This window comes from Diospyros lotus, chromosome 13 (assembly GCF_014633365.1).
Source record: "Diospyros lotus cultivar Yz01 chromosome 13, ASM1463336v1, whole genome shotgun sequence".
Taxonomy (NCBI): domain Eukaryota; kingdom Viridiplantae; phylum Streptophyta; class Magnoliopsida; order Ericales; family Ebenaceae; genus Diospyros; species Diospyros lotus.
The window spans coordinates 4,660,538-4,782,433 of record NC_068350.1 but is presented as its reverse complement, the minus strand read 5'-3'; the positions used below and the strand labels follow the sequence as shown (position 1 = coordinate 4,782,433).

At 36.6% G+C, this 121,896-nt stretch overlaps 8 protein-coding genes and 1 pseudogene across 10 annotated transcripts; 6 read left to right on the top strand and 3 right to left on the bottom strand.

Annotated features, from left to right (window-relative positions):
• Nucleotides 1-1,757: 1,757 nt before the first annotated feature.
• On the bottom strand, nucleotides 1,758-8,001 carry LOC127787971 (monodehydroascorbate reductase). The gene is made up of 10 exons (XM_052316081.1): nucleotides 7,836-8,001; nucleotides 6,963-7,034; nucleotides 5,406-5,457; nucleotides 5,001-5,081; nucleotides 4,673-4,791; nucleotides 4,369-4,588; nucleotides 4,133-4,251; nucleotides 3,913-4,038; nucleotides 3,269-3,409; nucleotides 1,758-2,354 (listed from the first exon to the last, which is right to left on the bottom strand). The coding sequence occupies exons 1-10, from the start codon at nucleotides 7,884-7,886 to the stop codon at nucleotides 2,031-2,033; spliced, it is 1,305 nt and encodes a 434-aa protein (XP_052172041.1). The 5' UTR covers nucleotides 7,887-8,001; the 3' UTR covers nucleotides 1,758-2,030.
• A 4,561-nt stretch (nucleotides 8,002-12,562) lies between these two features.
• LOC127787970 (serine/threonine-protein kinase D6PKL2-like) lies at nucleotides 12,563-19,242 on the top strand. Its single transcript, XM_052316080.1, has 3 exons — nucleotides 12,563-12,736; nucleotides 13,944-16,152; nucleotides 18,030-19,242. Exons 2-3 carry the CDS (start codon nucleotides 14,183-14,185, stop codon nucleotides 18,865-18,867), a joined length of 2,808 nt encoding a protein of 935 aa, XP_052172040.1. The 5' UTR covers nucleotides 12,563-12,736; nucleotides 13,944-14,182; the 3' UTR covers nucleotides 18,868-19,242.
• Nucleotides 19,243-24,576: 5,334 nt separating this feature from the next.
• Nucleotides 24,577-29,045, top strand: LOC127787969 (protein BUD31 homolog 2-like; annotated as a pseudogene).
• Nucleotides 29,046-39,392: 10,347 nt separating this feature from the next.
• LOC127787968 (uncharacterized) lies at nucleotides 39,393-40,354 on the top strand. Of its 3 annotated transcripts, none has more exons than XM_052316079.1 (2): nucleotides 39,393-39,653; nucleotides 39,984-40,354. In XM_052316079.1, the coding sequence occupies exons 1-2, from the start codon at nucleotides 39,441-39,443 to the stop codon at nucleotides 40,149-40,151; spliced, it is 381 nt and encodes a 126-aa protein (XP_052172039.1). In that variant the 5' UTR covers nucleotides 39,393-39,440; the 3' UTR covers nucleotides 40,152-40,354. The 3 variants fall into 3 exon arrangements, with proteins under 3 accessions (XP_052172039.1, XP_052172038.1, XP_052172037.1); XM_052316078.1 differs by having other exon boundaries at nucleotides 39,393-39,677; XM_052316077.1 differs by having other exon boundaries at nucleotides 39,393-39,698.
• Nucleotides 40,355-42,399: 2,045 nt separating this feature from the next.
• On the top strand, nucleotides 42,400-53,615 carry LOC127787967 (pleiotropic drug resistance protein 2-like). The gene is made up of 20 exons (XM_052316076.1): nucleotides 42,400-43,572; nucleotides 43,693-43,813; nucleotides 45,116-45,204; nucleotides 45,972-46,056; nucleotides 46,176-46,466; nucleotides 46,564-46,654; nucleotides 47,543-48,443; nucleotides 48,649-48,809; nucleotides 48,962-49,065; nucleotides 49,192-49,357; nucleotides 49,478-49,558; nucleotides 50,058-50,188; nucleotides 50,427-50,759; nucleotides 50,853-51,143; nucleotides 51,235-51,318; nucleotides 51,601-51,734; nucleotides 51,852-52,079; nucleotides 52,375-52,546; nucleotides 52,723-52,977; nucleotides 53,082-53,615. The coding sequence occupies exons 1-20, from the start codon at nucleotides 43,184-43,186 to the stop codon at nucleotides 53,349-53,351; spliced, it is 4,377 nt and encodes a 1,458-aa protein (XP_052172036.1). The 5' UTR covers nucleotides 42,400-43,183; the 3' UTR covers nucleotides 53,352-53,615.
• Nucleotides 53,616-56,655: 3,040 nt separating this feature from the next.
• LOC127787941 (tyrosine-protein phosphatase RLPH2-like) lies at nucleotides 56,656-59,893 on the top strand. The gene is made up of 4 exons (XM_052316025.1): nucleotides 56,656-57,243; nucleotides 58,466-58,533; nucleotides 58,690-58,869; nucleotides 59,411-59,893. The coding sequence occupies exons 1-4, from the start codon at nucleotides 56,730-56,732 to the stop codon at nucleotides 59,579-59,581; spliced, it is 933 nt and encodes a 310-aa protein (XP_052171985.1). The 5' UTR covers nucleotides 56,656-56,729; the 3' UTR covers nucleotides 59,582-59,893.
• Nucleotides 59,894-86,842: 26,949 nt separating this feature from the next.
• On the bottom strand, nucleotides 86,843-87,598 carry LOC127788770 (uncharacterized). Its single transcript, XM_052317375.1, has one exon. It carries the CDS (start codon nucleotides 87,596-87,598, stop codon nucleotides 86,843-86,845), a length of 756 nt encoding a protein of 251 aa, XP_052173335.1.
• A 3,750-nt stretch (nucleotides 87,599-91,348) lies between these two features.
• On the bottom strand, nucleotides 91,349-94,620 carry LOC127788011 (growth-regulating factor 3-like). Its single transcript, XM_052316127.1, has 5 exons — nucleotides 94,369-94,620; nucleotides 93,809-94,279; nucleotides 93,505-93,708; nucleotides 92,602-92,947; nucleotides 91,349-92,033 (listed from the first exon to the last, which is right to left on the bottom strand). Exons 2-5 carry the CDS (start codon nucleotides 94,050-94,052, stop codon nucleotides 91,565-91,567), a joined length of 1,263 nt encoding a protein of 420 aa, XP_052172087.1. The 5' UTR covers nucleotides 94,053-94,279; nucleotides 94,369-94,620; the 3' UTR covers nucleotides 91,349-91,564.
• Nucleotides 94,621-105,735: 11,115 nt separating this feature from the next.
• LOC127787926 (uncharacterized) lies at nucleotides 105,736-107,435 on the top strand. Its single transcript, XM_052316001.1, has 4 exons — nucleotides 105,736-106,179; nucleotides 106,699-106,809; nucleotides 106,935-107,015; nucleotides 107,134-107,435. Exons 1-4 carry the CDS (start codon nucleotides 105,928-105,930, stop codon nucleotides 107,206-107,208), a joined length of 519 nt encoding a protein of 172 aa, XP_052171961.1. The 5' UTR covers nucleotides 105,736-105,927; the 3' UTR covers nucleotides 107,209-107,435.
• Nucleotides 107,436-121,896: the final 14,461 nt, after the last annotated feature.

Here is a 121,896-nt window from a genome sequence, read left to right as displayed (position 1 = left end):
AATACAAACCATTGTTGGAAATTTTTAAAGAATTACTTGTAAAGGCCAATGGGTTTGGTTTTACAGTTAATTTTGGTTATTGTTATGTTCTTGTGGTAGGGTTGCTTCCTTAGAGAGAAAGTATTATACAATGTGTTACTAGAGATATGTCATAGTGGTGTATGGCAGATATTTCATGTTTGGATGTTGCTTCATTGTGATTGGAAATTGGTCCATTTCTTAAATTTTTCGAGAGGAGTATAAATGTCAAACAAGTCAAGCTGCACACGATATGTCAGAGTGGTCACTAAAAATAATATTTTTATGAAATTTATTACATTAATTTTGATGACAATTGTCTTATAAGTTAGAACATAGACTAGTTTGAGACCATTTTGTAATCATTATGTAGCTAAAATTTAAGATATACAATGTATTTTGATTTTAAATTTTAAACATGCCCATCAAGCTTATGGGTTGCTAAATTAATCTAGTCTAGTGTAGTATAAGTTAATTTAAGAGGACTAAATTAATTTATTTGACATCTTTAATAAGGAGCAAATTAACACTAGTTATTAAGTATCCATGCATGTAAAATAATGATCAATGAAATTGAAAAGTAAAAGTAAGTTTTTTATATGTTCCAAGCTTTTGGTAAGTTCTAAATTTTTTTATAATAAGCATAGACAATCAAATAAAATTTTTGTTTACGTTTATAAAATTTTAAAAATGAATATACAATTAAATAAGCACTAAAGCTAAAAAAAACAATGATGTGTCGCCGTCAAACTCATGAGATGACAAGAAATATTAATTGAGTATAGCCCGTCCCCACCATGGGTGGTGAAAATTGAAAATAAAGATAAAAGTGTAATAAATTTATTACTTTTAAATAAGATATATTTATTATAATTTTTTAATATTTAAATAACATTATTAATTAATTATTTATTTTAAAATATAATGCATTATTCATCAATTAATAAAATTAGTAATTGATAAATTAAAATAAAATATATTTTATTAAAAAATAAAATGTACTCTTTACAATTTAATGATTCTCCAAACCAAGTGAGACTCAACTATTAATGCATTGAATGTGAAGGACAAGAGTGAATTAAAATTTTGATCATTCAACTTTACTTTTCGAAGTCAAATAATATTTAAGGTAATGTTATTTTACCCAATAATCTCACGAATAAACTTATCGAGAGAAATTAAAAAGACAAAAATATCTTTCATCCAAATACAAATTTATCCTTTTTCCTACAACCTCATCTTCTCCCTCTCCCTTCTCCCTTTCCCATGACCGTCGCCTTCAACAAACTCCACCACCCACCACTGTCTTACTGCCTTCCACGTGCCACCTTGCTGTCTTGTTTCACGTCAACTCGCGTTGACCACCGCTGCATGCTCTCTCTTAGCAAATGGAGATGATATAATAACGATCAATGCAAGATAAGATAGGGCAACAAGGCAAGGCAGAGCGAGTCAGTGAGATGATAGTGGGTGCTAGAACTTGCTAGGAAGCGATGACCATGGAAAAAGAAGAAAGGAGGGAGAAGTTGCAGGAAATGGAATAAATTTACATTTAGATGGAGGACATTTTTATCTTTTTAACCCCTCTTGGTAAGCCTCTCTCTAGGCTCTTAGGCAAGCCTCTAGTATTTAATATAACCAGACAGCACAAACTAAACATTCTATATACAGAGAGAAGGGGTCTCAGAAGAGATTTCAAAACCAGTAATTAATTTAATTACAAGAAGAACACGCACCGATGCTCTGCAATTGCTTATTCAGCTGGTAGTAATATGTTTTATTAAATAAAAAAGCAAGCAAAATCCAGAAAGCTTTTCAAAACTACTTGGAAAAAAGGAGTAACGAAATAGACCATAAAGTTACAAACTGGGGGTGCATAATTTACGTAAAACAGGGTAAAGGAAGAAACCATCACTTTACTAACATAGAGCAAGATCACAGGCTCAGTAGACAGTGTAAGAGATGCAAACCAAACATTATGATTCATGCAAAGCTTCCTGTTAGGGGAAATGTTAAATCTTGGCTGCAAAGGTGAGACCCTCCTTTGCCAATTGGTCCAAGCTCCCGGCCGGGGGTTGGACCTTTGCAACTTTGGCAATAGCCTTGTTTTCTTCAGGGGTCCCGCCCTCGAGAAAAGCACCCACTACCTTCCCATCTTGGATCCAGTATGAACCGAACTTGGCATTTTCTGATGCTGGGTTGTTATCTCCAAATAGCACTGCCTCACCCACATTGTCGCCGTAGAACTGCCATGACAGACTGAAGGCGCGGGAATAGAAGTACGGAAGATAGTCATACTCGTCAATTGGTTCCCCGTGTTCACTTGCAAAGATAGCCTGCAAATTAGATGCTAAAAAAGTCAATCATGATTCAAATTTAATCTAGTAGAATTATTGAACACGTTATGGGAATGATATATGTTGGAATCATGGAGTAGAATGAGGTAACGTAACTAACTCAAGGACAAACCAAGTAAACAATATCAGAACCGAAACATTTCAAGCTATTCATACTTTCACGCTGGAAGGTGGCTTCAAATATCCTATGCACGTAGAGGTGTGCAATCAGTTATAATCGAATCAAATCGATTGAAAATCACTAATCGAACCGAACTGAACCAAGATATATAACTGAACCGAACCGACTGAGTTATCTAAACTAACCGAATTTCGAGTTGTTGTAACCGAACCAAAAACTGAACCGAAATTCTTATCAAAAAAATCAAACTGAACCTAATAAAAGAGGGTTGGGTTGTCGGTTCGGTTTGATTTTTTGGTTAATAATACCAAAAAAAACGAATCGAATAACTGAAATTCTTGAGAAAAATAGAACCAAAGTTAATAATCGAATCGAACTAAATAACTGAAAATCTTGAGGGAAATAATTGAACCAAACCACTACCGATAAAAAATCGAACCAAACCAACCAAACTTGTCGGTTCAGTTATGTTAGTTCGATTTACCCGACCTCTTGCTCACCCCTACATGTATGAGTTCTACAGTCCATTTAAAAAAAAAAAAAAAAAAAGCATGTGTGCAAAGAGGAACCAGACCTAGAAAATCTAATTTACAGTGGTCTGGGCTCTAGTAGCAAGTGTAATGAGTTAGGAGTTTTGGCAACTTAAGCCGGCTCTAAAATGGCTCAATTCTTTGGATTGTGGAATTTATTCTCTACTTTACATAGGCGATCAAAGCAAACAAGATACGGATCATGATCATTCCATAATATGTAACTAAGAAAAACATCATACCCTCACAGCTTGCTCAGCAGATTTGCGGGCATGGTCAACATGTTCAACTCTTCTCATCTCATTGTACAGTTTCAACGGGAAAGTAGCAACATCCCCCACTGCATACACATCAGGAACACTTGTCTTGAAGAAACCATCAGTCTGCAATTAACACAGGCAACATCTTAATCTAACCATTGGAGGTAGAAACAAACTACATACAGCATCGTCCAAATAATGCAGCATTGTCATTTTAATTTTCTTAAAATATCAATAGCCATTTTGTACAATAAACTAACCACCCCAGCCCCTCGTGACAAAGGAACATCAAAATTATACAAAAAATTTCACAAAATCGCCAGTTTTCTCATTGGTAAGACAAAGTGGATAAGCAAAATAACACAGAGAAATTGGTGCTCAGAATCGCAGATCTTTTGAAATTTCCGCATAATATAAGCAACGAAAAGGTAGTAATAAAATTAAAATGCAACTAGACATTTCAATGCTCTTTGTTTGGCTGTCTTGTTAAAACAGGTCCCCAGATATGCCTGGCACATACTCCATACTTGTCTTGCATGGATAGAGAAAAACTTCAGTTATATCAGGGTTTGAGAGCGAGCACAATTTATGAGGCAGAACGAACAAACAAACAGGGAGGCACAAACCTTAATTCCGCCTTTCTCCTCTTCAAGCTGTCCTTTGAACAACACCGAAAGTGGTCTACCTCCAACGCCAACAACAACAATGTCGGCTTCTAGCACCCTACCATCCTTCAGTTTTACTTCTTTTACCTTAACCATGAGATAAAATATCTTAATACAGACTACTTTCTGTAAATCACAATGACGTAGTTGACAGACAAGACTTCCACAAATGTATACCGACCTCTCCATTGGCATCAGCAGTGAACCCAACAGCTACAGTTCCCTTAACAATTTTAATTCCTTTGTTTGCATAAAAACCTTCATAGAAAGCAGCTATACCAGCCGTGAAAAGCCGAGGCACTGCAAGCACAACAGAATGTCAGCAAAATCAGGCAGTTACCTTAAGTGGCCAAGTGTGATGGCAACTTCCAACTGCAATATGCATGACATTGACACAAAAAATGAGTATCTACTTACTGCACCAGGGTTCCGGGTACACCATGGTGACGTCAAAGTTGTTTAATCTCATTGCTGCACTCAGCTCAAGACCTATGTATCCTCCTCCAACAAGTACAGCCTTTCCATTTTTCTTGGATTTAATCGCTTCAACAAGCTTATCAGCATCATCAATTTCCCTCAAGTAGAAGATGTTTTTGGCGTCAGCACCTTTCACACCAAAGTCTGTCAACTTTATAACCTGCAGAAGAGAAAAACCAACTGGTTTTTATGGTGAATAGAAGAGATCTTTCAATTTGACAAATCCACAGAGAAAAATACTAACAGAGGAACCAGTTGCAATGATCAATATCTGATATTTGAAAGTTTCTCCAGCTGCACTGATGAGAGCTCTAGAGGCAAGATCTGCCTTCACTATTTGTGTGCTGAGGATCAATGCAATTCCTGAAACATAAGTTGAACAACAATATAATACGGAATTCTCACAAAAAGTCTGCCCCTTCCATAAAAGATGCGTAGCATCTCTCCCCCCCCCCCCCCCCCCCCCCCCCCAAAAAAAAAAAAAAAAACACTTGTATTTGGAAGGAGGGCTTGGAATGTTGCAACAATTTGCTATCAATTGCAAATTTGGAAATTAATGCAACAATAATCACCTTTCTCTGCATACCACTCAACAAGCTGCCTCTCCCCACCACTGCCAACACAGACGTGAAATCCTGGAAGTCTTGCAGGTGCTGGATAACAAATTGCACAGTGCATTTGTTATGAAGATGAAAATGCAAATAAAACATTTTAAAGGACACAAAAAGGAGAGGTAACTTCAGGTTCCAATCAACCACGAAGCATTCACTCATTAACATCTAATCAAAAGTAGCAGCAACGTCAAGTATTACAAAGTCATGAAGTTTTGATAGTGGCAAACAATTCAATCTAAAGTTGGTCTGAAGGACTCTAGAGTTGGATGAAAAAATATATCACAATTGGAAGAAAAAAAAATATCTAGAGCCAAAGATTCATTAGCTTGTACTTCACCCATAGAGATAGATACATTGACTTACACTCAGGAAACAGGTATGCCTTGCTAAGTGCAGGGCGTTCATAAGGAGCAACCTACAATGAAAATGTGAATGCATCAGCATAAGTGCATTACTCATTCAAACATTAAAGTATGCAAATACAGCACTTGATTGCTTTGAGTTAAACTGCCTTAAATGAAAGTATAACAAAACTAGTGGCAGGAGAGTAACAAACATGTTGCCAGCACCCATAGAAATTATATTTTCCTAGTTGACCATGAAAGTCTCTAAGCAACAAATTAAGTAAATTTTTCATTTTCTCAAGCTCAAATGGTACAAGTTTCTAAGAAATGAAAGGTACAAATGCAACTGAAACAAAAAGTAAAGTTTACATCAATGTAATAGAAAAGATTATATATGACGCTATTATTTCTATCTGCTAGCACTTTGATGTAATAGAAAAGATTATATATGCCGCCATTATTTCTATCTGCTATCACCAAAACAAAACTATTTCCATCTATTAACACCGAAACAACAAAAAGAAAAATAGTGAAATTCTTCCCAGCACATACTAACACTGAACAATGATTATATTTGCTAAGCTACTGAGATACTTAGAGAAGGATTCTTTCAAGGCACTTCTAAGCACGTTTCCTTCTTTCAAGGCAGAGTTGCAGAACAGTTTTGAATGTCCTCAATTTGATATAACCAATGCAATGTGGTGAAAATTAATATTGCCTCATCTCAGTACAGCATATGTGATATAAATGTATTAATCATAAGAACAGCATACCAATACATGAAAGTCTTAATCCTACCAAGTGAGACTGGCTACATGGTTTCTAGCTCACCAATCATGTTTACAACACAATATCTACGAATAGTATTTTATACTTGTACATTTTCTTGAGAGGATGACATTATTTCCTGAATGGTTGATATTCCAAAAAAAGAAAAAACTGTAAAAACCAACAGTTTCATTAAAATGAACAACAGTTACTATCTTCTTATATGTCAAACTCAAACATAATATAACGCTAGCCTAAAAATCAGGGCACGTGCCAAATGCCAATAACCTCCAGAGAGTTGGAGACCCACCAACACGTCACACTCGTCCAACCAAGTTCTACAATTCCTTTTATTTTTTCAGAACAGTTGAACATAGAACATTGATAATTCAGCCGAATTGGGTATCTGAATGATTGAAAAGAGCATTTTACCCACGCATTTGGACACCCAGTTCGGCCGATACATTCGGCTGAATTATTATTGTTCTTGAATATAATAAAATAATTTTCAAGCAAATAGATATTACAGCCTAATGCCAAATTCTTATTAAACTATATGGTGTACAAGACAATTTTTTAACAAGTTTGATTATACAAAATAGAAATGTGTTTTCAAGTATCCATCTAGAAAAATATCTGTTATAGCATGGTCACAACTATGCCTTCTATTTATCTCTTGAAATTATCCAGTCAATATGTCCCTGTCATGCCATACAGATTGCATTGGTTTTACACCTAGGAATCCAACAGACAGTAACCAAACAATACGACAAGCTCCTAAAGGAGAAATCATTAAAAGATCACATACCGCCTCTTGAGAGATAATAGCAAGCTCCCCTGGCTTAACTCCTTGCTTGGCAAATTCCCTAGCCGCATAACCCTGCAAATCCAACCATCTTATTTCATGAACTCAACCAGCCAACAAGTCTTTTCGTTGTGCAGATTTTAATATTATTGTGTCATCAAATATAAACACCATAAGCATTCATTTCATATAAATATAGAACTTGGATTTTCACTGAACGGAAGAAAAGTTGGAAGGAGGGAGGGGGAAAATTGCAGTGTTAACTACGGACTCATTGTTCATCGAATGTTAAACTTGACCAAGTGTTGTGCCATTTATGGTGTATTCTTCCCTAACAAATAACCAATCATATTGACACCCAAATTCACAGTCCGGTAGTTACTAATAGTCTGATAAAAAGTAATCATCTCACAAATCAGGTTCTCGTTTAATTGTCAACAAAATAGGGGAAAATTAATAGGAAACTTGAACTCAACCCATGACTTACGGTACGCTAGGTCCTACAAAGTGCAAACTGTAACTCATGAAATATTCCCTAACAGTCACAGCAGTCACTCCCCGCATGGAACTGAATAAATCAGATAGCGAATTCATGACATAATCATACGAGGTCCTATTCAGTCACTCAAATTAGTTGCACTAAACGAAATATTGAAGAAAGTCGCAACACTAGAGCTCAAAATGATTGTAGGGGGGGGGGGGCTCAACAGTTCAACAAACCCTAAGATCTCAGTTACATTAACTCCGATCAAGCTACGAATTCAGATTTCCACAATTAAGTTAGATCGATAACAAACTATACAGAACTGAATAAATCAGATAGCGAATCAACAACAAGACAATCGAGGAAGCGAATGATGGAAGGAAGATACTCACAGCGGCGACTCCACCACCGAGAATCACGTACTTGAAGCTCTTCTCCGCCATTTGATGGACTGATTGATTGAGCGATCGATCTATACGGAAACCTTCGAGATTGTAATAAAGCAACAGAAACGAGATCTCTGGAAGATGAGCCGATTATATATAGGAAGACTGGGCTAATGCGGATAGGCTGACCATCCAACCTATTATCCAATCCACGTGAAACACGTTGCGTATCACTAAGCCGTCCGATCCACTAACGTTATGATCTGCCTGGAAGTTTTTACACGTATCGTTGACCCGAGGCCAAACTTGTAAATGGAAAATACTATTTATATTTATCATATAATGTGTAGTGATTCTTTCCATACCCGATCTGGGTGATCGTCGTCCAGGCCTTTTACTGTTCACGGGTTCGATTCAAATGGTTTACATCTTACAAAAATCCTTTTTAAATTTTTTGTTCTAATTTCTACTTATTGCATTGAAATTAATATCTAAAATATACCCAATTTTAATTCACTTAAATTAAATCAATTTTGTGCCTTTTTTTTATCCAAAATTATAAATTTAATAATTATTAAATTGAGTTTTAAATTCATATGAAAGCCCAAATTCGTATGAAAGCCCAGGTGTGAACGGAATATTTATTTCAGAATCAGATATGTTTTGATCAAATGTTGGTGGGACCCACTGATTTGCCACGTCAAGGTCCACGTACAGGACATATATATATACCTCCTATATGTGAAACCCAGGACTAATGCTATTCATTTAAATTAAAAATTAAATAATACAAATATATATATAATAAATATTAACATTTACACCTTTTTTAGAGAGGAGACACGCACGAGCTGCAATTCGTGCTAGTTTTAGCCCTCTATCAAATCTTTCCTAAAATTTTGATTATTTGAGAAGGGAGTGAGGCTAAAATTACTAATGAATTTAAGGTAATTCTCCTCAGATTTATCCCTAGATCCGTCTCAAATATTTTTATTATTTAATAAAAAAAATATTATCTAAATTGTAGAACCACCTTTAATTTAAATAAATAGTATTATTCTAAAACTCGCAACAAAAATAACTTTCATTCATTCATCTATGCTGACTGTTCAAAACAAATTTAGATGTTTCTTGAACTTATCCAAATACATGTCTGATCTCAATTCCTAAATCCTAAAATTAGTATAAAAATATATGTAATCTCTAGCCGTGGCATTTGAATGGTGAAAGAATGATGTTATTTATTTTAGTAAAGATAAATAATAGTGATATGATAATACATATAAAAGTGTTTAATTGATATTATATATTTATTTAAAAATATAAAAAATAATTTTTATTACCTATCAATTATTTTTTAAATAAATATATAATATCAATTAAAAATTTATACATAAATTGTCACATCGTTGTTGTCCATTTTTATTGAAGATGAGTGGGAACGGAATTTTTATTGTAAATATAATTATAAGAGACACATTTAATGAAATTAATATTGACATCATGCTTGGCTTGGCTACCCTTATTAAATGGCCAATTTTCTTCCTTCCTTTTATGAATTTCTGGGTACATTCTTCAATGTTCGGGGGCATGAGTAAAATATCGAAAATTGTAATTTTATATATTTTATATTAATGTATTATATTAATCTAAATATATAATAATTAATATAAAATATTACATAAAATAGTAAAATTAAGTATATAGATTGTCTATTTTTGGTAAAATAATAAATTACCATCCATTGTTGTTATTTTAGTCCGTATATATATATTGACCGGGTGTTAGATCCAAAGCATTATTATGTCAAGGGATGCCACGTGTTTTTTGATTAAAAAAATAAGTTTGTATTATAAAAACCATTAAAGAAGAGAACAAAACTTTTGAGTGCTTGGCTAATTTAGTAGATGTTATGGTTAATTTAAAAAAATTAAAAGACTGATTGAATAAATTTTAAATTTCAAGGGATATCTAAATTAAATAACCAAAGTTTATGGAGGTCTGGTTAATTTAATTTAAATAATTTTAAAATCAAAATATGCTTATGGCAGATGATCAATCATCTCAAAAAGTAAAAAGAGATTATATTATATATAGAGGAACTCAAAACACAATATCTTGGACTCTCGAGAATTTGATTACATAAATTTATTTAATAAATTAATTAAATTAAATTATAATTATTTAATAAACAGTTCAAGTCGCTTAATATACCAAGCTATATTTATGTTAAGTATAGACTCTTTGTGTCGGCACTAGGACCTTGTATTCCAACATCCAGATACACTTGGTTCTTTCCTTTTATCGCCATGTTAATAATGACAGTAAGGTAAGCTGTCGGAGCGTGGCTGGGCCGGGCCCTCTTCCCACTCCAAAAGTGGACCCTTCTCGTTTGCTTTTTATCCTTCATCTGAGAGTGACCTAACCTTGAGGGTAATGCGAAGTAGCAGAAAGTATTTAGTATTAATTGCCCAATCCCCCCCCCCTGTGGCATGAGCATGATATGGTGGCAGGGCAGTTTGCAAAAACCACAGGGTAGTCCAATTTAAGAGAAGAATAATGATAAAATCACCCTTGCTACAGTCCGGGTGAGTGGAGTTTCACCACTCCTGGAGACTGGGCCGGCTGACCCAATCAGTGATTTTATCGGTATCTAACTATTTACATGAGCAAAACCCTAATGAAAATGGGCCACTAGAAAGCAGGCCCATCAACATGCCGATAAAGAAGTTGTTGACGGACCAGAAGCTGCAGTCTGAGCAGATACCAAAATGCTAATAAGGCCCATAAAAGGTATGTGTTAAAAAATAAAAAAAATTATAAATAAGAATCCACTTTAAATAAAAAATTATGTAAAAATAATAATAACTTTTGTATGTCTGTTTTTACATAAATTATAATAATATATATATTTCTGTTCCTTAAATTTAGTTTTAACCCAATCAAGCAGCTTCTTATAAGTGTTTATAATGAAAACAATTTTTTTGGAACACACCCCGATAAGAAATAAAAAAATATATATATATATATATATACATATATAGTAATTTAATGTAGACACTGTTACACCAGGCAGAGTACAGATAAGAATTGGCTATAAATTCTGCAAACATGTACAATGTAATTCATGGACTAAATCACATTGAATATGTTTGTTGTCTCCCCCAACAACCCAACAAATAATGCCTTGCTTTCTCATCAAATAAACGAGTTATGAGTCTTTGATCTTTCTAACAGCCCACCCCACCCCACCCCCTCCACTCATTCTTGGCTTTGAAGTTTGCAAACTGCCTCATTATTGAATCAAATGATTCTAGGAAAGTTCAGAGACACCATGATTGTGTTTATGCATCTAAACCACCTTTTCTGGTATGATATTACTGCATTCTTTCTCTTTAATTAAAGAAGGAACAAATTTATCAAAAGGTTGCTCTATCTATTAATAAAATCAAATAAAATGTTTTAAATACAATTTCCTTGAGATGACCAATCTACCCCTGCATGGGAAAAAAAAATCAGGAGTGATGGAGACGCAGGCAGCAGGGGAGTGCAGCCTTGGGGAGGAAAAGGCCAAAACTGATGAGAGATGGACAGAGAAACTTTTGTGGTGTCGCCGAGTGCTGCCAATACACACCCCAGTGTCCTGCTGTGCTGCTGCTACCGCAGCTGCCTGCCGCTGCAGACTTTTTATTAATGGAGGAAAATGGTGGTGTGACACTCTAAAGAATATCCCAAGAATGGTTACATTTTCTTTGGGGTGGGGGGTGGGGCATCGGCATGGGCATGGCCAGGTCAATTTGTTACCAAAATTTTACAAGCCAAAATAATAAATTGTATAAAGTAATTTAAAGAATCGAAAATCGAAATACAGATTTAAATAAATAAAGGGACCGAGAATACATGAGCATTAAAAAGATTTTATTTTTTGAGATAAAAACTAGGTATCAAAGTAGAAGAAATAAAACTCTATATATATATATATAATAAAATAAAATTTATATAAAAACAAGGTGCATGCCAACGACAATTCAAAAGAGAGATCCTCCTCCTGTTCGGCTGGGCTGTTCCAAGACAAGACATCTTTTTCTTTGCTCTATATCATTATCGACTCCATTGAGAAAATGCCTTCGTCCAAATTCACTTCATTTGGGACGAAATATTAGGAACTTGTCGACCCCAAAACACTGTACCCATTACCATTACCATTACCATTTTTGTAACTTACTTTTTCATAAAATTGCGCTAAATCCTAAATTATTTTTTAATCAATTGTTCATCATACTTTAATTTTTGTCACTATTACAATTTAATATAAAATCACTTAATTGTGAGTTTCGTTAATTTTAACATGAATATATTACTTCATGATGTGTTATTGTGTCTTTGTTTAGTATATGTTAAGAGTGGGTAATAGTTAATTGAAAGTGAGGTTTGGTGGATGTAATGAATCCTGAGAAGCAAATACCACGGCGTTGGGCATGGCATGTGGAAGTGTGGATTCTTCGTGGCACAGCAATTCTGCACCTTTTTGCTATATTTTAAAATTTTGTTTGGTGGGTAAAATAAGAGGTCTTCGTCTTTATCCAAGTTATCAGAATATAATATGTTTTAGGTAAAATAATTTAAATATATTTACTATTACTTTACTGTTAACCTAAAAATAATAATTAATATTATTCACGTATTATATACATTAGTAATGTATGGTTTAGAGAGAGAAAGAAACAGCGAAATCTGCATATTCCTCTCATCTCTCCCTCTCCCTCTCTCTCTCTCTCTCTCTCTGTGCTTGGCCACCGATGATGGTCCTGAGCTGAAACCTCACTTGTTCTAGGGCTTTTTTCGTACTCCACATTTGCCGCGAACTCTCATTTTGGATCACTGAATCCAAAGCTCTCTGTTTCCGGGTATCTTTTCTTCTTCTACTTCTTTTGATCTCACATTGGACTTCACTTTTTCGCCTTTTTTGTTACCTTCAAAGTGTTTCTGCTCTCTTTGCACTCATTTCTCCAATCCGTGCTTTCCCTTTCTTTAACTCTCCTTTTTTCACATTCTTGAAATGATTATACTTCTATTCTTTTCAGTTTTTGAACTGATTGAGAGAAAATGTAGGGGAATGGAGGGCACTGAATTTGTTGGATCTTATTTCGTTTTAGTTTTTCGGTGGAGGGGCTAGCATTTGAAAGTGATAATCTGGTGCTTGTTTGTATGAATTGTATGGACGTTTTTGTTTCCCAAGTCCCCGTTTTGAGGAAATTCTGGAGCTGCAAGTGCTTTGCTTTCTGTTGTTTTTCTTTCCTGCAATTTTTCATGAGCAGTCAGCATTTGGGGTAATGATTTATTTAATGTTGTTTGCTTGATCTGGACTTGATTAAGTTGGTTTTATTTTATTATTGTCGAATGGGGATGCTCTTTAGGAATCTACGGCCCATGTTTCTCGCCTTCAATCAAAAGTTTTCGTGACGATTAAATTCGAAGGAATCTGGGTTTCGTTGGATTGATTTTTCGTTGTTTCTTCGTTCATTTTATCTCATCGTTGTGTTAAGAGATGGTTCAATTGTCCATACTTCTGTTTGTCAGGAAAAATGGAACTGTTTCTATTTATTATTTTCTTTAACTTCTGTTTTTTACTTATCTCAATGCCAAAATCATATGAAAGAAATTGCTATTTGAATGACATTTTTTTTGTGCATGCAACTGGAAAATAGGGTAAGAGTTGGCTTTATTTTGCTTTCCCAGCTGGATCAGAATGATACAGAATCAATTCAAAATTTAGTTTCCTTTTTGTCAGTTCATGAGGCCCATAACCATAGATGCCCCTAGGGATGGGGGAGGTGAAGCTTTTCTTTTTGGTTGGGACCTTTTTAGTTTACTAAACCTGAAATTTTGGCTTTAGGCGATTACAGATAAAAATTGCAGCAACCTTTCTGAATAGCTGCAAAAGAACCTTCTTGGATTAAGAGTCTTGTGCTCTTGATGCCTCATGAGATTCAATGTAGTCAATTTTTGAGAAATATGCTTCCCTCGGTTTATGTGATGCTTTCTTTCTAGCTGGTGGTGTCCTGGGAGAAGGGGTAGGTCACTCACATTTCCTGCAATTTGATGAAATTTCAGGATCTTGATGGTGGATGAAAGTGATTGAAGATCTTCCAAGGAGTCAATGGATTGTATGAGATATGGCTTTCATTTGATCAAGGCAAACTTGGTATTGCACGTGCTGTTGTTCATGTGTACGGCCTGATACATCAAAAATGCTTCCTAAGAAATACAAAAACTTGATAGGATGTTTTTAACCTATATGAATGAATCTATCCTTTTAGATTCCACCTGGAATAGTTCCAATTCCCCAAGACATGGGTTCTTTTTCTGGTGCTTCCGAAATAATTGAAATAGAGGATGAGCCAGGTTCAGCTCGAAGTTCTAAACTTATTCATCAAGAAGTTTATCACAAGAAAAGTCAGAAGTCTCCTCTCCTGAAACCAGGATCTAATAATTCTCTAGAAGATGATATCAATAAGCTTTTTGAGGCAATTCATCTAAAACAATCACCCAAGAGTTTGCACCTTTCAGAACAAGCAGGGATGGAGTCCTATAGGAGAAAAACATTAAAGAAACCAATTCGGGTTGGTGTACCTCACTCTCCAGGATTCAGATTCTCAGAGCCAGTGTCATTGAAAGAGGCACTAAGGGGGCTATGTATTTCTCAGGCATCTGAAATGGCCACCATGAAACGATCATTGAAGTCAGGAAGTTCTCCTAGGATCTCCGAAGCTAGTAACATTGAGACTTTTTACAGGTCTCATGTAGTTGAGACTGGTGAATCTAGTGGCTCACTAAACAAAGTTAATGCAGTAGGGCTTGAAACACCTCAGGTGGTGGAAGAAGGCATGCCAACTTCCTCCGCAAATTTACCCAAGTATCTGTCCTCGTCTGGGATGAAGTCATCCAGCCACAGTGCTCATTCATTTTCATTGGCAACAACAGAAAAGGGAACAACATGTGCACCAGTGCAAAACCAAATTATGCCTGTAACCACAGAAGATTGGTGTCAAACATCAAAGAAAGAATCAGTGCAGGAGGAAAAGCATGCGGCATCTCCTTCTCTTTCTTGTCATAATAGTGGTGATAGCATATTACAGCCAAAGATAAAAACATCCCGAAGTACCCATTCTTCTCCTCAGTTTGCTTTGACAACTATAGAAAAAGGCACAAGGCATACAGTGATAAAAAATGAGATTCCTGTGTCAAAAGAAGTTCAGAGCCAAATCCTAGGGTTGGAGCTGTTGCAGGAGGAAAAACATGCAGGGCTTTCTTCCCTTTTGTCTCATCATACTGAGGGTACAATAGAGTCTCATAAAATTTCTGCCCCAATTGAAATAGGGAACAAAGTGTCAGCACCAAAGTCAAAGTTGGAAAGTAAGCCGCAGACTATACCTTCTCCATCTACTGCATTCAAGAGCAATAAGGGAATCAAATCAACTAGAAAGCCTCCAAATTCAGTCAAATCAGTCCTCAGGAACAAACCAGTTCTTAAGAAGAATTTAAAGAAGGATTCAACTTCTGTTGGTTCCAATAAAGAAACTGCAGGTAACTCAGATCTTAGCAGCAGTCTATTATTTTGCGAAAGATGCCAATGTGCTTTGACAAATGTGGGAAATGAGTCCAATAAAGATTCTCCAGCACTCAGCAGGACAGTCATTGCTCAGGTCAGCTCAGGTAATATGAACTCCGGTGGCAGTAAACAGGGCTTAGCATCAAATAAGTGTAGCAAAAGGGGGTCTATGGTTGAAAAAGCTAACAATAATTTGACAACTAGAGATAAAGGGGATTTCTCTCAAAGTTCCAATAGTAGTCTTGGTGAGCATAGTAGTAGCACTAGCATCAGTGAAGAGAGTAAAGAGAGTAACCTTAGTGGGTCAAGTTTTGGCAACAGGCCTCACATGTCAAAGGACTTGAAGTGGGAAGCCATTCAGCATGTTAAGAAACAGCAGGGATTCCTAGGTCTGGGGCATTTCAATCTGTTAAGGAAGCTTGGTTCTGGAGATATTGGTACAGTTTATCTTGCTGAGCTAATTGGAGCAAATTGCCTATTTGCCCTGAAGGTAATGGACAATGTGTTTTTGGCTAGAAGGAAAAAATTGCCAAGAGCCCAAACTGAAAGGGAGATATTGAGAATTCTAGACCATCCTTTTCTTCCCACTTTATATGCACAATTTACATCAGACAACCTATCATGCTTAGTTATGGAGTATTGTCCAGGTGGCGATCTACATGTTCTTCGACAAAAGCAACCTGACAGATACTTTCCAGAACAAGCAGCGAGGTAGAAACTTTATTGAAATGTGTCTCTTTGCATTGTTTATTGTTTTTCCCCCTGGCATGTGATCCACTGAAATATATCTAGAAATGAAGGATAACCAAAGATTAAAAAAAGAAGAAACTAATTAGGAATTACTTATGCATATATACCATTGATTGTTGTTGTGTGTCAACTTCTGAATTTATGGTGTACAACAACCAGAACAACATACACAAGCCTTAACACCACCAGATGGGGTTGACTACATGGGTTCTAGACTCCAACTATTTCTATCTATGGCCATGTCATCCTGAATTTTTTCATGTACAGAGCAATGAAGATTCTGACACACCAAAGTTTAAAACTAAAATGAAGTGCTTGCCTCCATGGGTTGATGTTTGAGTAACTGTTATTGGATACTTAACTAGACTATAGCTAAACATACGCCTTAGAACTATGTCTAACTGGCCTGGTCTATGTATAGTCATGGTTAAGAATTTTACTTTATGTATTTAATATTTTATTGACAGAGACCATTTTTAGATCTGAAACCCTAAAGATGTAATTGAACATAAGAATTAGATGAATCCAACTCTCTGATGCATATCCTCACCCTGACTTACCGGATGAATATATACCTGAGCCCAGTGTAACATTGATTGCAACTGTATCCTCAAGAAATGAGTTGAAATTGCAACTAGGAGGATTTAAAAGTATGCTTTAAATTACTTTCAGAGAGGTGATGCTAAAAGAGATGGCTGTAGTAAAAGGTTGTGGAGTGACAGTGCACAATGCATGCACAATAGCCCACCCTCTGAGCTCATGCTACCCTTCTGCAGAATAAAAAGGGAGGATGTCCATTGTGGAATGTTAGCCATTTGCACGTGCTTCATATATTGTTATACATACTCTTGCTCTACTGCTGGTTGCAAGGAAACGGTACTTCCAGTTACAGATGTACTGGTGTGATTGATTGTTTGTGTAATATGGGCTTTTATGCCATTGGACTATGTGTAACTAATATTACATAATGAGGCATGTATACTGGAGCTATGGAGTTTAGTATGTAAAATGGAACAAGAGTTAAAAAGGACCACATTTTAACCATTGGAATAATGTGAAGAGTCAATCTTCATACCAGTCCTAAGTTAAAGTTGTAAAAAATGAAAAATTAAGTGGAAACTGAAAAAAAAAAAAAAAGAAGAAAAAGAGTGAAAGAACTTTGATTGCAGAAGCTCCACCTTTTAATTATCATTTTCTCTTTTAAAGTTTACCTAAATACAACATTTCAAGCCTTTAGTCCCATTATGTTGGGTTAGTTGTACAAATTTTATCTTGTCAATCATTTTTATCTATGGCCTTGTTAAAAAAAAAAAATTGAAGGAGGGGGAGCTGTTGACAAATCTTCTGAAGTTTGTTTTTGGTCATGGGACTTGGTATTACTTACTGACTCAAAGGAAAGAGCTGTTAGTAGTTTTCGCTTTGTTCAGAGTCAGTAGCTGTGATTCTAAGACCAAACAGTGGCCTCTAGATCAGAGTTTTGATGATATGCTGGTTTTGCACTAGAACTTTATGTCATTTGTTGTCATGCCTTTAATGGGTTATTGTGGTCTTCTATAGTTCAAGTGCAACAATTTCTGAATTACTTCCAATTTGTTGCTGTATATGTGGTTCATTTATGCTGCTGAAATCAACATATATTCACACCAACGTTTTTATGGTTATTTTATCTAGATTCTGTAAACAAAATGGATGCTGGTGCCTAGACCAAATATAAAACTAATTGCCCGTTAAGATTTCTTTTGTTGGAGTTCCTTTTTGCATATTGGTTAATATTTGATTGTTTACCAAAAGACGAAATCATTTAATCTTCCAACCCGTTTGTCAACTTGTATTTACAGGTTCTATGTTGCTGAAGTCCTCCTTGCTTTGGAATACTTGCATATGCTTGGAGTTATTTACCGAGATTTAAAACCAGAAAATATTCTGGTCCGTGAAGATGGTCACATCATGCTTACAGATTTTGACCTGTCACTTAGATGCAATGTAAGCCCCACTCTTGTGAAATCATCTATGGAACCCCCAAGGATGTCAGGTCCATGCACGGGGTCCAGCTGCATTGACCCATTCTGCGTTGAGCCATACTGTAAAGTCACCTGCTTCAGCCCTAGGCTTTTGCCTGCTACTGCAAAAGCAAGGAAACTAAAAACGGACCTTGCGTCCCAGCTCAGATTGTTGCCACAGCTTGTCGCTGAGCCAACAGATGCCCGGTCTAACTCTTTTGTTGGAACTCATGAGTACTTGGCTCCCGAGATCATCAGAGGAGAGGGTCATGGGAGTGCTGTTGATTGGTGGACATTTGGCATCTTTCTTTACGAGCTTTTATATGGTAGGACGCCATTTAAAGGTGCTGGGAATGAAGAGACATTGACTAACGTGGTATTGCAGAACCTCAAATTTCCAGAAAGCCCACTTGTGAGTTTCCAGGTAAGGGATCTCATCCGAGGCCTGTTAGTGAAGGAGCCCGAGAACAGGTTAGGATCAGAGAAAGGGGCTGCTGAGATTAAGCAGCACCCCTTCTTTGACGGCCTAAACTGGGCACTGATTCGCTGTACCATTCCACCTCAACTGCCGGAGGTCTGTGACGTTGGAATCCTAAATACGGCCTCTCAGGACAAGGGGACAAAGTATCTGGAGTATGGGGCTGCAGGAGAGCACCTGGAATTCGAGTTGTTCTAGAGAAATACTTCTGATTTAGGTATTTACCTCCCTCACCCCCTCTTGTAACTAATGTTTAGCCTTAAATGTGTATTCTGTATGAGAATATTGTGGAAAATTAGTTATCATCTGCAATACCAGTAATCCCCCTTGATAACAAAAAAAAAAAAATAGAAAATGTCTTGCAAAGATTTTGCTCCAACCATGAGAGCAGGCTGTTTCAACTCGCCTTGACATTCTCTAATTTCTGTTGGTTTAACCATTTGAGATCCATATTATGAGAACTCTCTTAGCAATATCCTTTAGCTGGAATTTGGGTCTCCTCTCTTCAATTAAGTGGGTGGCAATGGCATCTCCTTGGTTTAGTGGCCACAGTTCTCGAATTGTACAGATTTTGCCACCTGAAGATGCTCGCAGTCTTGCAGCATAGTTGAAAGGGAAAAGATTAGGGTGCGTTCTCTTTGCTTTTCAATTTTTAGTTTTGAGTTTTGAATTCATTTTCAGTTTTCTGTTTTGGTAATCTATTTTTAGAAAATTAAAAACGCATTCTCTTTGTTATTTTGAAAAACTATTTCTCAAAACAGAAAATTAGAAAACGCGTTCTCTTTGAAATTTTAAAAATAATTTTTTAATGATATTTTATTCAATAAATTTGATTATTTAGTAAATTAAAAATATTTAATGTTTATAAGTTATTAAAAAAAATCTACATTTTAAAGTCAATGAATTTTGTAATATTTTTTTTATTATAATAATAAAATATGAATAAATAAATAAATAAATGTGTTTTGAATTTTGAGTTTGTTTTGAATGAAAACACTCAAAACAACTTTTTGTTGTTTTGAGTTTTCTTTATAAATATGTTTTTTGTTTTCAAAAATGCATTTTTAAAAACAGTAAAGAGAACGCGTTTTCATTATTTTAGAAAATTAAAAACTAAAAATGACTTGAAAACAGCAAAGAGAACGCAACCTTAGCCTCCTATCTTGTCGGGTTAAAATTTGTTTGGACGAGCTCCCACAGTTTTTGTTGTTGTTTTTAAGTAATGCGGGTAGGCAGATACGATTTTTGAATTATTTTGCATATATCATCTAATATTCAAGAGCTCAAGTAGTATATATTGAGAATAAATAAGAAAAAAAATAACACTAATTGAATATCTTCTGGACTAAATATAGACAAAAAATTCTTGGATCAAATGTGCGAGGTGGGAAAATTCAAGAAGTGTGTGTTTGATAGAAAACTGTACTTTGAAAAGAACAAAAAAAACCCACAAAGGTATGCTGCGCCTGCAGCGCCGCACGGGCATAACCGTTATACTTGCCTCAAACTAGAACCACAAATTCTCCATGTTATTGGAATGCACGCATTAAGAACAAATAAAAAAATAAAAATTTGTTCGTTTAGATGTAAAACACACAGAAAATTGTTTTCTGTTTTTCATTTTTTGACGTTTGTTTGTATTGTAAAATATTTTTCAAAAATTAATTATCTGTATGTGTGTGTATATATATATATGTATTTATATATATATATATATGCACATGTTTATATATATATACATACATATGTATACATAGACACTTATATATACATGTTCATGCAAACATACTTTTACAATAAAAATATTTTACAAAACAAACAAATACCAACATAAAAATAAAAGATAAAAGTACTTTTACAATAAAAATATACATCCAAACAAATGTGGCCTCCATTGTTTGGATGTTAAATGTTTTACTAAAATATATATTTCTATTTTTTGGTGTTGGATTGAAAAAAGAGTAGGACAATATAAAAATATTTTACTTTAAAAAATATAAAATAACTTATCTATTCAAAAGTCATAAATCATTTTATTATTTATATCCAAGCTAATAAATTATTTTTCCTTTCATCAAACATCTTTCCATATATATGTTTATATGACGACCAAATACATAAATTCATCCTTCAACTTTCATTTTTTTTTATTGTGGCATTCTCACTTTTACTTAGTTTTGATTGTACTCTTGAATTAGTCAATATGACATAAATTCATCTCTCAACTTTTATCTTTTTGCATTATGACATCCTTAACTTTGTTCGGTCCCAATTGCATTCTTAAATTAGACAATTTCACGCCATATGAATACTTGATTAGTTTTGAAGTTGTGATTAATATTCATGTACTTTTGATAACTTAAAGTCCATTGACTCAAGGTTTGAATCAATTATACAATCTATTATCGATGTTAATGAGAACATAATTCAAGCTTTCAATACCATTTTCATTATAGTTTCAAAGCTTCACAATCTAACCTAGCCAAATAATATTGTTTCTGCTTTTGCACCGTCTTCCAACGAAAATGATCATGACAATAAATGTGTAATGATTGGATTGGGAATTGAGTTGAGGATTTGTCCAATTCTTATGTTTTTGTGGGTGTATTTTGGTGTTACAAATAGGTTTCATTCAAAAAGAATGAAAATAAAATAAATGAATTAGATTTATCTTTTCTTTCGATTTTTGTTTTATTAATACAAATAAAATTTATATCATCACGTTGAATACCCATCACTCTCTACCAAGCGAGTGCGCATTACGTGTTATGAGCCATGTTAGCCAAGTGTCCATGTGCCCTTGAAATTGGTTAGTTTAGGTTTGTAATTGGGATCAAACAAAATTGAGAATGCCACAATAAAAAGAGATAAAACTGTAGGGGTTAATTTACACCATAGTAGCTATGTCAGCTGGTTTGATTCAGAAGGCCAATTAAAACCACCAAAAGTTAAAAAATGCTATAGTAAAAAAAAAAAAAAAAAAGGTTTGAGGGGTAAATCTATACATTTAGCCTCACACAAATACATATATATATATATTCACGATTCATATATACATATATATGTGCCTATATATATAACTATTTTTAAAAAAATATTTTACAAAACAATCGAAATAAAAATTAAAGATAAAATTAATTTTATAATAAATATAAAATATTTTACATCCAAACAAATGTAGCTTCCATTTGTTCGGATGTTAAATGTTTACTAAAGAATATTCTTCTCTTTTTTGGTGTTGGATGGACAAAAAAAATTGGACAATATAAAAATTTTTTAATTTTAAAAATATAAAATAATTTATCTATTCAAAGTTAGTAAATAACCTTCTTATTTATACCCAAGCTAATAATTTTTTTTTTCTTACATCAAACATCTTTACATGTGTATGTTTATATCTTTAAATAAAGACAAAATACATTCATGCCCCTAAACTTCTCTCGTTTAACCACTTATGTCCTTTAAGTTGGAGGCACTTATTGGCCCTGTTTGTTGCAGCTTAAAAACTGTAACTTCTAGTTTCTAGCTTCAAAAAAGTTGGGATGTAGTGTTTGTTTTAGCTTATAGAATTCTAACTTATAGCTTCTACTAACTTTTAGAAGGGGTAGAAGCTGACTTTTTCAAAACTGGGGTACCCTAACTTTTACAATTTCTGCTTAAATAATTACATTTTTATGACAATTTTACCCTTATTTTTAGCAAAGAATTACCCTCTTATCTACGCAATCATGGGTTTTTCTTCTCCACCGCCATCTCCATTTTCAAATCTCTTCCTCTCTCTCGTCATATTCCTCTCTCTCTATACTTTAATTAATTTTTTTATAACACTTAAAACTTATACATATACACTAATTAATTTTTAAATTATCATTCTATAACTACTAAGGGTATTATGGACAATTATACAAAAATAAGTTATTTTACAGCTTATGGTATCAAACACCACAACTGCTTAACTACAACTTCTAAGAAGCTGCAGCAAATAGGTTCACAACTTATTCTAAATTTTAGAATCTATAATCTAAGAAACTATAAATTATAATTTCTTTAATTAAGCTGCAACAAACGGGGCCATTATGCCCTTCAAGTTTTAAATTAAGGCCTATTACACTCTTCAAATCTTAAAATTTTGCAAGTAACATACATGCACTTGCACGATGATAGGGGCAAATACTGACAATGGAGACGGTGAAAGATAGAGGCGCATGCAAATGATGAAGACAACGGAGAAGCTGTGTGCGACAAAGAAAATAATCAAATTTTAAATAAGGGTTAAACTTGATTGATTTTCAATAAAACCCGATCAGGTTTCATCAGCTAAGGCCAGATCAATCAATAGGCAGTCAGCAACGAGAGATGTGAAAGGTGAGAAGTCATTGATGCTAGGAATAAGGAATAAGAAAAAAATAAGTGTTGTTGGTGCTACCCACTTATCGACGATAAGAAATGAGAAAGATGAGAGGTCGTCGATGCTGAAAATGAGGAATGAGAAGAAGATGAGTCTTGTAGGTGTTGCTTGGTCGACGACAACGAACAAATAAGAAGGCAAGAGGTTGACGGCACTGGCATGAGGAAGGAGTAAAAATGAGTGCCGCCGTCATGCATATCAACTGCACACCTCAATTACTTACGCTTCAAGTTTAGGGGCATGGATGTGTGTTTAGCCATAAATAAATGCATATATACATAACATCTATACATGAATACATACAAACACACATGCACACGGAGATACACACCAACATGTATACATAGATATGTGTGCACATACATACACATATATATAAATTCTTGATTTATATGTATATATATATGTTTATATATAAATATAATTAATTTTTTAAAAATATTTCACAATGTAAATAAATACCAAAAAATAATAAAAAAATAAAATTTTCTGTGTAAAATATTTTAGACTGGAAAATATATTTTAATAGCCTAAATAAAATAAATAAATCTGCAGAACATGTTGTTTACAGGAAAAGGATATGTTTTGAAGAGTCACAAATAGCCTGAAAATATATATTGAAGTATGCGGTATTTTGGTCATTCTCTTCCAGGTTGTTTGACTTAGTGGTTTGATTGCTTATAAGTTGTTTATGTAATTTATAAATTATGTAACATTTTATAGTTAAGGTTTGATAATAATAATTAGCTTAAAAGTTATTATAATAGCGTTTTGCAAAAGTTGGTATTCTCAAACTTTTACAAAAAATACTACTACTTTGACCAACTAATTTACTATTCTACTCTCAAATATTCTTCGTATTTACATGCTTGTTCTAATTATTACATTATCTCCTCCATTGTTATTTTCTCTCATTATCTTTCCTTTGCTTTTATTCTACCATTACCGTTGTTGTTGACATGTTGTTGTCGTCCTTCTTCCATAATTGTTGTCGCTGTCATTCAATTAGGCCGTCGCCCCCACTAGCCGCTTCCCATCAGTCATCGCTCCGACTAGCTGTTTCCCATAGGCCATCACCCCCACTGGTTGCTGCCCCCGATCTTCTCTTCCACCGCCCTATCAACAATTGTTCATTGTCGTCCCGACCCTCATCTCTTCCGTTCCCATCGCCCATTGTGTGTGTACACACACACATATATATATATATAATAACAATTATATGTATATATAATACATATAATAATATTCATTAATATATTTTTAATAATTATATATAATTTATCAATATTTAATGATAAAATTTTACATCATTTAACATCATATCTATTTTAGTTTTTTTGTCAAATTTTAATAGCTTAGTAGCTTTTTTAAATCAAACACATAATTATTAATTAATAATTTAAAAATATATTTATTTAAATATATTATTAATTTAAATACTATCCAATTTTAACTTAGAAGTTAAACAACTTAAAAGCTATGAAAAAAAAGGGCTAACCCAAACAGCCTCTTCAGAGGTGTTAAAAGGTGTGGGTATTTCGGTACATTCAAATGCCAAAAACCCCGCCGTCGTACCGAGAATCAGCATCTCCGGTCGAAACTCTTGTAGCCTTCTCACCGGCGACATCCGTCATCTGTCCGGCAGCTCGGATCAACGTATTACGGAGTTATCCGGTGGGATTCCACTTTGCTGCAATTTCAGGTATCTCTTTCTGTTTTTCATCGCCGGGGCACCGTGGCTTTCGCAAAAGTATTAGTCTAGGGTTTGATTTGACATTTTCTTTTTATATATAGTGCAATTTTATCTTTTTCATTTATGCCGGAGAAGAAAGCGTTGATTTTTATTTTTTTTTTTTCAGTTCCGGTGCTGGGGATTTCTCCAGTAACCTTGATACTGAAAATTGGCTACATTATTGTTAATTGTGTTATTTGAAACCTGCCATGGTTCTACACGTTTATATTCATATGCTAAATGCAGTTGATGCTCACCTCAAGTAGCCTTTTGCATATTTCTTAGATGGCGTGTGGAAATCCAATTGATTATTGATCATTCTTATTTGGGGCATGTATTGTTTGTTGCATGCTTGATAATAGTAAAAATTATATCGTAAGAAGGTCACTTTACACTTCCCCTGATATGTTGCCATTCGTTTTTTTTGTAAATACATCTTCTATGGTTGCTTGTGTATGGGTTACAGTTTAAATTTCCTACTTACTAGCATATACAAGAACGATTAGAAAATTCTTCAACTGAACAGGAAGGTTGAAATGGTTAGAAAGACACACTTAGATGAAGGAGAAGGAGAAAAATTGGGCTGATAAGAAAAAGAAGAAGGGAAAAAAGGGGGGAAAATGGTGTGAACTAGCTTTGTCATCGTGGGCTTATTCTTCTGTATGTGCGTTGGTTGGCAGGCTGTGTATTATTTAGAGCTAATAAGAATGAGCAAAATAAAGGCATAACACGCTAATTTTTTGTTTTAGTATTTAGATCCTCACTGTTGGATGTTTTATATAGTAATTGTTAGAAAACCAAACATTGAGTTGTACTGTTAGAGAAAACCAGAATTTAAACAAATGTCAGATCTCTTGCTAAGAGGCGCAATGATGCCTTTTGAAGATAATTAGAGCCTCCTACTATGGAAGGGATCTAGTGACTCAATCTCTGAGATTCAACTTAGCTCAGATTCGATCTCATTCCCTCGTAGTTTTGCACTAATCAATGGGAATCAAGTATTTCTCAACCTCAAATTTAGATGCCCAATATTTGATTTTTTATAATTTTATTATGAATACTTTACTATTTGAAGACAAATCTTTTGGACTTCTTAATTTATGAATGTCTTTTGGAACATCTTCCTAATTATAAATGTGTATTGGAGTTCCTAGTTAATGTGTAACTCTTCTAGTTAATGTATGTCTCTTGGATGGCTAAGCCTATTGAGTTTCTGTCATGACCCTAGGACATAGTAGTAATTAGACAATAGATGAATTTCTTTTTAGTGTAGTGTAGTTGTAGCAGTTTGTACCTAAAAGACAGCTGCCTTCAGTTATACTTGATTTGAATATTTAGCAGCCCTATTGGCGCCAAACCTTAGCTACCGGGATCAGTATATAAGGCTGATCAATCTAATTCAAGACACACAAGAATTTTATTGAATGAAATCTGATTTCAATCTCTCTCAGTTTCCCTCTCTTTCTACTGGTTTTTCCTAATCTCTCTCATTGTTTCTATCCTTCCCGAATTCCCTCCCATTTTTTCTGATCTATCTCGCCCAATTCCTTACAATTATCTCTTAAACCCTAGGTTGAACCCTAGGTACATGGCAGTTTCCTACTCATTAATTTATGCTACTTAATTTAAATCATTTTCCAACAATAACCCTTAAGAAATGTTCACCAAATGTATCTAATCCATGTATAATTTTTCGACACACTTGTTCCCAGCATGCTGATAATGTTGTCTAATAGAAAAATATTAATAAAATAATTAGACACACTGAACAGCGTGACCAACATGTATCAGTCATATGTCATAGATGTTCGGTATTTGTACATAACACTTAGCGAAATATCCACAATATGTAAAAATAATGAAAATTCTATTTAGACATTCAAGTTTGACACTTGTAGTGACACTCTACATTGATATCTTGTACTATGTGTTATACCAATGCAAATGTACAAGACATCAATGTAGAGAGTCAGTAAAAATGTTAAACTTTAGCGTCCAAATAGCATTTACTTAAAAAATAATTGAGAATTTGAGCTCGGGTTGGAGCAAATGTGTTGAAGTTAAGAGACTAGTGGGCAGTTACTCAATAGTTTTAGGGTTTAGGTCTTGGTTTATAAGGTTAAATCACTATTTCAAAGCATATAAAATAAGGCATTTTGAAACTGCAAGGGAACTTAAAGTAGAATGAGAGAATAAAAAAAAACCAGTTGGTTCACTAAATTCTACACTCTCCAACATCATTCTTTTACCGTAGGTTCACAGAAATATATTATAATATTACATATATATATATATATGTATGTATGGCTGCCTACTTCATATCCAACAGAACCTTGGGACCAAGCTTTTTTTCCAAGGAAATCTTGGATCCAAAAGAAAGGGCAAAACTTGAGCTTTATTTGACTTTAAAACCTATTGAACTTGACACAGACTAGGTGAATTAGCCCAGGAACTGCAGCCCTGTATGGAAGGCTACATGGCAGTTCAAAGGATATAATTCAGAACTGTGCTGGACTTAAGAAAATAAAAAAGAATGAAAAGTTAAAGAATTCCTAGGTAATTTGAGATCTCGGTAAATGACTATACTAGCCTTTGAACTCATTTACACCCCTTTGTTTGAAATACTTCCCATACTTATCATGCATCACCAAGTTGGTACCTGAGTTGGTTATGATAGTTTGCTTAATCAAGTTGGTTGTCATTTAGGCAATTTTGTGTTGCTATTTTGACCTTTTCTTTTCAGTAGATAAATTCTACATTTTAAACTTTATCTTCTTCTTTTGAATGACCAACTAGATATATCGATGCATCTTTCTGTACGTGTTTTCTTCATGGGCAAAATTTGCTGTTATCTTGCCTTGATGGACTTGTTTTAATCAGGTGCCTCTTCTATTTCTCTTCTTTGGTTGCTGCTTCTAAAGAAAATGAAGTGGAATTGTTCAATGGTTTATTGTGTAAAATTGCAATGGACAATCACAACTTATTGATATATGTGTGTGTTTCCAGCCTTCATCACTGTATAATGTCACTACATCATTATGCATTTCCTTGTGCATCAATCGTATTATGTGGTTCTCATGCAGTGAGAAGAATGCCAAAGGTGAAGACAAACCGTGTTGAATATCCAGAAGGATGGGAACTGATAGAGCCTGCTCTCCATGAACTACAAGGAAAGATGAGAGAAGGTTTTCATACACTCTAATTTGTGTTACTGCTACTCTCTAAAAAATTGTGAAACTAATTGTAATGTAATATATTGGACAGCTGAAAATGATCCACATGATGGTAAAATAAATTGTGAGGCATATAGCCTATTTTCAAAATAGCACACCAGAAGAGCCGCTATATTTTTTATCTTTATTACCAGAGGAAGGAAATATCCAAGGAACTGTACGAATTCTGCTTGGAGCAATGCTATGCTGACCGTAATCTAATTGCAAAATGGAAGAAGGTGGTTGTCATTCCCTCGAGAATATTTACTACCTAGATTTTTTCTTTTTTTCCTTTTTCCAATTTCCTCTCTTCTTGTTGCTTTGCTTTCTTATTTGCATTTATTTCTGATAGCAACTGTTCAAATTTGGGACCTTTCTTGGCTAACTTTTTAAGAAATGTGTAATTTGATGCGTGTTTGTTGGTGGGTGGGTGGGTGGGTGGGGTGGGGGGTTTAAATTTGTATTTGAAGACAACAATGAAGAGTGAAAAAACTCTTATTGGAACTAAAAAGAATAAGATAAAGGGGGAAATTTTCATATAAGGTGCAAGGAATGGTTTTGTCATTGTAGCAGATTCTGTTATCAGAACTAATTTCAATTTAATTTATGGTGGATAAGATGCTAAATATGATCTTTGATAATGTATTAAATGTTGCTTCTTATAAGGTGCTCTTTTTGCAGCCGGGTTATGAACGTCTCTGTTGTTTGAGGTGCATGCAACCACGGGATCACAACTTCCAAACAACGTGTGTTTGTCGGGTTCCTAAGCATTTGAGAGAAGAGGAAAAGGTTATAGAATGCGTGCATTGTGGTTGTGGGGGCTGTGCTAGTGGTGACCGATCCTTTTAAGGTAAAATCCTCTTAACTGCTATATTTATATTCTTGACACCCTTCTGTAGACAATTCGTATGTAAACTGTATTAAGGATTTCAAAATTGTATTTGCAAAGCTGAAGCTTCTCATTTTGGTTAATACCATTTTCAATAAGATTCACTGAACATATATGAAGAGGCATACTAACTTTTTTCTCGAGGTAGTTAGAGGCAAAAGGTGCCCTAAAGTGCTATGCCATTATATATTGGTGGGATGCTAGGTGCCCAAAAAAGCACTCGCCTGAGCAGTAAGGCGCTAAATTGACAAAAAATAATAAATGTATTTAACATGAAAACGGTAATCATTCATATAGTATATAAAACTTCTAACATACTTTCAAAAACAATTTTCTTAGTGTTCAAACAAATAACTTTGGGATCTTGCAAAAAAAAGGATGATGTTCGAAAAACATCTTTGTGATCTTACAAAAAATTATATTTCCAAGTTGAACCTTTTTTTCCCACTTCAACCTTATGAAAATAGATTTAGAGGCATTTCTTTTAGCAATAGTAAAAACTTTAAAAAATGTATTATAACTATAAAGCGAATGAACAGAAACAAAACTAATTGTTTAATATGATAACCATCAATAGCCTAATTATAAGCCCAAAGGAAGCAGCAACTAGAATTCTCAAGAGAAGAAACATAGAGATTCATGTCAGCCATATCACTAGGCCACAAACACCAAACACTGAACAAAAGGGAGAACGACAGAGCGACGGCCATTAGAGGGATGACCTACCGCGGACGAGCTCACCAACAAGGAGTACAAAGGTTTAAGCTACATGCCATCACCCCCCCCCCCCCCCCCCCCCCCCCCCGGCCCGGGTGTGGCGGGCAACGATCTGCCCTCCTAAAGCGTGTAACTATTTCGGAATTTTTGGATATATTTTTTTTCTCTTACAACATTATTTCTAAATTCTTAAAATATCATATTTCATAAAAATCCAAAATTCCCTAATATTTAGCATCCCAAATATTACGTTGAATAAGATAAATTAAATACTCGTGAAAGTAAAATCGTAACCTGATGGAACATTATAATTGCAAATGAATTCAAATTGTACAATATTATTCCTAACAATCATAAATTATAGTAACCAGTAGAAAAATCAACATATAGAATTATAACATGTCACCAATTATCAAGATTTTTACAACTTGTCCTAATATGGGTATAGGATTATTACATGACTACCAGTACAATCACATTTTAGTAATCTCATTTCTTTTTCCACTACTCGTTTTACTTGAAACGTTTAAATATTTCAGGAACAAAGTATAGATTAGAAGATGAGGGTTTAAAATAAATTTTCATAAATATATAACGCATGGATATGAATGGATAAACACCTTAGAGTAACTTTCGTTAGTATTCTAGTCTCGGCACGGAATTCTTGACAATAACCTCAGCAATCACACACGGCACATGATACTTCTATGGTCATTCCAGCAAAACTCACTTGGGAAAATATAGGTCATGCTACTAAGACAAACTCTTATCCCACCGTGATTAACATGGACAACACAATTATCAATATGCCTACTTTTCCTTTTCTTATGCACCTTCTTTGATTATCTTCTCTGATTGCTTTCTCGCTATCAGTCACTGATTTTGCTTTGATTTTTTGATTTTTCATCTTCTCTCTTACTCTATTCTTCTTTCCAAACATGATGGGCTTATTGATGGCTCGAAAATCCAGCTAAAACACTCTCGATTTAGCCGATTTCCTCTTGTCTTCGGCGATGGTCAATTTTCCGACGAAGTTTCAAAACCACTTCAAACCAATACTAAAATCTCTCAAACTCCCCAGAAATTTTCTTCCTCACTTGGAGAACAAAAGCCTTATATCATTTTCTCCCAATTATCCCTCGAATGCTTGGATTTTTCGAATGAAAATCGATGAAACCCTCGGCCAAAAAACCCTCATATTTATAGCGGTTTCCGACTGATTTTCTAGCCAATCCAGTCGCTTCCTTATGCCGATCATCTTCCTCTAAGCCTTGATGGCCTAGCCCCCTTCCCCGGACATCGATTTGACATCTATTTCCCGCGGTCACAGTGTAACCGTTAGCTATTTTGTAGTGTTCATACTGCTATTTACATTTTAGCCACTCAGCTCTTGCAATCTTTCACTTTGGCCATGTGCCCTCAAGTCTTTAAGTTTCAAAAATTATACTTTAGTCCCATAACTTTAAAAAATTACACTATTACCCTAATAATAATTACACTTGTGAGATCTTTTGCTGACGTCTAGTGACTCTTCTTTGACTTGCCTCCTTGTGATCTATGTCATGGTGTGGCCTTTCTAGCTACAAAAGAAGAGAGAAGAGAGAAGAGAGAAGAGAGAAGAGAGAAGAGAGAAGAGCAGGCAACTTATGGTGATTGAGAGAACAGCAACAATAATGTTTCTCCTTTCTTTCCCCCATTTTGCTTCTATTTGCCATTTTGTTTTCATCTTGTAATTGACTCTTGCATGCCTTCTTTTATTTCTAGTGCTAATTCTTTTCCTTTCTTTTATGTCTAGGTCACCTTTGAAGGCTGTGGGCTCATCTAAGGTGCTTGCCTAATTAGAGTCGGCTCGCCTAATGATAGACGAGGTGCTTCCAAGGGGCCTTGAACACTGTTTTTCCCTTCTACTGGGCTGGATTTGCTAAATCTCCAACTGGCAACTGTTCTAGCCCCTTCTGAGATATGTTTATAATTATATATGCATGTACAGTATATTTGGTATTCCAGTGAGATCTTAGGGGGCCCAACTAACGCCTAGCCTAGGCACATGATTTTCTGTGCTTCAAGGTGGTGACCAGTCATTTTCCAACTGTCCGGAATATATTTACTTTCTTCTTTATCAATTATGGGTCATTGGTCAATAATTTAGCATAATACCAAGCAAACATGGGTCCTATGTTCAACAACCTTTACCAAGAACTTAATATTTGAATAATTGTACATTAATTTTCTCTAATTGTGCTGTAAAATTTGGGTGCACATGGGGGAGGCGTGTTAAGGGTAATAAAGAAGGATTTTTTTCCCTGTAACCGCTCTAGTTTTTTAATGAGTTAGTGATCAGTAATTTCATGGTAATAATAATGGCTTTGCGCATCCAGGGATCTTGTTGAATCTATTGGTTCTCTTTCTGTGTCCTTTTTCAGTTAAGTCTTCCCTACCTGCGTCATCCTCATTATATTTTGGGTCCACTGTTATCAACAAAGGGATAGGTATAAACCCATACTTGTCCTCTGTGATATTTATAGTAGTTGGGCTGGCCGATATCCATAACTACACCTAGTTGAAGGTCGATTGACTTTTTAGGATTTACTGTACTCTTTTATATATTGAGGAGTTGGATATATCACTGAAAATGGGTATAAAAAGCTAGGATGCTGTCAACTTAATTTTTACTATAACATAACTTGAATGGCATTAGTATTATGTAATTTAAAAATAAGATTTACCCTAAAGAGCACTGAGCACAAGACTTCAATAGCTAACCGAATTTAGGCTTCCAATTTCTGATCATGTGGGGGAGAGATCCCTGCCCAGTTAAGTAGGACACTTCACATGCCTATAACATGAGACTTTTCAAACCTATTTATAATGTAGTCATTGATGTACATCTTCTCCTACTCTCTGCACAGTTCCCCTTTCATTAAGCTGTCATGATAATTTCCTTTTTTTATATATATTTTTTGCGTTAATTCTACTGTAATGTCATCTCCTCTTCTCTTCCAAGTTGGTTTAAAATTATTGACGTTAACATTGATATTGAATTTTTACCTTTTTAAAAAATTTAATCTTTAAGACTGAGGTATCATATTTAGGGGGGAGAAAGAGAGATGCGAGATGGTCCTGATAACAATGAACTAATTTAATAAACTTAATTGTATTATCCGAAGGTTCACGGACCATGATTTGGTCTTGATAACTTAGAGGTGGGCATTTGAATTCGAAATCTCAAATCACAATAAATTGTGACAGAAGCAAGGAAGAATGGGGTTGAGTTTGTGGTAATGAATGTGTAGTTTGGCAACAACTGCAAGTAATGCTTTCCTTAGTATTACGTAAAGGTGAAGTTTGAAAAACAATTGGTCTACTAAGGCTCAAAGTCAATATGAATGTTTGAAATAAGGAACATTTGAGAATTGAAGAAGTGTCATCTTCTTCAAGAAGATTTTCTCAGGTTTGACGAATCAACTGAAGCCAAGCCATATGGAGAGGATGAAACAGAAGCCTTGGACTCCTTCACGGATTTGTCTCTTCTGAAATAGCTTTTTATTCCTACCTGTGAAATAGCTGTGATTTCTTTTTCATTTCTGGACAAAAGTGGACCAGAAAACTACAGCGACAGCCTAGTTACGTTTTTTTTGTTTTTTAATTTTAAATTTTAAAATTTAAATTTATTTTTAATTTTCTATTTTGATAGTCTATTTTTAGAAAATTAAAAATGTGTTCTCTTTGTCATTTTAAAAAATTATTTTTCAAAATAGAAAATTAAAAAATGCGTTCTCTTTGACATTTTTAAAATAATTTTTTAATAATATTTTATTCAATAAATTAAAAATATTCAATATTAATATATTATTAAAAAATATATACATTTTAAAGTTAATGAATTTTATAATATTTTTTTCTATTATAATAATAAAATACAAATAAATAAATGTGTATTGAGTTTTGAGTTTGTTTTGAATGAAAACACTCAAAACAACTTTTGAGTTTTCTTTGTAATTTTTTTTTTATTTTCAAAAATACATTTTTAAAAACAGTAAAGAGAACGAGTTTTCTTTATTTTAAAAAACTAAAAACTAAAAAAGACTTGAAAATAATAAAGAGAACGCAACCCTAGCCTTTGAAACCCTTTTGTTTTGCAATGTTTCTAGTAAGTCTGGATCGATACACCCATGACATTGTTTCATCATCATCTCTAAATGAAGGTTTTTACAATACCAATGGGTCAATTCAACTAAATTGATGTTCTAGGAGGTGTCTCCCTTCCTGCTATAAAATCTTTCTTCCAATTTTAGGGCACTATTACTTGTGGAAATTAACAAAATCTTTGGTTGCTACCTATTTAACACGAGCAGAGATTTGTTGTTCCATTCCCAATCTCTTTTGTTGTCCCTCCAATCAAATTAAACCACCTCATCAAATTAATTCACAATGATGTGTATTAATAATACTAAACAAGTTAACGTTCTTCTTCTAAAATTTATTCTATAATTAACAAGAAAAAATTCATCTCTTCAAGATGAAAAGATGAATTTTTTTCAAATAAAATACTCTCATTTCTGTCTGGTTAGAAATATTTTGTCTGAAAAAAACTCATCTCTTTATTTAGAAAAGATGAATTTTTTTTAAATGTTAAATTTTTTAATGTTATTAACATACATCAGTGTATATTAATTTAGTAAGGTAACATTGGAGGGATAGAGACGGGGAAATGGGACAGCAATGTCGCTCCATCTAACGCACTAATGCATTTCAATGAAATTTACACACTTTTTCCAAAGTGCAAAAGGGAAGATAGGAGCTGTAGCCGCGAGAGAGAGAGAGAGAGAGAGAGAGAGGGGGGGGGGGGACAGAACCTTGTGGTCCAAGACAAAAGTTTATGTGGGAGCCTCATAGTCCTTTTCAGTAAGGGCTTGAAAAACGAAATTGTAGCGAGAACTAAAATATAGACCATTGTGTTGGATTATATCATAATCAAGCAGTTAAGACTAACCACAAACAGTTGCTCCCACGTGCACCACACCCAGTAGTAGTCTACAGTCTACTGTGCGATAAAGAAACAACCTAGGTTTCAACTTGCTAGTTTGAGAGCCAAATTTCCTGGGTCCCAGCTTTCTTTTCAGAGCACAACGAACAATTTTGATTGCGCATCACACAGCTACCCAATGCAGCCAAGTGTCAAAGTTAGGATACACAAATGGGCCAGTTTTTGAGACTTTCATGGATCAGAGGACCCCCTTTAAACTTGGAATCATGCAGGACACACGGCTGAATTGACAACGGAAGTTACATGTGAAACTTCTCCCATCTTTTGTTTTCTTAATTATTAGAGAGTTCTTTAGAGAATGAAAGGCATGTTTCCTTGTACCATTTATAGCCTATTCCAGGCGTCCAGCTGCCGTATGGAATAGAAGGGCAAGTGTATCTAGGGGAGAGAGAGAGAGAGATTAAGAAAAAATCAATAAGAGATCTTTAGGTGTGACACTAATCGAAATTGTACCGAGTTTTACAAAAATAAAATCATAAATATAAAAGACTATCGAATTAGAAGTTATTTAATTCATAAAATTATTTCTTTGTGATTAGGAGATTGACATGTTCAGAGTTGTAGAAATTGCTTTGTTAAACAAGAAAACATAAAAGTGACTGGATAAACAAATGATTGGACTTTAATTTCTTCACTTCCCAACCACTCAGTCTTATAATAGCTTGGTTTGGATAACCTGTTGCGTGGCCTTACCGCCTTTGAAGTTTGGTGACGCGGCCGCTTCCGAAGTTTGGGTCCATGGTGTGGATCCCATTCCTACCTTCTCAATATCTTTTTGGGACAAGGCAACGAGTCACGTGAAGGCTTTCGGTCGCTTTTACCAGATTGTTGGCACTCACTCACCACTCTCTCTCTCTCTCTCTCTCTCTCTCTCTGATTTGATTGGGAGATGACTTCTTGATGCTCTTTACGCCCTGTTTGGTCAGTACCACCGTAAGAACTTACTGCTCCGGTGATTTATTGATTTAAGGTAGTGTTTTTTTAATTAAAAAAATAAAATACAAAAAATATTCTAGATAAAAGTAATTTTTATTATATAGATCTGTTATTCATATTTGATTAATAAATTTATTAATGAAAGATTTTATTTATACTGAGAGAGAATTCACTATGAACTTGTGATTTATTTTAATTTTTTTTTAAAAATAGACATTTTACTTGGTATGTCTTGTATAATACGTTTCATTGACCAAATTTTCTTAACATTACTCAATAATTTATGGTAGAAGTCAATTACTTAATTGTCTTTGAAGTTCGGTGGTGTTCTTGTAGCTCATTATGAAGTTTGTGGGAGAAATTTGTACATCTTTTGGAGGACCCCCAAAGCTTCAGTACATCCATCTCATCAAATGGATATAAACTATAAACTCTACAAATTTAAATTTATAAATAAAAAATACAGATTTATTTTAAATAAAAAATCTGGTCCCAACCCAATTACTCTCCCCCCCCCCCCCCCTCCAAATTATCACATCAGCATTGAATAATATAATTATTATTTAACATGAAGAATAAATTAAATTTATTTTAAATCAAAACTCTAGTCCCAACCCAATTAACTCTCCAACCCGAACCCCAAATTATCAGATCAGCATTAAATAACATAATTATTGTTTGATACGAAAAATAAATCAAAATCGTAATGAATTTTTTTATGCAAAAAATAATTTATTATAGGGTAACGGGCATGTCTAAAGTTCAGCATCTTGAGTTATATACAGATATTTTCGAGTTGGGGAGGTTGGTGACAGTAATGTTGGGCAGGATCCTTGGTACGACTTGCCTCTAATATTTATGAATTAATTAATATTAATAATTGAGGCCATTCATCCGTATTGCCATATGGGTGGGTCCATAGCGTTTGTTTGCATGCTGACTGGGAGATAAGTGAATTGACATCCGCTTTGGACTCAATTGTTTTGCAAGTTCAAGGAAATGAGTAATGACAAGATAATCTTAAGTTTCTTTATACTTTTCTTTCAAAATAATATAAATACAAGGAGTCACGTTTGCTATTTAAAAATTACATCGATTATTCTTATTGTTCAAAAATTATATCAAATTATGTTTTAAGATTTGATTTATGCTTCAAGAATACCTTAACAATTTTTGGCGCCTTCCACCAACTTGCTTGGTTTAGTCTCTTCTTCATTCTCTGCCTTATTGATTTTTTAGATATTTTTAATTTTATAGTGCGTGAATTTGTTTTATTGGCATATCCTTTAGTTGAGTTATCTCCCATTCAGAAATTTCTTTCGGCATGTTCTCTAGTTGAGTTATCTTGTTGGCCTTGTGTGTATGTGAATATATTCTAAAATTTTGTGGTAATTTCAGGAACGGAAAGTATTTTTGTCAATTAAAACTCTTTACATATGAAGAGTTTTTATAGGATTATTTTATTTTTCTCTCTTTCTCACTTATTTGAGACATTTATGTCGTAGTATTAACGTCTCCATTATTTCCCGATTTGTTATTTTTTCAGCTCGTGTAATTTTTGTGTTTGTCAAATATGTATTTACTTTTTCTTATAAACGTTTTATATTTTTTTTATTTAATAAATTTTTATTTACAATTTTTTTATAAAAGTACACAAATTTATTACTAATTTTTTGATTGACGAGGAGTTGATATAATTACAAAGGGTGACCATTATAATTTAGTGTAACCTTAGTAATGTTTTGTGTAATTGGGAAGAAAAAGAAAAAGCAGCTATATAATTATTTGAGCAATGTAGAAGGCAACACAGGTACAGTACTGTGGTGGTAATCTGTGTTAAATCGTAACCTCCAAATAAACGATGGGGGCGCTCGTGGTTTCGGAATGTTCCTCTCACGTGACGCGTTTGTTCTTATTCAATCATTTCCTTCATTCACACAGACATCTATAGTGTACCCATGGACCCCCCATCATTTCAACCATCCGTGTCAACTTTGGGCTCTTCACTATTGGTTTATTTTTCGAGGTCGTGGCGGCCTAGGAATGGAAACGCGAAACTTTTTTTTTGATATAAAATAGAAATAAAAAAATAATATTTTTTAAAAAAATTATAAAATAAAAATATATTTTTTTATAAATATAATTTTTAATATAAAAATTATAAAAAATAATTCAAATATAATATAAATAAATAAAATAATCAATGACAACACGAGCACTGAGCAAAAAATAATTAACGGCAACACTAAAAAAAACGATGACGATAACATTGAATACTCTCAATCTCTTAGATTATTGAGACTCGAATCGTTGGCGACACAAACACCGAATAAGTAACAATTGTCGAAAACTAACGACAACAATTGACAAGCATAAGAGTGAGAACGACGATAAGAGATTTGAAGCGAGGCAATTTTTGGATTGAAAAATTAGTGCTAAAATTGACATGAGCAAAAATTGAAGAGAAAGAGAAGAAGATTAGAACAATGTAATATATAAAAATATATGTATATATATTTGTTGGTTAGACACATAATTACTTTCATCTTTAACCATATTTGGTAGCTGGAAACATAGTTTTTTAAAGTTTTCTATAATTATGAAATATCTTCAAAATATTTTATAAATTATAAAAACGAACCAAAAAATATCCCATGCCCTCTTTTTAACGGTTATGAAATGGGAAATGTCTTGAAAATGGCATCTCCGAACCCTTTCTGGGCATGAGGTGACTGCAATAGAAGGTATTGTTCAACATTTAAAGATTGTTTTTTATCCGTTCCATGGAAATTACTTTTCAGCTTTATAGAGATTCAACATATCATAACCACTATTTAAGAGACGTTTGATTGCATTATTTAAAATTTAATTTTAGATAATATTTTTTAAAAAATAAAAATTATCTCATCTTTTTAAAAAATGAATTCTATGAAAAGAAGATTTAAATGATTATACCATATATATTTTTTTATGAAAAAATTAAAAGTATTTGATTATTTTTCAAAAAAAATATGTAATAATTATATATTTTTCATGAAAAATATGTGTAATCAAACACACTCTTAGTCAAAAAAGTATTCCACTGTTATTATTATTTTTTTTTGTTAAAAGTCAGGATTAATGATTAATGGCAGATTAGAGTAGGTTTAATTTAATGGAGACCCTACTTAATTAATTAACATTATTACACCCTCACACTGTGAAGCATGTGAGAACGAGAGAGCCAACTTTGTCAAAAGGGGATGAAGAAAGAAAAGACTACTCGTTGGTGTGTTTCTGCGTAGACAAACAATGACAGCAACTTCTTCTCTCCCTGTCTCTCTCTCTCTCTCTCTCTCTCTCTCTCTCTCCACACTTACTGCTCGTCAATGCATAAGGATATGATCCTTATTTCATTACGTCAGGTTCATTATATAAATTATAGTTTATTAAGTATTTTTATTTTTTTTAAAAAAATTCTTATAATTCATATTATACTTAAATATATTTCATTATTTTCAGTCTTATTTTACCTTTTCTATTCGATGCTTGTTTAATACTTGAATGTATAAGTAATTGGAAAAATAAAATAAAATATAATAAAATATAATAAAATAAATTAATCAATGAATAATCATCAATTGAGTTGATAAGATGTCAACGTTGTTATATCATTTTCACATCAAAAAACAAACCAAAAAAAATTATTGCATCACAGAGAAGCTGGCACATGTCACGGACTTATCAAAACGATAATTGCTCACGCCTACTACAACACTGTTAAATTTATTACTTGATGAAGGGATAATATTCTTGAAAATTTATTTCTTGATCAAAACAACAATTGCCACATGGCTAACCCCAGAGCCAGACAGTTGGATTTGGCTGTCGCCACTCCCCAGCTCTCTAAACCTGCTCTTTGCATTTACGGTAGTGTCTGGCTTTTCCCATACCGGGAAAGCGCATTTATGGATTGCTGGCTGGCTGGCTGGCGCCTGTTAACTGTTCGATCAAAGTCCTCTTCATCCAGTCGCCCAACAAACTCTTGCAATCAATGCGCCATTGTGAGTGACCTCATTAGATTTTCGGTAAACGGACTTCTTTTCATAGTGAGTTGTACCCTATGAATACTAAATTAGATATCTCATATTTTTTCTTTTATTTTTTTTATGATAAAAGTAGTGTAATCACATTCTTGCATGTTTTTAAATTAAAGTGGATATTATCTCTCCGAAGATGTAAATATAACTACATTATTAGTGTTCTTTATTAATTGTAAGAAACCCACATGGAGTTTCCATAATGCACAATTCACAGCTAATTGTGAGTTAGTATTATATTATTATTTACAGGTATAATAAGATCTAATAAAATTTATGTAATTGGTCCACTAGCCCCCGTTGTGGTTGTATAGCAATGACTGCGTGAAGCGGAGGAACGTAGGAGCTTACGTGGCTGAGCATGAAGTCTGTATGGGATCAAATTCAATGAAGGCGCCGCACGGGCAGAGGGGGAGCACCATCGGCTGCTGCGAGTGGTGCATGCGGGATGCGATTACTTGAACGTTCGCAAAAGAACACAACATTCCGTGGCTGGCTGACGAAGCAAGACACCAACTTGGACTCGCCTTCCCACTCACCCCTCATGCTTTCTTTGTGCCAAACTTAATTCTTAGGCTTTGTTTGTTTGTTTGTGCTAAACTTTATTCTGGATTCGATCAACTACACTACCAATCATGCCCCCATTAATTAATTTATTTGTTGATTTTGCTCAGATTTCATGTTTCAAATTTCAAACACGTTCCCACAGTTGCTTTTTTGGGAGACCATTTCTTTCCCCAACTTTTGCTTCAAAATTGCAAGTAATCTTTATTATTCGGTGATCCAACCTTTATTTTTACTTTTAATCCAAACAATAATAAAATTTAAATGACTTAATCTCACAATTTACTTGTATTTTCTAGTAGTACAAATTATTATTGTCTAGAAAAGAAAAAAAAAGATATATTTTGTTATTGTCAAGATATAATAATAAATTTATTTGATTAAGAACATTGTCGTTAACCCGTCTAAACAAAGAGTTAAGGGACACAGGGAGATTTTCGCACAAATATTTCGATATTTAAATCAAAAATTAAAGATGATAAGGTCGTATTGAAACCAATATTAAAGACGTCTCTTTTTTATAATGAACATTTGCCTATTAATATTCTTATAGATAACATTTATATTATTTTTTTTTAATTTTACTAGGATTAGGATTTTCACAAATAAAGTCTATTTTGACTTTTTCTAACTCTCCTAGAACTTTTATAGATGACGTTTATTTTTTTGGAGAAATTTTTGAGTATCAGAGTTATTTAGTTTGAGAGCATGGAGTAATTCAAAGTAGTCAATGATTGAGATTTTTATAGATAATGTCTATCTTGATTTTTTAAAATTTTGTTAGGATTTAAATTCTTATAGATGATGTTTATCTTCATATTTCGTAATTCTTTTATAATTTAAATTTTTTTATGAATAATTATTTATATTTTTTTAAATATTCAAAATAATTTTTAAATGTCAAAATTATTATATTTTGTGCATTGTGTGGGACTCTTGGTATATGAGAAAATTTACACCTTTTGATTCAAAGAGTTATTTTGGAGTTTTGAATTTTTAATCTTTTAATAAAATTTGATACAACACCTCTAATTGAGAGTAATTTCAGGAGTTAACGTACAGATATTTGTCACCTCTAATTGAGAGTAATTTCAGGGAGTTAAGTACAGATATTTGTTTGAAATATCATCAAAGGTTTTTATGTAAAAGCAAACCAAAACTAGAATAAGCTTATATGTTATTAAAGACATAAGCTTATATATAACTAACCCAAAAATAGAATAAGCTTATGTCTTGATATTTCAACACAAAAATAAAAGAATAGGAAAAAGATGCAAATTCATTAACACCTATATATAAATATAAATTGGTTAATTACCCAAATAGACAAATTAGGAAATAAATGTATTCTCTATCTCTTTTTTTTTTTGGTGATATATCTATCCATCTCTCTGTTTATATTTAGACACAAAATGGCATACCCATCAACCTTGGTCCAATATTCTTACTTAATGGTCCATGTTATATGATATTAAAATTTATAAGGTGTCTCTGGCGTAGTGTTCAAAATAATCAAAATGCATAAGAGGTTGAGTCTTTATTAAATGAATCTTGAGCCCTTTTATATTTTTACAAATTCATCCACATACTAAACAAATTTTGAAGAACCTTGAACAACCCCCCTCCCTTGTCACTGTTTTTTTAAAATGGATGTGAGAAAGCAAAATATTATGTGAACTATTATATTAATTAATTAAAAATAATATTATTTACTATCCTTAATCTCAAACTCTAAGAATATAATAATATTAAATTAAATGACAAAAGGGTGATCGATATGTCAGTGCAATTTTGTAAATCATAAGTTCGATTTCTCTCTTACACAAGGGCTAAATGCTCAACCTGCGATTTACTCCTTATATAATCGAGGACACGAGTACAGGAAACTATGTAAGAATAGTTATCTCAAAAATATCACAATAAAAATATTTTATTTTTAAATAAAATATATTTATTTTATTTTATTTTTAATTATTAAATAATTTGTATTAATTAATAATAAAATATTATATTTTAAATTAGTTAATTATATTTAAAATTAAATAAAATATAATATAATAAATACGTCTATCTAAAAATAAAGTAGATTTATTATCAATCAATTAGTGGTCTTCGCCCTTCATAAAAGCCACCCGCTCTGTCTTTATCTCCCCTCTCCCGGAGTTAAATTATGCTTGTTCTCTTCTTGGCCTTCCAAACGTGGCTTTAACAAATGGCCTTCTGAAGCTCATCCGAAATCCAGTAGGAACTCCCAAGCGTCGTTTCGGTGGTTTTAGCCTTTACGCAACCGCATTTCTCACCGGAAAACGCGGACCGCTCGTGATTTACACTTGTTGGACTCGGAAGAAGAGAAAGCCATCTTCTCGTTGTTTCTTAAGATTTATGCAGTGTTTTCTTCTTGTTCTGACTGTGTAATTTACAGTTTGTCTTTTGGCTGATGGTTGAACTCATTCGCGCGAAAAGCCCTACTATTTGGAAAGAGCGTTTCGGAATCTTCAGGCGAATGTTGTGTTCAAAACATTTAATGTCTTCGTCGGAATTACCAGGCAATCTATAGTTGTAGAATCTCATGTAACAACTACGACTAACTGGTGACGGTTGAAGTGTCTCCGGAATCACAAGTATCGCCGGAAAAACCTGGCCTGCTAGTGGCTCGGGGATACAACATCTCTTCTGTCCCGTAGGATCGATCCGCGGTCATTCTTCTCGCTATATCAGTATTTATAAATCATGTTTCAGCAGTATATAGAAGCGTGTACTTTGTATATCATAACATATGTACATGCATCTGTAGCTCTGACGTCGGTTCACTGATTCAAGTGGAAATCGGCTGATTGAACTCATCACAAAAAAATTGATACAAATCCAGAATCTTACGGCAACCGGAATATTCGGAAGCTCGGTTATCTCCGGTGTAATTCTCAAGTATAATGGCCGCTGCGTTGACAGGGGACGATCTGGTAAGATCGATCAGCAGCCGCATGAGTTCGGCGTCTGGGAGCAGGCGGAGTTGGGCGTCGGCGAGTTTCCGGGAGGCGTGGCAAGGGCCACCGGACGTATTCAACCGTAGCGCCCGGCGACAGGACACCGACGACGAAGAGGAGCTCCGCTGGGCGGCAATAGAGCGTCTCCCAACGTACGATCGCCTCAGGAAGGGAATGCTGAACAAAGTTCTCGACAACGGAAGAGTTGTTCGCGACGAGGTTGATGTCACCAAGCTCGGAATCCAAGATAAGAAACAGTTAATGGAGAGCATTCTCAAGGTTGTTGAAGATGATAATGAGAGGTTCCTTCAGAGGCTTAGGGACAGGATTGACAGGTTATTATACCGTAAAACGATTAGTGAATCGATCGTGTTCAATTTTATTTATGAACATAAAGTTATCATGTGGATGAATGATGTAGTTTATGTCTGAATTGATGAGCTTTTATGAAACAGAGTAGGAATTGAGATTCCAAAGATTGAAGTCCGTTACGAGCATTTGTCAATAGAGGGAGATGTGTATGTTGGCAGCAGAGCACTACCTACTCTGCTCAATTCCACCTTGAACGCTATTGAGGTATTTTTTTTTGTTTTTGTTTTTGTTTTTTTTTGCTTGTGGAATCTAATATATTGGTTGTAAATACCCAATATGTTCTCTTTTCCGATTTGTGGAAGTGAAAGCAGAAAACAGTTTGGCATACTTCTTCTACAATATTCTTAGGAAAAATACTGTTTCGAGTTTCGACTTTCAAGACTTTCGGGAATTGTCTTTCTCTGAAAATGAAACCATGAACTTGTAGGGGCCATGCCATCATGATTCCAAAACAGTATGTTACTTCCAAAATTAGATAAATTGGGGTGAACCTGTTTGGCCAATAACTGTTTTTTTGAGAACCTTCTATTAATAGATCGTAATTTTAGAAAACAATGAAAAGATAGCTTTTCTAGTTCACAGATTATTCTAACGCATAACAAAAATTATGTGACCTAAATGTTGTTTCCTAGTTCTTATTCGTTTTGATTTAGAAACCAGTGCGAACAGATAAAAAAAAATGTATTGATTGACATGAATCTTCCTTTTTTAAGTTTTTGAGATTATTAAGATGAAACAACAATAAGGCATAATCCTGCAAGGCAGGGGTCGACTATCTAGATTTTTGCTCACCAAACATTTTGTTTTTAGAATTTATATTAAAAAATTCAACAGTTTTTGTTAGCTGGGTTACCTAAAAAAACGTAACCCGCCACTTTGTTTCAGATTTTGGACCATTTCCAATAAGGAGTAAACTTTTAATATTTGGAATTTACATAGAAAACAAAAAAAATTGAAACGCAACAAACAGGTTTCTTGAATAATTGCTACGAGGTTAGATTAAAAAGTTTGTGCAACTAAGAGGATCCTTCATTGTTGTAAAAAGTCAGGAGATTTAATTCTTGTTTCCATTGTTAGAAAAGGGTGCTTATAAAGTCTGAAATTCCTGCTTGTAGCTTGTTAGTTTCCTCTAACTCATACAATCATGAATTATTTTTGTTAATTTTCTTTTTCAAAGATTCTTTTGGAGAATAATCTGAAAGTAGAAAAAAATCAGTAGGATTGTATACTATGGTTTTGGTTGAAATAAATAAAAAGAAATGTGAAATAAAGAATGTTTTTGGAATTCTGATTTTCTTTTTGACATTTATGATACTCCTCCAGTGACGCTGGAAGTGTTTCATAAAAGACGATCATTTCCTTGCTATTGTAAGTAGAAGTTACATTTGCATTAGTTTTTGTGGTTATTTGATGAATATTAATATTTGATAATGTTTCTGTGTTTCTAACCTGTTCTTTGCTGATCATTAATATTTGACACTGTTTCTTGCCTGTTATTAACAACAGAGTGTTCTAGGACTAATTCACCTTGCCCCTTCGAAGAAGAGAGAAATTCAGATTCTTAAAGATGTAAGCGGCATTGTAAAACCATCAAGGTAATCTTGTGTTGTATATAAATTTTATTTTTTGCTATTAGATGTGGTAGTTCTTTTTCCCATAAATGAGAAAGTAGTACTGCTTAAGAAGATACACAAAGATGCAAAATCATATTAGACAAGGAGGTAGTATTGCCAGAGTCCATATACATGAAGACATGAATTCGTGAGATAGGGATGTATTACCACCATCATCATCATTATAAGCCTTAATCTCACTGCATGGGTTGGCACATGAAATTTAGCTGTCCAACAATCTTTAGAATTGCTATATTTAAAGGTCATTATATCCATGTCTTATTTAAGAGTTCTCTACCAAGTTTTCTTTGCTCTTTTTATTTATCTTTTGCTATAATTTTCTTTTATTTCATCCATTCACTTCATAGGTGCATCTATTGGCCTTGTTTCACATTTCCAAACTTGTGAAGGCATACATTTATATTATTCAAGAAAGTAGTATTTGTTGGACCAAAAATTGACGAGGATGCAAATTCAGTAGAACACCATTAGTTGCGCGAATTTGGAACTCTTACTTTTCATTGCGTATGGCGAAAATTGTCTTTGCAAATCCAGTTTTTGTTTTGTCAGTAAAACTACTTAAACATCTGCTTGTGATATACCAAGTATTATTGAAAACCATTCATTGAGTGGTTTTCCTTCTGTCCTTTTTTATTTTGGTTTTTTTTTTGTTTTTTTTCTGAATGTTTCCTTGTGTTTTTGGATTTGCATATTATGAAGGTTTTATCACTTATTTCATGATTTTTCAGGATGACACTGCTTTTAGGTCCGCCAGGGGCAGGGAAAACGACATTGTTGCTGGCACTTGCAGGGAAGCTTGATCAGGATCTAAGAGTACGTCATCTTATTTCTTAATCAATAATATTATCTAGTAATTATCACTGTATTTTAAGGTTTTAATCTTTCTTTATATTCATTTCTCCCAATTGATGATGTCTTGGAGTTTGAAACAGGTATCTGGAAAAATCACTTATTGTGGTCACGAGTTGGATGAATTTGTTCCTCAGCGGACCTGTGCTTACATTAGTCAGCATGATCTCCACTATGGAGAGATGACAGTGAGAGAGACATTCGATTTCGCCGGACGTTGTTTGGGGGTTGGCACAAGATATGAAATGCTGGTGGAGCTCTCCAGACGAGAGAAAGAAACTGGAATTAAACCAGATCCTGAGATTGATGCATTTATGAAGGCCACAGCAGTGTCAGGCCAAAAAACCAGTTTGGTTACAGATTATGTCCTTAAGGTTCATTATTTACAGTTCGAGCTGCATCATTTATTCTGTGCTCTCTCTCTCTCTCTCTCGGGGAGAAAGAAACTTACCATTAATGAACTTTCAACAGATACTTGGCTTGGATATTTGCGCGGATATTATGGTTGGCGATGAGATGAGAAGGGGTATTTCTGGTGGACAAAAGAAGCGCGTGACCACTGGTATGCACTCAGAGTGGAATGGGAAATATCATGTTAATGTTGCTTTATGATTACCTAATTTAATGGTTTTCTTCCCCTTTTTTTCTTCTAATGAAGTGTTTGTTTTATGATTACTATCCATTTTTGATATATCTTAACAGTAGCACTCAAGTTTGTAATTAACCATTTTTAATTATTAATGGTTGTTGATATTGTCATACATCCTTTAAGATGTTCATTCCATTGAATGATTTTGGGGTGTCTACCATTCTATGCAATTGCTTATGGCGAGGTCCTAAACCACATCGTTTTGCAAGTTTAGCCATCCCATTCATTTGTCCTTACCCTTGTTTAGCATTATGTATATTTCAACAATATATTTAGTTCAACCAGATTCTGCTGTAGACTTTCTTTTTTCATTCATAGCAATATAATGCTCTTCTGATGCAATTGCAGCTGTTGTTTTTATTCAATTTGCTGATATTCATATAGTCTGGAACCGATTGAAACTTGGGTAATCATATTCTCATATGTAGTTGCTACTGCATTCATCCTTAATTTAGCGGCATTGACAGATTATCTCTGTTTACCTTTACAGTCAGATGGTGTAGGAAGGTGATTGACAAACAAACCTCTGGTCTAGATGTCTTAGTTAATTATCAGAAACCTTACAGCTTTTAGTTGCGTAAATATACGATGAATCCATCCACCTATTAATTTTGGTCATGCTGGTGAATATAGGATGAATTAGTGAATGTGGTGCAATTCTAAAATTAGCATAGCTTCATTTGTATTTTTTTTTTCCTTGAATAAATTGTGACCATTTGTTTTGTCTTTAGCTTTTGGTTGTTACTTTTGACTTTGGTCTACTGGGCCCATCCAACTCCATTTTGCTCTAACTGGGTGCAGGAGAGATGTTGGTTGGGCCTGCAAAAGCTCTATTTATGGACGAGATCTCAACTGGGTTGGACAGTTCCACCACTTTTCAGATTGTCAAGTTCATGAGGCAAATGGTTCATATAATGGACGTGACCATGGTCATCTCTCTTCTTCAGCCAGCCCCTGAAACATACGATTTGTTCGATGAAATTATATTACTTTCTGAAGGACAGATTGTTTATCAAGGTCCACGTGAGAATATCCTTCAGTTCTTTGAGTACATGGGTTTCAAATGCCCAGAAAGGAAAGGAGTTGCAGATTTTCTCCAAGAAGTGACTTCCAAGAAGGATCAAGAACAATATTGGTTCAGAAAGAACCAACCTTACAGATACATCCCGGTTCCAGAATTTGCGGAGGTCTTCAAGTCCTTCCATGTTGGCCAACAGATAGCAACAGATCTAAGTATTCCATACGATAGATCAAAGACCCATCCAGCTGCATTGGTGACAGAGAAATTCGGTATATCCAAATGGGAACTGTTCAAGGCATGTTTTGACAGAGAGTGGCTACTAATGAAACGTAGTGGCTTTGTGTACATATTCAAGACTGTCCAGATAACAATCATGTCAATAATTGCCTTCACCGTGTTTTTTAGGACAACAATGGCAGCTGGCACTTTGCAAGATGGTGGAAAATTTTTTGGAGCTCTGTTCTTTAGTCTCATCAATGTGATGTTTAACGGCATGGCAGAGCTTGCAATGACGATTTTCAGGCTTCCCGTCTTCTATAAACAGAGGGATTTCTTATTCTATCCTCCATGGGCTTTTGGATTGCCAATTTGGGTCCTCAGGATTCCACTCTCCCTCATGGAATCAGCAATATGGATCATTCTCACGTATTACACAATTGGTTTTGCTCCATCTGCCAGCAGGTAAGAAAGGTTCTCATGCCTTTGGCTTTCAGCAATAGTTTCTGCGTCCACGGCACTGCTTACCAACTTGGTTACTTAAATTTGCTCCGGAAATCGTGATTTTTGCTCTAGATGCTGCAGTGGTCACTAGAGCGTGATATTTTCTTATCATTATTATTTATTTGTTTTAATGACAAAAAACACGAATATCTTTTATCTCATTCAGGTTCTTCCGGCAGTTCTTAGCATTCTTCAGTATACATCAAATGGCCCTCTCTCTCTTTCGCTTTATTGCTGCAGTTGGAAGAACGCAGGTTGTTGCTAGCACTCTAGGCACCTTCACCTTGCTACTGGTTTTTGTGCTAGGAGGATTTATAGTCGCTAAAAGTAAGCTGCTGACTTAATGAGCTTTTCATTACCATTCCTTCACACCCACATTGCCAAATATTTCCTGAAATTTGTTTTGATGGTTGTGGATTTTTTCATTACACCGCTCCTATATTTTACCATTATACAAGTATTTCCTTTTATTGCTGTAGATGACATTGAGCCATTTATGATATGGGGATATTATATTTCTCCAATGATGTATGGTCAGAATGCAATAGTCATGAATGAATTTCTGGACAAAAGATGGAGTGCTGTAAGTTTTCTTTTTATGGTTTGCTTGTTATCTGTACTTTCATTTTGGTTTTGATGTCACCGGCTGTTTTCCCTTTGCCATTCTCCTAGTAGTCTCATCAAAATTTCAACAATTTTCTTGATGTAGCCCAACACAGACCCTCGGTTTAATGCGCCTACAGTCGGGAAAGTCCTTCTCAAGACAAGAGGATTCTTCACAGATGATCACATGTTTTGGGTTTGTGTTGGAGCACTCTTGGGGTTTTCTCTTCTTTTCAACATTCTATTTATTGCTGCATTGACTTTCTTGAACCGTGAGTTACCACATGAAGCTATTTGGTTATGGTATTTCATTTGAGAAATGGGGTTTCTTTCTTGAAATTAAGAAACTAACATCCTGGATTGACCATGTTGTTTCTTAAATGCGGTTTCAGCTCTGGGTGATTCGAAAGCTGTAGTATTGGATGAAGAAGACAAAAAGAAGAAAAAGAAATCTGGACAAATGGACCCCGAAGGTTTGAGCGTTTACCTTTGCATCTTATTAATCAATACTTGTCCTCGTGCAGCCAGTTTAGTTAATATGTGGGCACTAGTTGCTGCTTTTTTAGACTTGGATAGTTGGAAATATTTTCTTTGTGTCCTTGAAGTAATTTGTCCATCTCCTCGATCACATTTCTTTCCATTTTCAAGTTACGAGCTGAGTTAAGATTTGTTCCATGCTTATTGGTGGCAATGAAATCGGGGTACAAATATTCTAAATGGAAGTTGGGAAGAGGAAATGATATAAGCTGTTTAGAAAGAGGAAATAATATTGATGCCCTGCCTCAATCAGATCTACACTAGGTGGAAATACAACCAGATTTTGGTTCAAGGGTAAATGTTTGCTATTATATGTCGTAATCAGGCAAAAAGACTTAAGATTGTAATCAGCGCAGGTTAACGATTAGCACTTGATATTAATTGGTTCCTGATGTGTCAACAATATTCTACTTCTGATATTGTGAATTTTAACAGGTACTGGCATGCAAGTAAGAAATGCTTCACAGGGTGTTGACTCAAATGCCCCTAGAAGAGGAATGGTTTTGCCCTTCCAACCACTTTCACTTGCATTCAACCACATCAACTACTCTGTGGATATGCCTGCTGTAAGTCATCCTAAGCAGTTGATTTTTCTGATTTTAGAAACATGACTTACGGGGTAATGAAGTACTGCTTTTCTCCGTTTCTTTCCAGAAAACAGCTTAGAAAGTTGTACTTGCCGAGAAAACTAGCATGTCAATATGTTAAGTTCTACCTAAGTACTTAAATAATTAAAACATGGTTTGATGCTATTTTTATCAAAATTTGACTACTTGGAGGAAATTAAACTATTTTTCCTTTCAGGAAATGAAAAGTCATGGAGTTGAGGAGGATCGTCTTCAACTGCTTAGAGATGTTAGTGGTGCTTTTAGACCTGGGATATTGACAGCACTTGTTGGTGTTAGCGGTGCTGGGAAGACCACATTGATGGATGTGTTAGCTGGGAGGAAGACCACTGGATATATTGAAGGAAGTATCAACATTTCGGGTTATCCAAAAAACCAGACAACATTTGCTCGGATTAGCGGTTACTGTGAACAGAATGATATTCACTCACCATATGTTACCGTTTATGAATCTCTCCTATACTCAGCTTGGCTTCGACTTTCTTCAGATGTGGACACAAAAAGACGGAAGGTAATTCACAGTTAAATGTCCCTAGAATTTCCAAAAGTTCTAAAATCAATTGATGAATTTTATTATGACTTTGTTTTCTTTCTGTGACCGAAGATGTTCGTTGAGGAAGTGATGGAGTTGGTTGAGCTTAATCCTATTAGGAATTCTTTAGTTGGCCTTCCAGGAGTAGATGGGCTTTCAACCGAACAAAGAAAGAGGCTAACAATAGCTGTAGAATTGGTTGCTAACCCATCTATCATCTTCATGGATGAACCAACGTCTGGACTTGATGCTAGAGCTGCAGCCATTGTGATGCGAACTGTGAGAAATACGGTGGATACTGGGAGAACTGTAGTGTGCACAATTCACCAGCCAAGCATAGACATTTTTGAAGCTTTTGACGAGGTTTGACGGCATATGTGTACTCTTTATTGAAATTTTTTTGTGTTTTGATTCATGTTGTGGCATGTAATTCAGACAAATGTGCTTGTTGCAGTTACTTTTGATGAAGAGAGGAGGCCAAGTTATCTATGCAGGACCTCTAGGTCGCCATTCTCACAACCTCATAGAATATTTTGAAGTGAGTAAATCTTTCACTGTCGCTTGGCTAGGTTCTTGATTGGTGAACCGTCATAAAGTCAATTCCTGCAATATGATTTCCACTTTATCCGACCTAGACTCTAGGCTTGTATGTATTACCAACAAGAAGAAAAGAAAATAAGACATCGATAAAGGAAGAAAGTACAAGCTTAAAAGTTAAGGTCGCTGAAAGAACAGTGCTTCACTTCTTGCTTGACATTTAGTAGGGAATAATCTCTACAACCTTCTACCGACTATAATTTATATTTATGACCTTACACAGGCTGTCACGGGGGTTCCCAAGATTAAGGATGGTTATAACCCTGCTACATGGATGTTAGAGGTTACTGCTCCTCCAGTTGAAGCTCAAATAAATGTGGATTTTGCTGAGATTTATGTCAATTCGTCGCTTTATCAGTAAGCAAAATATGATTTATATTCGTCCCTTTATCATATATATTTTTACACTAGGTATTCATGCATTTTCTCTATATTTGTTTATGATGCTCTTTTTTTTCCTCTTGACATTTTCAGGAGAAACCAAGAGCTCATTAAGGAGCTCAGTATTCCTCCACCAGGCTCCAAGGACCTTTATTTCCCTACCAATTACTCTCAGCCATTCATTATTCAGTGCAAAGCTTGCTTCTGGAAACAATACTGGTCTTACTGGAGGAATCCCCAGTATAATGCTATTCGACTCTTCATCACAATTGCAATTGGTGTCATATTCGGTCTTATTTTCTGGGACAAAGGACAGAAAATGTAAGTATTGAATCCTTTCTCCCTACATATTTTTAGTTCTTTAGGGAATTGTTGGAATATCCTTTATTAACTGAATAAAAAAGTAAACACTTTATGACAAGCAAACACTAGTACATCACTGTATGAGCTGCAACAATGTGAACAAGTGCAGCATAGCATTCCTAATTGAGTTTTTCTATTTTTTCAAGAGGAAGTTAAAACATAGGACACATCATTGCTTGCTTTAGTTTATTACTTTGAGTTTGATGAGAACTGGGTACTGGAAACTAGTATTGACTAAGATATCTGTTACCAGACAGAAACAACAGGATCTGATGAATCTTTTGGGAGCAATGTATGCTGCTGTTCTCTTCCTTGGAGCCACTAATACTTCCTCAGTACAGCCTATCGTTGCCATTGAGAGAACCGTATTTTACCGTGAAAAAGCAGCAGGGATGTACTCACCATTACCTTATGCGTTTGCTCATGTAAGCAACATTTATTAGCTTAAAAAAAGGCTGTCCTGCAATGCTAGTATTTTGAGTTAAAAATGCAAATATTTTCTTCTATGTTACTGATAACAGTGAGCGCCTCATCCCATGGCATGCCGAACCAACCAATATCTCTTCTACGATTGAAGTAAGCATCCTAATGAATTGTGCAGGTGGCCATAGAGACGGTCTATGTGATAATTCAGACCTTTCTATACAGTCTTCTCTTGTACATCATGATTGGATTCGAGTGGAAAGTGGGAAAAGTCTTGTGGTTCTACTACTACATGTTGATGTGCTTCATTTACTTCACAATGTACGGCATGATGGTGGTTGCCCTTACCCCTAGCCACCAAATTGCCGCCATTGTGATGTCCTTCTTCCTCAGCTTCTGGAACTTATTCTCCGGCTTCCTTGTACCCAGGCCGGTATGTCTAGCTATTTCTGGACTCTGTCAATCTCCACTTCTTAAACATAGAAACTGTCCTTTGGCTCGTAAGTTTTTTGACATCTTTGAATATATAATTGGCAGCAAATCCCGGTCTGGTGGAGGTGGTACTACTGGGCTTCTCCCGTCGCTTGGACGCTGTACGGACTAGTAACCTCTCAAGTAGGCGACAAGAATGCTTTGGTGGAGATACCGGGGGAGGGGAATGTGCCGGTGAAGTTATTCCTGAAAGGTTACTTGGGTTTTGATTATGACTTCCTTCCGGCAGTTGCAGTGGCTCATATTGGCTGGGTGGTTCTCTTCTTCTTCGTCTTCGCTTATGGCATCAAGTTTCTGAACTTCCAAAGAAGATGACAAGACTTTCCAAGCCCCCCCAAAATGGATGGCTCTGAATTATACCTAGATAGGAAACTCAATTGTGCAATTAGTTAGTTGGGGAATCAAAATAATTGCCGCCTTTTTCATTTTCCTAGTTCATTTGATCCTGTATCATCATTCATTCTTTCTGGTTTGTCTTCATAAAATTTTAAAAAATAAAAAATGCCGCTTTTGTACTGGCGGCAAAACAGATATATAGCATACAGAAGGTGAATTATAAATAGAGTTTTCCATTTTACAGTAATGGTCCGACGTATCACTGCAGGCGCTCCGCTCCCACATTTACTACCATAGGTCATTAACCCCAAAACCCATTTAGTACCCCATTCAGACTATCCCATTAGTCAAATGAAACCATTGGAATTCTCAGCAGCTTCTTATTATTTATAACTTCCAGTTTTGAATTTTGTTATTTAAAAAACAAAAAAGAAAAATATTTTTTGTTTTCTCCCTATGTTAATTTTTTTTTTAAATATTAAAAACTTTTGAAAAAATGAAAATGAAAAAAAGATCGTTTGAGTCGAGTTAACTCAAAAACCACTGTCATTATGAGGTATAAGAGTAGATAATAATAAAATTTGCATCAATTGAGAAATAAATATAACAAAGTCATATAATGGCCATCAAAGGGGTTGGGATAGGGATAGCTTGTGGATTCGCACAACTTAGCCCGTGACAAGTCAAGCCTGGCTCAACTTGTTATTGTAGGAACTAAGAAGTCGGACTTGGCCGGACTTTATATATAGGGTTGGATTGAGCCCAGAATATTTGGGCCAGTAAGGCTGGGGCTTGCTGGCCTGACCCCCCAACCCAGCAAGCCCAGCCAGTTGGGCCAGACCTAAATTTATTTTTTAAAATAAAAATTATAATTTTGATTTAAAATTTTTAATATATAATTTTTCATATCTCATTAACAATTATATATAGTCATACACAAAAAGTTAAAATCACCTTAAATAAATATTAAATATATATTTAAAGAATTTTTTATATTTTTTAAATATTTATAAAATTTAATACAGTTTTTTTAAACGTGTATCCAGATTATTAAAACTAGAAGGTGGAAATTATTAAAAAAATAAAAATTTTAATTTTTGAATTCTTTAACTACAAATTTCTAAGTTCTTAATTTTGATTTTAAAACTGAAATTTTTACTTTTAAAAATATATTTGTATCCTATTTATTAAATAAATAACTATAATGTTTTAAATTAATTTTAAAACTGAATTGAGTGGACTGGTTTTTGCTGGGCTTAGGCTGTTCAGGTTTGCTAGCCCAACTTACCCAACCCGTGAGCTTAGCGAGATGGCCCTACGTGGCCCATCCTAGACGGGTTTATAAGTCGAGTTGAGGTATATCTTACACAGACAGATTAGACCCATTCCATTTCTTTAGGGCCCATTAGGCAGGCCCAACACTTTTAACATAACTGACGTGGACCTTAGCTTCAAGAAGGGAAAAAAGAAGGTCAAAAAGGGCAAGACGTTTGTTCACCAATAAGAGGTAACGGGTATAATATTAGAATATTTTTTGAGCAAAATATATAATGATTAGAATAAAATATTTTAAATTTTTTATTAAATTTTTTAAAATGTAATGAAGGGTATATATGTCATTTTATTATTTATAAAGTTAAAGATAAATTTATTTAAAAGGAGAGAGATAAAATAAATTTATTTGAATAATATTAAATAATAAGTCACTTAATTTATTATTAATAAATTTAATAAATATAATAAAAATAATTTTTTATTTAAAATATTTTTTATATTCCATTTTTTTCACCCCACTTAACAAACCCCCACAAGACTATTTCTATTTGTCAACGTCCATCAACGCAACCCATCATTTATGGGAGGTGGCGCTACCTGTACCGCCGACGACTGAACTGGTGGCCGACGATGAAAATTGGGCAACGTTGAGCGCTGCTGTTCGTTCGTTTCAGCTCCTCTTTCAGGGACGAGCCTCGTACCGATACCGTGGTGGCAACGTACAACAACATAAGAGTAATTTCTTCGACATCCATTTCAGTATCTGTAGCATCCTCCTTACTCCGAAACCATGTTGTCTCAATGACGACGACGGCGGCATGGCATGCACCATGAAACAGACGACGGATGAAGAATGGAAAATTAAAGAATAGGCTTAAAGCACACAACTTAAACTTCGGCCGGCTTCAGGCTCGATTAGATATATAAAAATTAAATCTCCAAAATATAGGTCATATGGCAAACAAGTGATACGTTACGTTAAGAATAGTATTAGTAGGTCACGAGTTCGATGCTCAATTTAAGTAAGAGTCAAAGGTTCACTTGTGATTTATTTCTTTTATTGAAATTGAGGATACGAGTAGCAGAAAATCGCATAAGAACGATAATCCCAAGATATAAGAAAATTAAAAATATCTTATGAGTATACATTTTTTAACTAAAAATATATTATATATTTTAAAAATATACTAAAAACTAAAATATAATACCTTTCTTTGTTTACAGAATATATATATATATATCTTAGTGATCAAGTCTGTGCCATGCATGAAATTTTTTTAATTGATTTATGCATACATTTATTTGTTAAATGTTTATTGACATATATTTTGTAAAATTAATTAATTATCAACCCATTAATCTAATCAATTTTTTTTTGTGAAAATTTTACTTATTTAGATATGTAATTTTTCAAAATTTTTTGATTATTTAGTAGATTGATAATTAATTAATTTTATAAAATGCATATCAATATATATATATATATTTATAATATTAAATAATAAATAAATATATACATAAGTTAATTAAAAATTCCCACGACTCAATCACTAGTCTGAAATAATAAATTTTTAAATTATTTTAAAAAATATAAAACTTTTATAAGATTGAGGTGCCATTCAATTCTCAATCCATTATAATCTCTTTTCTATTTATATCTTTCATTATTTATGAGCCGAGATCTATTATCTCAAAAGCTTGTCCTCTTCCTTGCCTATTCAATGGAAGGCAATCACATTATCCATTATCAAATAGTATTTTTTTAAAAAAATTATAAAATCAAATAAACAATAGTGACTGCATTTGGATGGACAGGAAAAGGACAGGCTTTTGGGACAGCATTGTGGATTGCGGTTGCAAGGGCATAAATGCATAACAGAACTGCCAAGCGGGGCGGGAAGCGAAATTGAAGAAAATACTTTGGACATTTCAACATAAGACAAAAATTAGAGGGCCACGTTGCAATAAGTATCCAAGCTCTCAATCTCCAATCTCCAAATTCCAATCATTTATGAATCAGGGAATCCAGATAGTCAGAGACCCCAACGCCCTGCTTCTGTTTCTCTAACAAACCCATCAGAAATGGAAACCCAGAAGGATCCAAAACCCAGAGTTGTTTGCTGCATTGGCGACGTCCATGGCTACTTCACCAAGCTCCAAAACCTCTGGTCCAATCTCGAGACCCAAATCGGCCCCTCCGATTTCGAGGCCGCCTTGATCATCTTTATGGGAGATTACTGCGACCGAGGCCCCAACACTCGTGAAGTCATCGATTTCCTCGTCCATCTTCCCTCCAAATACCCCAAACAGTCCCACGTTTTCCTTTGCGGCAACCACGACCTGGCCTTCGCGGCCTTCGTCGGCGTCCTGCCGCCGCCGCCCGACCCGTCGGAGACGTGGAAAGAGTACGCGGCGAGTGAGGATAGAGAAGGGTGGTACAAGGGTGATGGCTATGAGAATATGCATCTGCAAGGTAGGAGGTGGGCTGGGTCGATTAAGGTTAGATTCAATACCGTGAAGGGGACTGAGTACAAGGGTTCGATCTACGATGCTGGGCCGACGTTTGAATCGTACGGTGTTCCACACGGTTCTGCTGGTATGAATTTTTTGGTTTGGTCGATTGTTTGATTTGATTTGAACCTTTATTAGTTATTCATTGCTGAAATGGATTTTGCTTTATTTATTATTATTATTTTTTGTAGTTTAATCCTTATGATAAATAGTATTGTCATGTGAAGAGGTGACCAATAGAGGCGAGACTTCCGCAAGGAAGGTTGATGAAATGGATCAAGTATTATCTATAAGGACTTTATAGGCGATAATTCCATAGTTAGAAATGGCCGAGGACCTAGAATTCATGTAGCTGACCTCCACGCAGTGAAATGAAGGCTTGATATGTTGTTCAGTTTGATCCTTGGGGAGTCAGTTCTCAGCGTTGATTTGAACATTTTCTGAATGCTGTTAAAGTGGGTTTCTTTTGTTTGGTTAGTATGATAAGTAATTTTTTTAACGCTATACCAAAAGAAACTTTTAGTAGTAATCTTATGCAGGGGAATGTGAGAATTGAATTTGTGGACTCTACTGGAGATTTTTGTCTAAGAATTCTGCAACTTTTGGTTGCTTAGTTGAGTGAGTGTTCTATGCCTGTTAATTATCTTGATGGTGCAATTTTGAGTTCTGAAATGTTAAGCTGCTGCATTGTTTGTTTAGTTTGGTTTTCATGAGTAAGTTGTTGTGTGAGATCTAAAATAGGCTTATTTTGTATGATTTCTGCAAGTTGTTGTATCTAATATTTACAATTGCAGTTTGTTCGATCACTTTAGTTGTGGATTATCTAATGTTAAATTGGGTTTGCATTCTTTAATTTATTTTGTTCTTTAAAATGATTTTCATCTCTGATTTGGACATTTCTTTGTAGTTCATGTCAAATGAGCCCTTTCTATTTGATTTGTAGGATACAAAGTTTCCATACTTGATAAAATGATTTTTGGCGTTTAAACTTTAATGATTCTTATTTTTTCTATATTTGATGATTTTGTTCTTGTTTGATCATGACTTTAGTTGTTACTTTTACATTACTTCTATGCTACATTTTCATGGAAGGACAAGAAAATGAAAGAGAAATAACAGCAAATGAACATGTAAAAAAGCAGGTACATAAATTAAAAAATCTTTGTTCGAAACATAGCTGTTGTGTTTCATTTTGGTAACTTCTAGTCGTTCAAAAGATTTAATGTATGTTATGAAATTCACTTTGGTATCAAGTGCTGTTGTTTATATCACGGTTATTAATATTAAACTGTAACTTTTGCACCTAGATCTGATGAAGGCAGTCCCTGATGAACACAAGAAGTTTCTAGCTGATCTAGTTTGGGTCCATGAAGAGGTCAGGTTTGCATTATGTATAGTTCCTTAACTTTGAAAATAATGTATGTATCAACCAGAAACCAAAATTGAATCATGTAATGTCGATTAGCGATGAGCCAACAGCTGCATTGTTGTTGCTGATAGGGGATAATGCTAAGTGGGCCTATTATTTCAGGATGATGTCTGTATAGAAACTGAGGAAGGAGTCAAACACAACAAGCTGATTGCTGTACATGCTGGCTTGGAGAGAGGCAAAGGGGTCAAAGAGCAGCTACAGTTTTTGAAAGCCCGGGACACCAGGGTGCCTAAGGTGGAGGCGCTTAGTGGCAGGAAAAATGTATGGGATATTCCAAAGGTGACTACTTGTTCCCTCTTTATGTCTCTTTTTGTTCTTGCTCAACTTTCTTTTGATGTAAATGGCCTTCACATTTGTTTGAGCCACATTAATTTGCATTTGTCAATCGGTTTAGTGACCCTCTTGACTTGAATTAGCCAATTGGAAAATCAAAAAGTTCCCATATCATATTGGAAGATGATTGGCTATGGACATTTGATGTTCTTAATTTTATGGGAACTAACTGAGTATCCAAAAGGTGGCTGCTTTTTGTCTCTCATTTCTCTTTTTGTTCTTGCAGAACTTTCTTTTGATGTAAATAGGCAGCACATTTATTTGAGCCTCATTGACTTGCATTTCTGAATCAGTTCAGTGACCTGTTTGGCTTGAATTAGCTGATTGGAAATCGAAATCTTCCCATATGATGTTGGAAGATGGTTAAACTGTGAACATTTGTGTTTTTGATTTTATAGGAAGTAGCTGATTGGAAAATCAAAAACTTCCCATATATAATGTTGGATGACAATTAAAAATAGACATTTGGTGTTTCTTGATTTTCTAGGAACTGACCGAGTATCCGACCATTCTGGTAAGCGGTCACCATGGAAAGCTTTACATTGAAGGTCTTAGACTGATTATCGACGAAGGTGGTGGATTTGAGAATAATCCGGTGGCTGCAGTTGTGCTTCCCTCCATGAAAATTGTTCGAGATACCGATGTTTTGGGGAAATAGTATATTCTCAGTGATGCATTCACAAAATCCTTTTTCAATTTCGCTGAGCGACATAATCCAGTTTTTAGAGGATGTAATTTGTGCATAGAGCACATTACTTGTCAGCAGAAAAAGGTGAACAATGTGAGTCTAGATGTATACTGGCTGCTTAATTTTGGTAGTATTATGTTCATCACTAGTTCTTGTATCTGTTGCTGCTGTTGTTTCTTTCCAAGGATGCAGTTATTGAAAATGAATAATGTAAGCAAAATGTGGTATAATATTTATTAATACAGCCGCATATGAGCTAAAAAAATTGACATTTATCAAGAACTCAATGTTGGTGTCATGGCATGGATACTTTCTGTACATTCCATTGTATTTAGGCTTGCTAATGATGAAAATCTATAGCCATGTGCACTAAATGAACTCAGAAGACATGATCACCCATCAAATTCATATGTCCTAGGTAAATATATAGAAATTTATGTGAGCTTATTTTCAGGGAGATTTGAGCCCTAATGTAGAAAGTGTGCTTTAACGTGAAGTATTGAAACATTAGTGCTTGGAATAAATTTGACAAGCAACAAATCCTGTAGAAGAATTATCCATTTATGTAAACCTTTAATGTTGAGTTAAGTTGAAAGGAAACCAAAATAACTATATCTTATTTTTAAATGTGATAAAGAAAATAGGAGGACAAGCTTTAGGCCCAATTTTGTAAGGGGGCGTGGCCCAATGGCCCAGTTGCTAACTTATGCTGCATGCTACAGTACACGTTAAACAATAAATGATAGCCCTAATCCCTCAACTGTAAACCATAGAGTAAAAAAAAAAAAAGACTAAACACTAGTCTTTAAAAATACCTTAAAAAAATATTGAGAAAAAACATTCTATACCATAAACTCCAAGGTAAACCCTACTTGTATGCATATATATTACACCCTAAAAAACTTGAAGATAGGTGTTGCCTGAAGGAGCAAGGCGTTTCGGGTATCAAACCTTTATTTGTTTGGAACCAATCTCTTGTTGTAAAATTAATTTGGTGGCTTCTCTTAGGTGACAGTGAATCTCTATGGATTAAGTAGGTTCACACTCATCGAGAAAAAAAATGTGTTTTTAGTTGCTTCCAGTGCCTTCCTCATTCCCCTAGTATTGGGGGAAACTTTTGTCAATCCGCAATGTGGTGAGGTATAAATTTGGATGGAGAATAAGAGATGACAAAAAAGTTTTCATGTGACATGATAAGTGGCATCCACTCGAGGTGCTTATAGATCGATTTTTTTGCCAATTGGCTCGACAGTTGGGCATCTCTATTAATTCTCATGTATCAAAAATCATAGTCGAGGGGTCTTGGGTATGGTTGGAGATGGTTTTATCGCCATCTTTGGACTTTATTCAAGATCAAATGCCTAGCCTTCCTAGGGCTGAGTATAGGGATGAGTTGAGATGGTTGCTAGCCTTGGATGGGGTTTACTTTGTTCGTTTTGCCTTGCAGGGTTTTCTGATGCAACATCTTTGCACCCCTGGCATTGTTTGGTATGGCACAATAAAGGCATCCCCTTACATATGTTTATTTTTTGGTAAGTGATTATGGAGTGTTTATCTATTTTTGTTTGTATTAATCTTTTTTCGCCTTTTCCAAATAAATACTTTCTTTGTAGGAAGGCAGTAGAGCGACATAACTCATGCCAAGTGCTTTTTTTTTTTTTTTTTTTTTGAAAAAATCTAGATGTTCTCGGCGATGATGGGAGATAAGAGTCTTATGGGTAGCGATAGGGTGGTGTGGTAAGAGCTATTAACAAGTTACTAAGATTGCATTCTCTTTACTGTTTTCAAGTCATTTTTAGTTTTTAATTTTCTAAAATAATAAAAACGCGTTCTCTTTACTGTTTTTAAAAATGCATTTCTGAAAACAAAAAATACATTGTAAAGAAAACTCAAAACAATAAAAAGTTATTTTGAGTGTTTTCATCCAAAACAAACTCTAAACTCAAAACACATTTATTTATTTATTTATTCATATTTTATTATTGTAATGGGAAAAAATATTACAAAATTCATTAACTTTAAAATGTATATATTTTTTAATAATATATTAACATTAAATATTTCTAATTTATTGAATAATCAAATTTATTGAATAAAATATCATTAAAAAATTATTTTCAAAATTTCAAAGAGAACGTGTTTTCTAATTTTCTGTTTTGAGAAATAGTTTTTCAAAATGACAAAGAGAACACGTTTTCAATTTTCTAAAAATAGATTACTAAAACAGAAAACTGAAAATGAATTTAAAACTGAAAATTGAAAATCAAAGAGGATGCGCCTGTTCTCTTTGTCATTTTCGGGCCGTTTTCTGTTTTCAATTTTTCAAAACACTCAAAACGTGTTCTCTTTGTTATTTTCAAAAACGCATTTTCAAAAACAAGAAAAAAATTTGTAAAAGAAACCCAAAACAACAAAATATTGTTTTGGGTGTTTTCAGTGAAAACATGCCCAGAAATCAAAAACGCGAAAAACGCTGGCGAGACACCCCCCCACCCCCACCCCCATCTGCAATCTCACATCTCTCTATCTTTCTCTCAAGCTTTGGCCAAACATAGCCATCACCGCCGCACCACTGCCTAGATCCACCATCGCCACTATCGTAATTGCCCAACAGCACTTACCACCGCCATTATCTCTTCCACTACCTATCACCGCCGCACCACTGCCTAGATCCGCCACCGCCACCACCTAGATCCGCCACCGCCACTGCCCAGTAGTGCCTACCACCACCTATCACCTCCGCACCACCACCTAGATCCACCATCGCTACCGCCTAGATCTGCCATCACAACCGCCTAGAGTCGTCATCACCGCCTAGATCCGCTATCACAACCGCCCAGCAGTGCCTACCACCGCCATTATCTCTTCCACCGCCTATCACCTCCGCGCCGCCGCCTAGATCCGCCATCACCACCATCGTCACCGCCTAGATCCGCCATCGCAACCGCCCAGAGTCGCCATCACCGCCTAGATCCGCCATGCCCAGATCTGCATACCACCATTGTTTCTTCCTCCTGCCTTTGCCATTTTTTTTCAATTATATTTTTATAATTTTGGATAAATTAATATTTATTATTTTATGATTTATAATTTTTTTAATATTTATGTTATGGGTAATTTAAATCTCAAAATTAATGTGTGATTTTAATTTGTAGATAAAAATAAATTTATCATGAATTAAAATATTATAAAATAAATATTTATAATTTAAATTAAATTTATTAACTAAAATATTATAAAATATTTTTTTCAAAATTTTAAAATAAACGCATTTTCTAATTTTTTGTTTTAAGAAACAGTTTTTCAAAATGTTAAAAAGAACACGTTTTCAAAAATATCAAAACACACTCAAAATACAAAACTCAAAATGAATTCAAAACTCAAAATACAAAACTGAAACACAAAGAGAACACTACCTAAAATGTTTGGTTTTGCAAACAATGGTTTACTTTACATGGAGAGAGCTGATGAGGAGAACGCCCTCGGTCCCATAATTACGCCAAGACGAATACCTAACAGCGGTCAAAAGATACACAGCAGACAAGCATTGCCACGTCAATCAGATAAGCACTCAATAGAGAAACCCCCGAGATCTCAGGAACAGGCTATCCCACCGAAGATCACGGAGGCAACAGTTATCCCGAACTCCTCGGAGACGGAGGCTATCGCGAAACCTTTATGGGGAAAGTCCCGAAGAAGGTGGGAGGAAGATCCTGAAGATCCCTCATGATCCCTACCCCGAGAAAAGGTAAGCGAAGAAGGTGGGGGATTCTCCTTATCTTTCCATCAATTAACATAGTTTAAAAGGGACAAGGAACCCTAGATCAAAGGACTAACTTAATCATCGGAGATCGACCGGGGGAGCAAGCCCCGTCTCCATTGCAGGTACACTCAGAAAGGCAAGAAGGGAACGTGCGGCTACCACTTCCGAAAATCCTTCATCAATTGGCGCCCACCGTGGGGCCGACATTCTTCTCTTCTGTCTTTCCAGTGCAGCCGACAATCTTCTCAACCGTGAATGGCGACCAGAAGACAGCCGTCTAGGGCCGTGGGGAGCAACCCCGTTCCGGAACCGAGTCAGCAGAACCCTCCCCGAAGCCCGCCGGGGAGGGCTCGGAGTCCGGAGGGCCCTCCGCCTCCTCCTGATCGGATAGCACTTCTGGAGGGTCAAGTACAACGATTGACGGAGTTACTCATGGGTTTTCTAGATGGCCAGCATCAGCAAGCCCAGCACTCTCGGGCGGAGGAAAGGCGCGAGCCCCCAAGAGAAGAGGAATCTTATCGACGAGACGAGAATCCGCAGAGGCCAGGGCCAGATGACGGCGAGGCGGCCGAGTCTCTTGACTTGTCGTTTGTGCAGCAGCGGCAGGAAAGAAGATTGCGGCAGTTGGAGGAGGAGATAGCCGCCCTAAAGCCAAGGACCGGAGAGGCTCAGGGACCAAGGATAAATCAGCCCCTTGGCCCAGAGATCATGGCGGCCATACCACCAGAACGTCTCCGCATCCCGGCCATTAAGCCCTACGCAGGGACCACCGACCCGATGGATCACCTGGATCTTTTTACCTCGCATATGATGGTACAGGACGCCTCAGACGCGATGTGGTGTAGAGTTTTCTTGGCCACTCTGGAGGGGCACGCACGGGCGTGGTACTCAAACCTGGCTCATCATTCCATCATAAGTTTTGCGCAACTCCGGAGCAGCTTTCTGGCGCACTTTGCACCTCTCCGAAGACACCGAAGGTCCACCATGGCCTTGGTGAGTATGAAGCAGAACCAAGGAGAGCCCTTGAAGGATTTCGTTTCACGATTTAATATGGAAGCCCTGAGCATCGAGAACTTTGACCACAATGTTGCTATGGTGGCATTCCAGAACGCCCTGAGGCCCGGCCCTTTCGCCCAATCATTAGCCAAAACGCCTCCCAGCGCGTTCACGGACATATTGGGCCGGGCCACAAAGTACATAAATGCCGAAGAGGTCATGCAGGCTAAGAGGGCGGAGCATGTGGAGAAGAAGGATAAAAAGAAGCATCCCGAGGAAAGGAGGAGTGACGACCGAAGAGAAAAGCATCGCCCTCGGTGGGATTCGGCGGGTTTCACTCCTCTGAACGCCCCGAGGGCAGAAATCCTGGCTACTATTGAGGGAAAAGATTACTTGAAAAAGCCTCGACCGATGAAGGCACCATCTGACAAAAGGAACAGAGGTAAATATTGCCGATTCCACCGAGATCATGGTCATGACACGGAAGAGTGTCACCAATTAAAGGAGGAGATTCAGGAACTTATCAATCGGGGTTTCCTGAGGAGCTACGTGGCAAAAACAGGTGATTCTCAGGGGAGAAAGGATCGACGGTCGCGATCAAGAAGCCCCCCCAAGAAAGACCGCGCGGAGGATCGAAATCGGGCCCAGCGGGAGAGATCACATCGAAGAGAAGATGATCATCCTCAGCCTCCGATATTCCACACACTCACGGCGGGGGAGGTTCCAGTCATGAAGGACGAAAAAAGTAATGCGACCCGGCTGAAAAGATCGAGGAACGTGGATCCAATCTCTTTTTCAGATAGCGACCTCCCGGGGTACCCGACTCAAAATGACCCACTGGTGATAACAGCTGAACTCGGGAAGTGGGAACTTCGGCGGATCCTTGTGGATCCAGGAAGCTCTTCAGAAATCTTGTACCGGCAAGCCTTCTTAGGCATGGGGTATGAAATGACACAGCTAAGGGCAGCGAGGGTCCCTTTGGTGGGATTTGATGGTGAAGCCGTATATTCAGAAGGGATTATTCAACTCCCGTTGACGGTAGGGAGAGGTTCCCGAACTTCCCGTGTTATGCTAGATATCCTGGTAGCAGACGTGCCTTCGGCTTACAACATGATTCTGGGAAGATCGGGTCTCAATGCCCTTCGAGCCATCCCAAGCACGTATCATATGATGATGAAGTTTCCCACGGATAGGGGGACGGGCGAAGTGCGGGGAGATTTGCGCTTAGCCCGTGAATGTTACATGGCCTCTATAGGCATGGCGAAGAGTAAAGAAGCAGGGTTGCAGAAGGATGCTGACCCCCCGAAGGAGGTCAGTTTTCTACTAGAAGGACCTGAAGATCCCAAAACAGCGGAGCCGGTGGATGAATTGGAAGAAGTACCTCTGGAAGAAAATTGCCCAAGTCGATGTGTAAGAGTGAGTATGGAGTTAAAAGATCCGCTAAGGAGTCAAATAATATCACTCCTTAGACAGTATGCAGATATCTTCGCGTGGACAGCCCGGGATATGCCAGGAGTAAATCCAGAAGTAATGACACACAGGCTGGGGGTCCGATCAGGTTTTCAGCCTGTCAGACAGAAAAAACGAAGCTTCGCCCCTGATAGGGCAAGGGCGATCGAGGAGGAGATCGCAAAGTTAGCAGCTGCGCGCCACATTCGGGAGGTGGATTATCCAGATTGGCTAGCGAACGTTGTGCTGGTTCCCAAAGGGCAGAGCAAGTGGAGACTTTGCATCGATTTCACCGATCTTAACAAAACCTGCCCAAAAGATAGCTACCCACTCCCGAGGATTGACGCCCTAATTGATGGAACTGCTGGATGTTCGCTCATGAGTTTCCTAGATGCTTTTCAGGGATATCACCAGATTCCATTGCACCCGGAGGACCAGGAGAAAACGGCATTTATCACCAACAAGGCAACCTACTGCTACACCGTAATGCCTTTCGGATTAAAGAACGCAGGAGCCACTTACCAGCGCCTGGTAAATAAGCTTTTTCACCAACAACTCGGGAGAAATATGGAGGCTTACGTCGACGACATGCTGGTAAAAAGTATGGTAGCCGAATGTCATCCGGAGGATCTGGAGGAATGCTTCAAAACCCTTCGTAAGTTCCATATGAAACTTAATCCTGTCAAATGTGCTTTCGGCGTTTCTGCAGGAAAGTTCCTAGGCTACATAGTACACCACCGAGGGATCGAGGTAAACCCTGCGAAGGTCAAAGCTATCATGGATATGCCGGCCCCTAGGAATGTGAAAGAGGTACAGAGCCTTACGGGTAGGATGACAGCCCTTGGCAGATTCCTTTCTCGCTTGGCAGAAAAAGGCCTTCCTTTCTACAAGGTCTTATCGAAAGCAAATAACTTCGAATGGAATTCTGAATGCCAGCGAGCTTTCGAAAAGCTTAAGGAGCACCTAGCCACGCCTCCGGTTCTTACCAAACCGAAGCCCGGAGAACCATTATACATATATCTGGCGGTGGCCAATGAGGCTGTAAGTTCGGTATTGATTCGAGAAGAAAACAGGATCCAGAGGCCCGTTTATTATGCGAGTAAACGATTATCGGGAGCCGAGGTTCGGTATCTTCCTATGGAAAAACTGGCGTTCGCCTTAATAACATCGGCGAGGAAACTCCGACCCTACTTTCAAGCTCATACGATTATAGTGCTTACTAACCAACCCTTGAAGCAGGTTCTTAGCAAGCCGGAGCTTTCAGGCCGGATGTTGAAGTGGGCAGTAGAGCTCACCGCCTTTGACATTGAGTATAGGCCGCGACCGGCCATTAAGGCGCAGTCGCTAGCAGACTTCATCGCCGAAGGGATAGGAGCTCCCGAAGGTCCCGAGGAAAGCCAGAAACCATGGTCAGTGGCGGTAGACGGAAGCTCGACCTCGGGCGGGGGTGGAGCAGGATTAATGATAAAGAGTCCCGAAGGGCAAATATGGCCCTATGCATTGCATTTTGAATTCCGAGCATCTAACAACGAAGCAGAATATGAGGCCTTATTAGCTGGGCTGAGGTTGGCTGAACAATTGGGAGCTTAAAACGTTGAGGTGAGTTCAGATTCTAACTTAGTGGTGCAGCAGGTGAATGGAGAATATGAAGCCCGAGAAAGTCACATGGCGCAATACTTGACCCTAGCCAAAGAGCTGATGGCGCGTTTCCAACACGTAAAGGTGGAATACGTCCCTCGAGCCATGAATACAGAGGCGGACTTGCTGTCCCGAATCGCCTCTTCCTCTTTCCCTACAAGCTCTCGGGAAATTCGGATCGAATCTCTTCCGCAAAAGAGTATCGAAGAAGCCGCAGTCCAATTTTGTATCGATGACGAGCCCAGCTGGATGGACCCCATGTTGTCATATTTAAGAGAGGAAAAGCTCCCCGAAGACGACTCGGAGGCACGGGAGGTCAAACGAAAAGCCCGAAATTTCGTGTTAGTCGGGGGGGAATTATACAGAAGGTCTTTTTCACAACCGCTGCTCAAGTGTATCCGACCTCGCGAAGCAGACTACATCCTACGGGAGATTCACGAAGGAATATGTGGAAACCACATCGGGGCTCGGGCACTTAGTCAAAAGGCCCTGCGGCAGGGGTATTATTGGCCAACGATGGTGCGAGATTCCGAGCAGCTAGTTAGAACTTGCGACCGGTGCCAGAAAACGTCTAACTTGGTCCATGTGCCGGCAGTCGCGCTAACTCATCTCGCCACACCATGCCCCTTTGCCCAATGGGGTATAGACATCCTGGGACCTTTTCCCCCAGCAGCTGGACAGGTCAAGTATATCATGGCTGCTATCGATTACTTCACAAAGTGGGTTGAAGCTGAAGCAGTGGCCTCTATTACTTCTCGGCGGGTGAAACAATTCCTATGGAAGCACGTAGTCTGTCGCTTCGGAGTTCCTCGGGTGCTGATCTCAGACAACGGCACTCAATTTTCTGACCGGTCCGTTCGGGAATGGTGCCAGGAGTTGGGAATCAAGCAACAATTCACCTCGGTAGCTCACCCCCAAGCTAATGGCCAAATCGAACTCGCTAACAGAACTATGTTGCGGGGTTTAAAAACAAGAGTAGATAAGGCGAAAGGTAGTTGGGTAGAAGAACTGTCGAGCATTCTGTGGTCTTACCGAACTACGGCGAAGGTCTCCACGGGAGAGACTCCTTTCAGTCTATGCTACGGCTCGGAAGCATTAATCCCAGTTGAAATTGGAGTACCTACGCTACGAGTAGAGCTATTCGACCCTGAATCCAATGAGCAGAGTTTGAGGGACAACCTAGATTTCCTTGATGAATTTCGTGACCAGGCGAAGATTCGACAAGCTGCTTATAATCAGCGCATAGAGAGATACTACAATCGACGAGTAAGAGCACGAAACTTTCTACCAGGAGATTTGGTACTAAGGCGAGCAGACGTTCAGGGAGCCCGAGAAACAGATAAGTTAACACCAAATTGGGAAGGTCCTTACAAAGTAACAGAAGTCCTCAGCCCGGGGGCATACAAACTACAGACCCTCGAAGGGGCACCGGTGAAAAACGCATGGAACGTGCAGAACTTGAGGAAGTTCTATCAGTGATAGCTCTTTATTATATTCATATGATCTGTTAGTAATAATTCTACATTATATGTCTTGGCATCTTTTCTTTTTATGGCTTTGCGTATGCTATCCAGGAATAAATTCATTTTTCTCCTATGCGTAAAAACTCATCATTTCCAAAGACCTGGGAAGGCACATCAGCGCGAAGGGAAAGAATCGACATACCTTCAACGGGGCTAGACCCCTCAACTATAACAAAGGATCAAATTTGATCCTCGGGGGGCCCGAACCCCCGACAGAAACAAAGGATCAAATATGATCCTCGGGGGGCCCGAACCCCCGACAAAAACAAAGGATCAAATATGATCCTCGGGGGGCCCGAACCCCCGACAAAAACAAAGGATCAAATATGATCCCGACAAAAACAAAGGATCAAATATGATCCTAGGAGGCCCGAACCTCTGGCAAAAGCAAAAGATCAGATGTGATCCTTGGAGGGTCCCGAATCCTCGAAAGGCTTAAGATTGCGAGGATCAGGCGCGATCCTTGGGGGGCCGGAGCCGAACCCTTTTGAGCAAGCGACGAAGACCAAGTCTTGCGATGAGCAGGAAGGGTAAAAGAAAAGAAAAAAAGGAAGAATCAAGCCTGATCCCAAGCGGCCTTCTTTTTCTTGTTTTTCAAAAGAAAATTGTGTGAAAAATCTAAACACTTTTATTATTACGACAACAGGTTTTAATACAAATGACTACTCTAAAGAAGACAAGGCGGCAACAACATCAAAGGGGATGGAGTCTACATCCAAGTTCGGGAAGCGCTCTTTGACGAGTTTTCTCATATGCTCAAACCCACCCCGAAGAACTCCTTCTAACTCCGCGGCATAAGCTTCAGAGCTTCGGAAATCCTCTCGACCATTTTGAAAAGCCACTTGGGCATCCTTGAGGGCAGATTGAAGTTGGGCATGAGCGGTACGAAGGTCTTCTTTGCACCGGGAATAAGACTCCAACGCTTCGACCTGTCCCTTCTTGGCCTCCTTCAGCTCTAGAGTGAGTCTTTTTATATCCTCCTGAAGCTGGCGATTAACAACCTTAGTGGAATCCAGCTCCTCCCCAAGTCGGGAATTGGCCTGATTAGCCTCAAGCATATTCTTCTGGACCAACTCCAAATCCTCCCGAGCCTGAGCTTCGGCTTCGTTGGCAAGTCGGGCATCTTCTTGCGCCAGCTCCACAGACTTGGTTAAAATATGAACCCGGTGCTCGAGACCCGACAATTGGGAAGAAAGAGATTCCAACCCTCGAAGCCTTTCCACTTCAGACCCCAGGGAGGTGATCCGAGTTTGAAGTTCGGACTCTCGTCGAGAGACCAGACCTTGGAACTCCGTAAGGTTCTGAGGAAGTAAAAACAGAGTATAGATCAAGACCTACTCGCACAGAAAAAGTGAAAAGTCAAAAGAAGAAGGAATACGGTCGCACCCTTAGAATTTCAGCGCAATAGTCGATTTCGTTCGGAGTTCGTAGAGTCTCCGGTAAGACTAAAGCCGTTGAAGGGGCATTGGTGGCTTCAGGAGCCGAAGGCTCGGAGGGAGCAGCAGCTGGGGAAGTGGCTTCCATCCTGCGACGCTTCGTCCGGCGCGCTAAAATCTCCTTCGCCGACAACACCGAAGCCTCCTCCAGCGAAGCCTCTCCCGTCAGCTCCGAACGCCCCGCTGGTGCCAATGGCGTTAAAATTCGTTTAAAAATCGAACTGATAGGGATGCTGGGAGGCGTAGCACTGGACTCCGTACCTGCCATGGTTTGCCTTTTCTGGGCCTCTGCGCGAGCTACAGCAAGCACCTGAGCGATGGTCGCCGAATCGTCTTCGGGAGAGATCGGCAAGCGCGCAGGCATGGTGGAGGCTTCTCGCCGCGCGGTCGGAGAGCCTCTGGTTTGAGAAAGGAGAAGCGGGGAAGATGGGTCCCCCGAACGGGAAGAGGGGTCCCCCGAACCCCCAGCAATGTTCCCCTTGGAAGCCTCTTGGAAGGTCCCGGGGTCTTCCTCCACCGCCCTTCGCGATCTGGACGGTAATGAGTTCTTCTTGTTACTCTTCTTGCTCTTTGGAATTCGCTCGGAAGGCGCAGTCCTCTCCAACACCCTCTGGTTGCCGGAAGGTGCCGAAGGGCCTTTACTCCCAGGGAAGTCCAATATCATTCCTTTGGTGACAGCAGAATAAGATATTTCCCAGACCTCTTCATCTAAGAAAGAGATAACAACGAAAATCAAATACAGACAAAGGAAAAAGAGAGAGTAAAAGAAAAGGATGAAGGAAAAAGAGCTCACAGTTCTCGCCGTCCAGACCCGCTTGGGAAAGGCTGGGATTGGAGAGCCATCCTTCTTCCCAGTTCCGACTGTTCTTCATAAGTCGGCAGGCGAAATCTTCAATGGTCTCGACACTCGGACGCTTGTGCTTAGTGTCCAGAGTCCACTCGTTACTGACAGACCAGATCTCTTGAGGAGAGCCGGATGGCCTGGGGCGGACGAAGACAAAACGCTCCTTCCAATCATCAGAATCTTTCGACCCGCCGGATTGCATGAGAGTCGAAGCAGAGATCTCAAGATTAGAGTATCCCTTGCAGGCGAGAAGACGGCTATCTTTCACGATCCGAGGGGAGATGGAGATCCACCCTCCGGGGTCGCGGTTGGTCGTGAAGAAATAGTCGAAGAGGTCTCCAGTTGGCTCAATTTTGCCGGAATGACAAATAAGGAGGAACCCCATCAGGTATCGCCATCCGAAGGGAGACAGTTGGGCGGGAGCGATAGTAAGATGTTGAAGTAAGGTCATCACTCTTCTCCGGGGAGGGAGCCGAAAGCCCCTGTCAAAAGCACACTTATAAATGCACAGGCGGCCGGCGACGGGATGACATGCTCGTAGATGACTGTTGAACTCTACCTCCCACTCTTCGGGGACGTTGTACTTTTCTCTAAACTGTTGACATTCCGCTTGGCTCATCCATTGACATGGAATCGACGCAGCAGGATGTTTTTCCCACTCAATAAGCTCTGCACCAGCGGGATTAAACCTCCCAGAACCGATTATCGCCATGGCAAAAAGCTAGAAGAAAGAGAGGCGAAAGAGGAGGAAAATGCTTGCGGGCACAAGAAAAGCTAAAACTGAAGGAAAGTCGCACGGAAAGAGAATTAGAGGGACTGAAGGGTTCCCATTTTAAAAGACCAAACTGCGGGGACAAGAGACCAAAGGACGAGCAATAATGAGCATTGATCACCCCGCACTGACAGAGCTCGAAAGACGAAAAGGCCTCGGACAGCGCATAGGGAAGGGATACCGCCGTCAAAACCGATTGATTTTCGCGTCTGTCAGACGCGCAAAAAAAAAAAAAAAAAAAAAAAAAAAAAAAAAAAAAAAGGAGTTAAAGTGAAGAACCTCAGGGGCCTTACTACTCCTTGGGCCCTTCAAGCCGAAGAGCTCAAGGAGCAGGGGGGCAAGTGATGAGGAGAACGCCCTCGGTCCCATAATTACGCCAAGACGAATACCTAACAGCGGTCAAAAGATACACAGCAGACAAGCATTGCCACGTCAATCAGATAAGCACTCAATAGAGAAACCCCCGAGATCTCAGGAACAGGCTATCCCACCGAAGATCACGGAGGCAACAGTTATCCCGAACTCCTCGGAGACGGAGGCTATCGCGAAACCTTTATGGGGAAAGTCCCGAAGAAGGTGGGAGGAAGATCCTGAAGATCCCTCATGATCCCTACCCCGAGAAAAGGTAAGCGAAGAAGGTGGGGGATTCTCCTTATCTTTCCATCAATTAACATAGTTTAAAAGGGACAAGGAACCCTAGATCAAAGGACTAACTTAATCATCGGAGATCGACCGGGGGAGCAAGCCCCGTCTCCATTGCAGGTACACTCAGAAAGGCAAGAAGGGAACGTGCGGCTACCACTTCCGAAAATCCTTCATCAAGAGCAAAACAACACATGCTTTATAAAGTAAGAGTGATTCGCACCTCAATTGGCACATAAGATATAATGTGCTATCTAGATAAAGTTAGCTACCCTTTCATTTTCTCATACATTACAAAGCATAGCTCTACAACACTTCTAGTTGTTTCTAACTATTAGTTTTCTTCTACTCTGCTGAGTCGAACTGCTTAGTAATTATGGATTGAAATCACAAATGCTAACTTTAATGTAAAATGGTGGTTGACTCATGAGTATACTTTCTGGCACTCTAAATCATTGTTTGGAAAGTGTTCAGGGGTTGACATCACAAATGTTAACATTCGCATGAATGTACATTTCTAATGCTTATAAATGACCATGATTGGAAGTTAGTTTTCTCATTGCAGGACTTTCGAAGACTTCTTCTAATTCCTGTACATAGTTGTATAGTTTTCTTTTTCTTGTTCTTTTGTTTGGAGGAAATTTTTGTTTGTTTGTTTATTTTGTTCTATTTTAGTCTTTCGTTATGATGTTCGGGTATCCCTTAGCATAAACCTTTAGTCGCTTTTGCAATTTTTTCATTTAATGAAATTCTTATTTACAGAAAAACAAAAACTTGAAGAATAAATTGCATAAGATCTTAATCGGTAAAACCAATGCCTTAAAACCTTTCGACCTAAAAGAAACTAGAACATTAACCAATTCCTAAAGTTTTTGAGCCAGCAATTGTTTTTATAATTGACCTTAGTTTTAATAAACTAATTCATCCAAACACAATGTGTTATTGCAATTTTTATGGTTTAATCTATACAAAAATGTTTTTAAAGGGATAATAGTTGAACAAGTAGTAGGCTACTTGATGTAGAACTCGAAACAAAAGAAACAAAAGTAATCTTGATTATTAAAAATTAATATTAATATTCAATATTATTCATCAAAATTTATTTTTCAATACTTTTTTGTAGAATTATTTATAAAAAAATTAATAGATATAAAAGTATCCTACCAAGAATTCCTTTCTATTTAGGATTTCTTGATTTTTAATCTAATAAAGGTAATTCTAATTTAATTAGAATTTTGAGACGTAAAAGAAATTAAAGTTAGGAAACAAATTAAAAGAAAGAAATTAATAAAATAATATTAATTTATACTTATGCCTAAAATATTTTTTTAAATAATTATCTTTGTAATCTTCATAATTCTCTCCTAGCTAAAAACATCTTGACTACAACGAGTTGAATTATAAATATCACTTTAAGAGCTCAGGATTCAGAATTGGAAAATACTCTTCAGTGATCCAAGTGTTGGGGCAATGGGAAAGGAAAAAAATAATAAGGGGAAGAAGGCCATGGAGAGATGTAATAAAGTGATTGAGGGCTGAGAAGACTCAAATTACACTTAAATGCAGACAAAAAAACCTACTAAGATGCATAAATAGGACTAAAAATTTAAATTAAATGACATTATCAATTAACAAAAAAAAAAAAAAAGAATACTCCAAATGCAACAAATATGGTAAGAAATCTATTTTTGGGAGTTTCTTTCTCTTCGTTTTTTTTAACTATGAAAGAATATTAAATTAATCTAAAACAATTTACTAAACAACCCAACAGATAATATTAATCAAATTTTCAAAGGAAAAAATATACCTTTAACCAAAGCAAAGTGGGGATTTGGTTGCGAACAGAGTCACTAGTACTGTGATATGAGCAAAATTAAATTTTTACCGTATATCAGATACACGTAGTTGATATATAATATATACACCATGTTAAGTTAGGGTATTTAAGTAACGTGGATATTCAACAATTGAATATAAATAAATCTCATACTTGTTGTCTGATGTAAGGTTAGGGTACAGAAATAATTTTTATACTGAGATTGTATCCATTTCACATTGTGGTAGTTTTAGTCTATCCACACCTAGTATGTAGTAAAGTATTGTTCCAGTCACCTCTTTCTGTGCTAGACACAAAGAGATATCACTGGTGCCTGCGTCTCAAAATTTTATGTGTAACAATTACATGTAAAAGATTTCTATAATAGCATAATATTTTTTAGAGAAAGAAGAAATAAGAAGAAGAAGAGAGCAATGTTGTGTGTGTGAAAGAGAAAGGAAAGTAAAGTCACTTCCTCTGTTTTTAAAAGAATTCCCCATTTCGTTTTCTTTTTTCTTCTCCCAAAATCAAACCCTATTTGAAATCCATCGCCCCTCTGTAGTGCAATAACGCACTACATTATGCACTATGCACTATTGATAGAGGGGTCAAAGGTTAATATTTGACCAATCATTTCTAGAGATATTTTGCATACACGATGTCGATACCAAATGCAATACTATATGGTGTGTGACTTTATAGATTTACTACCCACAAGTAATCAGATAATATCGAAACCCTTTTCGAATCAGTTAACCCCTTGACCCATCACTGAAATTTCTTCAAATTCCGACGACATTTCGAGAGTTTCTAAATAGCGCCTAGTATCGGTTCAGAACAACATATGTGGAAGTGAAATCTTACTTCAAGTGAATCTATTATTGTTGACGATTATCGTGTGTTATAAACCTTCCATCACCTAATGTCCCGATTGAGTGAGTCATGGAATGATAAACTCTCAAACTTAATAATTATGTGTCAGACCTCATTAATGTGACTAGATAACACATCAGGAAACACCTTTCCTGACTTTCAATTTGCCACGTCCAAGGATTGTCTCGTCACATTAATAGTATATCACATAGGACGTTCATCCCATCAAATACCAACGAGGGCGGCAGATTCTATTTCCAACACCTGTCTCCATATACCAGTAATACAGAACCATATAGATGAACGTTCTCACCTCTCAATTGAATGATTTATCTCATTAACAAATCTCACACACCAATACACAAGACAATTGTGTCGGTTCAAGTCTAAGGATTAACACACCATCGCAATTTAATAACACAACTATTATCCATCAAGCTATGTGATCAGTCATCATTGTCACATTCGGCTTATCGTTCTCCAACGACCACCCACAGGTCTACTAGCTACATTTCATGTCATATAACGCGTGACAGACCATCCTCCCATCAATATCCCCATATCGAATTAGGTAGTAACCCTTGTACTACTCCATACTCGATTAATCGGAGTCCCCATCGAAAGAATCTAAGGATTATGAATAGTTTAAGAAGTTCTGTTACCAGAGAATCCTGTCACGCAATCTCAACACCTTGAGAATAAGATTCTTACATAGAAAATATAAGAGCTCATTCATATAATTGATTGCAGAAAATATGAATGAAAAAACTTTATCTTTTATTGATTTATACAAAAATACAATTAATGTATTAAAATAAATCCGCTAGATGTCATCTAAATGTAGCATAAGGGTATACAACATTAACACGTTGATCGTGTAAAAATGAATGTAGCTTGTAGGTATGTGTATTAGGTTGGAAAAAGCTTGTGGGTTGTTTGGGAACATTAGGGCCAAGTTAAGAATCGAGTCAATGGGTAATTGGGTTGTGGGTTTTAGGGATTTTGCTATTAAATGGGTTGGGTTAATGGGTCAAAGGGTAATAGATCTTCAAATTAGGTTAGGGTTTGGGTTGAGAAATTGGGTAAGGTTAAACTTATAGTTCAACAGTGAAGGTATGACAATTTTCGGTAAGAACATAGCTTGACTCACGATAGTGAATGAGGCGTAGTGATGGTGGCGATTGACGCCTAGGGCACTGTAGGCGTTGTTGACAAATGAGCACAATAATCGTTTTAAATAAAGAGTATTGCGTGCTTGAGCAAATCGAATGGGGATGATTCAATGTCATTTATTGCTGTCATGAGGTCGGAGAAGGGTTTCATTCTTCTTTCATTCGTTGGTTTGTGAACAGAATGGAGAACGGTTTTGATGGTTCCAACTTCATGAATTATGGTTTTCAAGGATGCATCTTTCGACGAGGATAAGCAAAGGTTCTTGATGGTCATGGCTACTGTGGCTAGGGTTTGCATTGATTCTTCAATGGTGCATAAGGGTTTGGAAGGACTAGTGAGTTTTCTAAAAGATTTTAGAAAATCTCCAAAAGCAATTTAGGAATTTCAGTTTTGATACTAATTGATGCATAGTCCGAACCAAAAGAAACAAGAGTAATACCGATTACTCAAAACCAATATTAATATCCTATATTATTTGTCAAAATTTGTCCTTCAATACTTTCTTAAAGGATTATTTATAAACAATTAATAGATATAAACATATTCTAACAAGAATTCATTTTTAACTATGATTCCTTGATTTTTAAGTTAATAAAGGTATTCTAATCTAAGTAGAATTTTGAGACATAAAAAGAAATTAGGAAACAAATAAAAAGAAAGAAATTAATAAAATAATATTAATTTTTATTTTTACACCTAAAATATTATTTTCTGAAATATTTATCTTTATAATCTTTATCATTACTAGATCATAGTTGAGAAAAATATCATTTTAATGCAAAATATGAGACTACAATGGAATAGGGAAACAACTTTACATTCTATCTCAAAATATGGAACCAATAGTTGACTACTGCAAAGTAAAGTATGAGACCAAAAATACATTTTGTCCCGAAATATTTGTCTAGTATAGTCGACTACTATTCTGTAGTCGACCGAATCTACACTCTATCCTGGAATAAGAAAACCAATAATCGACTATTGAAGAATATGTGAACCAATTTACAAAGTGTCTTAAAATAGGTGAACCAAAAATCTATTGGAACAGCAAAACAAAATATGCAGGTTGTTGACACAACAGCAACAAGGAAAATCACAATTATATTGAAGCTATCAAACTCCCCAAACTCACTAGCAACAACAGAATATATATTTATAAGTTCTCCCAAATTGAATTAAACAGAGAACTTAAGAAACCCACAGTAATATGTTCCCAAAGCAACAACAGTAAGCAAAGGTGTATCAGAAATGCAAACCCAGTTCTCTGCAATGGCAGAGAAAGACACACGACAGGAGGCTGGGATGACCAAGGCACGCACGGGAGCGCTGGCATGAAGATAGATGCACCCTGCTCCGGTCACTGGCAGGCTACAGCGACTGTCAACGCAGGCTACAACGGTCTAGCTCCGGCGAACGGCGACCACGATCAACCGGATCTAGCAGAACTCTGGAAGGATTTGCTCTCTGTGACAAAAGGAAGAAATTCGCCGAAGATTGATGAAGAGGAGACACCTCGACCAGCCTTTTATAGGTTAGTTGGGATACCAAATGGCCACGCCCATCAAGGTGGCATTTATCGTCGGAAATAAAGCCTGATGCTTGGAGTAAGCGAAAGGGCGAAGGAGAATTAATGGCCGCCTGTTCGGAACACCCAAGAAGGAAAACGAACGCAAATAAAAAAAAATAAGGAAAGAAAATAATTCTTTTCTCATTTGTATAAAAATATATATACATACGTGTCTATACGACCCGACCCGACCTGACCCGACCCGCCCGTCCGACCGACCGGACGGACGGTGACACGTGAGGCCCAAGGGGTTCGCCCGCTCACAAAATCTGGGTGCCCCTTAGGGCCCAAACCCAAGTGGGAGGGAGGAGTATAAATACCCACTCTCACCTCTTTACACAACCAATGTGGGACAACCACCCACACACACTTGCACTCATATACTAGGAAACATAACAATCTCCCACATGAGTGTAAGTGTGTTAAACCAAACAGACTGACACGACACCACCGAGAGAAAACAACAAGTTATGCATCAGGGATGATGTCTTTTGGACTTGAACCTCCTTTAGTGAGTACTTGTCGAACTTACCGAAGAAGTAGTAAGCCCAGCTCTTGAACTACCCTCCTGGTGGTAAATCTAGACAACAGATATCACACACAACTCATCTTACACATTCGAGTTCTATACGTTTGTGTCCATTTTGGTCCTGGACAGTATCCTGAATTCATGAGAGCTTTAGAGAACCCAAGCCTTAGAAACAGTTCTCACAAAAGCGACCCACTTCTACTCTCACATAGGTAATCATTGCTTAAGAACACTCTGTCACTGCTCCACTTATAACAAGATACCAATATTACCTGTACCATCGACAGATTACACACTCTTGCTACCGGGAACTGGAAAGGAACTATAAGTTCCTCAGTGTGTAGACTATGTATTATTCCAGCCAGTTTGCCTATTTAACCCAGTTCTTGGGATCTCCAGTCAACTGGGTTAGGTTACCACTAGAAAATTCATTTCATAGGCTTTAACCCCATTCCCTTCGTCGTATAGGCGACCTGCTTCTTTGTCACCCCTTTGGTCAATGGATCAGCCAAGGTTTCCTTAGACTTGACATAGTCAATGGAAATTATTCCATTGGTAAGCAATTGCCTTATAGTATTATGCCTGCGCTTAATGTGTCTTGACTTTCCATTGTAGACACTGTTTTTAGCTTGCATGGAGGCATCTAAGTTGTCACAATAGACGCATATGGCATTTACAGGCTTTGGCCACAATGGAATGTCTTCAAGGAAGTTTCGAAGCCATTCTGCTTCCTCTTCTGCTTTATCCAAAGCGATAAACTCTAACTCCATAGTAGACCGTGCAATGCACGTCTGTTTTGAAGACTTCCACGACACAGCGGCTCCACCTAAGGTAAACACATATCCACTAGTCGATTTAGTCTGCATGCTATCCGAAATCCAGTTAGCATCACTAAACCCTTCCAATACAGGTGGATACCTCGTGTAATGCAACCCATACTCTAACGTGTACTTCAAGTACCTGAGTATCCTGACCAGAGCATCCCAATGATCACGTCCAGGATTGCTCGTGTATCTTACCAACCTACCTACCGAGTAGACAATATCGAGTCTTGTACAATTCATGATGTACATCAAACTTTCGATGACCCTAGCATACTCTAAAGGAGATGCACCTTCACCATTGTTCTTCTTTAGTTTAGAATTTGGATCAAATGGAGTAACTGCGGGCTTACTCTCGAAATGACCAAATCTACGCAACACTTTCTCGATATAGTGTGATTGAGAAAGTATATACCCTTCGGCATTCTTTGTTATTCGAATTCCAAGAATGACATCAACAAGACCTAGGTTTTTCATATCAAAGTTGGAATTTAACATCCCTTTTGTGGATTCTATGACACGTTTATCAGTGCCCATTATCAGCATATCATCTACATACAAGCACACAACGACACACTCGTGATTTATGATTTTAACATAAACACATTTATCACACTTATTTATCTTGAACTCATTTGTAAGCATAGTGTGATCAAATTTCTCATGCCATTGCTTTGGCACCTGTTTTAATCCATAAAAGGACTTTATAAGTTTGCACACTTTTTTTTCATTTCCCTTTACAACAAACCCTTCGGGTTGTTTCATATACACTTCTTCCTCTAAATCTCCATTTAAAAATGCAGTCTTTACATCCATCTGGTGAATTTCCAAATTGTGTAACGCTGCGATTACAATCAACACCCTTATAGATGTGATTCTCGTCACTAGAGAATAGGTATTGAAGAAGTCTTGCCCTTCCTTTTGGCGATAGCCTTTAGGTACTAGACGGGCCTTGTACTTATCAATAGTACTGTCAGCCTTTAATTTCTTCTTAAATATCCATTTGCACCCAATTGGCTTACTTCTCGGAGGTAAGTTAACCAACACCCATGTCTGGTTTTGCATAATGGACTCCATCTCACTATTGACGGCCTCCTTCCAATACGGAGCATCAGAGGATGCCATAGCCTCGTTAAAAGTTTGAGGCTCATCTTCTACCATATAGGTTAGGAAATCTGGTCCAAAAGAAGTAGTTTTCTTAGCTCTTTTACTCCTTCTAGGTTCAACCTCAGTCTCCTGACCAACTTGACCCTTAGAAGAACTCGCCTCATACTTCATCTTGGAATCACCATCATTGTGTCTTTCTTCCATAAAAGGGAATATGTTCTCAAAGAACTCCACTTCTATAGATTCCATGATGGTGTTATTATTAATATCAGGAATTTCTGATTTTATCACCAAGAACCTATAGGCAGCACTATGACTGCTCTCTCACCCTGCAATTAAAACACAATAAAAACAAATCATAATAAAACTTTTATATTTTTTTTATTTTAGTGAGAGGTTTATACTCGCCAGTGTACGAGTGCAGTTGTAGTCCAAATTTAAATTTATATTTTCTGGATGAATCCAGGTCGTCCACTGAGAGATTTATTTATGGCAAAAGAAAAAGAATGTCACACACACGCACACGCATTTGGACAAATTGACAACAAGATTTTTTTATGGTTTTGTTTTTAGACAACAGATACTAGAAAATAAAGTAAGGCAAAAATTGAAATAAACATTAAACGTAAAAATATGAATTTGGATAGTGCTTGAGTTAAGACAATTTCAGTACCAACCCGTTGATTCCCAAAGTTTAGCATAAAAGATTAGCAACATTAATTTAATTTCAGATATGAGGGTTTGTTATTAAATGCAATTAGAGATGATGATAGTTCTAGGTTAAGCAATCCCCATACATGATATGCGGGATTCTAATTTAAGCAACTACCATAAATCCAATTACAATTAATATACAAAACAACTAAATTAATCATCCGGGTTTGGGTATGATAGCGTTTCCAGTTCTAGTAACTCTCATACATGGCATGAAAGCTCTAAGTTAGGCTTACGCTCCAATCCAAACCTAGTGATTTTTTAATAATTAATACACACTCATACTGAAATTTAAATTAAGGTTACTTATTTAAAACGCAGCTTTCTTTGGGAATCATTGGCGTTGGACACTGTCCTTGCCTTAACCCAAGATTAGATTTAGCTACTCATCTCCATTAAATTAATTGACAGGAATTTAAATGACATAATTTAAATAACAGAATTTAAATGACAGGAATTAAAATAGAAGAAACTAACCGGCCATTTAGGCGGTAGATAATTAAAATACAAGAATTAAAATTGCAAGAATTTAAAGGCATAAACTAACCGTCCATTTAGGCGGTGAACAATTAAAATACAAGAATGAAAATTGCAAGAATTTAAAGGCATAAACTAACCGTCCATTTAGGCGGTGAATAATAAAGTAATAATAAATGACATAAGAATTTAAAAGAAGAAAGGAATGAAGTAAGATCACAAGAGAAAATACTAAAGAAAATGAGAGAGAACAAAAGCAATTCTCAAAGAGAGAATTCTAAGGAAATAACTAAACTTTTATTCAAGAATAATAATCACACTTACAAATGCAATCAAGTGATCTATTTATAGGCCACAAGATGGAATACAAACCACACAATTTCAATTATTTAACTAGACATAATTATATCTAATGGGCACTCACACACTTAAAGTTAAATGGATTTTAGCTATAATACACACCTAATATTAAATGGATTTTAGCTAAAATACATACCTAATAAAGCACTCATAAAGTTAAATGGATTTTAGCTATAATATCCACCTAATAGTTAAATGGATTTTAGCTAAAAAACACACCTAATAAAGCTCTCACATACAAAATAAAAATAGATTTCTATAAATTGGTTTTTAATCTTCATTAGGATTAAAAATAATCCTTGGGCCTTCTCCAAATAATCTTCTCCATGGGTTGCTCAAATTGGGCCTTAATTCTTCATGGGCTTGAATTCTTCATGGACTTGATTTCTTCATGGGTTTGATTTCTTCATGGATTTGAATTCTTCATGGACTTTAATTTTTCATGGGCTTGATTTCTTCATGGGTTTGATTTCTTCATGGATTTGAATTCTTCATGGATTTGATTTCTTCATGGACTTGAATTCTTCATGGGCTTGAATGCTTCATGGCTAAAAATAAAAAAAATAATTTAATATTATTAATAAATTATATATTATATATATGTATTACACATAGCACACATATATATTAGATTATATTATATATATAGTACATGCATGCATATAATGATGTATATGTATTATATATAATTTTATATATTATTATTATTTACTTTAGAACTTCATTTCATTTATCTTTCAATTTAAACTTGCATATAACCATAAAATATATATTAATATCTAATTTAAACCGTATTTAAGATCGAAAGAAGGGTATAATTATAACAAAATTTTTACAAAATTAACCACTAATCACACTACGCAGGGCATAGCCAATAAAGACACGATCTATCGTTTTTGGTCCAAGTTTGATCCATTTCGATAAAGGAACTTACACCTTAGCCAAACATCCCCACACTTTCAGAATTTTGTACGAGAGTTGCTTTCCATTCCACACTTCATAAGGAGATTTGTCAGTCTTCTTATGTGGAATTCGATTCAAAACTAAGTTTGCAGTAAGCAAAGCCTCCCCCCACAGATTGTGGGGTAAACCTGAACTGTTAAGCATGCAATTAACCATGTCTTTCAAAGTTCAATTTTTCCTTTCGGCCGCATCGTTTTGTTGTGGTGTATACGGTGCTGTGGTTTGATGAATTATGCCATTAACCTCACAAAACTCAGAGAGAGACGTTGATTCATATTCACCACCTCTATCTGATCTTAGCACCTTTACCTTCTTTTCAAGTTGATTTTCAACTTCTGCCTTATATGTCTTGAAGACATCTAAGGTCTCGTCTTTATTCTGTAATAGATACACATAGCAGTATTTGCTACAATCATCTATGAATGTGACAAAGTGTAACACCCCGTCTCGCCAAGCGTGTCACTATAAGGGTATTCTCGGGATTTCTTTTTTTTTTTCCTCTTCAAGTTCAACACGCGCGGTATTTCAAGAACAATCTTCACATGCAGAAACAAAACCCCGCGAACCCCAGTCTTGCCCGTTTAACTATCAAGATCAATAATCTTAAACTAAACGAGTCTTAATACAACACAGCGGATACACTAATACCAAAACACCATAATTCTTACATTGTGTTTCCATAGCAAAATATGTAATACAAATCAAATGATAAAAATTGCTATTATACAACTGTTCATTTACAACCTGAAATGCATATTAAATCCTCCAAATGTTACAACGACTTAACAAACTAAGCACCATTGGGCCTCAACCGGCCACATCCTTGCCCTCGCAGCAGTTCCTGGCTGGAACATTAAACGTTCCAGGGGCATAGCCCAAGTTAGATGATAAAACATCTAAGTGACAGTATAGAAACAGATTATACAATGCATGAGAGACACACGAGCATGGCACATTTAGACAAGCGGCAACATGCAAAACATGTCTAACTCGAGATATCACCTTGACATACTTAATCCCTCGAATGTCCCACTGTGGCACACGTTCACCTGGTCCAACGTTAATCCCTCGGGTGCACCGTCGTGACACCCGTTCACCTGGTTTAACATTATTCCCTCGAGTGCCCTCAGTGTGACACCCGTTCACCTGGATTAACATTGTCCCAATCTCAAGCAGACCCCATCCCGCCCCATACGGACCCAACGATGCAATTAAACTTGACCCCAAATGATATGAAAATTTACACGCCATGCACCAACATTTTAAAATAAAACAGTTAATGCAATGAAGCAAATATCGACACAATGATCATAAGTAAAAGCCTTGTAAAACAATTTATGTCTAGGTGGGTATAATCGCTCACTAGAACTCACCACAAGCACCTAAAACACTTCTAAGACAAGGAAAAGTTGGAATCAAACCACTCACCTCGAATGTATTCAGATCGCCTCGATCCTCGTGCAACGCCTCGATTTGCGTGTTAAATCCCAAATGCTTGAACTTATACTCAACCTCGAGTCACAATACTTCCTAAACACCATATTTAATTAAGGAAGCATTAAAATCCATTTTCCTCAATTTTTCCATAATTTTCTCTATTTTCTCCCAATTTTCTCCTCGATAATTCCAAAATAATTATTTATTCAACTATTTTCCAAAATATTTCAACACAATAAATCCTAAAATAAATTAATAGAAATACTGGAAGAAAATACCAGAAAAACCCTTGTTGCACGCGCCCTCACGTGCTCGGCGCGTGGGTGTGTGTGAAGTGTGGCGCGTGTGGCTCACGCGCCACCTTCTTCTCCGTTTTTCCAGCCGGCCACACCTCCTCCGATGGCCGATATGACCACACCCCCTTCAAGCCTTCGATTAGTCGATCCGAATGGCACCATTTTCCGGCCGAAAGAACACCGGAAAAGGGCCCAAACGGCCGGTTGCAGGCGGCCCTAGGCGGTCCGCCTCCCGACTTCGGCCATTGCTGGAACAGCCTTAAATCTCCACGAAAACACTCCCCCAAAACCCAGAACTCTTCCCCTCGATGCAAGGAGTAATAACCCCTTATCCAACGTCTCAAAATCGCACCAAAACGTGGTCGATTTTCTTACCAATTTTCGGCCGAAACCCTCACCCCTTTTATACTCCATTTCCAGCCGGATCTCGGCCAATCACCGGCCAAGCTTGGTCCCCAAGACTTCCCTCGGCCGTATACGACCGTCCCCAGGTCCGCCTTGGCCGTCCCATCGCCGGAAACAGCCCCCATGTGCTGTGGAAGGCGGCGGCCGATTTTTGGCTTTGTGCGTTCACACTGCATATTTGATAATTTACACTTTCACCCCCTTGACTTTCCAAATGACAGTTCTGCCCCCTTCCAAAGCACCCCTAATAAATCCAATTATATCACGATGTCCCGCAAGTTTAGTACATCTCATTAGACCCTTGAAACTCCTGAAAAATTACCATTTTGACCTCCCTCGGGTAAAATTAGAAAACTACACTTAGGCCCGATTGGTCAAATTGACCTTAAATCCATTTGATTCATCCCGAAATCGCTTAAGGGTTGTTCTACACATTAAATATTAGTCCTTGACGCATTCCGTTGATCTTCTGGACGTTTCCTACGTCGATTCGGTTTTCTCAGCCCGGTCGACAGCTGTACCGAAAACTGTTCCCGATCCCACTTCTTTCATCACTAAAAATCATAATTCGAATCACTTGTCGATACTGTATAATTTTCTTTAGCTATCTAAGGTCCGGGTTTCTCCCTCCGACTGATTTAATCATCTAAGACTGCGTTAGTGTGTCATATAGCCTTATTCTTTCGATAATTCCAGTTATACCCTTCATTAAATATCATTTATTTTCTTAATAATTTTCTGGGTATTACACAAAGTACTTCTTCCCACCTTTAGTAGGAGTACTTTTCATGTCACATAAATCACTGTGAATTAAATCGAGTAACTCACTGTTTCTTTCCACAGACGGAAATGGCTTCCTTGTAAATTTTGACTCGACACAAACTTCACATTTATGTCCTTTGTCAATACTGAAGTTAGGCAACAGTCCTAAATTTACCATTCTTTGGAGAGAATGATAATTGACGTGCCCTAACCTTGAGTACCACACATCACACAACTCAACAGAATAAGCGAAAGCCTTGTTCTTATTCTTATTATTTTTGGGAACCTGGGCTAGTACATTAAGTTTGAACATACTATCAAGTAAATAACCCCGTCCCACATATATACCCCCCTTAGTAAGAGTGAACTTGTTTGACTCAAATACAAGTTTGAACTCATTCTTGTTCAGCAGAGTTCCAGACACTAAGTTCTTTAGGATTTTCGGCACGTGGCACACGTCATTGAGGGTAAGTATCTTCCCAGAGGTCTACTTCAGCAGGACCTTGCCTTTTTCGATCACAGGAGATGCAGAGGCATTCCCCATGTACAATTTCTCAGAGTCGTCAACACTTTCATATGTGGCGAATAGAGCCCTGTCACTGCAGATGTGCTTAGTAGCCCTAGTGTCTATCCACCATCCCTTAGCATTTGACACCATACAGATATCTGTGACAACCGCAATCAGGTCGACATCCTCCTCCATCATGTTGGCCTGACTGTTCTTGCTGTTGCCAGAGCTCTGTCCCTTCTTGTGACGACAGTCAATGGCCCTGTGGCCCGTCTTGCCGCACACCCAGCAGCTCCCTTAGATGCTCTTGGTGAGGGTCTTATTCTTGGGACCCATGTTCCCATTCTTCTTTTTGCTTTACTATTTCTTGGTTTGAGGCTTTGAGGCTTCAACAACATTAGCTTTAGCTTCCATCCTGAGAGAGACTTTATCTCCCTTCCGATTGTCCTCTTCAATGCGAAGTCTGACTGCCAGATTTTCCATGGACAACTCTTTCCACTTGTGTTTGAGGTAATTCTTGAAGTCTTTCCACGAGGGTGGTAGCTTCTCGATTACAACAGCAACTTGGAATGGTTCATTTATAACCAATCCTTCACCCAACAAGTCACTTAAAAGTACTTGTAGCTCTTCCAACTGGCTAACCACTATCTTGGTGTCGACCATCTTATAGTTGAGAAATTTCTCGACCAGAAATTTCTTAGTGCCCGCGTCTTCTAGCTTGTACTTCTTGTCCAATGCCTCCCAAAGCTGCTTGGACGTTGGGTACGCCGTGCAGTAGACGTTATAAAGAGAATCAACCAGCCCACTCAGTATGTAGTTCCGACAGAGGAAATCCGAGTGTTGCCATGCCTTCTTGGCGGCCTGTGTTTCCACCGACTCTTCTCCCTCAGGAGTGACTGGACAATCTTCCTTAAGGATATGGGCCAGATTCAAGGTGGTCAAATAGAAGACCATCTTTTGCTGCCATCTCTTAAAGTCTTCTCCATTAAATTGCTGGGGCTTCTCGACATGTGGCGTTGCCTTTGGGACAGTCGATCCAATGGTGACAGCTGGGATACCAGCGGCAGCAGAGGCTGATGCAGCAGTTGTAGAGACCTTGGGGTTAGGGGCAGCCATAATGGTGTGTATTGTTAAACCCAATAGTCACTAGAGTAAACTCTGTCTTCAGATTATTGGAACAACAAAGCAAAATATGCAGGTTATTGACACAACAGCAACAAGGAAAATCACAATTATATTGAAGCGCTATCAAACTCCCCAAACCCACCAGCAACAACAGGATATATATTTATAAGTTCTCCCAAATTGAATTAAACAGAGAACTTAAGAGACCCACAGCAACATGTTCCCAAAGCAACAACAATAAGCAAAGGTGTATCAGAAACGCAAACCCAGTTCTCTGCAATGGCAGAGAAAGACACACGACAGGAGGCTAGGACGATCAAGGCACGCACGGGAGTGTTGACCTGAAGACAGATGCGCCCTGCTCCAGTCACTGGCAGGCTACGGCGACTGTCAACGCAGGTTACAACGGTCTAACTCCGGCGAACGGCAACCACAATCAACCGGATCTGGCAGAACTCTGGAAGGATTTGCTCTCTATGACAAAATGAAGAAACTCGCCGAAGATTGATGAAGAGGAGACACCTCGGCCAGCCTTTTATAGGTTGGTTGGGATACCAAATGGCCGCGCCCATCAAGGCGGCATTAATCGTCGGAAATAAAGCCCGACGCTTGGAGTAAGCGAAAGGGCAGAGGAGAATTAATGGTCGCCTGTTCGGAACACCCGAGAAGGAAGACGAACGCAAATAAAAGAAAATAAGGAAAGAAAATAATTTTTTTCTCTTTGTATAAAAATATATATACATACGTGTCTATACGACTCGACTTGCCTGTCCGACTGACCGAACGGACGGCGGCGGCGCGCGAGGCCCAAGGGGTTCGCCCGCTCACAAAATCTGGGTGCCCCTTAAGGCCCAAACCCAAGTGGGAGGGAGGAGTATAAATACCCACTCTCACCTCTTTACACAACCAATGTGGGACAACCACCCACACACATTTGCACTCATATACTAGGAAACATAACAAAATCAACTACTTTGAAATAGGTGAACAAGTTTACATTCTATAAAAGGGGAACAAAATAGTCAACTACTTCCAGAATAGGTGAACTAATTTAAATTGAAGAGACTAAAATAGTCTACTACTCTGAAAATAGTCAACTATAATGATTAAGTTTGTCTCTATGTTAGGGGTGTCAATGGTTTGGATTGGTCCGATTCTATAAGAATTCAGTAACTGAACCATTTTTAACTGTTCTGAAAAAATAAAAATTGTAACCGAATCATTACATATATAAAACCAAACCATGACCAATCCATCACATCGGATCGATTTCGGTTCTATCCAATTAGCATTTAACTTCTAAACATTTTCGCAAAATATGAAATTACAAACAAATTTATTAATTAAAATAAACCCATAATTTCACTAATACTTCAAGTCTTGAAGTAAAAGTATAATAAAATAATTCATAAACTACCTCATCAAATAAGATTATATATCGATCATTTCGTATAACAATAGCGCATAAAAATCTAGAAATAAAAGAGTTCATGAATCTTGTTGATTTCCTAGGAAGTGATACTATTTATGCATATGTGTATATATATATACTTAAAAAATTATAATATATATAAGTATAATATTAGTTCCGATTTGGTTCGAACCATGATTTGAAAAAAAAAAAATAGCAACCAAACCAAATATATTGGTTCTTAATTTTTTAAAACCAAAACTTAACAATTGAACCATAGAACCAATCCAAAAAGTACAGTTCAATCCGATTCGATCCAGTTAACCAATTTTCAAATATTTTTTAACACCCCTCTCAATGTTTTGATTTCATGCAAGAATATCTTTTAAGCATTAAATGCTCTAGAGCTTCATAAACATAAGAGAACAAGATTCCATGCACATTAAGGACCATTGACTCTAAAGCATCAAAGAACTCGCAAATGCAAATCCCCTAAAGTGAGTTAAAGCAACCAAGACATTCAGAGACTCAAGATATATCCTTAAAGACTTAATTTACCAACATTGTAAAGTCTCTATTTTAGTAAGATTTGTTGCTTTGTTCATTCATATTGATTTGTCTAAGTGTGGACTTTAGACTTGTATAACTTGTATAAACTTTTATGTAGATTGTTAGCTTTCTAGAGCATGATTAAATCTAGGCATTTGTAACGAATTTTTGAGGTGAGTTTGTGGATATTAAGTATTGATATTAGAACACCAAAGTGAGTTTATCTTCTAGAGCATATGTAGGCGTGATAAATGTGAACCACTATAAATTTTTGTGTGCATCCCTTTATTGCCTGTTAATTGGCTATATTGAATATCTCATTTTTACATTTAAATATAAATATATTTGAATAATATTATTAAGAAAAAATATTTTAAAAAGTAAAATAGACTCAATTCACTCCTCCTTTGTGAGTCTATACACATGAAAAGGACCAACAAATAACGAACTCCTAATCAAAAACTTAATCTTAAAACCCTAAATCTTATAGGGGTTAAAATCCATAAACTAAAAAATTATAGGAAAATTTGCTAAACTGAATAATAAATTATAGAAATACCTAAACCATACATTTAAAAAAAATCCATAAACTCAAATTCAGTGACTAATTCATTCCTTGATTCTAGAATCATTTTTTTTCTTGATTTAATTATAGAATCATTAATTTGCGGGGTAACAATGTGACAAAAAAAAATTGAAGTTTAGTAACACATAATTACAATGTGACAAAAATGCAATTTTAGCAACACATTATTAAAATTGAAGCTTAGTAACCCACTTGAAATTTAGTGACTAATTGTGATTTTACTGGATGTGTTTTTTTTTTTTTTTTATCCACATAAATTTTTTTTTCATGTTATTACCATTTTAGCAACCAATTTATTATGATCAAAATTTTAGTATACGTCGGTTCTCAGTCCCAGAATCATCAATATGAGTAGTAACATTGTGATACTAACATAACCACTTTCGTAAAAAGATTAATCTTTAGTAATTTACTTGAACTTAGTCCCAAATTTGTTTGCCAGTGAACTTTATGCCAATTTTGAGTATGATTTTTTTGGCATGTAAGGCTCTCAAGGGCAGTATAATTGCCTAACTAGAGGCCTGGCTCAATGAAGCAGCACCAGTTTCCGGGCCCCGGGATCAATGAACAAGCTGCAATTTTAGCCATGATGAACTGATCAAATCATTCGCATAAAGCAGCCAATTTTAATGGCACCCAAAAGGCCAATACTAAAAACCCATAAAAAAAAAAATGATGGGTTGTGGCACCAGAAAATGAAGCAGAAGAAAGCTCAAATGAAGTCGATGTAGCTTGCATTGATTTGTTAAATTGGTTGACACCGTCTTAGGAAGTTGGAAGGTTTAGCAGGTATGCAGCTGAACCCAAATGCATATTGAAAACTGTTGTTTTATCGGCTGATGGTTGGCATAACGGGCTATAATGGTAGTTTCTTCGTGATTAGAGTGACAATTACTTATATTGAGACCACATAGATTTCAGTATATATAGCGTCTCAAGTCCTCACCTTAAAATGGTTGCTAAAAGTGATGGTTTGAGTTACTACCTAAAATCCCCAATAAACTAGCAATGTAAGACAAAATCATGACAAACTTTCTTAATTTTAATTCCCAAAGTTCTAATGAAGTCAAAAATTCATATCTCAATTCGATTGAGATTGACTCTTATCCTAATGCGAAAAACACAATAAGACCCACTCCCCATGGTAATTCTAGGTTGGTGGGGATGTGCTCAAGCTGATTTATGAGTTCATAAATCCAAGTAGTAATATTCCTTTCCAGTAGACTACGGATAACCCAACACTCCTCTGCAACTCCATCCATTATAATCACATCGAAAGCAAAAGCCCAACAAAGGACAAATACCCAAGGACACCGATGATCGAGTTAAACACATGATATAATCCAACAGCACCATCAGAAACAAACTGAAGAAAACGAAAAGAAGAACTGTTCGAAACATTCAACAAAATTCAGGTGCTGACATAACTTGTCTCCGATGTTAAGCTGCGAGGCAGCTGATGCAGCACGCTCGTCGGCGATGAATTGGAGGTTGAGGATGATCTCAACGCTTCAGCCAGAGGTCCTCCCATGGGAGCTACCTGGCTGGTTCCCCAACTCGCAGCCCAGTTCAACTGAATGCGCGCTCTTTCGCTGCTCCCATCTAGGAGGCCACCCGGATCGCCGGCTCCATTGCCGGTCGACAGTTTTAACGAGAAGTCGGAGGTTGGACGAGCACTGCCCGGCGTTGACATGGAGAGGCAGGTGGATGAAACAACTGGGCTTCCATTGCTTTGGGCATGGTCCTGTTCCTGTTCCTCAAGTGATCTCGGCCAGTCGTCGAAGAAATGGCGAAGCACCCGGTCGCCGGATTTTCCATCCCTGGCAACGTCATTCTGGGTTTCGAATAAACCCTTGTTCTCGGTTCTTGATTCTTGGGGTCTAAAACAAAATTAAAACAATACGTCAAATTTGCCAACCCAATCAGCTAGGTAGATGAGTCTGCTTGCATTTCAACTGTCGAAGGCAAACAAGGGCAACCACTATGGATCGGCCCAAAAATTGTGATACTTACAGTGTGAGGTGCAATACGTGGATTGAATTCCAACTCACCGACGGCGAACAAAGGAACAAATGCAGGAGATGAGATCTAAGTGGGTGTTGTTATGGATTGAAAAATTGTGAGGCTGGGGTCAGTTCATGCAGCATCAGATAGTTTTTTCTAGCTGATCCAGACAACTTTGGCCTGGCTTGAGATGGGGCCCTAGCAAGGAGATATAATAACCAAACCCGACCCCATTATGATTTTAACAATCTGGAAGTACTCTCTTTTGCTACCACCCAGCACAGGACAAGGGCAAAATAAATTATGGCCTTCATTCAATCAAGTTCATAATTTTGCCCGGCGACTTGTCAGGTTTGAATAACACTTGAACAGATAGAAAAACACCCACAAAAATAAAAGAAAAAAAAATCCATCCTGATGATGGGATAAAGAAAACCTATTTACCTGTGATTGAGGTGGAGAAGATCAATGGAAGGGGAATGCCCAGACAGACTGAAATGGGACCCAGTAGCCATTCCTGTCGGGGCATGGGAAGAAAGGGGGATACTGGGTTTAAGAACTCCGCCATCGCCGCCGCCGCCAAAACCAAGACCTCCGCCGCCAACAGTGGAGGATGTGGGGATTTCCACAGGCTTTCTTGAACGGTTCCGGCCACGGTGCATGTGGCGCTCGCAGTACTTCTGGCCGGCGACCACATCCCTGGAACACCGCCACTTCTTGCCGTCTGTTCTTCGGCACCGGCCGGGCTCCGGATCCATGGCCGCTCTTCCCCAATACCCTGATTGCAGTACTGATTGACCATTTCGAAACACACAGCAACGGCTGTACAGTTAGTACATTTACACACAAAACTATGCAGGATCAATGAACATCTGGAATCTGAAAGACAGCCCCAAATGCAGAATCAAAGCAAGGAAGCAAGTACAGAGACTTATTAGTAGCAAAAAATAAGGTAAGCTTTGATAAGATTATTAAATGTAGAGAACGGTCATTAGTGGATCAGCAATCCAGATTATCCTATACTGCAGTAATATAACATGTCAGTACTCATGTACCGGTAACTGATGAGTCAGTAACACACGACAAGAAGGAAAGTTTGCCAGCTCAGTCTGGATAAAATTTAACACCCCCCCTCCCCCCCCCCCCCCCCCCCCTCCGAAAAAAAGAAACTGAACTTCCATTTGAATCGGATCATCAACATCAAGAAAAGATCATCGCATCAGAGTTTTTCTTGCTTTCTATTTATTCTATCACTATTCTAAACTATCTTAATCATGTATTATAATTCATCGTTTATCATAATCAAGCTTGCAAAGACTACATGAATTGAGAAAAGGAGTAACTTACAAGCTGGATGACAATGCGAGTAGGGTTGAAGAGGGGGATGGAGATAGTAAGGAGAAAGAGGAGAAGAGGTGTTGAGAAGGCTTTTCTTCACAAGGTGAAGAAGTTCAGGAGGAACAGCAACACCAGCCAGCATATGCCTGTAGATCAATGCCTGCAGCTCAAGCTCCTGCCACTGTGCCAAGCTGAAGTAGCCTCCTCCCATCTCTTCCAAACACCAAAACCAACAATCCACAAAAAGAAAAGGAAAATTAGTGTCAAAGAAGAGAGAGAGAGAGAGAGAGAGAGAGAGAGAGAGAGCGCTTACTGGGAAGCCTGGTGGTGGTTGAATGATCAGGTGGAAATGGAGCTGACAGGTCGGTGAGTTTGGTGCTGGTGAGTTCAGGTACAAAGAAAGGAAGGGCAGTGGAAGAGACAAGTGATGGGTCCGATTGTTGTTGCTGATGAGGTTGAAGGAGAAGTCTTGGTAACTTTGCAGAGGGTTGCTGTGGTTGCGGGTCTGACTCATCCTGCTGCCGCTGGTATCTCCATTGCTTCAGATTGAAGTCCATGGAGAGAGAGAGAGAGAGAGAGAGAGAGAGAGAGAAATGTGGTTTTTCGAAAGCGTGGTTGGTTTTTAATTAGGCCTGTGAGTGGGGGGATGTATTCATCATGTATGTATATGTGGAGAAAGTTTCCAAAAGCTTTTTGCAGGACTTCCTTCTTTTATATCCTTCATTTTTGCAAAAGGCAAAGCCTGCTGAGTTTGCTTGGTGACCAGTGGGAGAAGCATAGGGTACTTGAGAAAAAGACAGTCAGACAAGACAGTTGAGAGAAATATTAAGCCCAAATATCCATTAAAATATTATTTGAAAAAAGAGAAGCTACCTGCAGCCTGTCTGTCTCTCTGCTTTGGGAACACAACACCACCAACAAGAGGGAGGAGAGTGAGACTCGTTATTATGACTTAAACAAACTAATTTATTTTCCAGTTTGTCTAACGAAGAAAGAGAGAGAGAGATCTGATCAACCCTGACATGGCAAGTTCTATTTCAGTTCCCTGCAATACTTCTCAGTTCACAGAAGAACCATAGACTCAACTGAAGCTAGCTAATTTATAGATTACGGGTTAATCTATTTGAAGATATATATATGTATATATAATGGGAATGGATTCATCTGATCTTGGATTTCATTTCATCTTTTCTGATCAGTAGCTTTGAATGTTGGCAAAGCAAGGTGAAAGTACTGGGTCCTATCCATGAAGATGAACAACCATTGCTTTCTTTCTGGAAAAAGAAACCAGTGCAAGTGCTTCTTGCATTATCACTGCATTTTCACCTTCTTTTTCCCCTCTGCCACGCCCATAATAAGTTCTTCAATTGCTTTTATGACATTACACTCAATGAGAAGTGCTGGTAACATGTTGCCTTCACCCCACTCACACTTTTACTAAATATGTTTTATGAAAAGTTATTTAGATTTATACAATCATATTCATTTTGACCACCTAAAAATTCGTCACAGGAAAATAAAATTTGATATCTTATTGGAATAGTGAAAAGAAATTAGGTCACTTTATAGGCAAATTGGTGCTCAAAAGAATAACTTGACATTATAGCTATTCTTACATGCTATCGCTAGCTGAATGTCAAGCAAGCATGAATCATATATCTCTTTTATACAGTAAGGTGGGTCAAAATTATTTCAATTTTTGGGTGGATCAAATTTAGAAATTAAGATGATCATCTCAAGATATGAATAAAGTCAAATAAGGCAGGGGATTTATTATTGTATTACATAAAGATAAACAATCTTTCTCTCTATAGTTTTAAATCACAATCAATAAAATAACAATTTCCAACCATTAATCCAAGTCAGCATGGATTCATTACTGATAATTTTTACCCAACCGCAATTGTACATTCATTTTAAAGAATAATTTCACTCTCTTCTTGAGAGATGTGACCCATCATATGGTCCCAACAATTAGGTTCTCATTTCTCGAATTAATATTGTACTCACAGTGTCTTCTGACAGAAATACCCTTTCCATCCCTTGGTATTCCCCAATCTCCATGCAATTTCTTTTCATGTGACCCATAAGATAGTTTACAGGAAACGAGATATTCTAATCTTGGTCCCATTGTTAATGGCGCTCAAGGTGTTACTCTCCCCCAAAATCAAGGTTTTCATTTATTATTATTAACCGATGCGAACCATTTCGTTTGACAAGTCATTGACATCGTAATGTCATCACTTTCCTCGCCAATTTTTTCAGATTCCCCGTCTAATTTAAACAGTCTGGTTTATCAGATTAAATTTAAATTTCAAAAATGAAAATAGCCCATGAATAAGAACCCAAGAGATAAAAAGTAAAATCTCATGACCCGCTAAATGTTTTTGATTTAACTGAAAAGTTCACTAAAAGAAATCTCATAATCCAAAATAACAAAAATAAATTATATAAAGAGTGATTTATCATGACTATAAAAGGTGGCTGTTGTCCCCCAAGTATGGTGCAATGATAAAAGTACTTAAAATTTTATATGAAATATTAGGATTCGAATTAATATAAAAATTTATTAAAAGGTTTAAATCATGTATAAAGTATATTGAATGTCTAATTTTAAGTACATATAGATTGTATTTATATTTAAATTTATATTAAAAAATGTATTATAGAAAAGGTTATTCGTTCTTAAAGATTAATCAAGTAAAACTCGAATATTTGATGTAAATAAAAAAAATTAATTGTTTTGATGTCAACTTATCTTTAGAGGAACAAAGAATACATTTTTTGGGGAAAAATATAATGTATTTATTAGTAAAATGAATGAAATAAAGTGGGGTTGGGGGCATTGATTCACGAAAATAGTGAATCTGTCCGTTTTGCATGTTACCTCTCGGGCCATAATAATTTATGGTCTGATAAAGGGAGGCCGCAGAGAGGCTTCAGAGACATCTGAAGAGATGTCAGAGAAACAGCTGGTGGATTGCAGAGAGCATGCAAATCTAAGGAAATGGAGGGCTGGGGTGCTGCCAAGTGGGCCCTTCCCAGCCATTGATGTGACCATCAATAGAATCCCACTTTTTTTTTTTTTACCATCCCCAGCTCAACTGTCACTGTTTTTCCTGCTTTTCCAGTAGTTTGCAGTTGGGCCTCAGCAACACCATCCTTCTTGTCGATCCCGTTTACTTTTTCCTCTTCCCCCCTCCCCCGGGGCTCTTCCCTTCTTTGGCTTGGTGAAATGTCTTTAGGAAATGGCATTTTATGCAGAATGAGAGCTTCAAAGTGTAGAGAAAACAGTCGCCTTCGATCTCCATTTAAATCTAAATCTTTCAAGCATTTTGTGTATCTCTACATATTATTAAGAACACAAGCTCGGGTGCGGATGGTATTTTTTTCCTTATTCTAACATATGTTTGATAAATTTGGCTTATTTTGAGCGACTGCCTAAACTATTGTTCAATGGGGCATAAACGAAAATAAAGACTTGCTTGGGTTAGGGAGTGTGGGATGAAGTGTACGAGTATAAAGCTTTTGATTCGTCCTGATTCACATGTACTGAATAATATATACTTTTATTTCATTTATTATTCATGCAAGCCCAACAATCTCATTAATTTAAAATTAGTAAAATTGGTTGCTGGTTATTAATTAATTAGGCTAACGTCTAATCTTGTTGGACTGTAATGTGGCTAAAACCTAACTTAGCAGCATAAAAAGTCCACATTTTTTCAATTATAACCAAAAAAAAAAGAAGCATGTTAACCTCAAAATTTAATTAAGAATTTGAGATAAGAATTAGGAAAGGAAAATATTAATTTCTTTCTTAAAATTGAACACGAATAAAGATTAAAGACTAAGTATATCATCTAACAAATATGAATATTAAGAAGAGGATACGGGTATGAGTGTTACGTTCATTGCCATTTTCCATGATTTTTATTTTGATTAGTACAATAATATTTTCACTAATTATAAAGAACCGTTCTAATATAAACATAAAGAATATAATAATAATAATCCCAACATGCTCTTTTTTGTCGGACTCGCAGCCGAGGAAATGATGCAGCCAAAACGCGCAGCGGACAGACGTCACCGATTCTCCTCGCCGTTCCTTTGGATCCGCCGCTGCTTCGTACGGATCCGATCCGAGGGCAAAGCTCGGGGCCGATGCCACCTGATTCGTCTGTTTATTAATTGTTTTGTCCAATTAAATTCACCAAGAACAGAAAAAGCGAAGGCCGGCGCATCCCATGTTTGGACTCCAAGACAAGAACCGGTAAGCAATGCGTCACTGACGCAATCTTCGACCTTTCTCCTTCTCCTTCTCCTGCCTTTTGGTTTCTTTATTGCTCCTTCGAGAAAGAAAAGCTCCTCGCGGACAGGCATTTGCAGAAGCTTGCTTCTGCTGTTCTGGATCCATTCCTTCCTTGCCTGTTCTTGCTTGACGGAGCCGTTAATAGTACGATCTTGGAATGAATTGTGCTATTTTAGTCCAGTATTCACGTTTGATTGGCCATAAGCCATCAGAATTGGAAGATGTTTTTGTGTAGTTTTTGAGTTAAATCATGATTTCTAGATATCATTTAGGTTTTCTTCCGGAGATGATTAAAAAGTGTCTTATCCTTCTATTTGGATCCGATTCTCCTTCTCAACCACAATACTATTAGTCGATCTGAGATTCACAAAATTATAGTGAACGAATCCGTTTAAGCTTTGAGGCAAGTAAGATAAGCAACTAAATACAGATTACATAAAAAAAAATTAAAAGAAAATATGAATGGATATTAAAAATTAGTAGTTAGATGATTAAAAAAGATGGGGTCGAGTCGATAAACGGTTGCACGCTAGAGAAGGCCACGGATGAGTCACGTGCCTTCACGTGATTTAATTTCTCGAGGCAGTTTTGTCTTCTCCTCCCCAGCCTGCACGGTGCCACCTCCGACTATCTTTCTTCCTTTCCTTTTCATAGACTAATTCTTCATATTTTATACCCTCCTCCCTCTCTCTCTTCCTCTCCGGGCAGGTTGGTCAATGCCCGAGGGGCAAATTTTTCATCAGACTAATACATTCAAATCGTTAGGTGATAAAGATGGCCCCCCCGGCCATCCGACGTTAATGTTTGTATGCATTGTTACAATTTTATTTAGATTTAATTTTTATTTTTGGAATTTTGGGGGTTGATTTTTACTATTTATTTTTTTCTTTATAAAATCTGTTACGAAATTAGATCAACAATAAACCATAATCAAACTAATCAATCACACATGAACATAAAATTTACATAAAAAATCTAAATCGAAAAAAATCACGAATATAAAAAATAAAATATCATTAACAAAATATTAATAATACAAAAGTGATATAAGTGTAACTAATTCCAGAACATTAGATACTTATTTATAGACCTAAAATCATCTGTAGATGTATACATAAAATTATATCTTGATTAGAAGATGATTCATGAAGATATTTCTCGAGATAAGATAAATCTCACAAAAAATCAAATTTGATAACATCATAATCACAATCAAATTTGAAATCATAATCACGGTCAAATTAAGAATCCCAATCTCAATCAAATTTAAATTTCGGATCACAATTATAACAAGATCACTTGTATTAGATTATAAATAATTTATTCTGTTTCTTTATATATTATAAATAATTTATTTCCTATTCTAATTTTATTTCAAAAATTATGTGTGCTCCAACCATACTCTATTATCTTCTCTATTTCACGTCTTATTTTATTTATTTATTAATAATTTTTAATTTTATTTATTTTATTTCACTTATAATTTTCACTAATATGTATAAAATAATCAAATACATACATACACAAAATAAATAATTAAATATACAAAATAATCAAATATGCACATATACAAACTCAATAATCAAATAAATAAATTAATAATTAAAATACACAATTACATAATATTACTTCTTTAATACACAAACAAATATAAAATAAATAAAAAAAATCACAAACTAGGTTCACCACAAGTTGCAGAAATAGGTTCACTGTTGTAGCAAGTCGTAGCAACAAGCAGTCAATCGTTCTGCTCATCGTCGATCGACGGTGCTTTCGCTCGCACCTGTATTACTTTCACTAATTGCCATCGCTACTGGTGGTGGTTCGTCTCCAATCGATTTAACCTTCCCCTTGTCTGGTCGTCATTGGATCTAGTTATTGTTGATGATCGTTGGGGAGGAGAAAGATGGCAAGGAGAGTTTCAAAGTTTTCAATCACTACATGTGGGAGGCGAAATTTGGAGTTTGGCTCTCTATTAGCTGGTGAGCAAAATAGCTGCCCATTGGAGATAACCTTAAGTTTGAGAACAAATTTGAAGCAACAAGAGAGATTTTAGAACCAAATATGTGATCTCCCCCTCCCTCATTGTAGCAAGATCACTTGTATTAGATTATAAATAATTTATTCTGTTTCTTATTATATTATTATAAATAATTTATTTTTTATTCTAATTTTATTTCAAAAATTATACGTGCTCCAACCATACTCTATTATCTTCTCTATTTCACATCTTATTTTATTTATTTATTAATAAATTTTAATTTTATTTATTTTATTTCACTTATAATTTTCATTAATATACATAAAATAATCAAATACATACATATACAAAATAAATAATTAAATATATAAAATAATCAAATTGCACATATACAAACTCAATAATTAAATAAATAAATTAATAATTAAAATACACAAATACATAATATTACTTCTTCAATACACAAACAAATACAAAATTAAAAAAAAATCACAAACTAGGTTCACCACAAGTTGCAGCAACAGGTTCACTATTGTAACAAGTCGTAGCAACAAGCAGTCGATCATTCTGCTCACCGTCGATTGACGATGCTTCCGCTCACACCTCCGTTGCCTTCATTGGTTGCCATTGCTGGTGGTGGTGGTGGTTCTTCTCCAATCGATTTAGCCTTCCCCTTGTTCGGTCGTCACTGGATCTAATCGTTGTTGATGATCATTGGGGAGGAGAAAGATGGCAATGAGAGTTTCAAAGTTTTCAATCACCACACGTGGGAGGCGAAATAACTATGGTGAGCTCTATTGGAGCTGGAATTTTGAGTTTGGCTCTCTATTGGTACTTTGGTGAGCAAAATAATTGCTCGTTGGAGATAGCCTTAAGTTTGAGAACAAATTTGAGGCAACAAGAGAGATTTTAGAACTGAATATGTGATCTCCCCTTCCTTCATTATGCGTGGTCTAATCATACTCTTAATTATTTTTTTTATTTTATTTTTTATTTTTTATTTTATTTATTTATTAATAAATTTTAATTCTATTTATTTTATTTTATTTATAAATTTTATTAATATACATAAAATAATCAAATACACCTATACACAAAATAAATAATTAAATACACACTTAGGGATGAGAGAGATGGCGAGGAGGGTTTCAAAGTTCTCAACCACATGTGGGAGGCCAAATAACTATGGTGAGCTCTTCTGGAGCTGGATTTTGGAGTTTGGCTCTCTATTGGCTGCTTTGGTTTGGAGTTTGGCTCTCTATTGGCTGCTTTGGCGAGCAAAATAGCTGTCAAAGCATACTCCATATTATCTTTTTTATTTTATTTATTTATTAATAAACTTTAATTTTATTTATTTTATTTTACTTATAATTTTTACTAATATATATAAAATAATCAAATACATAAATCAATAATTAAAATACACAAATACATAATATCACTCATTTAATACACAAATAAATACAAAATTAAAAAAAATCACAAATTAGGTTCACTGCAAACCGCAACAACAAGTTCACTATCACAGCAACAACAAGCTAGTCGTTTTGCTCACTGCCGATCAACAATGCTTTTGCTGGCGCCTTCATCGCCTTCATTGGTCGCTATTGCTATTGATGGTTCTCATCCAATCAATTTAGCCTTCCCCTCATCTGATCGTCGCTAGATCTGGTGGTCTTTGATGGTCGTTGGAAGGGGGGGGGGGGGGGGGGGGGGGGAATGGCAAAGAGGGCTTCAAAAGTTTCAATCACCACATGTGGTGAGGGATTTTTATTTTGCCAATTTTTTTATGAGGCAAAATAACTATGGGGAGCTTTGTTGGAGCGTGACTTTGAAGTTTGGCTTTCTATTCGTTGCTTTGACAAGCAAAATAGCTACCCATTGGAGGTATCTTAAGTTTGTGAATAAATTTGAAGCAACAAGGGAGATTTTAAAACTAAATATGTGATCTCCCCCTCCCCCCTATTATGCTTGATACAACTATATTTTCTATTATTTTTTTCTATTTCATTTATTTATTAATAAAATTTAATTTTATTTCACTTATGATTTTTACTAATATATATAAAATAATCAAATACACGTATACATAAAAATAAATATTCAAATACACAAAATAATGAAATATGCACATATACAAACTCAATAATCAAATACATAAATTAAAAATTAAAATATACAAATACATAATATCTCTCATTTAATACACAAAATATATAAAATTAAAAAAAAATCACAAATCAAGTTCACCACAAGCCACAACAACAGGTTCATTGTCGTAGCAAGTCATAGCAACAACAAACCGGTCATTCTACTCATTATTGATCGACGATGCTTCTGCTCTCGCCTCCGTCACCTTCGCTAGTCACCGCTACTAGTGGTGGTTCTTTTTTAACTGATTTAGCCTTCCCCTCGTTTGGTCGTCCTCGAATCTAATGGTCATTGATGGTCGTTAGGGGACCGGGGGGGAGGGAGGAGAGATGGTGAGGAGGGTTTCAAAGTTTTCAATCACCGTGTGGCGAGGGATTTTTATTTTGCCAAATTTTTGATGAGGCGAAATAACTATGGTGAGTTTTGTTGGAACTGAATTTTGGAGTTTGACTCTTTATTGGTTTTTTTTTTTTGGTTTCGCACTGTCACGAACGCCACCTAATGCCTTATTTTGAGGGAGGGAGTTAAATCAGGAAGTCAACGGTCAATTTTGATTCCAAACACACCTACAAACGTGAGAACGGAATACCTATCATTAGATCACCCCTAACTATTGGGCTATGCACTGTGTGCGTATTGACTGTTTTGGTGAGCAAAATAGCTATCCTTTAGAGATAGTCTTAAGTTTGAGAACAAATTAGTGAGATTTTAGAACTGAATATGTCTTTCCTCCCCCATGCCTGAAAAAAAAAAAAAAAAAGCGTAGGAATCGAAGTATGTAGCGAGAGTTGATATAAAATGAACCAAAGTATAAGGACACAACGAATACCTATTCAAGTCGTTATCCGCTTTAATAGGTGTCACTCCATTTGGGGTAAGTTTGAAAGGAAATTTTCTCCAATAGAATTAAGTATGGATAAAAAAGGAAAAATTCCTTGGCTAGCGATCGGTCCTCGAGCTCTACAAAGGTCCTCTAACCCACACAGCTTTTTTAAATAATTTTTATTTTATTGTATATATTTTAAATAAAAAATAATTTTAAATAAAAAATATAATTTTTATTTTAAATAAAAAATATTTTTAACCTTTAGATCTATTTCTAGTTGTTAAATTTGATCATGTGAGATGATGATAATTTATCTATTACGCTTTAGTTTCTGAATATTCACAATTAATTTGTTTACCTTACATTAAAAATTAAAGTGGTAACTTAAAACGGGAAACCTTAATATATATAATTCTTGATACAACATAATTTTTACAAATAAAAATATTATTATTTTTTTACATTTTTATATGAATTATTTAGATTAAGAATATTCGATGAGGAATAAGGATGAGAAATAAAGCAGTCAACAATAACAAGTTGGTAAAGATAGGGAAAAAAGAAAATAAAATGCAAAAATCAGAAAAAGAAAAGAAAAAAGAAAAGAGTTCCTAATCTAAACTAAACCGGACACACTATCATTCTCACAAAAGAGTAACCTAATGTCGTCCCCACCATTGCCTATCTCAGTTCTTTTCGAGAAAAACAAAAAAGAAAAGCAAGTAAAACCAAAGACCATTTCAACTCCACAAGGGTGGGTTTTTTGGTCCCCATCATTTCAGTGCTCGCTGGCTGGCTGGCTGGCTGTTCGAAGATGGAGACTTTATCAAATGCAAGATTCTGGTTTGAAATCATTACGTTCTGATACTGTTTGGGTCCATTCATGATGGAGAACCTGTTGGCCTTAATCTGGGAACTCAGGGAGCTGCGAGATGCCAATTATTAGGAGATTTAACTCGCAAATATCCAGTGGGCCAAACCAACCTTGAAGAGAATCCTAGATGGAATAGTGCAAATTACCCGATTCAGTTTTACCTCTTTGCCCCTTAATGCACCATTGCCGGACCCAAAAGGCTTTTGAAACGGGCTCATAAAGTCCTTCACGGAAAATGAATTTTCTTTTATTTGGGCTTTTATAGTTTTAAGGGTTTTCAATTACGTAGAGCCGGCCCAATAATGACTAAAAGTGGGCTCATACTGTGGCTAAATGAACAGTATTTAGAATCTAAAGTGGGCTGCAGACGCCCAGGCCCATTCCCACCCCTTACGCACTTTAACTGCCAACGTTTTATTTATTTAATTCTTCATGGCTTTTTCCCTTTTTCTTTTCAGAAATTTACACAGCACTTTGTCTTAAGTTCTCTGCCTCTTCAGAGACACACGAAAAGTTTGATTTGGTTTTAAATCGGGTAAATTAAAATGTGTATTACTTTATGATAACACCTTATATTTTAACTTACAAAAATGTCACCAATTATAAGAGCCTCTCTTTCTATGGGTCTTGCAATTTCACTATTTTAGTTATTTGATCGTGTAAGGATAAACTGGTACTTATAATTTTTGATCTTTTATTTGATTTAATTTTATTATTATAGGTTGGTTTGACTAAGTTAATTCTTGATAAACCATCTTCTACAACATATCTAAGTAATTATTATAAGAAGAAAAATAATGTTTGGTAACACCAAACTGATGGTTCTGCTACACAAAATGTCAACATGTGCTCGCGTTAGTTATTTACTTTTAATAACTACTAGTGTAGTGTAGCAGTTAAAATTAGTCAAAAATATGTTAAAACACAATAAAGCCAAATCACGTGTCACCCTCACCCGCATACTATTAGTATTAGCCCCCCCCCCCCCCCCACAAATCAAGCAAGGTGTGATATCCGCTTCGGCTCAAATCAATCTAGCTTTAGACTCTCTTAAAGGGTGCAAGTCATTGCGCCATTCACTTGATATTTCCATGATTATGATATTTACTCACGTAATATATTATGAAGATGGAATTGCATCCAACGAGTTGATTAAACGAGGCGAATTACATCAATTTTAATTTATTAATTATTTTTTTATTTATAATTATATTATTTTTTCTTGTCTTTTCCCTTTTTACTAAAAAAAGGGGGGGGGGGGGAAATTCAGAGTTCACTAACAACAGATTATATTGTCAAATCCCATTAATTAATAATATTAACACATGAATCATTTTAAAAAAAATTACTTTTATAAATTATTTAAAACCAAACTATCATTTATTTTAGTTATAAACTCTTAAACCACAAAACATAGCAATTCACTAATAACACTACCATTTGGCGGGTATCTTATGGCGTGCTGCAGAGCGCAGTGCCGCCTTTGTGCTACTCCGCTTGGGTCGTATGTTTGGATCAACCTATGGCTTTTGAATCACCGGAAGTTTCGTGGATTTTTTTTGCTAACTATAATAACTATAACTAAATGGCTGTAATAAATATTCAATTGAACATTTCCACGGTCAAGCTTCCGCAGGGCTGAATTCTAACTATTTTTTTTTTATGCAAGTGGGGTGGCATTTATATCCTTGCATAGTCTCTCATCACTCGTACTTTTATTTTAATAAAAAAAATAAATTATAAATAAAGACTCTATCTTTATTTCACTATGTAAAACAAAGAATTAAATTTACGTGAATCTTAATTTATTGTGGTCCAATTATTTGACTTGTGTTTTGAAGAAGGAACTTGTTTTCTTTCAACTTATAAAAAATAAGATGAGGAAGAAAATACCCAAATCAAAAAATAAACTAAAATCTCTACACCAAGCACGAAAACATATTGAATTTTTGTTTCTCTAATTGAAAATAATCTAATAATAATAATAAAAGAAAGAGTAAAAACTCTAAAGACGCCAACTTGTTGGTCCATTCTTTGGGCAGTGCGGGGCAGCCACCAGCAGAAAAATCAAAAGCTTAAGGTGGGCTTTGAGAAAGTTTTATTAGGCATTAAGGGCAGCCTCGTTTCCAAGCACCTGTAAACAGGAGGAAACCATTCCAAAAGCGAAAGCAAAAGAAACATACACAGGGAGAGAGAGAGAGAGAGAGAGAGAGAGAGGGGGGGAAGCCAAAAAAAGAAAAAAAAGGGAGGAATTCAAGGAAGAAGAAGAAGAAGGGTTTTCCAAGAAGATGACGCAGACACAGAGGCAGGCGAGTGAAGTACAGCAACAAGCTCTCATGCAATCGGGCCAAATCTCTGGAAGCCTCAGCTTCAACGGCTCCTTAACCAAGGAAGAGGAAGAGATGTCCAAATCGGCTCTCTCTACTTTCAGAGCCAAGGAAGAAGAGATCGAGAAGAAGAAGCTCGAGGTCAAGGAGAGGGTCCAGCTCCAGCTCGGCCGCATCGAAGAGGAAACCAGACGGCTCGCTTTCATTCGCGAGGTAGGTCCATAATTCTCTTTAATTTTCCTGTTACAGCCATGGTTTTTGAACAAGAAATCCGGGAAAAGATTGAAATTCGGGCTCGTCCTCGCGTAATTACTCGCCTGACTTTAGGGTTTTCTAACTTGGACTATGTTTAGAACAGACTTCTAGAAGAAAAAACTAAATAAATAAAAGGTGATTCGAAGTTGGGTTTTTGATGGAAAATAGTGATGGATTTCCGGCGAGAAATCGAGTGAATAAACCATATTTATGTTTCGTTTCTTTGATTAGCAAAAAGAAAAATTCACATCCTCTGGTTGATTAATTGATCAATATATGAATCATGCTCTGCTCCATCATGGAGCTTTAAAAATATATAAATATTCCATAAGTTAAATTGGAAAGGCATGGAAATATTGGCGTTAGGTAACACAACTTCACTAATAAGAGCTTCGAAGTGGTGTTTGGTATGGAAACTTGAATAATTGCTTATGTATTGGCTCAAAGAATTAGACTTTTAAACCCAACACTTAACAGGAGCTCGAGGCGCTAGCAGATCCGATGAAGAAAGACGTCTCGGCTGTCCGTAAGAAGATCGATGCAGTCAACAAGGAATTGAAGCCGTTGGGACAGATTTGCGCGAAGAAGGTAAAGCATTTCCAACAAAGTTCTCAACTTCCATACAGAGTTGTTGTTCAGTACTTTGATTCATAAGAATTATGTGGGAAAATTTTGTTTGAAATTTTGAATTTTGGGACTTGGGTTGGTCACAGGAGAAAGAGTACAAGGAAGCTCTCGAGGCTTTCAATGAGAAAAACAAAGAGAAAGTACAGCTAATTACCAGATTGATGGAGGTCAGCTTCATGCTTGCGATTAATAAATACGCTTGAGATAAAAGCATATAGTTGTATCATTTTCTTGTTTTCCTTTGTCTACTTGCAATGACGATGAATTTGGTAATTATTTGAGCAGCTGGTGAGCGAAAGCGAGAAATTGAGGATGAAGAAGCTGGAGGAGCTGAGTAAGAACATAGAAACGATTCGCTAAGATTCATAACCTAACTCTGATAACTAATTAGGCCTTGTGTGAAATGTGAAGTAAGAACACTTTTGTGTATATTATATTGGTCTCTTGGGTTTGTTGTACTGTATGATCTTCTGTTTGTTTGATTATTATTAGCTTTGTTGGATCATTTGCTGATTTTAGCAAAAGGGAATACCCCATAAACAGGTTTGTTACAAAACAGATTTTTCTTAACTTTTGGATTTTCTTCATATTTTTCTTCTTCTACAATCAACACTGCACTCTGTTGGGCTCTCTCTCTGAGATGTCGTCGTCCCTTCTTTAAGAAGGAAGATTGGCTTTTCCTGCTACTTATTTAATGTTGCTTTTGGAGCAGTAACTTGCCAGCGTTGCCAAACGGAATCCGAGGGACTCTTGAAGTAAATGTTCTTGTGGTTTATGATAATTACATTCTCCCGGCTAGGTAGAAGACTCTTTTAGACATGATATGGATTATTGATGGAGATGATTACCGAGCCAGGTTCTATTGTAATAGGTCATAAAAGATGGTATCATTTTGGGATGGGGGGAGGGTTGAAGCGGATTCAACTCAATACTTTTGACTCCTTTTGTATAAGCAGAACGAATCACTAGGCATATCCTTTTTAATAGTTACATACAATCAGCCGGGAGTAGGAATTAGGAAACTGATTTTATGCCCTTTTGTTTTGCTTTATTTATGATTATTATTATTTTGAGAAATTCTGTTCTGGCCTCTTTTTTGGTTGATGGCTGGGCGGGCCATGATGGCATGATGAATACTTCAGATCACAGCCCCAGAAAGCATGAGCACCCCACCCACATCAGAGCAAACTAATTCAAAATCTTTCACGCGTATTGAATGGGTTATGATTTTCCTTCTCTCTCTTTCTTTTTCTTTTTCTTTTTCTTTTATACCATTCACCCAGAATCCCCCTTGACCAAACTGCATCTGGTGTCCGGTTTATGGGTTAGGAGATGCAAAAGAAGGGTCACCCTCAAGCTCCTTTGTATTATTTCTTTTATGTTATATGAACCAAATGGTAAAACAAAAGGAAGGGGCTTCCAACACAAACACTCCCAATGTTTTTTACATAGTCTTACACCCCTTGTGTAAAAAAATCTATTTTTATAACTAAAACCTAGTTAGTGGGCTTTTTTAGCATAAAAGGGCAGGACTGGGATTGAGGTGAGTGGATTAAAAATGCATTTGATAAATTTATAAGTTGAATAACATCCCAAGTATAAGTATTTGTTTTTTAAAATTTTGTATTCATCTTATATCCTTTCCCTAGAGGCTAGGGTTGTTAGACGACTTGAGCGTCACTTTGCTTGCTGACATGACAGTGACGCGTGGAAGCGGTCGCCGTTATTTTCAATGAACAAGGTTGGGGGGGGGGGGGAATAAAAGATAGAACAAAATTATCAAATAACATGATGGATGGTTTTAATTTTTTAAGTGAAAAAATAAAAAAAAAGAGATTAAAATTAATTGATTAAGGTCCAAACACCACCTAGACGAAAACGTCGTTAAAACGCCTGCAAATGTTTTGCCTGCATTTAGAATGTATGAGCCCTAACTGTTGTAACCACTGCAACTAATCAGATTGACCAAAGAGAAAAAAAAGAAATTTGGAACTGTTCGTGTGTCTGCAAAAAGTGGGATAGACAGGACAAGGTGAAACCCCTATGTGTTGGTACATCAATAATTGTGCTTGCTTTTATCAGTACAACCCCTTTTTATTTGATCGCCAAACAAACACCTACCAGACCAGACCAGATCAGACCAGATACCAGACCCCAAGTTTTTTGTGATTTCGTCGAATGCTATGAGCTCAGCTGTTCAAGGCCTCCTTCACTTTGAACCTATTTTTTCTTTCCTTTTGTCAATGAATTGATCTATTTTTACCATATGACTAATGGACTGTTGTTTGTCACAGTTACGTGCAAATGAACTTATTCATAAAATACAAGAATGCATTTGAAGCAAAAAAAAAAAAAATTAAGTTTGTTGGGGGCAGAAGGGCTGCAAAACAAGTTAGTGCACAAAATAAAACCAATAGAATGGACTAAAAATAACAAGAGGATGAATACAAAGTTAAACTCTCTATTTCGGCAACAATAACAATCACGAAGACTGCTTTAAGGCTCAAATTTGGGCTCATCAACACCACTTAGGTAACTCTAAGAATAGGGACACCAAACCACAAAGGAACCCAAAATCCCCCAAGAATCGAAACCTTCAAGCCTCTTGGCCAAGCACATGGACACCTCCTCTCTCGCCAAAGCACCACATAGGTTTAACAAGCAATGGAGTCCACACAGGAGTAACAAGGATCACTAAGATGATGGTTCGAACCAATGGCCAAGAAGAACTTACCCGAAAATAGAACTACCAATCGACTAAATAGAGGACACGAGCCTCGACGAAGGATCAACCAAGAACCAACAAGAAAAGAGGTAGTCTCTAACATGGAAATGAGCATCCGATCGAGATGGAAAAAAACCCCAAGAGAATTGACCATTAATGGAAAGGAGAATCGGCCAAGAGAGATGGGTAGGGGTCGCCACACATAAGGCACAAAAGGGGAAAGAATCCCTTTTATATTAAGGGCTTAGGGCACAACAGAAAATGGGCTAAGAGCTTCATGGGTTTAGACTTGGGCTTCCTCATTCCCTTTAGCAAATAGGCCAAGGCCCATTTCTCCTCCAAAGAGAAGGTTAAGGACTTATGATCCGTTTTCTATTTGGATTGCCAATAAGGGTGTTTGAACCGTCACTTTAATCTTGAGTCGAAATCTATGAAACTAACTTGAACCATCGTCATCACTTTAGATCTCATTAAAAAACACAAACCCAACAAAGTTTATAAATACACATTTAAACTTTTTTTTTTGGTTTGTTTTGGGCTCAAATGCTCCAATCCACTTCACAAATTGATCCCCTGTGATCCTACGATTAATGGACTGTCAGTGATAGGGTCAACCCAGATTAATTTGTAAAGAAAAGAGCTGTATTGGGGCCCAAAAAAAAAAAACAAGTAGAGGTTAAAATGACAACTTATGTAGAGTTAAGGGGTTAAATTGAGATTTTGTCCAAAAATTTTCAAAAAAAAAATTTGTTTTTATTTTTTTAAAATAAATAAAAATAGAAATTAAGAAATGAAAAAAAAAAACTTGCTGAATTGGTGGTAAACAAGTCATAGCACATTTTAGAAAAGAATTTCCGTGGGCCATGGGCCGTGGGTGCCCGGCCCAAGCCCATATAAAATGTCAATTTCCTTGGTCCTTCTCAGCCATAGTATTGGGTTTAATTCCCCTGCCATATTGTCTCATTCTCTCATCATGTCCCCCACCTGCTTACAATTCAAAAAATTAATTTTTAATTTTAATTTTTAAATCCTAATAAATTCACTAGGGCTTATCTTTTGAATTAAAACGTCAATATTTGATTTAAAATATGTGACCACCTAATATTCATATATTGAAAAGAAGAAAGAAAAGAGAAATTAACAAAATTCTCTCATATTTACAAGAATACTCTTATTGCTTTTTGTTGAATTAATTCATTCCAAAGCATGCCCAGGTTAAGTTTCTCTATCTCAAAGTTACATATATACAATACTAATTAGTAGAGTAAATCCCATCTTAATTACCTTAAATTTTAAGTTTTTTACGATTTTCTACTGGTTGCTTTGGAAAATTAGAGGCGAGCTCAGCTTGTTCTTCTCTAACTCTTTTGTTGATCAGACGATTAGATAATGTTTTGTGGCTTAATTGAATTGAAATTTAGAGGGTACATTCTAGACTTGTGGTTTTAGGATCTGAACGATGCGGATCTGATTTAAAGGTTATGATACTTGGGAATCAAGCTATTTTCATATTACTTTGTGGGTTTAGCTTGTTGTTCCCTAACTCTTTAGTTATTTCATTAATTTGAGATAAGTTTGATTTTGTGTTTTGTCTCTTCCTCTTGTGATTGTTGAGAAGATTTTGTAACTCAAATTTGGTGATATTAGTGAAATTTTTGGACGAACTTTGGTTGCGTAGTTTTTACTCCTCACATTGAGGGAGTTTTCCACATAAATTGGTTGTCTCCTTTATTTTTATGATTGCACTTGGTACTTGACTGATTGTTTTGTTTCCTCATAGATTTTTACAAGTTAGGGATTGGGTACATTAATCCCAATAGATGTCACATCCTCAAGAGAGAGGGATTGGTTGAAGGTGTTGGAACGTGTTGGGGAGACCAAGGCAGGGGTTGGCTTTTACGAATTAATTAAATGACATCTGGCACTAGGGCAGGGGTGGCTTTTAGGGAAGCACACTTTTACTGAATGATTCTGTTTCCTAGAAAAATACCTAAGAGAGGCAGTGAATTGGGTTTTTTAAAAATTTGTAATTTTAACTATTGTTGAAAACTCTTAATTTTTGTGTGATTGAGCAAGTATAAGAAAATTTAAATCAAACAACTACAAAAAATAAGAGAATTTTATAGATGTTTAGCTCTTTAAAGAGTTTAATTCTCTTTCTCAAGACTAAAATTGAGGTTCCACTAGAGAGAATTAACACTAACTTTCAATTTGAGCTAAAACTAATATACAATCATTTGTCTAAGTAAGAATCACTAACACACTGCTAGCAAATATAATCCCCTTACACAACAAATGAGTAAAAATAACAAACTCACAACCATTTGAAAGGAATCAATAGTATGAGAGTATAAGCAAAAATAAATTTTTTACTGTGTATCAGATACACTCAACATAATATAATATACACGCCATACATAACTTAGGCATTTAAGCAACACACATATTCAACAATGAAATACATAAGTAAACGCATACCTATTGTCCGATGAAGGGATGAAATATATAACCAATTTCTGTATTAAGACAGAATCCACCTCAAGATATGGTGGTCCTATTCGGTCCACACCTAGTATGCAGTAGGGTATCGTTTCGGTCATATTTTCCTATGTTAGACACAGAGGATCTGCATATCATCAGTGCTCACGTCTCAAAATTATACGTATAATAATTACACGTATAATTTATATGACAACCGGATTAATAGAGAAACCAGAGAAAGAAGAAAATATGTTAAATGAGAGAGAGAGAGATTCAATCAGAAATTAAGAAGAAAGCTGAGAAGAAATCAATTAATAAAAACAAAAGGCTCTGCTTCAATTAATTAATTCGTCTCACTCTCTCAATGATTCTCCATTATCATTCCCCCACATTCACAATCCAATTGAAATTGGATTGGAATCGACAACCATCCCCCACCTCAAATAATTCTAATAATGCACTATCTAATCAATTATGTATTATGCATTTTAACTATACACTATGCATTATTACTATGCACTATTACTTTGCACTATGCACTATTGGCAGGGGGCTAAGTGTCAACTTTTGACTAACCATTTTCAGAGACATTTCAAACACACAATGTTGATACCAAACACAATACTATATGGTGCGTGACTTTCTAGGTTCACTATCCGTTAGTAATCAAATAATACCAAAAACCCTTATCGATATCAATCAATCTCTTGACCTATCACTGGAACTTTTTCAAATCCTGACGATATTCTATGAGTTTCTGAATAACGCCTAGTAATTGTTTAAGACAATATATGTGGCAGTGAAGTCTCACTTCAAGTGAATCTATTACAATTGAGGATTACCATGTGCTATAATTATTTTATCACCTAACGTCCTAACTAAGTAAGAGCCATGGAGTGACAAACTCACAAACTCATTAACTATGTGTCAGATCTCATTAATGTGACCAAATGACACCTCAAGAAACTTTCCTAACTTTTAATCTGCCTTGGCTAGGGACTGTCTTGTCACGTTAATAGTAGATTACATAGGACGTTCACCCCATCAAATACAGACAAGGGCGGCGAATCATATTCCCAGCACCTGTCTCCTTATACCAGCAATACGAAATCACATAGATGAGAGTTTCGATCTCCCAATTGGATGGTTCAACTCATTAGCATATTCTGCACACTAATACAAAAAACAATCGTGTCGATTCAAGTCTGAGGATCAACACACAATTGCAACCTGATTACACGACCATTATCTACCATGCCATGTGGTCAATCATGGGTGTCACATTCGGCTAATCGTTCCCCAACCGAGCTTTATAGGTAGAAACTTGTCTATTTGAACTGATCTTTCTCTTGAAGATCCATTTACACCCGACAAGTACAATTCCCTTAGGTGGATTTACCAAGACTTAGACTTGGTTAGAGTACATAGACTCTATCTCAGATTCCATAGCTATCTGCCACTTTGAGGCATCGATATTAGATATCACCTCCTCATAGGTGGTAGGGTCAACTAACTTATCACTGTTTTCATATAAGAATAATTCATGTATCTCCTCCATCGATAAACCATACCATCGATCTAGAGGATGGGACACTCTACCAGATCCACGGGGAACTTGTGGATGATCTCCATGAGTTGATTTGCCTTGCTCAATAATCCGATTAAGTATTTGTGAAACATAAAGACTTTTTTTTCGTCAAATCTATTTTCTTCCCCATGTCACCTTCCTAAATGAACTCTTCTTCCAAGAAAAAACATATCTGGAAACCACAACTCATAGGTCAGTCAAAAAATAGATATAATACCCTAAACTATCTTTAGGATATCCCACAAAGTTACCATTCTCAGACCTAGGATTCAACTTCTCTGTTCTCAACCTCTTCGAAAAATCGGGCAACCCTAAATCCTAACATATTTAAGATTCGGTGGTTTTCCAACCCATATCTCATATGGTGTGGTTGAAATAGATTTAGTTGGTACGTGATTTATCAAATAAATAGCAGTAAGAATAGCATAACCCCATAGTGAAATAGGCAAATCCGTGTAACTTAACATAGGCTATTAGTGACAAGTGGCATAGCATGATGGGGCCTAATTTAGCCTAGCCTTAAAGATGACACTTGAACAAATCTCATGGCAAGTGATAGAAGAGTAATAATGAATAATGATTGAAGCGATACATGGCGAAATGGGGTTGGCTGGGCACTTCTATAAATAGGCTATTGGGGGACGAATTTGGCCATTCCAAAAGGGTGAGGAAGAAAGGTATTTTGAGAGGAGAATTCTGGAGTAAAGGGTTGAAGTGTTGCTGAAAATCAAGGGAGGAAAAGCCTTAACTTTTTTTTCAGCTAGCTTCGTAAAGAGTGCAAAGGGCCTCTGAAACCTTGAGATAAGTCCCATATTTTCTTATAATCTTATAGAGCACTGAAAAAGGGAGGTATAAGAAAAAACGGGAGTCAAATCAGAGTTAAATTGACCAAGTTATGGCCGAAATAGTGGAGAAATCGAAATCTAGCCAAAGCAGGAGGGCAACGCGTGAGCTTCACGTGCCGGAAGGGGCTGTGCATGGCAATGCATAAGGCCCCTTCCTGGGGTGCGTGAGGGCGCGTTCGACCTCATTTTTTCTTGAAATTTTACAATAGTTACCCTTTATTCAATCCCTACCATTTCATGTAAAAATATTTAGCATTTGCCTTACGAAAGCTTATGTTTTGACAACAAACAGTCTCAGGTTGAGTGAAAATAGTACTTTTCGATAAACTCGAAGGTGAGTGGTTTCCTAAAATGTATTTCTTGCATGTTGAACATACTTTTGAGCATGATGGTGGTGATTACATTTGCATATTATGTTTCCTTTATTTGGTATGGATGTTTCTTTTCGTTTATTCATGCATCACTACGTGTGGCTTATGACTGGTTGTGATTATCATGAGTGAAGGGAGTCTTCATTTGGCGACGTTGTTAGGCCGTGTTACATGATAAGGTTGTGTAGGGGTGATTGCAACACTCTGGCGTCATATCCACTTGGAGCATGCATTTCTGCATTTTGCATTTGCAAGCATGAAGTTATTTTGAACCCTCACTTAGATTTAACGATGTAACCTAGGTGTTCATACCCCTGGAATATTCAAATATTCTAGATTTGTCAGGCTCGAGCTCGAAAGGAAAAGGCAAGGAGGTTATGCAAGTTTAGTTGTCATACTTTACTGTTTTCTCATAAAGTATGTAATGATGTTGTAAGGGATGTATTTTGACTTTAATGTTATCTTGTTGTGTGAGGATTGAATTTTTAAACTACATTAGACAATTGTGTGTGTGAATAATTGTTTAGCGGAAGTCCCAATACATTTCAGGTTTCGATCTTTATTGCATTTTATGGAATTTCCATAACGCCCGTGTAAATATTATATTCATTTTGTAATATATGTCCTGGTTTGGGTTGGGGCGTTACATCATCCAAAAATCTAAGGAGTAGGAATAGTTTAAAAAGTTCTATTACTAGAGAATCTTATCACATAGTCTCAACATGTTGAGAATAAGATTTTCACACAGAAGATTTAGGGACTCATTCACATAAATGATTGGAGAAAATATGAATGAAGAAAACCTTACTTTTTATAGATTTATACAAAATATAATTAATGCATTATAAATAAGGCCGCTAAATGTCATCCAAATCTAGCATAAGGGCATATAACACTAACACTAGAGACAAACCAAACAAGTCACCAACAATTGAGAATTTTAGCCAGCAAACTTCCAACACTTGAGTCTCCTCACTCTTGTTTGAATCCTCTATCAATAATCCGTTCTTCTTTATTTTAAAGTCTTCATACTCACTCTTTATATATAGACATCTTCTAATAACTAGCTGTTACGTAGAGGAGCAAAAAATAATTTTGAGATTTGAAAACTTTTTAACATTTTTCGATCTCCAACAACAGCTGTAGGAATCTTTGCTAACACAACACATTAGAGAAAAATCATTGTTCTAAAAGATAATTTAGAAAAGATGAGGAGACAACTTGAAAACAAAATTAGTCATAAACTTTTTTGAGACAAAAAGCGTAAGTTAGAAACAAGAATATGCAAAATGAAGAGTCAAAGAGCCTTTTCTTCAAAAAGAGATATTACCTTTTTGCATGGAAAAATTAGGAGATGATTTTAAAGTACAAGGTAACAAATATTTTGCAAAAATATACCCTTGGCATGCAATAAAAAGAGATGCATAAAACAAGTACAATATTCAAACACGATTGTTGAATTTCAGTCAATCTAAGGCACAAATTTGATCTACTGAAGTTGTCCAGTAGCCAAACACATAACATCGGTCGAAGGCTGGGTCGATCGAAGACATGAGGCCAAACTTTCTGGCCAAGTTCGGTCGACCGAAGAATAATTTTAGTTGACCTAAATGGCTTACGATGAGATTTAAACATTCTACTTTACTTCAATCGACTTAAGTTAAAATATCAGTCGACTTAAGATACATAGACATGAAAAACATATCTTTTACTTCATAAGAAGCTAATAAAATACATTTATATCATGAAAATATTTTTGTTATCATCAAAATCTTATTTACTTAGTCTCGAGCTTAACAAATTCTTAATCAGTTTCGAAGGAACATGATAAGGGAACGGATGATCGGGCTTCGGAGCTAGGCGGTGATAGGTGTGTGTCAAATCACTAGGAGTCAATGACGAGGGTCTTAAACCCTATTTTTGATGTTGATGATCAAGGTCCTGTAGTGGGTTCTCCAAATCGTGACCGTCAATTTGGTATTCCATGGTGGGCGGACATTGAAGAAGTGAACGATGATCATTGTGGCCATTTGCTAAAGACAACTCCTGCCATTGAGGCTTTTCAACTAGATGGCCATGATCTGACAATTGTTGCAAATGCCCCCCACTTCTCCAGTTACTTGCTTAAGGGGCTTTGTTTGTCAAGTGGAAATGAGCACCAGGGTTAGGAGTTAACAGGATTATACCATGAAGCAGGCTTCGACCATGTGAGTGGATGATTGAAATTTTCGTCTTGCAGACTAGGTTAAATGCATAAACAGGGAAAACCATCTAATCAGACATCAAGGTATTGGTTGTGAGGATGAGGTTGCGAATAATAAATTCTCAGGATGAAGTGCTACTACTAGGCCAAAAGTGATCGCTTGGTTAGATGCGCAACTTTATTTCCCTTACCCCTTAGTAGTGCAAAGCCCTACTTCTAAGCGGTAGGCGAACATAAGGGGCTTCACCAAATGGGTGCCAATGGGTTGGGTAATTAGTCCCGTGAGTATGGGTTGGGTGATTAGTCCCATGAGTGCCCAAATGGAATGTTGGGGCCCCGTAACCCCAACAATCCCCCCTAGAATTGCTTCTGGGCTAGCTCGAACTCGTGACCCAATTCTCAGGATCAAGTGCTACCATCAGGCCAAAAGTGATCACTTGGTCAGATGTGCAATTTATTTCTCTTACCCCTTGGTAGCGTAGAGCCTCACTTTTAAGTAGCGGGCGGATATGAGGGGCTACACCACATGGGTGCCAACGAGTTGGGGGGTCAGTTCAATGAGCACCTAGAAGGTGTGGTGGGGCCCCATAACCCCAACATAAATGACTAAAGAATTCTTGTGGTCGAGTAAATGGGGAAATGTGGAATGATAGTAATCGGTGTCAAGGTGGGGAAGATAAAGTTGAGGGTCATGACAACAATCTCAAGGACTCTATGAATGTTGCGAATAGGAACAAGAATGATGGGAAGCTGTAATACCCAAGAAATTTGGATTATTTGAAAATAAGCGTTTTATTAGAAAAATGAAATTTCAGGGAAGATTAGAATATAAATAGCCCAGAAAATTGACCGAATCGACTATAGGGAGTGCCCGGGAGCGAGATACCAAAGGAAAATGATATAGTCATGATGAGTATTTCGTTGCATGATTTATAGTATCAAAAGAAATGAGATCGGAAATAGTTTTTGGTACAATTAAAATGCAACTGCCAACTAGGCTGTAATACCGAATTGTTATAAACGACTTCCTAGAAGTCAAAGGAAACTTGAGGAGGATTCAATTTTTCATGAGAAATAACCCTTTAATGGTTTCAAGAAGAAACGAAGAGGTTTAGGGCTAAAACGAAGATTCGGGCCTAAGTGTAGTTTTTTGAAATTGCGAGAGGGAGGTCAAAATGATGTTTTTTTGGAATCTTCAGAGGTCAAATAGATGTTTTAGGACTTAAGGGTCTTAAATGCAATTATACAAAGTTGATGAGCCTTGTAAAAATGAGCCAAAGTGAGAAAACCAAAGTCTTCGGCCAAAGTACAATTTCAGGAAAACCTCCAAACAACCATGGCCGACCAACCAATCAAATCACTGAAATCGGCCATAAGGAACCAATGAGGCTTGCTCAAGGATGCCTTTTGATGAAGGTATGGTCGACAACGGCCACAAGGGTGGCCGGATTTCAAGAAAAATCGATCGAAAGTTGGGTTATTTTTATCAAAACTTGCAAGTGTCTGTTTGGGTCGGAAAGGGTTGCTCCCATGCTGATCTAGGGGAGGTGGAGACTCTTAAGGCAATGGGTCGAGTGGCCAAAGAGGTTTCGAAGCTCGGTTTTCGCCTATAAATAACACATGAAGTGGCTGAAAGTTTACAAGTTTAAAGCTTCAAATTGAGAGCTTTAACGAACGAATTAAGCCTCCAAAATAGAGGGCTTTTGTTGCCCATAGCCTAAGGATCATTTCTGGAGAAAATGAGGCATTTTGGTGTAGGTTTGATGGCCGTTCGAGGCTTCGTCGGAGATGGAGGCGGGCGACCGATCCGAGAGTTTGGCCAGCCAAACGGAGGTCTTCCCGAACTCCTTTCGAGCCAAGAATGGTACCATGATGATCGACTGGGAGAGAGGGATCGAATGGCATCAGTTTCAAGCATTGCCGGCAAGGCTAGCGCCGGAGAAGATGACCGGCGCGTGGGCCACACGCGCTGGTCAGCACGCGCAACCCATGCACCAGCGCGTGCGGCTAGGGAAAATGTTGGGAAAAATTTCTAAAAATCTAGAAAAATATTTTATCGAGGTTCGTGCAAAAAGATTTGGGTTTGGGATTCCTGGTGTCTCAGTTTTCGCACCAAAAAGCCTCATTTTGCGTGAAAACGCAACATCCGAGTAAGTTTAGTATTTTTCCTTTGAAGTTCATATGATATTATGAATTTTTGTGGAATTACATTTGAGAAAAAAGTCTCGATGGTATTTATTGGCATTTTTAGAAGGAAAAATGAGAGAAAATGAAAGAAAAATGAAATAAATGGAATATTGAGGATATTTAGTGATTAAATATCATTTTTATGATTGAGGTGATCAAGATGATGTGATTGGTGCAATTTTTGAGAGTTGGCACGAGAATCAAAGTTTGGCACGCATATCGAGGTAGTGCACGCTTTTTGAGGTGTCTTGATCTTTGGGGAAAAAGTGAGTAATTTTATCATAAACATGGTTTTGTGAGTGGTTTTCTCACAAGAACTTATATTTATGATATGATTGTTATATATGCATCCTACTTATGAATGCAATATTCATTTTGTCATATTACATGGAAAGTCATGATAATTGCATGGCACGATATTATTGTCACATTAATAATTGTGCATGGGAATGGGATGTTGCCCCAGAGTATAGTCATAATTCCCCTAGGGTAATGATGGAATAACGTTAGGCTTATCTTGCAGAGGTTCGGGATTTGCCTGGGATTCCATGCCGGGTTGGTAGGCCTGAGAAGTTACATTAAGGGCACATGCTGATCATGTTATGCATCATGCATTCGTATATATATATTTTGGACCCTCACTAGAATTTTCATCTTCTAATGGGTTATGCCCCTAGAACGTTCAACATTTTAGTTTAGACTTGCAGTTTAGGCAAGGAGCAGGTTGAGATGAGATGGCATGTGATAGCGTGGTCGATAGATCTAGCGAGTTGATTCGGATATGTTTTAACTTATACTTTATTGATGATTAGTCTTGTTAGAATGTTTATGAAATCTCCATGTATTTTATATTTGAGAATATGATGTAATATATGTGATTAGTGGTTAATTTTGTAAAAATTTTGTTATAATTATACCCTTCTTTCGATCTTAAATACGGTTTAAATTAGATATTAATATATATTTTATGGTTATATGCAAGTTTAAATTGAAAGATAAATGAAATGAAGTTCTAAAGTAAATAATAATAATATATAAAATTATATATAATACATATACATCATTATATGCATGCATGTACTATATATATAATATAATCTAATATATATGTGTGCTATGTGTAATACATATATATAATATATAATTTATTAATAATATTAAATTATTTTTTTATTTTTAGCCATGAAGCATTCAAGCCCATGAAGAATTCAAGTCCATGAAGAAATCAAATCCATGAAGAATTCAAATCCATGAAGAAATCAAACCCATGAAGAAATCAAGTCCATGAAAAATTAAAGTCCATGAAGAATTCAAGCCCATGAAGAATTAAGGCCCAATTTGAGCAACCCATGGAGAAGATTATTTGGAGAAGGCCCAAGGATTATTTTTAATCCTAATGAAGATTAAAAACCAATTTATAGAAATCTATTTTTATTTTGTATGTGAGAGCTTTATTAGGTGTGTTTTTTAGCTAAAATCCATTTAACTATTAGGTGGATATTATAGCTAAAATCCATTTAACTTTATGAGTGCTTTATTAGGTATGTATTTTAGCTAAAATCCATTTAATATTAGGTGTGTATTATAGCTAAAATCCATTTAACTTTAAGTGTGTGAGTGCCCATTAGATATAATTATGTCTAGTTAAATAATTGAAATTGTGTGGTTTGTATTCCATCTTGTGGCCTATAAATAGATCACTTGATTGCATTTGTAAGTGTGATTATTATTCTTGAATAAAAGTTTAGTTATTTCCTTAGAATTCTCTCTTTGAGAATTGCTTTTGTTCTCTCTCATTTTCTTTAGTATTTTCTCTTGTGATCTTACTTCATTCCTTTCTTCTTTTAAATTCTTATGTCATTTATTATTACTTTATTATTCACCGCCTAAATGGACGGTTAGTTTATGCCTTTAAATTCTTGCAATTTTCATTCTTGTATTTTAATTGTTCACCGCCTAAATGGACGGTTAGTTTATGCCTTTAAATTCTTACAATTTTAATTCTTGTATTTTAATTATCTACCGCCTAAATGGCCGGTTAGTTTCTTCTATTTTAATTCCTGTCATTTAAATTCTGTTATTTAAATTATGTCATTTAAATTCCTGTCAATTAATTTAATGGAGATGAGTAGCTAAATCTAATCTTGGGTTAAGGCAAGGACAGTGCCCAACACCAATGATTCCCAAAGAAAGCTGCGTTTTAAATAAGTAACCTTAATTTAAATTTCAGTATGAGTGTGTATTAATTATTAAAAAATTACTAGGTTTGGATTGGAGCGTAAGCCTAACTTAGAGCTTTCATGCCATGTATGAGAGTTACTAGAACTGGAAACGCTATCATACCCAAACCCGGATGATTAATTTAGTTGTTTTGTATATTAATTGTAATTGGATTTATGGTAGTTGCTTAAATTAGAATCCCGCATATCATGTATGGGGATTGCTTAACCTAGAACTATCATCATCTCTAATTGCATTTAATAACAAACCCTCATATCTGAAATTAAATTAATGTTGCTAATCTTTTATGCTAAACTTTGGGAATCAACGGGTTGGTACTGAAATTGTCTTAACTCAAGCACTATCCAAATTCATATTTTTACGTTTAATGTTTATTTCAATTTTTGCCTTACTTTATTTTCTAGTAT

Excerpts from the sequence above, each read along its gene's own strand:
- LOC127787941 (XM_052316025.1), top strand. The coding sequence starts at position 56,730 with ATGGAAACCCAGAAGGATCCAAAACCCAGAGTTGTTTGCTGCATTGGC. Across the intron at positions 57,244-58,465 it reads TGTTCCACACGGTTCTGCTG|ATCTGATGAAGGCAGTCCCT; the intron begins GTATGAATTTTT and ends TTTTGCACCTAG. Across the intron at positions 58,870-59,410 it reads ATGTATGGGATATTCCAAAG|GAACTGACCGAGTATCCGAC; the intron begins GTGACTACTTGT and ends TTGATTTTCTAG.
- LOC127787968 (XM_052316077.1), top strand. The coding sequence starts at position 39,441 with ATGGCTAACCCCAGAGCCAGACAGTTGGATTTGGCTGTCGCCACTCCC. Across the intron at positions 39,699-39,983 it reads TAAACGGACTTCTTTTCATA|CCCCCGTTGTGGTTGTATAG; the intron begins GTGAGTTGTACC and ends TTGGTCCACTAG.
- LOC127788011 (XM_052316127.1), bottom strand. The coding sequence starts at position 94,052 with ATGGACTTCAATCTGAAGCAATGGAGATACCAGCGGCAGCAGGATGAG. Across the intron at positions 92,948-93,504 it reads CTCGCATTGTCATCCAGCTT|TACTGCAATCAGGGTATTGG; the intron begins GTAAGTTACTCC and ends ATGGTCAATCAG. Across the intron at positions 92,034-92,601 it reads CTTCTCCACCTCAATCACAG|ACCCCAAGAATCAAGAACCG; the intron begins GTAAATAGGTTT and ends ATTTTGTTTTAG.
- LOC127787926 (XM_052316001.1), top strand. The coding sequence starts at position 105,928 with ATGACGCAGACACAGAGGCAGGCGAGTGAAGTACAGCAACAAGCTCTC. Across the intron at positions 106,180-106,698 it reads GGCTCGCTTTCATTCGCGAG|GAGCTCGAGGCGCTAGCAGA; the intron begins GTAGGTCCATAA and ends AACACTTAACAG. Across the intron at positions 106,810-106,934 it reads GACAGATTTGCGCGAAGAAG|GAGAAAGAGTACAAGGAAGC; the intron begins GTAAAGCATTTC and ends GGTTGGTCACAG.
- LOC127788770 (XM_052317375.1), bottom strand. The coding sequence starts at position 87,598 with ATGGCTGCCCCTAACCCCAAGGTCTCTACAACTGCTGCATCAGCCTCT.
- LOC127787967 (XM_052316076.1), top strand. The coding sequence starts at position 43,184 with ATGGCCGCTGCGTTGACAGGGGACGATCTGGTAAGATCGATCAGCAGC. Across the intron at positions 46,467-46,563 it reads TTACAGATTATGTCCTTAAG|ATACTTGGCTTGGATATTTG; the intron begins GTTCATTATTTA and ends AACTTTCAACAG. Across the intron at positions 50,189-50,426 it reads ACTCTGTGGATATGCCTGCT|GAAATGAAAAGTCATGGAGT; the intron begins GTAAGTCATCCT and ends TTTTCCTTTCAG.
- LOC127787970 (XM_052316080.1), top strand. The coding sequence starts at position 14,183 with ATGGGTTCTTTTTCTGGTGCTTCCGAAATAATTGAAATAGAGGATGAG. Across the intron at positions 16,153-18,029 it reads TTTCCAGAACAAGCAGCGAG|GTTCTATGTTGCTGAAGTCC; the intron begins GTAGAAACTTTA and ends TTGTATTTACAG.
- LOC127787971 (XM_052316081.1), bottom strand. The coding sequence starts at position 7,886 with ATGGCGGAGAAGAGCTTCAAGTACGTGATTCTCGGTGGTGGAGTCGCC. Across the intron at positions 7,035-7,835 it reads TCGGTGGTGGAGTCGCCGCT|GGTTATGCGGCTAGGGAATT; the intron begins GTGAGTATCTTC and ends TTGGATTTGCAG. Across the intron at positions 3,410-3,912 it reads AGGAGAAAGGCGGAATTAAG|ACTGATGGTTTCTTCAAGAC; the intron begins GTTTGTGCCTCC and ends TGTTAATTGCAG.